Here is a 112676-nt window from a genome sequence, read left to right as displayed (position 1 = left end):
CGAGAGTGGGACAAACCAGCCCAATCGGCATCAAAGTAAGCCCAAATGGCGAGTGGATTAAGAGAGTTTAATTTAATTAGTAATCCATACTCTAATGAACCCTTAAAGTATCTAAGAATACGTTTCGCAAGAAAGTGAAGAGTATAAGGAGTACTCATAAACTGGGCCACATGATGAACGGCATATGCAATGTCAAGGCGAGTGAATGCTAGATATTGAAGAGATCCAACAAGTTGACGATACTCAGTCGCATCAGGTAAGGGGTCACCACTCGAGGCTGAAAGCTGGGCCTTGGCACACACAGGGGTGTTGCAAGGTTTACATTATGTCATAGAAAACTGACGAAGTAGATTAACGATGTACTTGGTCTATGAAAGATGGAGACTGGTGGAAGTAGATGTGATCTCAATACCTAATAAGTATGAGAGAGAACCAAGGTCTTTAATCTCGAATTCTGCTCCAAAAATAGAGATAAAAGATGATAACAGAGTTGGGACATTTCCAGTCAGAATAATGTCATCAACATATAGTAACAGAACCATTATCTCTGATGAACGGCGAAAAACGTACATCGATAGATCTGCTCGGCTCTGAAGAAACCCATAATGAAGCAGAAAGGTGCTGAGACGCTGAAACCAAGCTCGAGAAGCTTGCTTAAGACCATAAATAGCTTTATGAAGCTGACATACATGATTAGGACGAGTATGATCAACAAAGCCAGGTGACTGACTCATATAAACTGTATCATCAAGAAAGCCATGGAGAAAACCATTTTTGACATCCAACTGACGCAATGACCAACCATAAGATACAACAAGGCTCAAGATGGTCCGAATAGTAGTGGGTTTCACCACTAGACTAAATGTCTCGCCATAATTAATGCCAGGCTGTTGATGAAATCCTTTAGCCACTAATCGAGCCTTAACTTATGTCGCTCAATAGATCCATCCGATTTCAGTTTCAGTTTGAAGACCCATTTGTTTGGTAACACATGTTTGCCTCTCGGGAGGAGGGTCCATGTCTTGTTTTTCAAAAAGAGCATTGAACTCATCTGTTATCGCTGGCGCTTATATTCAGAAAACCGAGCGACCGTGAGTAACAAGTGGGTTCCTCAGTGGAGGTAAGTTGGACAGTTAAAGCACGAGGAAGAGGGTACCGAATTGTACCATCAATGCGAACTTTAGGTCGGCTTTTAATGCCATCCCCGTGACGAAAGTGACCATAGTATGGCTAATAGAGGTGGCCCGGCACTCGCTCGTAAGAAGAGTACCCATCTGTAATGGTGGTAGGTGATTGATCAAAGGAGCCAGCTGAATGAGTAGCCATAGGAGAATTAGTAGCCTCGGGCACAATCACTATATTAGGAACATGCACATGGACTGTAGGGGGCACACTCACTGTAGGAGGGACAGGGGCAGGAACAGGCGGGTTGAGAGGAACCAGCTCAGAGACTGGAGGGAGTACTAGTACTAGAACAAGAACCTAATCCATAGAGCCATTAGTGGAGCCTGAGGGCAAAGACTGAAATGGAAAAGTCTGCTCATCAAAACGAACATGCCGAGATATGTAAACCCTTCCAGTGGAGCGGTCAAGGCACTTGTACCCCTTATGCTGCATGCTGTAACCTAGAAAAAGGGGACGACCACTGAATAGTAGGAGAAGGAAGACGGTTGATGAGATAGACAAAGAAGTGGAAACCGTGATCAACCCAATGAATCAAAGGAACATGACTACTAAAAAGGAGATGCACGGGCCATGTCAAGAATGTGGTGATGTTTTCGCTCGTCAAACAATTTTGTTCGAGTATGTGGACAAGAAAACGATAATGAATACCATGAGTGGAGCAAAGAGTCTTAAAGTGACCATTATCAAATTTCCCCCTCCACTTTGAAAGTTTTGAAGGTTAGAGGAAAATTGAGTTTTGATGTAGGCAAGAAAAAATTTCAAAATGACTAAACACTTTAGATTTGTGTTTCATAAAATACAACCATGTAAAGCGTGTAAAATTATCGATGAATAAAACATAGTATTTGTAACGAGAGTGTGAAACAAGAGGGAGATTGCCAAACATCATAATGAACAAGAGTTAAAGGTGAAACAATATTTATTTTATTAGAACTGGAAAAAGGAAGGTGTGTGGATTTACCCATAGCACAACTATTACGAAAAGACTGCTTAAACTTAAACTCTATTGACAATAATAATTTATTTGACCCCAAGAAAGACATAACCTTATTTGAGGGATGACCTAACCTACTGTGCAATAAAGACGAGGTCTGGTGAGATGCATGTAGAGCTTGGGAACGAGGCGGAAGCGGAGGTAGTTTGTAAAGACCATCTCTACATTGGCCCTGAAAGAGTAGACATCCATTAGATTTAGAAAAGATAAAGAAGTGATGAAGAGAATCAAATGCACAAATGACATTGTTATCACGACAAAATTGAGCAATAGAAAGTAAGTTTTTGCGCATTGAAGGGATAACATAGACATTGTTAAGACGAAACTGAGAGGAACCAATAGGAAGTGACATGTTACCCGTGTAAGTAATGGGAAGCTTACCACTATTGCCAAGAAGTACCGAGTCAAGTCCAATGTAAGGCGTACGCTGGTGAAGATAAGTCGAGTCTCTAGTCATGTGAGTAGAAGCCCCGTGATCCAAGTAGTAGGAAGGATCATATGAATGTTGTGGAGTAAAACCAGATGGGCTTCCCCGAGTAATAAGGTCACAAGAGCGGGAGGAGCAATCAGTGAAACCAAAGAAATGTAGAATGTAGGGAGCCAGGGACCTGAGGTCTAGCAAAACGAGGCAACATGGGACAAGTGGTAGCAAAATGCCCAGTGCCATGACAAAGTTGGCAAGAGCCAACAGTGGGATGTGCTCCAAGAATACCTGGTGCATCTGTCCGATGTTGGGGAGGGCCCCTATAGTTCTGAAAATCAGTTGCATCTGTGCGGTACTGGGAAAGATCCTTATAGGTATTTTTACTTTTCTTACCCTTATGAGAATTCTGGTAAGAGGCATGAGAGGCTAGCAATGTTGAAGGCCCCAAGGGAGCGGATGCACGGTGACGAGACTCATAAATAAGAAGCCGAGAGCGAAGTGCCGATAACTGAGGCAAGGACTCAAGGCTCTCAAGTGCAGTAATCAACATCTCATATTCAGAACCTAGGCCAGAGTACTGCATTGACCAAATCAGTGTTTTGGCAGGTTCACCAATAGCGGCTAGAGCGGCCAAGATATGTTTTGGCCTCCCAAGATATTCAGAGACGGTCATGAAAGTACCACGAGATATCTCGTTCAAATTTCTCCTAATTTGAGAGGAATTGGCAACAGATCTCGAGAAAACTACTCCCGTGAAAACAAGAACAATAGCAGCAGAAGTTTGACATCCAATCATAGACGAGAGAATAGGAAACGCAGCCAGTGGTGGAGAGAGAATGCCGACAAGTGTCTTATCGGTCGTGAGCCAAATATTATAACCAGGATCCGTAATAGTAGGACATGGGTATGAACCATTAGCAAACTTATAAAGATCTTGGCCAATAAGAAAAGCCTCGATTTGATGAGACCATAACAAAAAGTTGTCATCATTGAGTTTGACCGTGACAAGATTTGTAATGGTAGGGATAGAAAAAGTCGGATCAGAAAGTTCGAAACAATGGATTCGGTTGAGCCATTAGTTGACATTGTATAAAAGTATCGACTATACTAAACAACTAAATGAATCAGGTGATATAATAATTGATAGGAACACTTACAGCAGAAGTCTCACAATAATAGACCGAGAATAAGAAACACAAAAGAATTGTGATGCCGCAAGAAGACTGTAAGAGAAATCAAGACTTGAAACCAACCCTGTTGTATGAAAGTGCCTAATGAGAAGCCAGGAAGTGGAATCCGTTGGTGCAAAAAAAAATAATAATCACTAGATGCCAAAAAGAGAGCTATTAAGTGTACTGAACAAATGAAACAAAACTTGTTCTTTTGCTTATGCTTGTGCACGTGTGTTGAAGTGAGGTTTTGTGCAATAAAGACAAAGCAACGCCTTTTTGGTTTGTTCACTATATTCCAATTTCTTCTTTGCAACAACTGAATGAAAACGGATTAAACAGAGGTAGTAAGAGAAAGAGAGAGAAGGTGATGACGGCTAGGGTTGGGAGGAATCGACCTTTACTGATACCATGAAGAGAATTAGGTTAGATATTTATTCTTCTCTTCTTTGAGGTATATATAAGATGTGTACAAGCCTAATAAGGCAATAAAGATTAATACACGATCTTCACTAAGTATGGTAACACAAGTTATTGTTTAACAAACTATACCGTCCATGAATGTTCCGATGACTTCCCTGATCCTGAAACAGGAGAAGTAAGGAAGAAAGGATAGAGTTATATAGTGAGCTTGTAATATTACAGGCCAGAGAACTTAATGCTTACAGAGGCTAGGTTCAATCCTATGATGTTGGAATTACATTTTAGCATAGATAGTAGGTAGGTTTAGTAACTCAAATCAATGGAACTATGGAAGCAACTCACTCAACTTAATTTGCAATGGTAGACCAAATCCAATCAAGCAGGATCTCGTTCTCTGACATAATAATGCATAGGAAAAGGGGAGCAGAGAGCAACAGGGGACGCGAGAACACCAATCATGGCCAAGGCGGCAAGAATAGCACCAGCACCACCAGTGTTAATATGCAATCCATTTGTTTGAAAAATCTTGGGTGAGTAAGATGAATAAAAGCAAATCAAACAATAATATAAAGAGTGCAGGCTGAGACAATGTTTATATTGAAGTATTGAACACAAAGTCAGAAAAGGTTTTAACCCTTTTGAGAATCTAACTTCTTTAAAAAAAAATCCATGCGAGTTACAGTAGCCAATGGACTGAAGGGATTTTTTATTTGTTTTCCACATTTGTCTCCATTCCGAAATCTTGAACTGTGCTCAAAACTGAAATCAGTTCCCTTGGAGCAAATGTTGTTCTATTTGTGTGAAGGTGGTTTCTCAAGTAATCGAGACCACAGATGGCGCCAATAGCGTTTTTCCCTTACATATACAGGAGGAAGAATAAGGGGTTTGGATTTGGGAAAGACCGAGTTTGCTAAGGAGCGAGCTGCCTACATATCTTCTCTTGATTCTGGGGGGAGAGAAGAATCAGGTCTCACGTAGTTCATATAGGTGGTATTTATAGGCATAAGAGAGTATTGATCTTCCAGACACGTGTATTCTCTTGTACATATGTAGGGTGGAGATTACGAATGAGTGTTAGGTTGGTTATAGTAGGAAAGCGGTGATCATTGGGAGTGGGTGTAGTAGTTCATAATTCCCGGTGATTGGAAGTACAGGTAAGGCTTTGGTAATGATTACCCTTGGATTAGGGAAAACATTTTTATTCGAACCGTTTTGCTCTAGGTCGTTCGGTCTTCTTTGGAACTTTCTTGAGCGAGCTAAAGTGTACCACCTACATGAAGCGAGCTGCTCACGAGTCGATCTTGGAGGACGATGTCTTGAGTACGCTGCAATCTCTACTCATGCTTAACGTGTGCTTAATATTCTTTAATGAGAATATTACTCCCTTACAGATGAGTTGTGGACGTCGTTTGAGAAAGAACCCGAACGACTCGCCAAATCGTTTGGGAAAGATTTTTGTGCGTCATCTAAGATACCGTTCGAAAGCATGCCTTCTGGATTGTACTCCCAAGTCCCAACGACCTGCTGCCTGCTGTCCATTGAAACGAAACTTTTCTGAATTTCGATAGTTTGTCGATATTTCAGCCCAAAACCTATTTTTCTCACTTTTTTTCTACGTGTACCTATATAAAGAAAATATATTAGGGGTTTGAGACAACTTTAAGAGATTTATTTTCAAGGGTATTATTGAAGCTCTATTGAGCTAGGGGTTGAGTGAGGTTGATTGTTCTTGATTTTAGTTAATTAACTCTTGTAAACTCTCCAATTTTTAATATAAATGAAACTCGGCTCTTGTGTGTGTTGGGGAATAACGATTTCAATCGATCGCCACTACACAGATAACTTGTACTTGAACCAACTACTACTCCAGACAAATTCTAAATATCAACTACAACCAACCTAGCATGCTCAACTCTCTAAAGAACTATTACCAACAAATAATAATGCAAAGAAAATATAATGCATACCACAACACAAAGATGTACCGTGGTTCGGCCAATGGTGCCTACTTCCACAAGAGTTAATTTTTTTATAACGTGGGAATGAAGATTACAATCACTCCTCTCAGTCTCTCCACCTTACTAGATCACTCCTCTCTCTTTACAAGTTTTTTGTCTCTACAAAAATTCTCTTTCAATCTTGATTGCTCTCAAAATTAGGTTTCAATTTCGTGACTTGTGTTGGCTAGGGTTTCCAAAACCTTACTTCTATTTTTATACTAAAAACAAATTTCGTGGGTACTATAGAAAAATAGAAACTGCGAATATAGGCATGGCTGGCTTCTAGGCAAAGGCCAATTCGAAAGACGTGCCCTCAAACCTCATCCCATGAACAGTAACAAGGGCACGGACGCGCCTTTGGGCTAGGCCAATCTGAGCTTGCGCGCGCTCAGACCTCATCTCTCGAACATGACTTCTTTATCATCCTTATGTGAGGGATAACTCCAGCAATCTCCTCCCCTAACAAAGTGAGGGGCTACCTCCATGCATTCAAAATCAACAAGAGGAGTCTCGCTACCATTCCGCGATAGACAACAAACATCAAACTTACCTTTCGGTAAGACTTTGGTCATCATATTAGATCCGTTCTTGTCGGTATGGATCTTCTCAATGCACAAATGCTTCTCTTCAAGTACTTCTCTAATCCAATGATAACGCATTATATGTGTGCTTGGATCTAGAATGAAAACTCGGATTCTTACTCAAATGGATGGTGCTTTGATCGCCACATAGAACTACAAACCTGTTTCGCTTTAGCCCTAGTTCATCGAATAACCTCTTCATCCATATCATCTCTTTTGCAACACTCATTGGTTTGCAATATACTCGGCTTTGTAGTAAAGAGAGCAACACACTTTTGTAACTTAGATTGCCAATTGCAAGAAATTGCTCCTCCTCGTGAAAAGTAAATAGATAACCAAGGTGGACTTCATCGAAGTCTACCTCACCGCCATGTTCCAAGATCGGTGTAGCCTTCAAGTAAGGGCTTACTTCCACCAAAACACAAACACGCTTTGGAAGTACCTTTGAGATATCTCAATATCCACTTAACACATTCCCAATGCTCCTTACCAGGATTTGATAGAAATCGGCTTACAACACCAACAGGGAAAACAATATCCGGTATTGTACACACCATTCCATACATCAAGATGTCCACTACGGATGTATAAAGAATCTTTTCCATTTGACTCTGCTCATGCTCACCCTTTGGACACATCTCTTTGGTCATGCAGAACTGGCCACCAAGCGGACAACTGACTGGCTTCGTTTGATCCATGTTGAATCTTTTCAACACCTTCTCAATGTAGCTTTCTTGAGAAAGCCACAACTTCCCACTCTTTCTATCACGAGTGATCCGCATCCCAAGTATCTGCTTCGCTTAATCCAAATCCTTCATCTCAAAAGACTTACACAAGTCTTTCTTCAGCTTGGATATCTTGTTGATGTTTGGGCCAACTATTAACATATCATCCACATACAACAAGAGCACTATAAAATCCCCATCCGGAAATTTCGAACAAACACACAATGATCGGAAGCGGACTTCTTATATCCTTGCTTTACCATAAAGGAATTAATCAAACTTTATGTACCAATCGCCTCTATGTTTGCTTCAACCCATACAAACTCTTTATCGCCTTGCATACTAGGTGCTCCTTGCCTTTGACCTCAAACCCCTCCGGGTCGGTCTATGTATACATCTTCTTCAAGGTCTCCATGAAGAAAGTTGTCTTGACATCTAGTTGCTAAACCTCTAGGTTCATACTTGCGGTGAGACCCAATACCACCTTGATAGAATTCATCTTAACTACAGGAGAGAAAATTTCATCAAAGTAAATACCTTTTCTTTGACCGAAACCCTTCACAACAAGGCGAGCTTTGTGCCTGGGTGTGGATTATTCTCCTCATGTTTGATTTTGTAGATCCACTTATTCTTGAGAATTTTCCTTCTTTTTGGTTTCTCAACTAAGTCATAAGTGTGATTCTTATGCAAAGAATCAATCTCATCATGCATGGCCTTCAACCACTTCTCTTTGCCTATACCTTCAAGAGCATCTTGATAGTACATAGGTTCTCCACCATCGATAGTAAAACATATCGCATGAGGTGGATACCGGTTGAAGCTTATCTCTCTGTCGGAACCTCCTTTACCCCTTCTTGTGGCTCGTGAGGATGTACCGCTTGCTCAGTGTGGTGGTTCATGCACTTCATTTGCATCTTCTATATCAATAGGTTCTATCATATCCCATCATGAGCAATATGATCATCATCATGAGCTTCAAACTCATGGTTTTTGCATTCTCAATGCCTTTTCGTGTTCCACAAGAGGAACTTCGGGTTCTCAATTAACAAGATCATTAGTGAAAGCTTCTAGCTTTCACCATCCTCAAAGTCTACTATGGTTTGGTCTTCCAAGAACACAACATCTCGACTTTGGATTACTTTTTGTTAATCGGATCATATAGTTTATAGCCAAACTTCTCATCCCCATAACCTAAAAAATGCACCGCTTGGCTTTGTCATCAAGCTTGGATCTCTCATCCTTGGGAATATGAACAAATGCCCCGTGATCCAAATACCCTAAAATATCCATAATCAACATCTCGCTTAACCATACTCTCTCGGATAATCACTATTCAGAGGCTTTGATGGTGATAGGTTGATCACATGCACCTCATCCCTCTACAATACCCCCTATGTATTGTTTCTACCCAAGAACTTCTAGGTAACTTAGAGTGTGACAACATGCATCTCATCCTCTCTACAATGGTCCTGGTTCATTTCTCGGCTATACTATTATGTTCATGTGTCTTGGGAACGGTCCGCTTCATTACTTAATCCCATGACTTTTGCAATACTCTTCAAAACGACCCTATGTACTCACCCCCATTATCCGAGCTTAATACACTTCAAAGGCTTCCCTATCTCTTTTCCACCATGCTATGGAAAATCTTGAACACGCCAAGTACTTCATCCTTGATCTTGGACTATATGCCCATATCTTTCTTGACACATCATCAATGAGAGTCAAGAAGTACAAAGCTCCCTCGTGGGACTTTTACTTTCATAGGACCACATAAGTCGGTTTGAACTAGCTCAAGGACATTGTCCTTTTTCGTGAGGCGGGAATCTTTGGAAAGATACCCCATGTTGCTTTCCTACTAGATAGTGAGTACATCTATTTAAATGCATTACCTTTGATGTCCGGCAAGGCCTTTTGCTTAACAAGAACTTCTATGCCTTTTTCTCCCATATGACATAGTCTCTTATGCCATAGCTCGAAGGAAGCTTCTTCTTCATTTGCATTTATTTACGCTTTTACACAAACTAGCATGTGTTTTGTAAAGAGAGCAAGTTTTCTTCCCTTTGGCTACTACAATGGAACCCGCTTTCGGTTTCCATACCCGATTACCAAACGAGTTTAGAAAGCCATCATCATCTAACTTCCCAACAGAAATTAGGTTTAGCCAAATGTCAAGGACATGTCTTACATCTTTGAGTGTCAAGGTGTAGCTGACATTGATTTCTACATGAACATCACCAATGCCTACAATCTTTGAGATGCCGGCATTACCCATCTTTATCTCACCAAATTCACCACAACCTGTAGGTAGTGAAGAATCCCTTGTCTTGGTGACGCGGATAGAATGCATGCTCCTCAGATCTATCACCCACTTTGTATCCCGGCATGAGGTACTAAGATAGCACACACCACATTCTGACACAATTCCTACTAGACCATCATCGACTAGTGCGGTAGTATCTCTGCCTGTGTTTCTGTTCCTCTTTACCATGTCTTCATGTACACAATTATTCTTCTCATCCCTCTTCAGTGTTCTGCACTCATACCTAAAGTGACCATTGGTGGCACAATAGTAACATTGTCTCTCTGCCTTAGGAGTTCTAGCTTCACCCTTAGATTTGTTTCTGTCATCACCTCTAGAATGAGATGGTTTTCTGCTCTTACCTCTCCCCCGCTTCTCTGTGACAAGGATCTCTGAGTGAGAGGAGCTGCTTCTTGAACCCCTTCTTGTCTCCTCATTCAACAATGCCCCGGTAGCCATCTCCATGGAAATAACTCCATCCTTAGCGGCTCCATTAAGAGAAACTGCTAACGTCTCCCAATTGTTAGGTAGAGAGTTTAATAGGAACAAAGCCTCAACTTCGTCTCCCATATCAATCTTCATCAAGTATAACTGATTGATGGTATTATGTACTTCATTAAGATGCTCAGACATTGAAGAACCTTCTTTTTACTTCGTGTTAGGAAACTTCTTAATGAGCAAAGACTTTGTTTCCGCCAACTTCCTTTCATAGAGATCTTCAAGTTTCTTCCATAAGCTAAAAGTGAGTCTCTTGGGATACATTGTCACACCCCAAAATTCCAGAAAATTTAAAATAGAGAATTATCCAAGATATAATTATCTCAATCGCCACCCTATTCAATAATCTGAAAACCTGGGATGAAACGAAAACCCTAATAACATATTATCAACCACTTATATTAAAATATGAGATCAAATTTAAACCAAATCTAAACAATCCTTCAATCACATTATTAAACTACAAAGAAACTAACCAACTCTATTACATATGTCTCAAAAACAAAACCGCATAACTTCAGGAAAATAAAACTTAAACCATGAAACTCCAAGAGCAAATTCAAATCACGCGGTCCTCATATATTGCGACTCCATCATCTATGTTTCCAAGAACACATCCACGTTGCAAAACAAAGCAAACATGGGTTAGCAAATTGAATTTGCTGGTATGAGTAAGACTAAAAATATAAAATGGTATAGCAAAGATGTTCAATCTTTTAAATCAAGAAATATACTATTACAATCATTTCAACTTGGAAGACAATTTAGTTATGTATTCTCAAACAAAGCATGTAGTTTCTTTCTCCAAGTAAGATTTCAACCCCCAATATACATTTCCAATAAATCTTATATAACAAGATTCATCATTCTCACTTTCCAAAATAACTCACAGTATAATTACTACTTACATTCCACTTATTACATACACATATGATAACTTATTTAAATATGAGTTTGATACACTTTTACCTTTTTAAGCCAAAGACGTCGTCTTAGGGTAGGATAACGCGTCTCAAGCATAAAAAATTAATAAGTCCTACTCTCCCTGCAAAACAAAGTTAGATTTCCCAAACGTAATTATTTATAGTATACATCTATTTCACTATCCTTTGCAAACCATCATGGGTATATATAATCTAGCATAATATATCGGCCGATATTAACATTCATGTCACACCACCATATCCATTATATCATAATATATCACCAATATTAACTAATATTTATATCACACCATCATATCCATCATATCATAATATATCACCAATATTAACTAACATTCATATCACAATAACCATATTCACATTCCTTCGTAAGAAATTATATGCATCATATCATAAGATATCACCAATCATATCCAACAACTCGCTCATACTTAAAGCCAATATTTTTCTTAAAAATCACTCGTCTACTTATGAGAACGAGGAAAATATCCCTACCAGGGAGTATCAACTCACACAAACCACGTATATATTTCTCATAAGAAATCATATACATCATAATACATAAATATTCATATGCAATAACTTCGCCATCACGTAAAATTAATATTTTACTTTGCTATCACTCATCTACTTATGAGAACGAGGAAAAAATCATAACCCGTGGAGTACATTCATCCCTCGTGAGTATCAACTCACACAAACCACATAAACATTTCTCATAAGAAATCATATACATCATAATATATAAAAATATTCATATGCAACACACTACAAGAAAATTGAGCTTTTGCCACGTGTACAACCTTGTTTTAGCCACAGTCATCACCGTTGTTGTGGTCCAACGCCCATAAAGTGGGCCAAGTTTTAAGTGGCCGTGGGGTATTGTTTGGGTAGTTGAGTTTTAGTTCCATTTTGGCCACCCACTGTGTCCATTTGTTTTATCCACCGTTGGATCATACTTGAATTTTGATGTCCGTTAAGATCTCATGAAACCCTCATGAAAATAAAGAGGAACCATGAAACAACTATCAAAAATCGAAGAAGAGCGACTCGAAAGTTATTCTAAAGAAAACTTCGATATTAAAGCAACAACAAGATTTGGCTTCCTTTCTCTCTCCTCTATAAATAGTACTTCTATTTTATTCACTTCTCTCATCTAACGTAACTTTCCTCCCCCTCTCTCTCCTCTCTCACCCGTGTTGAAGATGGACTTAAAAGCATCAATTTTTCCCCTCACACACTCTCTTTCACGCTAGAGTCACGAGGACTAGGTTGCATTGCACTCTTTTATATCTGTTTTTTTTTTTTTTTGGGGTGAACCTATAGTTATTTCCTCTACTAGATGAGTTAATTAGGTCTCCCCTAAACACACACACAAAAAAGTCAAAGTGGGTTGACCAAAAATTTTTGTGTGTATTTTAGGGGAGACCCTAATTTCCCATCTAGTGGGATCCTAATTGGCTCATCTAGTGGGGGGTAATACTAGTTAACCCTTTTTTTACTTATTTTGATGTTAGTTGCTAATTTAGTGGTTCTTTGATTTTAATTTTTGTAAGAGAATTTGTTTTTTTTAACACCAATTAACATTACAAAATGTAATTGAGAAAAGTTCACAAGTTCCTTCATATGAAAAGGGTGAATATATAACTGACCGAGTCCCTCTCTCTTAAAAATCTCCAAAGTACTAAAGATCAGTAATTTCCGACAACTTCATCAAAATTGCTCGATGGGGATACAATCCCACTCCGATCGACTCACGCCATAACTTTAACCATGGGACACATCATTCTTGAGAAGCAACAAAAGACTCATCTTCAGATTGTTCTGAATCTGAAATGCCAACCATCTTCTGAATTGAATCAACATCCCCGCCTTCCAGAGCGTGTGTGTCCAAGAGTAATCGTGATCCTCGCCTCAGAACTCCAAATATCTCTTTGATGATTAAGGAGCTCTCCTTGAGCGAATTTTCCGCAGCTCAAATAGATAAAATATCTTCCTAAAAGAGTGCCTCTGACAACAAGTTTTCTCTAAAAACCCTTCTCTCGAGTATCCCGAAATATCCATGATAACTGGACCTTTGTCCCTTACAATTCGGCCTTGATATCTCGCTTAGAATTTTAGCAACCGGGCATCATTCAAAGATAGAAGCTTTTCTCGAGTTGGATCAAGTCCGCCAACATGTCCGGGTTGAAGGGTTTTTCATTCATTGCATGGCGAATGTAATTTTGGCGCGAAATTTCCTCCATACCAAATCCTATCCGGCCGCACAAGTTCCCAAGAGCTTGATTCCGAACTTGATTTCATCCTTTCGAGGAGTAAGTCATCTATGGATTTGCATAAGAAAGCATTTTTGTTTACCGGTTTTGTGTCTCTTAGCCTTTGGTGAATTTGACTTTTCGAGGGTCTTGACAAAGGCATTAATCTAAAGTGAGTCCAAAGATAAGCCATGGGAACGGCTAGGATCCAAGGGAGAGAGCTCTCAATTGCACCTCTACAATTGCTTTGGGATATATTCAAGAATCTTCTTTAATCTTACTATTTTGTTTTCTTGTTATCTGCTTTTGATAGACTAAACCTCATGGCCATGGTGATGTCCATTTGCTTTTTACTCTAGTGGTCTTCACGTGTTTGGTATCGTTGCCTTTCATAGAAACGATTTTTTTTTTTTGTTGTTAGAAGTTATTTTTCCCAATTAATAATGTATTAACCTTGTTATGTTGATTGATGATGTTTAGATTCATACTAGTCTTAGGCTCCATTTTTATATGGTATTTTTCCCGAAGTTGCCTCTAATATGACAAGTTACATTACTATCTTAGGCATGATGCAGATTGGGCTGGTTCTCTTTTATTAAGATACTGAATGGATTACTCTTCAAGGTTGGGATGAATGTGTTGTCATGACATATTTGACTACTTGAAGAATTTTGTTAAATGGTTGATTTTATCATATGACGATTTGACTTGAATGATTATCTTATGAGCTTATATGGTTTTTTAACTTACCACTTCTTTTTTGAAATTTTAGTGCTTGCTTCTTGGTTCCGCTTTTGAAATACCCCCACATTGCTTTGGGTGTTTGGGCATCTTCTCTCCCTTCCTGCTTTTATACTACTCCGGGTGATACCAAGGTCAATTAAATTTTGAACCTCAACCAATTCCTTGTATGTAATACCATGTAGGAAACAAGCTGTTAATCAAGTTATGAGACCATAAAGAGAAGCTGGGACTTGATCGATGGTATTGGATCCAACGGCAATGGTTTGAAGGAACTTAACCGTAAGTTCAAATCTTGCGTAATCTTATAAATTACACAAGTATTATGCATCAAACATCGTTTCTCATTATTTTGTATCTATTCTACTTCCTATGATAATTGCTTTCAATTTGTTGATTTTATTTCTTTTTCTTCCTAGCCTTTTGAAGTCATCCATGAGTTGGAAAGATTATCTTCAAAGGAAATATCAAGATGCCGCACAAGACGATTCACCGATGGACACCCCAAAGGGAAAAGATATGCAAGTGTTATAGGATGCAAATGTCTACAAATTCATGTTCTTAGCGTAATATTTATGTGTGTTGTGTTTTAGATTTTAAAGTTAAATATAAATATGTGTTTTCTAAGACAATCACTATATATAAACCGATTTCTCAACTTATTATTCTTCGTCAAGTAAAGATAAAGTTTGGTTTACACTAACAAGTAACAACTCTCTATGTAGGAATTGAAGCAATTGAAGGAAATGAACTACCTAAATGTTACCCAATATCAATATTTTCATTTTACTTACGAGCATATATCAATGGACGCCAAGCTATCTCAAGTATAATATCGCCCTGTGCTCTCACCCATAACATTTTCGTAATGGATTCGCTTTACCTTATTGTTTGTCATCATGGATACCTCTCGCTGATTATTTATTGGTGGGTCGCGTGATAGTTAGTATTATTAACCTAACGATACCTCTATTGGTATTATAATTATTATAATTATTCTCGACCTTGTGCTTGACCTTGCCTAGGTCAGGGCGCTTTGGTTGTTATAATTATTATAATTCCCTTTGACTTTGTCCTTGTCCTTGCCTAAGTGGAGAGCTTGGTTATAATTGTTTGTTTGCCTAACGCTTTTGATTATCAGACTCCGGAGGTGTTACTTGTCGATTATTTCTCCAACCGGTCAGATGTCATCTCCAAGGGCGCTAGGAATAGATAGTTATTAATAGAGTAAACATTATCTTGCTCCTCAGCGGTTGTTGTTCATAAGCTAGAGGACAATAATTGTCGGTGCTCTAACTCAAAACAGAAATTACATGGGTTGGAGTTTACATTCATGACGGGATAGGCTTTTGTCAAAATAGCCTCTACTTTTAGTTAGAGATTCGAAAGTAAATTTTAAGTTCGATCGGTTTTATTCTCAAACATACCGGGCGCCTCGATTTGTTGAGAAGAACTAATTTGAGATGGGGATATCATCACTCCCCATTATTATTCCGCTTAGTTTGGTCTTCTAAAAATTTGTAAGCCTCGAGGGCCCTTTACTTAGAAACTACCCCATTCATTATGTCAAGGACTTCTTTATGGTGATGTTGAAGTCCTTTGAAAAAGGCAATTTAACTAGCGTGTCTTTTTGCTAGGTTATGGTGTGGACACTCTATAAGGAGATCGGTGAACGATTCCATGCCCCGAAAATGATTCATGAGGGTTCCGGCCGGAAGAAATGAATCTTGGAAAGCATCTCATCCGTTTCTTTAAAGGGTAAAATGTTCCATAAACAACAACAAGTTTAGCCCACGAAGTCCACGTAATTAGCTTTGGGCGTTAACCAAGACGCCGCTTTATCGGGCTAATGTGAAAGGAAATACCCTTAGTTTAATCTGTTCCGGTACAACCGTAGGGTGGTGGAATGTTGTAAGGACTTGTTCAATCCCACGACGTAGCCGATAGGGTTTTTCATGGTCTAACCCATGAAAACGGGTAAATGATTAAATATATTTGGGGATTCAAAATCCCCGTTGGGTCTATAGAACGATGCAAAGACTTAGGGCTATCGCCAAAGCTTTGTAGAAGCCTGGAGAGGGAGTCTCTTTCTTCACCCATTATGTCGTATGGTGTGTGTGATATTAGCTGAGGTGTCGCTGGTGGTGTACTAGATAGACTTGTTTGTTTCTCGCGGTAATTAGGTTTGTTGTTTTGTTCGACTGACCTTAATCTCATGCAAGACTAAGTTAAGCTTTAACTAAACATGCAACACTCCAAACAATTCGATATACTAGTAGAAAACCTCTAACCGGAAAATGCGAGGTATGGAAGAAAGGAATACCGATAAGCCCTTGTCCTTCGCTTTTATGAATAATGCCTCTTGGTAATGCTGTTCAATCGTATATAAGAGATTAGAACACCGAAAAGCTTGACAACTCAAGTTCAATCAAACCGGGGAAAACCCGGATTTTTCGTGAGAAGGGGCTGGCGCCAAAGATTGCATGCGACCTCGGCAAAGTCGACTTCCAAGAAGATAGCTGGTCGCGCTTTTCTTTGGCCTTCAGTTATAATCGAATTCCATTAAGATCGCTACGTCGTCGCTTCTTTGGCTGGCACGCGCTTCGTATTTTCTCGGAATTTTTCCAAAACTAAACCAAGAACCACGATGAATCAAACAAGGGTGGGTGGGTTTAATGGGACTTAAAATAACTACTTCTACAAAGAAAACAATGCTAAAGTGCAACTAAGATGGCAGCGTACCATTTGATAACTCAGAAATGAATAGTCTCCTACCTAAATGAACTATGGCTTCACAACGTAAAGTAAACTAAACTAACTTTCGTGGTTATTATCAAATCTTCTACTCTCAATGCTAATTGCACTAAATGGAGTACGGTTCGCTCCACTCCTAGTTCCCTAGCATGGATTGTTTTCTAAGTCTAACTAGTCAACTCTTAAGTCAATGAGAGCTTTTTACTTAAATATTATACTAATGATACTTAATTAAGATGATTACTAGAAATTAACTACAAATGCTATGGAAATACTATTGTTTGACTCTAGATAAGGAATTAGAGGGAATTGAATCCACCTCGAATCTAACTTAATGACCCAGCATAGATTGTGGTATCTCGATTCTTACGCTTTCACGGCAAGAATTTCGAGTCTAATCCCTAGTTTTCATGGCATTTCTACCAAGTACTAACTAGCATGAACGGTCACTTCACCCATTCTCATGGCTTAAACACTCCACCTTCTAGAGTGGAATAGATTCTACAACGCTTTCTATACTAAACAGCTAAGTTTTCATCAAGGCTTCATCAACCCCTCTAATGGAGGTTTAGCCTTGAGTCATCAATCTAACATTGACCATTGAATCTAAACTAAACATAATGTGAGAAATTGAGAATTACTTAATTTTAGCAATAATGAATCTAATTTAATGGCTGGAATGAAACAAGAACAAGAATTGAAATTAGATCTAGAATGGAAATGACAAATTCAAATTGACAAACTAACTATTTTATTTATCTAATCAATCAAGAACAATGATTCAGAGATTTAATCTAAAACAAGAATTTAAATGGAACTAAAACTTAATTTAATTAATAAAACTAGATCTATAATTCTATATTTTAATTTAGGTCTAACTAGCTACCATTAACAAAGAGCTAAGCTTTTCTTTTATAGATCCAGATCCAAAATTCGTGCATGGGCTTGAGCCATGGGTTGGGCTTTCAGAATCGTGCCCAAAACCCAATTCTTTCAAATCCAAAAAGGCCTCTTCAGCTGCAGTTGGCTTCCACAGACTTTTCGTCCACTTCTGCTCCTCTGATTGGGTCAACGCTTGGACCATTGGAAAGCTCTTTCCGAGCCGGTCGTTTTGACATAAGGTAGGCCTCAATCCAATGTCCGAGTCCAAAGATATGGCATTCGAAGTTCTGTTGACTTTGCTCCTTATCTCGCTAATGTGGCACATTTCTCATTATAATGGACTTTGAAGCTGAAATGCATAAAACACGTGATCGATATTAACTCTTACTTATTATTCACATAATTGGTCTAACCGTGATGATTATTAAGGGGTTAAAACTACTGATTTTGGGCTCTTATCAAACCACCCCCAAATCAGTTCAAACTTCAATGGCTAACGACGTAGAATTCTCACGGAAAACGCGTTTCCGAAGTTTCACCATTTTATGAAGCGGAGATGTTTAAGAGAAATTGAAAAGACTGTGGTATTCGATGAGGATTTCTATCACTTTGATTTGGTAGAACAGTTTTATAAGAAACGAGAAGTGGAGGGAAATAGGATTTTCATTAGGATAAAGGAACGCTCTGCGAAGTTGTTGGCTTGTCATCGAGCTATTAGGAATCACCCCCGTAACCAACCTAGATACGACCAAACAGAATCCCAAAAGATACTGCAGTTCCTGTTTTGATGAAAGATACGGTCATAGAGGGTGAATACAATACGATATCTCATTCGTTAAGCGCCAGATGACCACGAAACCAATCAACCGGGTCGCCCGGTGGATTGGTAAGAACGCCCTTGGGAAAGACAAAAGTCAATGACATCGACTTCATTAATGTCCGTGACGCTCGAATTTGCAAACGAAGGAGTATAATTTCTGCATCCTTGATTTAATTTTGAATGTGATTAGAGGAGTGGGAAAGAGCCCGGCGCTCTTCCCCAGTATTGATCACTAAGATTATGCTCTCATTTTAGAGCCGTCGCTAGATCTGCTCCTATTAAGATCAAATTGCCTTCTAATCCAAGTATTTATAAGGAATGCATTCAAAAGACTTGGCCGTTGTCTGCAGAGAAGGAAGTTGAGTCGGATAATGTAGGGGAAGATATGACATGGTTGGTTGAGGATAATTTTGATAGTCATACTTCTAATTTAGAGCTTAATGATAATGCCGCGAAACCGGTTTTGCGATCGCGGGTTATCGATCTGTGGAAGACATTAGACATAGACAAATTGTAATTCGAAATAAGCAAACGAACTTTCAGACGAGAGTTGAAATGCTCGAAAGGGGTCAGCAAGATATATTGTTTAACTTGGAGGTTATCCACAAGAATCACCAAGCCCAAAGATGCAGTACTCAAGATCGATGGAAGCCACGGTAACTTGTTCAGATAGAGATGCTCACGACGTGATGCCACTTTCGTGGATGAGTCCGTCTCACCGAAGTCCGAGAGGCATGAGCGCGTCGCCGCGAGAGCCAGATGGCTCAAGCCATTCTTCACCACGTAACCAGTCTCCATCTCGGGGACCATCTTCTTCACACTAGGTGTTCACCATCATCGTGTCACATTTATCTTATCGCTTTATTGTTTAGTTAGTGGAATTTTATTTTAGTAGGTAGATTTGAGTAGTAAGTTGTTTGTTTTAGATTGCTTGGATTTCATAGTATTTTAATATAATTTATTTTGATCATCTTTCGTAAGGTTGTCTTGGAGTAAAAGTTGAAAATAGTGGTAGCGGGATATGTAGGAGAGTTTAGATACCGGGGTTGTTAGAAATCAAAACTATGGTTAGTTTCCTGTTTCGGTTTGGCGTTTTCTATTTCCGGAAATTGCCTTAAAACAAATTGGTAACTTGCCGATTTTTTGGAAACCCGTAACCTATTTAAACTTCCATCATACTACACTCACAACCCACACTACACCCCCACAATCATCTTTCACTTTTCACTCCACTTTTTTTCTAGTTTTTTCTTGTTTTTTTCTTAGAAACTCACTTTTCGCATTCCACGAAGCCTTCACGCTTCAAGCAGAGCGACTTCTACTTTAATCAGAATCGAAAATTCACTAGAAGGAGGCTACAAAGGCTTCAAGTAGAGCGACCAAAACACCGAAATCAAAAAAATCAATCGCCCGGCCAAGTAAGCGACCCAGCTTAAAACATCAGAATTTCAAAACCAAAGAGCTGACTTCAGCATTTATCTGGCGATAGCGCCTCTCCAAGAATCACGTGAAATTTTCGATTTTAAGGTTCTTCCGTGTTTTCGCAGCTATTCTACAAGTAGTGTTGAGATGACACACCACCTATAGTGATTCCCGAAACGCCTTTTGAAGACTTGATGGGAACCTATACCTATGGAGCATCGTTCACGAGCCGATCGTGGTAATTAGGATGGCTGGCATCTTCCGGTGAGTGATGACGATTCTTTTTCACCTAAGCTAACTGAATTCTTCTATAATAATATTACTTTTTTTGTACCCAATAAGGAGAACAAAAATTTTCCCTTACTATTGATGGTACGACTATGGAATTCAATAAACACTTGATAGCTTTGGTTTCGGGTTGCCATTACCCTACAATATGCACACGGGGATATATGACGATAACTCATACCTATATGAATATGCCTATTTCCATGAGTATTATGGGGAGGGGTATTTCAAGATCATGGACCAAGACCAATATAACATCGCCTCGAAAGTAGCCTATCACTGAATGTAGGCACAACCATGTTGTTCATCATGATGAACATTCTAGGGAACGGCGGTTTATACGCGCCAATAATACCGGGTGACGTTTTCCTTTGCTTTAGTCGAGGGACGCCGTAGGTATGACATTCCCCGAAGTTTTAGTTGCTACTCGGCTTGGAGCCCATACCTTTGAGGCATAAGTACCTTCTTATGCCTGTCTTGGTTTGTCACTTTACGCTGGCGCTTACCTACCCGATTATTCTCGTATTACGATTAAAGACACAGATTGGAAAAGGGTCGAAATCATGAGACCTACCAATCGCGGTGGTAAGATCATTCGAAGCCATGACTTGGCGATGGCAGGTGCAACCACATTTGGTTGCTCCTTACACCCCATCGCACCAAATAACACTAGAGAGGTTAGCAATAGTTGATGATACACGGCGTAAAGTGGCAAGTTGTTATGGCATGGCGGATCGCGAAAAAGAACCTCATATAGAAGAGGAGGATGACGAGTAAATGCCAAAAGTGCGGGTAAGTTTTAGTTAAGTTAATTAATGCCTTATGTCCCAAGCAATTTAAGTCCTGTTAACCCCATAATGGGTGGAACTCTTATAGTGTTAAGCGCCGGTTTTTATTTCCTATATTAGTGCGCTCTAACATTGTTTTGCGATGTTTCAATTTCCGCGTTTCAATGGTATTTTTCCTACCCTCTTTATTTAAACGCTTTGAGGACAAAGCATGCTTTTTGTTTGGGGGCATAGAAACACGTGTAATTAAGACATCCTGTTAGGATAGAGATATGTATAATGTGCACTTGTTTTTTCTAGTTAAAATTTCGAAAATTCAAAAATATAAATAAAAAATATATATGCTATACACTTAGGAATATTGGTATTGTTTTCTTTCTCCATGCTCTTAACAATCTAGAAGTCTCAATGAAGTGCTTGCATCGTAATAATTGTTAGAAACTTAGGTTAATATGTAGGTAATAATCTTTGCATCTATCTATAAATTTATTACATGAGTATCTATGATTGTTAGCGAGAAGTTTCAAATCTAGGCTAGAGTACTTATTCTACAAATCCCGCGTGAGAATATAGCCTAAAGCCTTATAAGAAATTAAACATGTGAGAAATGACACAAGGGAGAAGTTAAATCGATAGAGAAATCACACGTCCACTTGCTTGATCACTAAACCATATCCTAAGCGAAATTTAGGCCGCTCTTTGGATCGATATAGCCAGAAATTCAAACCTATGAATTATTTTCCCGCTAGTCACCACTCGAGCCCTTTTTCATTAGCCCTTCCATAAACCACAATTCCTTTACCCCTGTTACAAAAAACAAAACAAAAAAAAAAAAAAGAATAAATCAACCTACCCAATTTAGAATAAGTCCGGAATAGAATGAGTGAAGAAAGAAGAAGAGAAAAACCGTGGTAAACAAAAAAAAATTGTTAGTTGCTTCCGAAAAATAAAGAAAAGAAGTTTCCATCCAAAGAAAAGAAAAAATAGAAATAAAATAAAACTCCAAAAAAAATAGAATAAAAAGGAGTCAAAAAAGCCAAAGAAAAGAAAAAGAAAAATATGGCTAAGGATGGAAACAAAGTATAGAAGCAAAAAAAGAAAATAACAAGGTTTTCTAGTTACATAATATGAAGACTCTATTATCTCAGACTTGTCCTCTAGAATATCCATTTCCTTCCTTCTTAAACCATCTCCTAATCCCTCAAGAACACCTAATAAAGACCTCTAGCTCAATTAGGAATAGGTTAGTGTGTGTGATAGTAAGTGGCGATGTGTTTGATCGATTCCCCGCTTCCTTTGATGTCATTGAGATTGTAAGGTAAAGTGTGCCCACCGCATTAATGGAGTAGCTTAAAACTTGAGTGGAAAAATCGTAGAGGTTTTGTCTTGACATTTATGTGAGGACCTACTTAAGGACGCTTATTCCGAAGTTCTCGAACAAACCCGCTAAACATTTCATAGTATTACTCATTGTTATATGTTTATTGTAGATGATTGATTATTATGCATATATTAACTTAGGTTTTTACTGTTATTCTTATGTAATTGCTATATAGAGATGTATAGATAGTTGAGCATGAAGGGGGAAAACAATAGTTTTATTTCTTAGTCGTTGTAGTATAGATGAAGTTTGTGAGTACCTTCATCGAAAACTCTCACGAAGGGTTATAACTCGTCCACTAGGGAATTCCTAGTGGTTTAAGGCCTTGTTGCATATGGTCAATGCAATCGCGACTCAAAAAACGGAGTAGTTAGAACTCCATTTTTTTTGGTCACTTATTCTAATTTCTCATATTTGCTTGGGACAAGCAAAATGTCGCTTTGGTGGGGTGGTTTGATAAGAAAAACTGTAGTTTTAACCCCTTAATAATCATACGGTTAGACCAATATGTGAATAATAAGTAAGAGTTAATATCGATTACGTGTTTTATGCATTTCGTGGGCTTCAAAGTCCATTATGTGCAAATGTGCCACATTAGCGAGATAAAGGAGCAAAAGTCGGTGAGAACTTCCGAATGCCATATCTTTGGACTCATACATCGGATTGACGCCTACCTTATGTCAAAACGACCGCTCGAAAGAGCTTTCCAATGGTCCAAGCCTTGACCCAATCAGAGGAGAAGAAGTGGACGAAAAGTCTGTGGAAGCCAACCGCAGCTGAAGAGGCCTTTTGGATTTGAAGAATTGGGTTTTGGGCCCCATTCTCCCAAACCCATGGCTCCAAGCCCATGCACGAATTTTGGATCTGGATCTATAAAAACAAAAGCTTAGCTCTTTGTTAATGGTAGCTAGTTAGACCTAAATTAAAATATAGAATTATAGATCTAGTTTTATTAATTAAATTAAGTTTTAGTTCCATTTAAATTCTTGTTTTAGATTAAATCTCCAATCATTGTTCTTGATTGATTAGATAAATAAAATAGTTAGTTTGTCAATTTCGAATTTGTCATTTCCATTCTAGATCTAATTTCAATTCTTGTTCTTGTTTCATTCCAATACCATTAAATTAGATTCATTATTGCTAAATTAAGTAATTCTCAATTTCTCACATTATGTTTAGTTTAGATTCAATGGTAAATGTTAGATTGATGACTCAAGGCTAAACCTCCATTAGAGGGGTTGATGAAGCCTTGATGAAAACTTAGCCTGTTTAGTATAGAAACGCCAGAATCTATTCCACTCTAGAAGGTTTCGTCGGTGTTTCGCCATGAGAATGGGTGGCTGACCTCACATGCTAGTTAGTACTTGGTAGAAATGCCATGAAAACTAGGGGATTAGACTCAAATTCTTGCCGTGAAAATGTAAGAATCGAAATACCACAATCTATGCTAGGTCATTAAGTTAGATTCGAGGTGGATTCAATTCCCCTAATTCCTTATCTAAAGTCAAACAATAGTATTTCCATAGCATTTGTAGTTAATTTCTAGTAATCATCTTAATTAAGATCGTAGATAATATTTTCAGAAAAGCTCTCATTGACTTAAGAGTTTAATTAGTTAGACTTAGAAAACAATCCATGCTAGGGAACTAGGAGTGGAACGAACTTCGCATCCATTTAGTGCAATTCGCATTTGAGAGTAGAAGATTTGATAATAGACACCAAAAGTTAGTTTAGTTTACTTTTACGTGAAGCCATAGTTCATTTCATTTAGGGGTAGACTATTCATTTTTACAGTTATCAAATGATTTGATAAATATAAAATGAATAGTCTACCTACGAAATGAACGATGAATCCACAACGTAAGTAAACTAAACTTGTAGTTTTACGTGTTTGATTATCAAAGAATTCTACTCTCAATCCTATGAGATATATAGTGGAGTAGATAAGTTCGCTTCCACTCCTAGTGCTCTAGCATGGATGTTTTCTAATCTAACTAGTCGCTTTTAAGTCTATGAGAGTTTTTTACTGAGGAAATTACACTACGATGCAACTACCCACAAGATGCAACTAGTCGGTTATCGTAATACTAAGGGAATGCTACGTTGATTCTATGATAAGGAGTTAGAGGGGATTGATTCCACCTTAACTCAACTTAATCCACTAACCCATTTAATCGTCAGAATCCGAGTTGAATCGCTTGCCATTAAACAATTGGTTATTCCTAATCCCTAATTATACATGGCATTTCTACCAATCATAACTAGCATGTGAACAATTAAACCCATTCTCATGGTGAACTAATCATTTCTAGAGTGGAATAGAAAATACATTTACTCTAACGATAATCGGACTCAAGCTTTCATCAAGGCTTCACAACCCCTCTAATGGAGGTTTAGCCTTGAATCATCCAAGAATCATTTCCATTTATATTAAAACTAAACATAATATAAAGCATTGAAATTTATTTAATTAACAATAATGAAATCTAATTTAATGACTAAATTGAACTAAGGACATGAATTGAAATTAGATCTAGAATCGAATTGACAAAAATCGAAATTGATAAAGAATACTACTTTTTATTGATCTAATCAAATGAAGAACAAGATTCAAGGTTTAATCTAATGAAATGAATTAGATTTGAAACTATACTTAATCAAAAACAATTAAATAAAACTAGATCTAGAAGCTATTTTAATGGCTACTTTCTATTCTAAGCTATCTCCTATTTTCTAACCACTGGCTACCATTAATGAAGAGCTAAGCTTTTGTTTTATACATTCAGATCCAAAACGTGCATGGGCTTGAGCCATTTTGGGCCGAGAGAATCGGGCCCAAAACCCACCCTTTCAAATTCAAAAGGCCTCTTCAGTTGCAGCTGGCTTCCACAGACTTTTTTCGTCCACTTCTGCTCCTCTGATTGGGTCAAGGCTTGACCATTGCAAAATTATTCCGCCGGTCGGTCGTTTTGACATAAGGTAGGCCTCATTCTGAGGTCCGAGTCCAAAGATATGGCATTCGAAGTTCTTTGTTCCTCGACTTTGCTCCTTTATCTCGCTTAAAGTGGCACATTTCTCGCATTATAATGGACTTTGAAGCCCATAAAATGCATAAAACACTTAATCAAAGATAACTTTTACTTATTATTCACATAATTGTCTAACAAGATGATTATTAAGGGGTTAAAACTACAGTTTTTGAAAACATCAAACCACCCCCAAACAAAGATTTTGCTTGTCCTCAAGCAAAGAAGATGAGAAATTAGAAATAAGTGACCAAAAATGGAGTTCTACCTAATCTCGTTTCACTGAAAGTGCGATTGCATTGACCATATACGCAACAAGTATTAAACCACTAGGAATTCCCTAGTGGGGACGAAGTTATAGCCCCGTGAGAGTTTTCGATGAAAGAAGGTACTCACAAACTTCATCTATACTACAACTACTAAGAAAATAAAACTATTGTTTCCTTATTCATGCTCAACTATCTATACATCTCTCTAGCAATTACATAAGAATAACCATTCAAAACCCTAAGTTAATATATGTGTAATAATCAATCATCTACAATAAACATATATACAATGAGTAGTACTATCAAATGTTTAGCGGTTTGTTTCACGAGAACTTCTAATAGCGCCCTTAAGTAGGGTTCTCACAATAATAGTCAAGAAACAACACTGATTTTTCCACTCAAGTTTCACATACTCCAAAGCAGTACAAGGGTACACTTTTACCTTACAATTCAATGACAACAAGGAAGCCGGGTTTCGATCAAACACATCTCGCCACTTACTATCACACTAACCTATTCCTAATCGAGCTGAGGTCTCTTTATTAGGTGTTACGGGGATTAGGAGGTGGTTTAAGAAGAAGGAAATGGATATTCAAAAGGACAAGTCCGAGATAATAGAGTCTCTCAGATATGTAACTTAGAAAAACCTTGTTATTTTCTTTTGCTTCTATACTTTTGTTTCCATCCTTAGCCATATTTTTTTTTCTTTTCTTTGGCTTTTGGACTCCCTTTTTATTCTTTTTTTTTTTGGAGTTTTTATTTTATTTCTATTTTTCTTTTCTTTAGATAAAACTTTTTCTTTATTTTCTCAAGCAACTAACAATTTTTGTTTACAATTGTTTTTTCTCTCTTCTTCTTTCACTCATTTCTATTCCGGAACTTATTCTAAATTGGGTAGGTTGATTTATTCTTTTTTTATTTTGTTTTTGTTTTTGTAACAGGTAAAGGAATTGTGGTTTATGGAAGGGCTAATGAAAGGCTCAGAGTGGCGACTAGCGGAAAATAATTCATAGGTTTGAATTTCTCGGCTATATCGATCCAAAGAGCGCCTAAATTCTCACTTAGGATATGGTTTAGTGATCAAGCAAGTGGACGTGTGATTTCTATCCGATTTTACTTCTCCCTTTGTGTCATTTCTCAAATGTTTCGCTTCATATAAGGCTTTAGGCTATATTCTCACAGATTTGTAGAATAAGTACTCTAGCCTAGATTTTAAACTTTCTATCGCTAACAATCATGAGATAGATACTCATGTAATATATTTATAGATAGATGCAAAGATTATTACCTACGATTAACCTAAGTTTCTAACCATTATTCCGATGCAAATGCCTATGTGAGACTTCTAGATTGTTAAAAGCATGGAGAAAGATACAATACCAATATTCCTAAGTGTATAGCATGACTTATTTATTTATATTTTTTTAATTTTGAAATTTTAACTAGAAAACAAATGCATATTATGTCTATCTATATCGTAACAGAGATGTCTTAATTACACGTGTTTCTATGCCCCCAAACAAAAAGCATGCTTTGTCCTCAAAGCATTTAAATAAAGAGGGTAGGAAAAATACCATTGAAACGCTGCGGAATTTCGTGAACATCCGCAAAACAAAGTTAGAACATACTAATATAGGAAATAAAACCGACACAACTCTATAAGAGTTCTACCCATTATGGGGTTAACATAATTAAATTGCTTAGGACATAAGCGCATTACTAACAAAATAAAACTTACCTCCACTCCCGTTGTTATTCGTCATCTTCGCCATCCTCTACTTCTATAAAGAAGTGAGGTTCCTTCGCGGCCCCGCCATGCTATGATAATTTGCCGGGCTTCACGCCATTTATCATCTATGATTGCTAACCTATTAAGTGCCACTTGGTCCGATGGGGTGTAGGGCTTAACCTCGGTGAGGTTGTATCCGCCACCCATGCCAAGTCATTGCACGGAAAGATCGAATAATACTATCAGCGGGTCGCACCGTGTCTACCTTAATCCAATCCGTGAAACGGTACAAAAACAGGGAAAGAAACATAGCATAATACGCGAAATTAGAACAGGCATAAGAAGGTACTTATGCCTCATGGTATGGGCTCGTATAAAACTAGACATCAAAGTCCCGGGAAGGTCATAGAACCGGGCCCATTGGCTAAAGCAAGGAAAACGCCGCAAGTGGCGCCATTCACGTAAGAAAAACGCCATTCCCCTAAAATGTTTAGCATAATCCAAAACATAACAGTTCCTATGTTCATGGACAGGCTACCAAGGGCAACGTTATAGTCCCCTTGGTCCTCAATACGGAAAATGCCTGCCCCATAAGCCTCCACTGGCGAGGTGTTTAGAGAGGATGAGGAGTGATAGTCGTAGTTATTTTTGTTTTATAAGTTGTTGTTTTATGTACTTTTGTTGTTTTTATTGTAATGTAACTTTTATTTTTGTAATTTGAATTTTGTAAGTGAAAGGACCTCCGAATGGAAATTTTAATATAAGGGGGTATTTTCAGTTTGTGTGCTTGTTTCATATTGACCCCACCTTCCCAACTTGTTTGGGGTGGTTTGATTATGTCAAGTTGTATTTTTATAAAAACCCTAGTGTTAGAATTTCATCATGAGTAAGGTGAAAATATGAAGTTTAGGCCTATCTATGATTGAGAATCATTGTAGGATGAAATCTAGATTAAATAGGTACATTCAATCATAAAATCCAAATAAGAGATAATCGGGTTTGAATCGAGAATCCGTGATATGAGTTGTTTCCGCTTTCGAGTTTGGAAATTTTAGGATTTCCTGAAACCGCCGAATTAGTTTTGGCAACTTTCCGATCCATTCTAGCAACTTTAAACCTATATAAACTTGATACAATCTATCCTCACAACTCACACTACACCTAAACACCATCACGCACCCTTCACACCCAAGATTCCCACGCTTAGCCTCCATTTTCACAAAATCGCAAACCTCGGGCCAAGGCCATAGTTGGCAGCGCTTCTACACTACAAAAATTTTGCTCGAGAAGCGCCGCCCGCTTCAAGTCAAGCGCGACCAGCTAAGTTACGAATTCAAAATACAAAAGAGCCAGCGCCTCTATTTGAAAGCGCCACACCGACTTCTCTGGACCAGAAAAATTCCAGTTTTCGAAGTTGTGCCCCAATAATGTTTTGCAACTATTCCAGAACGTAGTTTTGAGATGACATCTCCCATAATAATACCGAACAGTCTTTCAAGATTTGTTCCAAAGCACTACTTACGGTGCTTGGTTTCGTGGAGGTGATCACATACGCCGGTTGGAACCTCTTATGGTAAGACCGGGCTGAACTTTATTCTCCAAAGACTTGCATCTTATTTTTATAATAACTGCATTTTCTTTGAGAGACCGGATGGAGAACAAGTGTTCTCCATCACCATTGACGATGAACCAATGGAAATTACCGTGTTCTTGCTAGCATTTGTTCTTGGACTTGCTATGCCCGGCCGAGATACAAGACCCATGGTGCTATTGGGTCGATAATATGCATGTCTATACTTATGAAGTCTTTGCACCTGGAGGCTTATGGGGCGGGCATTTTCCTCAGATTGAGGACCAAGGGGACTATAACGCTGCCTTTGGTAGCCCGGGTCCATGAACATAGGAACTGTTATGTTTTGGATTATGCTAAACATTTTAGGGAATGGCGTTTTCTTACGTGAATGACGCCACTTGCGGCGTTTTCCTTGCTTTAGCCAATGGACGCCGGTTCTATGACCTTCCTAGGACTTTGATGTCTAGTTTAGCACGAGCCCATACCATGAAGCATAAGTACCTTCTTATGCCCGTTCTAATTTCACGTATTATGCTATGTTTCTTTCCCCGTTTTTGTACACGCTTCACGGATTGATTAAGGTAGACACGGTCGCGACCCACCAATAGTATTATTCGATCTTTCCGTTCGCAATGACTTGGCATGGGTGGCGGATACAACCTCACCAAAGTTAGCCTACACCCCATCGGACCAAGTGGCACTTAATAGGTTAGCAATCATAGATGATAAATGGCGTGAAGCCCGGCAAATTATCATAGCATGGCAGATCGCTGAAGGAACCTCACTTCTTTATAGAAGTAGAGGATGACGAAGATGACCGAATAACAACGGAGTGGAGGTAAGTTTTATTTCGTTAGTGTCCGCTTATGTCCTAAGCAATTTAATTATGTTAACCCCATAATGGGTAGAACTCTTATAGAGTTGTGGTCGGGAGTTTTATTTCCTATATTAGTACGCTCTAACTTTGTTTTGCGATGTTCCCGAAATTCACGCCAGCTTTTCAATGGTATTTTTCCTACCCTTTTTTATTTAAATGCTTTGAGGACAAAGCATGCTTTTGTTTGGGGGCATAGAAACACGTGTAATTAAGACATCCGTTACGATATAGATAGACATAATATGCATTTGTTTTCTAGTTAAAATTTCAAAATTTAAAAAATATAAATAAATAAGTCATGCTATACACTTAGGAATATTGGTATTGTATCTTTCTCCATGCTTTTAACAATCTAGAAGTCTCACATAGTCATTTGCATCGAATAATGGTTAGAAACTTAGGTTAATAATGTAGGTAATAATCTTTGCATCTATCTATAAATATATTACATGAGTATCTATGATTGTTAGCGATGAAGTTTCAAATCTAGGCTAGAGTACTTATTCTACAAATCCTGTGGAGAATATAGCCTAAAGCCTTATATGAGCCGAAACATTTGAGAAATGACACAAGGGAGAAGTAAAATCCGGATAGAGAAATCACACGCCCACTTGCTTGATCACTAAACCATATCCTAAGTGAGAATTTAGGCCTCTTTGGATCGATATAGCCGTAAAATTCAAACCTATGAATTATTTTCCGCTAGTCGCCACTCGAGCCTTTCATTAGCCCTTCCATAAACCACAATTCCTTTACCCCTTACAAAAACAAAACAAAATAAAAAAAAAAAGAATAAATCAACCTACCCAATTTAGAATAAGTCCGAGAATAGAATGAGTGAAGAAAGAAGAAGAGAAAAAACCTCGTGTAAACAAAAAAATTGTTAGTTGCTTCCGTAAAAATAAAGAAAAGAAGTTTCCATCCAAAGAAAAAAAAAAATAGAAATAAAATAAAAACTCCAAAAAAAAAAAAAAAATAGAATAAAAGGAGTCAAAAGCCAAAGAAAAGAAAAAGAAAAATATGGCTAAGGATGGAAACAAAGTATATAGAAAAAAAGAAAATAACAAGGTTTTCTAAGTTACATAATCTGAAGACTCTATTATCTCAGACTTGTCCTTTGAATATCCATTTCCTTCCTTCTAAACCACCTCCTAATCCCCGTAACACCTAATAAAGACCTCTAGCTCAATTAGGAATAGGTTAGTGTGATAGTAAGTGGCGATGTGTTTGATCGACCCCGCTTCCTTGTTGTCATTGAGATTGTAAGGTAAAGTGTACCCACGTATAATCGGAGTAGCTTAAACTTGAGTGGAAAAATCAGAGTGTTGTTTCTTGACTATTATTGTGAGAACCTACTTAAGGACGCTTATTCCGAAGTTCTCGAAAACAAACCTCGCTAAACATTTGATAGTACTACTCATTGTATATATATTTTTATTGTAGATGATTGATTATTACGCATATATTAACTTAGGGTTTTGAATGGTTATTCTTATGTAATTGCTAGAGAGATGTATAGATAGTTGAGCATGAATAAGGAAACAATAGTTTTATTTTCTTAGTCGCCAGAAGATAGATGAAGTTTGTGAGTACCTTCATCGGAAAACTCTCACGAGGGCTATAACTTGTCCACTAGGGAATTCCTAGTGGTTTAAAGCCTTGTTGCATATGGTCAATGCAATCGCACTCAAAGAAAACGAGATTAGGTAGAACTCCATTTTTGGTCACTTATTCTAATTTCATCTTTGCTTTGAGGACAAGCAAAATGTTTGTTTGGGGGTGGTTTGATAAGAGCCCAAAACTGTAGTTTTAACTCCTTAATAATCATACTTGTTAGACCAATTATGTGAATAATAAGTAAGAGTTAATACTGATTAAGTGTTTTTTATGCATTTCAAGGCTTCAAAGTCCATTATGTGTAAAAATGTGCCACTTTAGCGAGATAAAGGAGCAAAAGTCAAAGCTAAACTTCCTAATGCCATATCTTTGGACTCGTGACCTCAAATGAGGCCTACCTTATGTCAAAACGACCGGCGCGGAAAGAGCTTTGCAATGGTCCAAGCCTTGACCCAATCAGAGGAGCAGAAGTGGACGAAAATCCTGTGGAAGCCAGCTACAGCTGAAGAGGCCTTTTTGGACTGAAAGAATTGGGTTTTGGGCCTGATTCTCTGGCCCAAAACATGGCTCCAAGCCCATGCACGTTTTTTGGATCTGAATGTATAAAAACAAAAGCTTAGCTCTTCATTAATGGTAGCCAGTAGTTAGAAAATAGGAGATAGCTTAGAATAGAAAGTAGCCATTAAAATAGCTTCTAGATCTAGTTTTATTTAATTGTTTTTGATTAAGTATAGTTTCAAATCTAATTCATTTCATTAGATTAAACCTTGAATCTTGTTCTTCATTTGATTAGATCAATAAAGTAGTATTCTTTATCAATTTCGATTTTTGTCAATTCCAATTCTAGATCTAATTTCAATTCATGTCCTTAGTTCAATTTAGTCATTAAATTAGATTTCATTATTGTTAATTAAATAAATTTCAATGCTTTATATTATGTTTAGTTTTAATATAAATGGAAATGATTATGAATGATTCAAGGCTAAACCTCCATTAGAGGGGTTGTGAAGCCTTGATGAAAGCTTGAGTCCGATTATCGTAGAGTCGCCGTGATTTTCTATTCCACTCTAGAAATGATTAGTTCACCATGAGAATGGGTTTAATTGTTCACATGCTAGTTATGATTGGTAGAAATGTCATGTATAATTAGGGATTAGGAATAACCAAATTGTTCTGCTTCAATTTCGATTACTTACGATTAAATGCGTTAGTGGATTAAGTTGAGTTAAGGTGGAATCAATCCCCTCTAACTCCTTATCATAGAATCAACGTAGCATTCCCTTAGTATTCGATAACCGACTAGTTGCATCTTGTGGGTAGTTGCATCGTAGTGTAATTCCCTTCGTAAAACTCTCATAGACTTAAAAACGACTAGTTAGATTAGAAAACATCCATGCTAGAGCACTAGGAGTGGAACGAACTTATCTACTCCACTATATCTCATAGGATTGAGAGTAGAATTCTTTGATAATCAAACACGTAAAACTACAAGTTTAGTTTACTTACGTTGTGGATTCATCGTTCATTTCGTAGGTAGACTATTCATTTTATATTTATCAAGCCATCCCCCAAATATAATCTCGCAGGTTGACAATACAAGTACTCGACCCAAGAGGTAATAGCTGGGCAACGGATACGAACCTCTCTCAACATGGTAGTCCGATCAACCATGTTAAAAGCATTCTGAAAATCTACAAGCAGCATCGAAAGAGAGGTACTGTCGCTGTTAGCATACACTATGCGGTTGACAGCATGCAAAATCACTTTTGCTCCACCAGAAACACCAATCCCATACTGAAAATCCTGTAAGTATCCTATCACATCTTTGGAAACTCCTTTTATTGCAATCTTGGAGACCAGACGACGCCAAACCATCCCCACAGCTATAAGATGAATACTATTATCCGACTTGAGAAGTGGAGTAAGCGGAGCACTCGCAATGAATTTCGGTAACGGCTGTGGACATCGTCCTTGTAACCAAAGATTCACCACAGGGGTAAATGCATCTAGCAAATCAGATAATATAGCTGCTGCAACACCACTCATGGCATCCAACAAATGTTGAGCTCGAAGACCATTGCGGCCATAAGAAATACCTTTTGAAAATGACCTAATACATGACAATAGGGCATCTCTCTCTACCACTAAAGGGGGCTCAACAAAAGGAATAATTGGTCTTACAGGTGGTTGTCGCATCGGTGCTTCTCCTCTAATGCACATATAGTCTCCACAAAAGATTGAGGCAACTTTTGATGATGACAACACTTTTACCAATAGTAAAATGTCCATCAAAGACTTTCTACAAGCATCGACACATTCTCGAGAGGGGACAGATCTCTGGGGTGGCTAGATTGAAAGATGCTCTATTACAGACGTTAAGAGATAAAACATCCCACCAGGCTCATTCCATGTCATCAAAGCATGGAGAATCTGTTTCTGCTGAAGGTTTTTTCTAGTACCAGAACGACGCTCCTGACGATTCTATGGTTGAAAAACTTGCAGAGTACAGCGTGGCAGAAGAAGAGACGAATCCAAGGCATAACTGAACCAGGATCAACCGTAATATCCCAAAGAACAGATTTCAGTGCACCAAAAAAACCCAAACGGCAAGCACATGGTATACTTTTCACAGTACTAAAAGGTATACGGAATGCACTATCAAGTAACGTCTCATCAAGATGCGAAACAATACCAAGTAGATTAGGGGTATCACTGTCACCCCTGTGTGTCGTGAGTGTAAGATCTGTAGTGTTGGGCTTAGGGGGCGGCTATGGTATGCCCACAATGACACATGCGGGTTCTCCACTCTCCATCAAAGCAGGTGGTTTTATGGTATCATCTAAATAACGACATGGTATACCAAGTGCATGAATGCAAAGACAAATGCCACAAATCTATTTGTCTAAGGACTTTAGGGAGTTCTTTAGTGACAAATAAAGTTCACGATCATCCTTAATTTCATCTCGTACCCTTTTGATACTCAACTGGCAATCCAAGTGTTGTTTATCGAAATGTGTGAAAATATAGGGAACAGTAAACCCATTGCCGTTCACCCTATTAGTGCATCCGTGACAATCCCGGAAAGGACAATGAACACGCTTTTTAGGGGGTGGGGCACATAACCCCGAAGAAGTAACTAAGAGGGTGAGACCTTTCTTCCCTCTCATAGCCAAATCCCGACGGCAGACCCATATGGATTACATTTTATTTTTATTTTTTTTTAAATATTTAGAGGGTTAAGGCAGACCCATATGGATTACATTGAAGGTCCCTAGTCCAAAGGCTCTCGCCGATGCACCATTTTTTAGTAGACCCAACCGATTTCACTTTGTCTATAAAGACCGGATTTTGCACTTTGGTCCGTTGAACAATCGTTAGCAGCACCCTGTCTTTTCTAGCCCGAAAGCTCACGTGATCCAAAGTTGTTTGAATTCATGTTGCTGGAAGGCTCACATGACCCAAAGGCCCATCACATAATTACATAAGAAATAAATCCAAATAACACTTGCTGGAATTCGAATGTACAACCTCTCCTATGAGGAGAGGGGTACACAAAGCTAGAAGCTCTTGTGTAAGTAAGAATTGTTCCATTGCTGGGATCTAAACTTTTTGTGAATCTAATTGCTTATTAATAATCAAGTTTTTAGACAAACACACACACCCTGGACGACTCACACGTAGCAGCACCAAGTCAACAACTCACACGTAGCAGCACCAAGTCAACAAGGTTTGACCATGATCATGTTGTTTGAGTCATGTGAAATGTCCTAAATACTCTTTCAGACCTAAAATTATATAAATACCCACTTGACTTCCCAAGACCAAAAAAGTGCTAGTGACATGTGTCCCATCCTATCAACTCAATCCAACATCTTAAACAAAAAGGGAAAAGGAAGGAGATGACGACTGTGTATGAGGGGATTAGATATGTAGAGTTGTTGCAACCATTAGATGAATATCAATGGTGAGGAGTGAATCTTAAAATTTTAAGTTCAACACTTTGAAGCTTGCAAAATTTTGACTAAGTGGAGGAATTCTTGGAGTAAGCTTGAATTTAATTTGGTGTATATAATTAAGATTTAATTTGTGTTAGGGATGAGAGTAGGATTATTAGGCGTAGATGGATTCGGGTGGAGATTAGGTTTTACATTTATTTATTGTTTAGGGATTTTGAGTTGTGAATGAGGGAAAGTGTGTGGACTGTGGAGTGTATCAATGTGTAGAAGATTAGAAGGATAGGAATTTTAAGGAGAGAAAGAGATTTGAATACTTGTTGTTTGTGGTAGTTTAATTTGGACCTAAACTGATCCACAAAGAAAGGGTCTAATATTATCTCACGTGGAGTATGGAGAGTATGAGACGTCAGTATAAGTATATAACACAAGTAATTAGGCCGAGAGCCCAATTTTCCAATTTTTTTTTGCCCCAAGTCCACCCTGATTTTAATTACGAATTTAAGGAAAAAACACAGACTGACGTTAGCAATGTAAATTTAAATTTTCATATGATATGATATGATATGATATGTAAATTTTTTTATATATGAAAATTTAAATTTACACAAGACAACTATGTTAATATAATTTTACAGACTTCTTCAATTGCGAAAAATACCATGTAAATTTAATTTTCCACATGTAAATGTATATTGTCATATGTAAATACAAATGTACATATGTAAAATACTTTGTAAATTTACATTTTTTTGTGTAAATTTAGTTTTACATAGGTAAAAGAAAACTGTGTAAATTTATATTGTCATATATAAATACAAATTTACATATGATGATGTCAGTTCGGTTTGCAAGAAATGAGGCTCAGCTCCTTGGTTCTAACTCGATTGAGTATCCCTCCCATCGACCCATATCACATAACCTCCTTATTATTTAGGTCTGGTTAAATAACCTCCCTGTTTTCCAAAAAAGAGATAAAATCTGGTTTGTTTTTATTTCCCATTTTATTTTATTTCCTTTTTTACCCTTTTCGGATTGAAAATTTTCCGACTATATATATATATATGTAAAACTATATTTGCATAGTCATTGGAACTATAAAAACTTAAATTTACATAATAACTTTTGGGATTGAAAATTTTCCGACACCTGACAGAATATATGTAAATGTATTTTTACATAGTCATATATATGTAAAATTATATTTATATAGTCATTGGAGCTATGAAAACTTAAATTTACATAGTAAATTTTGGGATTGAAAATTTTCCGACGACACCAGACAGAATGTAAATTTAAATTTTCCCATAAAAAAAAATTTCATATGAAAATTTAAATTTAAATAGGTTAAGAAGACTGTGTAATTTTATATTGTCATATGTAAATACAAATTTACATAGGATGACGTCAGCCCGGTTTTCACAGGGATATTTTGGTCTATTTCAGCTTTGATGTTATGTTTTAAATAATATAGAGGTTTTTTTGCATTTGTTCGCTAACAGGGGGTTTTTGTGCAACCATTTAAGTGCCAGGGAGATTAAACCCATTGTCTGGTTCGGTTTGTCCTTGAGCCGAAATTATTAATAAAGATTTGTCCTAAAATCGAAATTATTAGTGAAGATTGTTGACGTCAGCCCAGCCGGTTTTCCTTAAATCCGATATTAAAATTTATGATGGACTTTGGGTGAAACTATTATTGGGCTTTGTCATGGGCTGTAATCCCTGAATATATGCTGATTTGAAAATGATGAAAAGCTTTTTATACTGAAACTGTCTTAGAATTAAAAGTACATTATGGAAGTTTCTACTTGCACAAATGGAATGAATGGTACATAATATTAATATTACATGATCATATATAATATAGTGATAAGGTTTGTTGTCCCCGCAATCATCTTGAAACAACATATTTGAGGAAATTGGTAGTGATGTATTGCGTCTTTTGACGCCCTTGATTCCATTCTTAAGATTCGGAGCATAATAACTATTTTGAACAACGTAAAAACCTCTTGAAATTTGAATGTTAACTATGAAGAGAATTAGGTTAGATATTTATTCTTCTCTTCTTTGAGGTATATATAAGATGTATACAAGCCTAATAAGGCAATAAAGATTAATACACGATCTTCACTAAGTATGGTAACACAAGTTATTATTTAACACTCCCCCGCAAACTCGACTATCCTGGAGAGACATGGTTAGAGCGTAGAAGTTGAAAACGAGGCTTGTGTATCCCTTTAGTGAAAATATCAGCAAGCTGATCAGGAGAAGGAACAAACTGGACTCGATGAGTTCCAGCAATGAGCCGCTCACGAATAAAGTGATAATCCAACTCAATGTGCTTGGTCCGACCATGAAACACAAGATTGGATGCCATGTACGTTGCACTAAGATTATCACAAAAAAGTGTGATAGGTCCTGAAACTACAAGTTGGAGCTCATGTAGCAAGTAAGATACCCAAGTAGTTTCAGCACACACATGAGCTAGTGACCGATACTCAGCCTCAGCACTAGACCGTGAGACAATCGGTTGTTTCTTGGCAGTCCAGACACATAAACCAGTGGTGGAATGTCGAGAGTCGGGACAACCAGCCCAATCAGCATCAAAGTAAGCCCAAATGGCGAGTGGATTAAGAGAGCGACGAATTAGTAATCCATACTCTAATGAACCCTTAAAGTATCTAAGAATACGTTTGGCTGCAAGAAAGTGAAGAGTATAAGGAGTACTCATAAACTGGGCCACATGATGAACGGCATATGCAATGTCAAGGCGAGTGAATGCTAGATATTGAAGAGATCCAACAAGTTGACGATACTCAGTCGCATCAGGTAAGGGGTCACCACTCGAGGCTGAAAGCTGGGCCTTGGCACACACAGGGGTGTTGCAAGGTTTACATTATGTCATAGAAAACTGACGAAGTAGATTAACGATGTACTTGGTCTGTGAAAGATGGAGACTGGTGGAAGTAGATGTGATCTCAATACCTAATAAGTATGAGAGAGAACCAAGGTCTTTAATCTTGAATTCTGCTCCAAAAATAGAGATGAAAGATGATAACAGAGTTGGGACATTTCCAGTCAGAATAATGTCATCAACATATAGTAACAGAACCATTATCTCTGATGAACGGCGAAAAACGTACATCGATAGATCTGCTCGGCTCTGAAGAAACCCATAATGAAGCAGAAAGGTGCTGAGACGCTGAAACCAAGCTCGAGAAGCTTGCTTAAGACCATAAATAGCTTTATGAAGCCGACATACATGATTAGGACGAGTATGATCAACAAAGCCAGGTGGCTGACTCATATAAACTGTATCATCAAGAAAGCCATGGACAAAACCATTTTTGACATCCAACTGACGCAATGACCAACCATAAGATACAACAAGGCTCAAGACGGTCCGAATAGTAGTGGGTTTCACCACTAGACTAAATGTCTCGCCATAATTAATGTCAGGCTGTTAATGAAATCCTTTAGCCACTAATCGAGCCTTAACTTATGTCGCTCAATAGATCCATCCGATTTCAGTTTCAGTTTGAAGACCCATTTGTTTGGTAACACATGTTCGCCTCTGGGAGGAGGGGTCCATGTCTTGTTTTTCAAAAGAGCATTGAACTCATCTGTTATCGCTTGGCGCTATTCAGAAAACCGAATAGCCTGTGAGTAACAAGTGGGTTCCTCAGTGGAGGTAAGTTGGACAGTTAAAGCACGAGGAAGAGGGTACCAAATTGTACCATCAATGCGAACTTTAGGTCGGCGAATGCCATCTCTGTGACGAGTGACCATAGTATGGCTAATAGGAGGTGGCCCAGACCCTGGCTCAGAAGAGTACCCATCTATAATGGTGGTAGGTGATTGATCAAAGGAGCCAGCTGAATGAGTAGCCATAGGAGAATTAGTAGCCTCGGGCACAATCACTATATTAGGAACATGCACATGGACTGTAGGGGGCACACTCACTGTAGGAGGGACGAAAGGGAACAAAGGGGTTGAGGAACCAGCTCGGACCGGAGGAGACTAGTACTAGAACAAGAACCTAATCCATAGAGCCATTAGTGGAGCCTGAGGGCAAAGACTGAAATGGAAAAGTCTGCTCATCAAAACGAACATGCCGAGATATGTAAACCCTTCCAGTGGAGCGGTCAAGGCACTTGTACCCCTTATGCTGCATGCTGTAACCTAGAAAAAGGGGACGACCACTGAATAGTAGGAGAAGGAAGACGGTTGATGAGATAGACAGCAGTGGAAACCGCATCAACCCAATGAATCAAAGGAACATGACTACTAAAAAGGAGAGTACGGGCCATGTCAGCAATGTGGTGATGTTTTCGTTCTGTCAAACAATTTTGTTCTGGAGTATGTGGACAAGAAAAACGATAATGAATACCATGAGTGGAGCAAAGAGTCTTAAAGTGACCATTATCAAATTTCCCCCCTCCGCCACTTTGAAAGTTTTGAAGGTTAGAGGAAAATTGAGTTTTGATGTAGGCAAGAAAAATTTCAAAATGACTAAACACTTTAGATTTGTGTTTCATAAAATACAACCATGTAAAGCGTGTAAAATTATCAGTGAATAAAACATAGTATTTGTAACCAGAGTGTGAAACAGTAGGAGATTGCCAAACATCATAATGAACAAGAGTTAAAGGTGAAACAATATTTATTTCATTAGAACTGGAAAAAGGAAGGTGTGTGGATTTACCCATAGCACAACTATTACAAAAAGACTGCTTAAACTTAAACTCTATTGACAATAATAATTTATTTGACCCCAAGAAAGACATAACCTTATTTGAGGGATGACCTAACCTACTGTGCCATAAAGACGAGGTCTGGTGAGATGCATGTAGAGCTTGGGAATGAGGCGGAAGCGGAGGTAGTTTGTAAAGACCATCTCTACATTGGCCCTGAAAGAGTAGACATCCATTAGATTTAGAAAAGATAAAGAAGTGATGAAGAGAATCAAATGCACAAATGACATTGTTATCACGACAAAATTGAGCAATAGAAAGTAAGTTTTTGCGCATTGAAGGGATAACATAGACATTGTTAAGACGAAACTGAGAGGAACCAATAGGAAGTGCCATGTTACCCGTGTAAGTAATGGGAAGCTTACCACTATTGCCAAGAAGTACCGAGTCAAGTCCAATGTAAGGCGTACGCTGGTGAAGATAAGTCGAGTCTCTAGTCATGTGAGTAGAAGCTCCTGTATCCAAGTAGTAGGAAGGATCATATGAATGTTGTGGAGTAAAACCAGATGGGCCTCCTGAGTAATAAGGTTGCTGAAGAGCAGGAGGAGCAATCTGTAAACCAGCAAATGTAGAATGTAGGGAGCCAGGGACCTGAGGTCTAGCAAAACGAGGCAACATGGGACAAGTGGTAGCAAAATGCCCAGTGCCATGACAAAGTTGGCAAGAGCCAACAGCTGGGATGTGCTCAAGAATACCGGTGCATCCGTCCGATGTTGGGGAGGGCCCCTATAGTTCTGAAAATCAGTTGCATCATGTGGCGGCTTGGGAAAAGGATCCTTATAGGTATTTTTACTTTTCTTACCCTTATGAGAATTCTGGTAAGAGGCATGAGAGGCTAGCAATGTTGAAGGCCCCAAGGGGAGCCGGATGCGGTGACGAGACTCATAAATAAGAAGCCGAGGCGGCGTGCGATAACCGAGGCAAGGACTCAAGGCTCTCAAGTGCAGAATCAACATCTCATATTCGAACCTAGGCCGCGAGTAATTGCATTGACCAAATCAGTGTTTTTGGCGGGTTCACCAATAGCGGCTAGAGCGGCGGCATATGTTTTGGCCTCCCCAAGATATTCGAGAGACAGTCACGAAAATACCACGAGATATCTCGTTCAAATTTCTCCTAATTTGAGAGGAATTGGCAACAGATCTCTGAGAAAACTTCTCCTGTAAACAAGAACAATAGCAGCAGAAGTTTGACATCCAATCATAGACGAGAGAATAGGAACAGACAGAGTGGTAGAGAGAATGCTGACAAGTGTCTTACCAGTGCGTAGCCAAATATTATAACCAGGATCCGTAATAGTAGGACATGGGTATGAACCATTAGCAAACTTATAAAGATCTTGGCCAATAAGAAAAGCCTCGATCTGATGAGACCATAACAAAAAGTTGTCATCATTGAGTTTGACCGTGACAAGATTTGTAATGGTAGGGATAGAAAAAGTCGGCACTGTAGCAGTTCCAGAAACAATGGATTCGGTTGAGCCATTAGTTGACATTGTATAAAAGTATCGACTATACTAAACAACTAAATGAATCAGGTGATATAATAATTGATAGGAACACTTACAGCAGAAGTCTCACAATAATAGACCGAGAATAAGAAACACAAAAGAATTGTGATGTCGCAAGAAGACTGTAAGAGAAATCAAGACTTGAAACCAACCCTGTTGTATGAAAGTGCCGAATGAGAAGCCAGGAAGTGGAATCCGTTGGTGCAAAAAAAAAATAATCACTAGAGGCCAAAAAGAGAGTTATTAAGTGTACTGAACAAATGAAACAAAACTTGTTCTTTTGCTTATGCTTGTGCACGTGTGTTGAAGTGAGGTTTTGTGTAATAAAGACAAAGCAACGCCTTTTTGGTTTGTTCACTATATTCCAATTTCTTCTTTGCAACAACTGAATGAAAACGGATTAAACAGAGGTAGTAAGAGAAAGAGAGAGAAGGTGATGACGGCTAGGGTTGGGAGGAATCGACCTTTACTGATACCATGAAGAGAATTAGGTTAGATATTTATTCTTCTCTTCTTTGAGGTATATATAAGATGTGTACAAGTCTAATAAGGCAATAAAGATTAATACACGATCTTCACTAAGTATGGTAACACAAGTTATTGTTTAACAAACTATACCGTCCATGAATGTTCCGATGACTTCCCTGATCCTGAAACAGGAGAAGTAAGGAAGAAAGGATAGAGTTATATAGTGAGCTTGTAATATTACAGGCCAGAGAACTTAATGCTTACAGAGGCTAGGTTCAATCCTATGATGTTGGAATTACATTTTAGCATAGATAGTAGGTAGGTTTAGTAACTCAAATCAATGGAACTATGGAAGCAACTCACTCAACTTAATTTGCAATGGTAGACCAAATCCAATCAAGCAGGATCTCGTTCTCTGACATAATAATGCATAGGAAAAGGGGAGCAGAGAGCAACAGGGGACGCGAGAACACCAATCATGGCCAAGGCGGCAAGAATAGCACCAGCACCACCAGTGTTAATATGCAATCCATTTGTTTGAAAAATCTTGGGTGAGTAAGATGAATAAAAGCAAATCAAACAATAATATAAAGAGTGCAGGCTGAGACAATGTTTATATTGAAGTATTGAACACAAAGTCAGAAAAGGTTTTAACCCTTTTGAGAATCTAACTTCTTTAAAAAAAATCCATCGCGAAGCTCACGATGCTGAATGGATCAAAGGGATTTTTATTTGTTTTCCACATTTGTCTCCATTCGAAATCTTGAACTGTGGCTCAAAACTGAAATCAGTTCCCTTGGAGCAAATGTTGTTCTATTTGTGTGAAGGTGGTTTCTCAAAATCGAGACCACGATATGGCCAATAAGCGTTTTTCCCTTACATATCAGGAGGAAGAATAAGGGGTTTGGATTTGGGAAAGACCGAGTTTGCTAAGGAGGCGAGTGCCTACATATCTTCTCTTGATTAAGGGGGGAGAGAAGAATCGTGTCTCAATGTAGTTCATATAGGTGGTATTTATAGGCATAAGAGAGTATTGATCTTCCGCATTAACGTGTATTCTCTTGTACATATGTAGGGTGGAGATTACGAATGAGTGTTAGGTTGGTTCTAGTAGGAAAGCGGTGATCATTGGGAGTGGGTGTAGTAGTTCATAATTCCCGGTGATTGGAAGTACAGGTAAGGCTTTGGTAATGATTACCCTTGGATTAGGGAAAACATTTTTATTCGAACCGTTTTGCTCTAGGTCGTTCGGTCTTCTTTGGAACGTTCTTGAGCGAGCTAAAGTGTACCACCTACATGAAGCGAGCTGCTCACGAGTCGATCTTGGAGGACGATGTCTTGAGTACGCTGCAATCTCTACTCATGCTTAACGTGTGCTTAATATTCTTTAATGAGAATATTACTCCCTTACAGATGAGTTGTGGACGTCGTTTGAGAAAGAACCCGAACGACTCGCCGAAATCGTTTGGGAAGAGATTTGTACAGTCTGCGTATACCGTTCGAAAGCATGCCTTCTGGATTGTACTCCCAAGTCCCAACGACCTGTTGCCTGCTGTCCATTGAAACGAAACTTTTCTGAATTTCGATAGTTTGTCGATATTTCAGCCCAAAACCTATTTTTCTCACTTTTTTTCTACGTGTACCTATATAAAGAAAATATATTAGGGGTTTGAGACAACTTTAAGAGATTTATTTTCAAGAGTATTATTGAAGCTCTATTGAGCTAGGGGTTGAGTGAGGTTGATTGTTCTTGATTTTAGTTAATTAACTCTTGTAAACTCTCCAATTTTTAATATAAATGAAACTCGGCTCTTGTGTGTGTTGGGGAATAACGATTTCAATCGATCGCCACTACACAGATAACTTGTACTTGAACCAACTACTACTCCAGACAAATTCTAAATATCCACTACAACCAACCTAGCATGCTCAACTCTCTAAAGAACTATTACCAACAAATAATAATGCAAAGAAAATATAATGCATACCACAACACAAAGATGTACCGTGGTTCGGCCAATGGTGCCTACTTCCACAAGAGTTAATTTTTTTATAACGTGGGAATGAAGATTACAATCACTCCTCTCAGTCTCTCCACCTTACTAGATCACTCCTCTCTCTTTACAAGTTTTTTGTCTCTACAAAAATTCTCTTTCAATCTTGATTGCTCTCAAAATTAGGTTTCAATTTCGTGACTTGTGTTGGCTAGGGTTTCCAAAACCTTACTTCTATTTTTATACTAAAAACAAATTTCGTGGGTACTATAGAAAAATAGAAACTGCGAATATAGGCATGGGCGCGGGCGCGCTCTAGGCAAGGCCAATTCGAGCGCGCGTGCCCTCAAACCTCATCCCATGAACAGTAACAAGGGCACGGGCGCGCCTTTGGGCTAGGCCAATCTGAGCTTGCGCGCGCTCAGACCTCATCTCTCGAACATGACTTCTTTATCATCCTTATGTGAGGGATAACTCCAGCAATCTCCCCCTCCCGAACAGTGAGGGGGGCTACCTCCATGCATTCAAAATCAACAAGAGGAGTCTGCTACCATTCCGGCAATAGCACAACAAACATCAAACTTACCTTTCGGTAAGACTTTGGTCATCATATTAGATCCGTTCTTGTCGGTATGGATCTTCTCAATGCACAAATGCTTCTCTTCAAGTACTTCTCTAATCCAATGATAACGCACATATGTGTGCTTGGATCTAGAATGAAAACTCGGATTCTTACTCAAATGGATGGTGCTTTGACTGTCACATAGAACTACAAACTGTTTCTGCTTTAGCCCTAGTTCATCGAATAACCTCTTCATCCATATCATCTCTTTGCAACACTCAGTGGTTGCAATATACTCGGCTTTTGTAGTAAAGAGAGCAACACACTTTTGTAACTTAGATTGCCAATTGCAAGAAATTGCTCCTCCTGTAAAAGTAAATAGATAACCGAAGGTGGACTTCATCGAGTCTACCTCACCTGCCATGTCTGCATCAGTGTAGCCTTCAAGTAAGGGCTTACTTCCACCAAAACACAAACACGCTTTGGAAGTACCTTTGAGATATCTCAATATCCACTTAACACATTCCCAATGCTCCTTACCAGGATTTGATAGAAATCGGCTTACAACACCAACAGGGAAAACAATATCCGGTATTGTACACACCATTCCATACATCAAGATGTCCACTACGGATGTATAAAGAATCTTTTCCATTTGACTCTGCTCATGCTCACCCTTTGGACACATCTCTTTGGTCATGCAGAACTGGCCACCAAGCGGACAACTGACTGGCTTCGTTTGATCCATGTTGAATCTTTTCAACACCTTCTCAATGTAGCTTTCTTGAGAAAGCCACAACTTCCCACTCTTTCTATCACGAGTGATCCGCATCCCAAGTATCTGCTTCGCTTAATCCAAATCCTTCATCTCAAAAGACTTACACAAGTCTTTCTTCAGCTTGGATATCTTGTTGATGTTTGGGCCAACTATTAACATATCATCCACATACAACAAGAGCACTATAAAATCCCCATCTGGAAATTTCTGAACAAACACACAATGATCGGAAGCAGACTTCTTATATCCTTGCTTTACCATAAAGGAATTAATCAAACTTTATGTACCACTGTCTCTATGTTTGCTTCAACCCATACAAACTCTTTATCAGCTTGCATACTAGGTGCTCCTTGCCTTTGACCTCAAACCCCTCTGGCTGGTCTATGTATACATCTTCTTCAAGGTCTCCATGAAGAAAGTTGTCTTGACATCTAGTTGCTAAACCTCTAGGTTCATACTTGCGGTGAGACCCAATACCACCTTGATAGAATTCATCTTAACTACAGGAGAGAAAATTTCATCAAAGTAAATACCTTTTCTTTGACCGAAACCCTTCACAACAAGGCGAGCTTTGTGCCTGGGTGTGGATTATTCTCCTCATGTTTGATTTTGTAGATCCACTTATTCTTGAGAATTTTCCTTCCTTTTGGTTTCTCAACTAAATCATAAGTGTGATTCTTATGCAAAGAATCAATCTCATCATGCATGGCCTTCAACCACTTCTCTTTGCCTATACCTTCAAGAGCATCTTGATAGTACATAGGTTCTCCACCATCAGATAGTAAAACATGCGTATGAGGTGGATACCTGGTTGAAGCTTATCTCTCTCTGTCAGACCTCCTTACCCCATCTTCTTGTGGCTCAGGAGGATGTACTTCTGCTTGCTCAGGTGGTGGTTCATGCACTTCATTTGCATCTTCTATATCAATAGGTTCTATCATATCCCATCATGAGCAATATGATCATCATCATGAGCTTCAAACTCATGGTTTTCTGCATTCTCAATGCCTTATGCGTGTTCCACAGTAGGAACTTCTGGTTCTGAATTAACAAGATCATTAGTGAAAGCTTCTAGCTTCTCACCATCCTCAAAGTCTACTATGGTTTGGTCTTCCAAGAACACAACATCTCGACTTTGGATTACCTTTTTGTTAATCGGATCATATAGTTTATAGCCAAACTTCTCATCCCCATAACCCAGAAAAATGCACTGCTTGGCTTTGTCATCAAGCTTGGATCTCTCATCCTTGGGAATATGAACAAATGCCCTGCATCCAAATACCCTAAAATATCCATAATCAACATCTCTGCCTAACCATACTCTCTCTGGATAATCACTATTCAGAGGCTTTGATGGCGATAGGTTGATCACATGCACCTCATCCTCTCTACAATACCCTATGTATTGTTTCTACCCAGTAACTTCTAGGTAACTTAGAGTGTGACAACATGCATCTCATCCTCTCTACAATGGTCCGGTTCATTCTCTCGGCTATACTATTATGTTGCGGTGTCTTGGGAATGGTCTGCTCATTACGAATCCCATGACTTTTGCAATACTCTTCAAATAGCCCTATGTACTCACCCCCATTATCTGAGCGAATACACTTCAAAGGCTTCCCTATCTCTTTTTCCACCATGCTATGGAAAATCTTGAACACGCCAAGTACTTCATCCTTGATCTTCAGACTATATGCCCATATCTTTCTTGACACATCATCAATGAGAGTCAAGAAGTACAAAGCTCCCTCGTGGGACTTTACTTTCATAGGACCACATAAGTCAGTTTGAACTAGCTCAAGGACATTGTCCTTTCTATGAGACGGGAATCTTTGGAAAGATACCCTATGTTGCTTTCCTACTAGATAGTGAGTACATCTATTTAAATGCGTACCTTTGATGTCTGGCAAGGCCTTTTGCTTAACAAGAACTTCTATGCCTTTTTCTCCCATATGACATAGTCTCTTATGCCATAGCTCGAAGGAAGCTTCTTCTTCTGTTGCATTTATTTCTGCTTTACACAAACTAGCATGTGTTTTGTAAAGAGAGCAAGTTTTCTTCCCTTTGGCTACTACAATGGAACCTCTGCTCAGTTTCCATACCCCGTTACCAAACGAGTTTAGAAAGCCATCATCATCTAACTTCCCAACAGAAATTAGGTTTAGCCAAATGTCAAGGACATGTCTTACATCTTTGAGTGTCAAGGTGTAGCTGACATTGATTTCTACATGAACATCACCAATGCCTACAATCTTTGAGATGCCACTGTTACCCATCTTTATCTCACCAAATTCACCACAACTGTAGGTAGTGAAGAATCCCTTGTGCGGTGTGACGTGATAGAATGCATGCTCCTGTATCTATCACCCACTTTGTATCCTGGCATGAGGTACTAAGATAGCACACACCACATTCTGACACAATTCCTACTAGACCATCATCGACTAGTGCGGTAGTATCTCTGCCTGTGTTTCCGTTCCTCTTTACCATGTCTTCATGTACACAATTATTCTTCTCATCCCTCTTCAGTGTTCTGTACTCATACCTAAAGTAACCATTGGTGGCACAATAGTAACATTGTCTCTCTGCCTTAGGAGTTCTAGCTTCACCCTTAGATTTGTTTCTGTCATCACCTATAGAATGAGATGGTTTTCTGCTCTTACCTCTCCCCCGCTTCTCTGTGACAAGGATCTCTGAGTGAGAGGAGCTGCTTCTTGAACCCCTTCTTGTCTCCTCATTCAACAATGCCCCGGTAGCCATCTCCATGGAAATAACTCCATCCTTAGCGGCTCCATTAAGAGAAACTGCTAACGTCTCCCAATTGTCAGGTAGAGAGTTTAATAGGAACAAAGCCTCAACTTCGTCTCCCATATCAATCTTCATCAAGTATAACTGATTGAAGAACCTTCTTTTTACTTCGTGTTAGGAAACTTCTTAATGAGCAGCACTTTGTTTCCGGCCAACTTCCTTTCATAGAGATCTTCAAGTTTCTTCCATAAGCTAAAAGCAGTAGTCTCTTGGGATACATTGTCACACCCCAAAATTCCAGAAAATTTAAAATAGAGAATTATCCAAGATATAATTATCTCAATCGTCACCCTATTCAATAATCTGAAAACCCAGGATGAAACGAAACCCTAATAACATATTATCAACCACGATATTAAAATATGAGATCAAATTTAAACCAAACGAAACAATCCTTCAATCACATTATTAAACTACAAAGAAACTAACCAACTCTATTACATATGTCTCAAAAACAAAACCGTACACTTCAGGAAAATAAAACTTAAACCATGAAACTCCAAGAGCAAATTCAAATCACGTGTCCTCATATACTGCACTCCATCATCTATGTTTCCAAGAACACATCCACGTTGCAAAACAAAACAAACATGGGTTAGCAAATTGAATTTGCTGGTATGAGTAAGACTAAAAATATAAAATGGTATAGCAGTATGTTCAATCTTTTAAATCAAGAAATATACTATTACAATCATTTCAACTTGGAAGACAATTTAGTTATGTATTCTCAAAACAACATGTAGTTTCTTCTCCAAGTAAGATTTCAACCCCCAATATACATTTCCAATAAATCTTATATAACAGTATTCATCATTCTCACTTTCCAAAATAACTCACAGTATAATTACTACTTACATTCCACTTATTACATACACATATGATAACTTATTTAAATATGAGTTTGATACACTTTACCTTTAAGCCAGCACGTCGTCTTAGGGTAGGATAACGTCTCTGCATAAAAAATTAATAAGTCCTACTCTCCTGCAAAACAAAGTTAGATTTCCCAAACGTAATTATTTATAGTATACATCTATTTCACTATCACTGCAACCATCATGGGTATATATAATCTAGCATAATATATCGCCGATATTAACATTCATGTCACACCACCATATCCATTATATCATAATATATCACCAATATTAACTAATATTTATATCACACCATCATATCCATCATATCATAATATATCACCAATATTAACTAACATTCATATCACAATAACCATATTCACATTCCTTCGTAAGAAATTATATGCATCATATCATAAGATATCACCAATCATATCCAACAACTCGCTCATACTTAAAGCCAATATTTTTCTTAAAAATCACTCGTCTACTTATGAGAACGAGGAAAATATCCCTACCAGGGAGTATCAACTCACACAAACCACGTATATATTTCTCATAAGAAATCATATACATCATAATACATAAATATTCATATGCAATAACTCAGTCACACGTAAAAATTAATATTTTACTTTGCTATCACTCATCTACTTATGAGAACGAGGAAAAAATCATAACCAGGGAGTACATTCATCCCTCGTGAGTATCAACTCACACAAACCACATAAACATTTCTCATAAGAAATCATATACATCATAATATATAAAAATATTCATATGCAATACACTACAAGAAAATTGAGCTTTTGCCACAGGTACAACCTTGTTTTAGCCACAGTCATCAGCTGTTGCCAGGGTCCAACGGCCCATAGCCGTGGCCAAGTTTTTAAGTGGCCGTGGGGTATTGTTTGGGTAGTTGAGTTTTAGTTCCCATTTTGGCCACGACTGTGTCCATTTGTTTTATCCACCGTTGGATCATACTTGAATTTTGATGTCCGTTAAGATCTCATGAAACCCTCATGAAAATAAAGAGGAACCATGAAACAACTATCAAAAATCGAAGAAGACGACTCGAGTTATTCTAAAGAAAACTCGATATTAAAGCAACAACAAGATTTGGCTTCCTTCTCTCTCTCCTCTATAAATAGTACTTCTATTTTATTCACTTCTCTCATCTAATAGAACTTTCCTCCTCCCCCTCTCTCTGTCTCTCACCCAGGTTGAAGATGGACGAAAAGCATCAATTTTTCCCCCTCACACACTCTCTCTTTCACGCTAGAGTCACGAGGACTAGGTTGCATTGCACTCTTATATCTTTTTTTTTTTTTTGGGTGAACTAGTGTTACCCCCCTACTAGATGAGCCAATTAGGTCTCCCCCCTAAATACACACAAAAAAAAAGTCAAAGTGGGTTGACCAAAAATATTTTGTGTGTATTTAGGGGGGAGACCCTAATTTCCCATCTAGTGGGGGGGTACTAGTTAACCCTTTTTTTTTTTACTTATTTTGATGTTAGTTGCTAATTTAGGGTTCTTTGATTTTAATTTTTGTAAGAGAATTTGTTTTTTTAACACCAATTAACATTACAAAATGTAATTGAGAAAAGTTCACAAGTTCCTTCATATGAAAAGGGTGAATATATAACTGACCGAGTCTCTCTCTCTCTCTCTTAAAATCTCCAAAGTACTAAAGATCAGTAATTTCCGACAACTTCATCAAAATTGCTCGATGGGGATACAATCCCACTCCGATCGACTCACGCCATAACTTTAACCATGGGACACATCATTCTTGAGAAGCAACAAAAGACTCATCTTCAGATTGTTCTGAATCTGAAATGCCAACCATCTTCTGAATTGAATCAACATCCCCTTGGCGGTGTGTGTCCAGAAGAGTAATCGATCCTCGTCTGTAACTCCAAATATCTCTTTGATGATTAAGGAGCTCTCCCTTAAACAGAATTCTGGCAGCTCAAATAGATAAAATATCTTCCCAAAGAGTGCCTGCACAACAAGTTTTCTCTTAAAACCCTTCTCTGAGTATCCTGAAATATCCATGACAACTGGACCTTTGTCCCTTACAATTCGTCTTGATATCTCGTTTAGAATTTTAGCAACTTTGGGCATCATTCAAGATAGAAGCTTTTACGAGTTGGATCAAGTCTGCCAACATGTCCGGGTTGAAGGGTTTTCATTCATTGCATGGCTTAATGTACTTGCAAAAATTTCCTCCATACCAAATCCTATCTCACGCACAAGTTCGGTGGAGCTTGATTCTGAACTTGATTTCATCCTTTGAGGAGTAAGTCATCTATGGATTTGCATAAGAAAGCATTTTTGTTTACCGGTTTGTGTCTCTTTAGCCTTTGGTGAATTTGACTTTCGAGGGGGTCTTGACAAAGGCATTAACGAAAGTGAGTCCAAAGATAAGCCATGGGAACGGCTAGGATCGAGGGAGAGAGCTCGACCCCGACCTCTACAATTGCTTTGGGATATATTCAGTAATCTTCTTTAATCTTACTATTTTGTTTTCTTGTTATCTGCTTTTGATAGACTAAACCTCATGGCCATGGTGATGTCCATTTGCTTCTTTACTCTAGTGGTCTTCTACGGTTTGGTATCGTTGCCTTTCATAGAACGATTGGATTTTCTTTTTTGTTGTTAGAAGTTATTTTTCCCATTAATAATGTATTAACCTTGTTATGTTGATTGATGATGTTTAGATTCATACTAGTCTTAGGCTCCATTTTTATATGGTATTTTTCCTGAGTTGCCTCTAATATGACAAGTTTCATTACTATCTTAGGCATGATGCAGGATTGAAGTGGGTTCTCTTTTATTAAGATACGAATGGATTACTCTTCAAGGTTAGATGAATGTGTTGTCATGACATATTTGACTACTTGAAGAATTTTGTTAAATGGTTGATTTTTATCATATGATGTATTTGACTTGAATGATTATCTTATGAGCTTATATGGTTTTTTTAACTTACCACTTCTTTTGAAATTTTAGTGCTTGCTTCTTGGTTCCGTTTGAAATACCCCCACATTGCTTTGGGTGTTTGGGCATCTTCTGCTCCTGTTTTATACTACCTGGGTGATACCAAGGTCAATTAAATTTTGAACCTCAACCAATTCCTTGTATGTAATACCATGTAGGAAACAAGCGTTAACTGTTATGAGACCATAAAGAGAAGCTGGGACTTGATCGATGGTATTGGATCCAACGGCAATGGTTTGAAGGAACTTAACCAGAAGTTCAAATCTTGCAGGTAATCTTATAAATTACACAAGTATTATGCATCAAATACTGTTCTCATTATTTTGTATCTATTCTACTTCCTATGATAATTGCTTTCAATTTGCTGATTTTATTTCTTTTTCTTCCTAGCCTTTTGAAGTCATCCATAGAGTTGAAAGATTATCTTCAAAGGAAATATCAAGATGTTTGCCTGAGATTTATTCACCGAAGGACACCCCATGGAAAAGATATGCGATGTTATAGATGCAATGTCTACAAATTTCTGATGTTCTTAGCGAGAATATTTGCGGTGTTGTGTTTTTAGATTTTTAAAGTTAAATATAAATATGTGTTTTCTAAGACAATCACTATATATAAACTGATTTCTCAACTTATTATTCTTCGTCGTTGCAGCATAAAGTTTGGTTTACACTAACAAGTAACAACTCTCTATGTAGGAATTGAAGCAATTGAAGGAAATGAACCACCTAAATGTTACCCAATATCAATACTTACGACTTATGCGAGCATATATCAATGGACGTGCCAAGTATCTCAAGTATAATATTGTCTCAGGCTCTCAGCCATAACATTTTCAGATGGATTTGCTTACCTTATTGTTTGTTGTGATACTTCAAATATACACGGAGCTGATAGAACCAAGTACAACGAGCACTAATGACACGATGTTCCAGATTCCCAGTGCAAGTTACAGTCAAAAGGAGTATTGTGAAGAACTGTATGGACCTCTCAACCATCCTGCCTTAGTGTTCATTGAAGCCTGAAAATTTATTGAAAATTTATGGGAGTGATGTCCAGGGACTTGAAGCCTGAAAATTTCTTGCTAGTGAACCGGGGTTAGGATTCTCCTCTTAAGGCCACCGATTTTGGAGTCTCAGTGTTCATTGAAGAAGGTTAGTTTCTATCAAGCTGTGTTTGGCATTGCAAAGTCTAGAATAACTTACGATATGTTAAATGAGATAATTGATGTACATATCTTTTATCTTTGCTTCGTTTCAAAATGATTGTCCAGGCAAAGTTTATCGTGACATTGTAGGAAGTGCTTATTATGCGGCACCTGAGGTATTGGGTCGGAGCTATGGGAAGGATATAGATGTATGGAGTGCCAGGGTAATTTTATATATTCTCTTGAGCAGTGTTTTTGCTTGAACCAAGCACTGCCTCAGTTTAGTTAGTCTCATGTCTCGGTTGTTGAAATCAATGCTCACAACAATATTCTGATCTGTTTTACTCAGACACTTAAATGAATGAACTGAACGCAGAGACAAAAAAGGGGATATTTGAAGCCATCTTAGAAGGTAAGATTGACATCGAAGCGCACCTTGGCCTTCTATATCCGGCTATTGCTGAAGGATCTTGTAAAGAAGATGCTAACATGGGACCCTAAGAAACGGATTAATGCTGCCCAAGCCCTTGGTGAGTACCATGGAAAAATGATAGAAGCTCTAATTTATTTACTTTATAGTCACTCCTGTTACATCAGTCTCATTCTATGAAAACTCAGGGTGCTTGTTTCAGTAGGAATAATAACTAATAGAGCTATATAAAGTACAGCTTGAAACTTCACTCATATTGCATTAACAGTGATCTTCATCCCAGACTCACAATGCCCAGTATAATTGCAGATAAAAGAGTTGGGACCCTTTGCCAATCTGATCCGATCAGTCCCACTCTTAAGCACTTTTGCACCCCTTGAATCCCGACATGTGTTGTAGCTCCTCGGGTCAACGGCAACCACGTTATGGAATGAAGGGTTGTACTTGAAAATTACACCATGAACACACGCTTTAGCATGTATGTGAATTTTAATCTAAATGAGTCAAGACACACAAAAGAGCATTTTCCGCATGCAGTTCCCCCGAAGTAAGTTTGATTTCATCTTATTATAATAATAAAATTAAAGTGCTAAAAAACAAAAAACTAAAATGTTTTTATGTGAATATGGTCAATATCGCCTTTTTTTTTTCTGGGATCAATATTACAACCCGTTGCATTCACCAAGAGCATCTAAATCTTATATTGAAGTTGCTACCGAAGCTATCTGTAATAATTGTTTCATGTGTAGTCTTAGCATGTTTTAAGGATGTAAGTAATGTATACTACTTGGGATCAAACTCATCTGGGTAGATATTGGGTTCATTTGTTGACGATATAATAAGAATAAAGAATATCATTTTTCTTTGTCATTTCTGGAATATGATCGGAAAGAGACAATGATCATTTTGAGTGTAAGCAAGGGACTTGCTGACATTGTCATTTCCATCAAAGACCTGGAAGAATTCAAGGGATTTTACTCTTTATTAAATATGGAAACATGGTTTGGTCAGGCTAATGGGATTTAGGGATCCTTACCCTGGCTTTGCCGTTGTTTTGCTTTCTTAGTCGGTCTGTTTCATCTACTTATGTAATTATCGTTGGTAATCTTTGTTTGAGTTCAACTGTTTTACATATTCACATTCACCTTCGGTAGTTCTCAGATTTCCAACAATTAAATTCTCATTTCAGACTTCGAGAGAGCATTGAGGACGTTAATCGATTATTAGAAGCAAAGGAAAATGCTCTTGATGGGTTGCAGCACTCTCTTTTTGAGAAAGAACAGATTTGGACATTCAAACATCTTTTGAAATACTTTAGGGTTACTGCTTCCTAAGAATTTGTGGGTTCATCTTGTTATACAACTATTATCCCCATCACACTACTTATGTGGGACTGTCATCAAAGAGTGCTGATTAATGAAGACGAACAACAAAAGAAATATATTATTAGTTTTTATGACATATTTCACATATTTTGGCAGGGGACAAACATAATGCCGGGTGGTGCTACAAGTTTTGGGAGACTCAGCTGGATCGTTTAGCTACCAAAGATCAAACTTACCAAGTACATCACCAGCCCTGAACCTCTTTCCCAGTAGCCACCCGAAGAGTTAAAGGTTAAAGGTCCGATACGAGCATCTCCAACTGTGTAGATTGTTGCATGAGCAATTTCACAATGAACCAAGTGGGACTAGTAGTGTGGACTGCAATGGTCACAACATGATTTGCTTTACTGTTCCCTGCACCATCTTAAGAAAAACAACAACTATAAGTGAAAGATGAAAACCGAGAAACTTGAGGTTTTGTGGTGATGGACTTCAACCGAGGAGATCGGCATGCTCCGCCAAGTGCTCTGTCGTTTAACATTACGTAACTTATTTTCACATTTTGTTCAAGATGAGATGATTGACACACGCGGTGTTCTGATGTTTGGTTTGGTTAGTCGCTGTTGTTGTTGTCGATTGCCCTAGGACTGCACTGATGTTACTTTCTTTCAAATTGGAGGTTCGAAAATCCTTGGAACGAATTCTATATACGTGGTGAGTTCCTTTACATGATTATATGGGATAAATGTATACTATTGTGTAGACCTTTAGGCATTTAAAAGAATACTATTACGATGTAGACTTTGGTAGGGATTAATTAGAACAACATTCCATATGTAATGGTTAGTACTTTCTCCTTCATTTGATATTTGCTATATTAGATGATTTTCATTTCTAATGATTGCTTTTAAATATTGTAGAAATATCTTCAAAGCCTACTCTAAGGAAGGATCATGAAGAGGTACAAATGAGGAATATCGTTTGTCGAGTTTAGGCACTATATACGATGATGTTTTCATTTTTCTTAAGAGTCATTCTAAATAGTGTTTAAATTTTTAAAGAGTGTTATATTTGTTCTTTTATGTAAGTTAGGATACCTAATGGGATCTATGTTGTAAAAAAAAACCTTATGCCAAGTACATATTGAGTATGAAATATTGAATTGTGGATAATTAAGATTCTTGTGGGTTTGATTGGAATGATAGAATTTTGTATGAACTACAGGTGATGCGAATTGTATGAATTTTGTATGGTGCTAGAATCAATTTTTTTTATCCAACAAAAGACATTTGCCACGGCCATAAACTGTGGCGAAATTTTAGATACACTCCACAAAAGACATTTGCCACGGCCTAAACCTATTGCCAAATTATAGATCCCAGTCCACAAAAGACATTGGGCACGGGTCGTGTGAGGAATGGCTACGGTTTAGTGCTATGGCAAAAGGAGACATTGACCACGGCCCTTGTAACGGTTTATATCCGTGGCCAAAAATGAAGCTATACCCACGGTCTTTAGCTGTGGCCAAAGATTAGCCACAGGCGCATTGGCTACGGTCCTGCAACAGCTATAAGCCGTGGCTAAAGGTCTTTTGCCACAGCTCATGACTGTGGTGAATACTCGATATTCTTGTAGTGATAACTCCATCACACGTAAAATCAATATTTTACTTTGTTTATTAATTATCTCGTTGACTCATTTATTAAAAGACACAACCCAACCTTTAGTTCCTACTCCATGATTTGCACTTCACACATTTGCCAAATCACATATATCCGTGTGCCTCACTCACACCGAGTACCACTACAAGACATATGTCCCAAGCAGGGATATCGCCTCCAAGAAACATATTTTCATCTTGTAAACTCGTAACTTGTGAGTCGCAACCATCTCTGAGCTTAACAAAATATCAAGTCATTCATGGCACATTCAATGAATACCTTGGGTATTACCACCACATTCAAGGAATACCCATCATAACACTAACAAGTCATTCATGACACATTCAATGAATACCTTGGGTCATTCCCGCCACATTCAAGGAATACCCATCATAACACTAATAGGTCATTCATGGCATATTCAATGAATACCGTACCTTAGGTCATTCCCGCCACATTCAAGGAATCCAGACCTACATTCCTGTACACTCAAGGAATATAACCCACCCGCAAGGCGAATGCCTTAGTTCCTCTCTAAGGCGGCTTTTCACATGACATCATTAGTCATAAACATTTCTTTTCATCAAAGAGGCGTGGAGTGATCTAAAGATGTGGGCGACACATTAAATTTTCACCAGACACTTTTACATTGGATCTTAACACTCAAGAGTTCTCATTTATTATAATACTTTCATTACAAAACAAACATCGTCTCAAACAATATAATCATTACTAAATATTCCAAACACAATAACTAATCAACTCACCTCAGCTCATTATCAATTATATAAATCATAGATATAAAAAGGTTCAATCAGGAATAACGCATTAGTTAAATGTCTCGTGAATACATTTTAAATAACCACAATCACGTACACAATTAAGTACTAACATTGTACACATATAATTATCATAATAACTAATAACTAATAACTAATAACTAATATATAATATAGTATAATAGCTGCACTTTTGCTCAAAGCTGACTACATATCCAAATCTTTCAAGATTGGAATCAAGCCTTCGTAGTTCATATCAACCACATTGTCAAAGTCATGGTCCATTCATGCTAATATATATAATTGCATAAAACCATGTCAAATCTTTATTAGATAATGACAAACATGTTTATACAAGTTTAGACAACATCATATTATTGGATTTGTCCACAAAGTTCAATATGTCAATAGTTCGAAAAGTCAACATTCAAAAAGTCAACGATCAATAGTCAAAGGGTCAAGCCCAACAGTCAACAGTCCTAGACCGGTGGTCATCCAAACAGGTCCTAACCCAAACCTATGTTTAAACCAGTTCAAACCATGGTCCTAACCCAACTAACCAAAACAAAACCAAGGGAAAAGCCCAAGCCCCAAAGTCTAAAACCAACCTATTTATTCAACCTGGCCCACTTTAAATTATAGGAACCTAGCCCTAAACAAAAATAGAAACCGGCCCAACACTAACAACTACATTTCTGATCCACTTAAAATAAAAAGACCAAGCCCACAAAATAAAAGAAATCAGCCCAAGCCCAACTAACTAAACAAATCTTATGTTACCAAAACAAGATCGGGAGACCGGATCGTGCTCTCAATCATCTTCCCCACCAACACCAGCAACTCAGTTTCTAGCCACCACAAACTTTCACTCGCCACCACTCCAAACCTAACCGAAATCACTTAGGGGAAAAACCCAACCACTTTAATTAATGCAAAAACTCTTATTAATAAATTTTGAAATCACTCTCCAACCATGGATCTTGACCTCCATTAACCACCGTCCGACGGCTTCACACATCCCCACTCGACAGTACCCAAACACACTACACTACCCCATCACCAACCCAAGAACCAACCTATCCAATTAAAACGCCCACCACCCTACATACACCAACCACCATCAACAGTTCAAACAAAAACCGATATTATATATTGATCTACCAACAATCAAACAGTTCAACATCACCATAACCCGATTTACCCACAATCAACACTCTAATAATAACAGCTTATATCAACAGAGTATAAATAATTAAAATCGATTAGTAGTCAAATCTGTTTATGAATAGAGCTTGGTTTCAACAGTACGCAAAATAGTTCGAGAATAAGCAGAACAAAACGGAAAAACTTATATTATCGACTGAAGTTTTAAATAGGCTAGAAGCTATGTGAAAATCCAATAGTTTAGTGAATGATAAAAATATCTACTCACCTCTGTTGTGTTTACAATTGATGAATATAAACTTGAGAACAAAAAACGCCACTTAACAATCATCCGAAAGCAATCCCAATAATCTTCGCCTTTTCTCTATTTTTTCCCCATGTGTAAAACTCTCTCCGTGTGTTAAAACTCTTTTACGTGTTTTCCCCTTTTTCCGAAAACCCCCAAAAATAGGGAATGGGGTTTATCCTCTTTACCCTATCTCTTTCTAATCTTTATCCCTTTTTATTTTATATATTATTATTATTATTATTATTATTATTTTATTGTGCTAATAAATATATAGAAAAAAACGGGGTGTTATATATATGGTGGAAAACACTGTCATCAATCCATTGTCGAATGTACCCTATTGCTTTTTTGTCAAGCTTGCTTTACTTAGCCAAAGCAATCGCTTCCGGTTCAATGGGTTGTGCTAAGTCCTTACAATAGAGCAAGTCTTTCATCTTGGCTTTCCAAATGGTGTAGTTAGTTCTATTCAAACTAGTCATGCGAGTGTTCATTGAATGATCAATCTCTTCAAATTATTTAAACTCAAATCTTTTCTCAGGAATTGTTAAACACCTTCCGAGCAAAATTCGAATAACAACCTAAGTTAATCTAACCTGGCTCTGATACCACTTGTTGGAGAATAACGATTTCAATCAATCCCCACTACACAGATAACTTGTACTTGAACCAACTACTACTCCAGACAAATTCTAAATATCCACTATAACCAACCTAACATGCCCAACTCTCTAAACAACTATTAACAACAAATAATAATGCAAATAAAATATAACGCATACCACAACACAAAGATGTACCGTGGTTCGGCCAATAGTACCTACTTCCACAATAGCTAATCCTTTTATAACGTGGGAATGAATATTACAATCACTCCTCTCAGTCTCTCCACCTTACTAGATCACTCATCTCTCTTTACAGACTTTTTGTCTCTGCAAAGGTTCTCTCTCAATCTTGATTACTCTTAAAATTAGGTTTCAATTTCGTGACTTGTGTTGGCTAGGTTTTCCAAAACCTTATTTCTATTTTTATACTAAAAACAAATTCCGCGGTTACTGTAGCAAAATAGAAACTGCAAATATAGGCAAGGGCGCGGGCATGCTCTTGGCAAGGCCGATTCGAGCGGGCGCACCCTCAAACCTCATCCCATGAACAGTAACAAGGGCGCAGGCGCGCCTTTGGGCTAGGCTAATCTGAGTGCGCACATGCTCAGACCTCATCACTCGACACATGACTTATTTCTCATCCTCATGTGAGGGATAACTCCAATAGTGTGGCCGTAGGTAACATTTACTTTCATGCTTATTGCTTGCTATAAATTGCTTGTGGATTAAGTAGTAGCCTTTATTGCTCTATCGAGTTTGTTGTGATAACTACCAAAGTCTGGGGTAGGTATTTTCTTGGTATAATCTCTAAGAGAAGTCATTTGGGATAGAGAGTAACTGGGTTAAGGTGTGACTTCTTAGTGAAATCTCCTAACACGCAAAACTTTATTTCTTAGAGCATTCCCAATGCAAATCACTTTGAGAGGAAATAACAACTTGTTACCCTTATTAAGCCAAAAACAATGACACAATGCAAGGGGTGACAATGACGTCAATGAGGGTAATTTTTCACTAAGTTACAATGAGGGTAGCACTTGCTACTGAGATAGTTGCTGACTTGTGATCTTCGAATGAAAACTTTTATTTTGTCTAGAGTTTTTTTTTTTGTTTTTTTGTCTGGACGAGATGTTTCATTTCGTCTCGAGATCCCCCCGGATGAGATTTTTCATTCCGTTCAAAGCGTTTTTTTTTTTTTTACATTAAGACGAATGGAATGAAACATCACGTCCGAAGTTTAAAGTTGCCCCTGCATTGCAACTCTTAACAACTTCTCATCAAGAAAGTAAGAATGAGAGAAAATAGTCCTATGTGGAAGTAACAAGTTGTTGCTTGCATTAGGATGTTGTTAGATACACAATGGTTTCTACCTCCATCTACAGTGCCAACGCATAAGAACCACCACGTCTATGCCATAAGAAAAATTGCAAGCAAAGTGACTATTCTAATATACTAATTCGTTATAGTACTATTCTAATAAAAAACAAAATAGTACTATCCTAATATACTAATTCGTTATAGTTTTAGTAGAACTAAGCAAGGGATAATCAAACTAATTAATTGTTTATTAAATCAGCTTTAGCAATGGCTTCTTTCCTTTCCTTCTGCCTTTGGGTTTGGAATATCTTTAGTAATACATATACCGTACTGATTATACGTGCCTCACTACCTGTGCACGCCCCTTCAATGTTTTTCCGTGTTGAAAAAGAGCAATTGGCTTCAAGTTTAGGTGCGCATTATATTGTTTTGCCAATTTTTCTCTAATTTAGATGAGTGATTATGGTTTACACTTTACATGTACTTTTAAAATCATACACTATATAACAATTTGTTATATTTGTTCAAAACTCCTGCCAGACTTTGGAAAATTGAATCTTTCTTCTTGTTGAACGGCTTAAAGTTAAGGTATGCAAAATCTTATACTAGTATACTTTCAGATCGTTGATTAGTTAATTTAGTTCACTCTTAAATAAAATCAATTGTTTGAAATTATGTACAGATTTTTTTCCCTAGAACTACATAAATAATCTTAAGATTGAAACTACATAAATAATCTTAAGATTGAAAGTACTGTTCGACACAAATGCAGCTAAATATACATTATAGTCATCACAAACGTTTTCTAAAGCCCAAAAATACCATTACCATGGCTGAATATATTTCACCTATATCTGAAAAATTGCAGTAATATATCGCAATTCATATTTTTATTAGCAATTCGTCGAATTATTCGCAAATCAAATTTTTGAAAGGCCATATGTTTAATGCTTTCAATATTTGAAGATTCAAAATAATTCGTGATTTTTTGTCTTGAAAAGTATAATCAAGTTTTTGATTAATTTTTCAAAAATTTGGTTAAAAAATTCATTGGTTGTAAAAAAAAAAACAAACAAACAAAAATTGAATGAAAATTCGGTTGCGCTTTTATTATTTTTTATGTACATTATGTCCCCACTTTTACTTTAAGTCCTCTACTCTACATTCCTAGTAATAAATTAAGATAATGCAGTTTTCCACAGCCACTTTTTCCTACTTCCAAGCAATGTTATGATTTGTGACCAAAATACTTTTTTTTAGTCAATAGAAATATTAAGGCATATAAATGGTGTGGGGAAAAAATAAGGGTATTTTGGTCATAAATCATAATATTGCTTGGAAGTGTGAAAAAATGGTGTGGAAAATTGTAATCTCTAAATTAATCTAAAAGCTTCGCTTTTATACTTTTTGGTAATATTTAAATTTTTATGTCATGGCGTGTGTATTTTGAAGTTTGAACTGTAATTTCAATCCAAGAACAAATAAATTAAAGTACCTATGTGGACTGTTCAATTGGTTTCAATGTTTTCGTAGTTAAACTGTTTGGACATGTTTGTTATGTTGTAGAGAATGACAACTATTATTAATATTTACTAATATAATATCACAAATTTTTGCAACCAAACATTTAAAATGTGTATTAATTAAACACCGCATAATTGTCGTATTGCGAATTTTTGACTGAATATTTGACCATACCGTTTTTTTTGAGTCACCGAATAATTCTTGAATTATTCTCGTACTGTATTTTTGCCGTGAGGACTCAGATTATTAAACATCGACATTTCTGATGTCTATCAACTATCATATCAATTGATTTTTATTAGAGAATTCCCAATACAAGTCACTTTTTTTCACCTCCACCTAGGACTATTTCCCATCTTTGCTACATTTATAGTGAAAAACAAGAAAATATTGCCCAATACAAATGTGACTTTAAACTTCGGACGGAATGTTTGATTCCATCTTAATATAAAAATCGAAAAAATGGGCGGATGGAATGAAACATTCTGTCTAAAAGAAAAGAAAAAAACAAAAACACGCAGAACGGAATGAAACATTCCGTCCGAAAAAATAAACCAACAAAAATAAAAAAAAGACGCGAGACGGAATAAAAGGTTCGGTTCGAAACTCACGGCTCAATGACAATCTTGATAGCAACTGCTACCCTGGTTTCGTTGTGACTTAGTTACAAGTCATTGTCACCATTACAAGTGTTTTTTGGTTCAGAAAAGTGAAAACTCTCCATTTTCCCTTAACTGGTATTGGGATTTGGGAATGCTATTACGCATTTTTCCTTTTTATTTTGGATATACCAGCAACTGTGATATTTCGAGCCTTACCCCATTAGTCCGTTAAGTCACCCCACCATCAGTTATTTACACCCAAACCCTATCATCAATTCATCATCATCCCCAATCCTCTGTAAAAACTTTAATACAAAAAGAGAAAAAAATTCCTCATCCTCAACAACATCAATGGCAATGCTAAGAAACCCATTTGTCATTACACATTCTTTGTTACTTCTTTTACTTGAAATATTCTAAAACACCAACATACCAGCTCAGTTTCTTTGATAGCTTAATGGACAATGGATATAATGAACAGTTATATTGAACTGGAAGTAAATGAAAGAAAATAGCTTTCTTATTACCACTTCTTTACCAGGTACCCTTTTCTGCCTCTTTCAACATATGCTTGTATGTGGGCATTTTTTGTTACTTTTAGTGAAAGTCAAGTTTTCTGCATGCAACATTTATTTGTTGGTAGTTTTTTTTTTAAAACTTTTTATATATCTATTTAAGTGTTGAAATTGCTAGAAGGGTCTTAGAAATGGAGCTTGCAGTTTTCTTATTTTATAGCATGAATGTATATACTAGAATGCTACTAACATGAATGAAGCAAACGACGGAGAGAGAAATCGGCGAGAGAAGTATGATATTCTTGGCTTAATTTTCACGAATGTGTGAGATTTTAACTTTTTGTTACTGTATTACAATGCACGGAACAAAGTCCATAGTTGCCTGATTTTTTTTTTTAAGATGGTAGTTTATTTTGCCAATTGAAATGCACTAGTGTCCTCTCTCAAGTCAATCTAAAGCTTGTTGTGATTGTTTCCTCAGCTATACAATACTCTTACTTGCTTCATAATAATGGCCGCCACGGATATATTGATGCCGATTGTAACTGAAGCCGGGAAGAGTCTCTCGGATCCTGTTTGGCGTCAAGTTGGTTATCTTGTTCATTGCAAAAGAAACATTGAAAATCTGAGACATCAAGTTGCTGGTTTAGAAGCAAAGAAAACAGATGTACAGTGTTTGGTGGAGGAGTCTATTCGTCGATTGGAAGAGCCCAAGAGAGAGGTGCAACAATGGCTAGAAACCGTGTCTAGCGAGGAAGCTGCTGCGAAGGAATTAGTAGGAGAAGGAAATGAAGCCAAGTGGTGGATCAAGGGATGCTGTTTGGATTGGAAAGTCCGGTATAAAATTAGTAAACAAGCAGTACAGAAAACATTGGTTATTAAGGAACTCCTAGAGAAAGGGAATTTCGACAGCGTATCACTTGCTCGACCTCCGCCAGTTGTCGTACCAACACCTACAGAGTATGTTGAGGGTTTTAAGTCTGTAGAGTGGGCAATGGATCGACTGATGAAGGCAGTAAGCAATGAAGTTGTGAAAATTATTGGGGTTTGTGGTATGGGGGGTATAGGGAAGACTACCCTGATGAAGAAACTAAATAATCAACTCCAAGGAGATCCGGATCAACTCTTCAAGAAAGTTATAATGGTGACTGTCTCCAGTAACCCTGACATACAAAAAATTCAAGATGAGATTGCTCAGAGGCTTGGCTTGGAATTTAAACCTGGTAGTTCACATTTTGTTAGAAGCGCTGCTTTGTCCGAGAGATTGAAGGAAGAAGAACCTTTCCTTTTTATATTGGATGATATTTGGAATAAACTAGACTTATCTGATATTGGCATCCCAATAGGAAGTGATCATAAGGGCTGCAAAATCGTCTTGACAACTCGAATGGAAAATATTTTCCGTGAAATGGGGACTCAAGTAATCATCAGAATGCAAGAGTTGTCAGATGAGGAATCCTGGGTTCTCTTCAAGGAAAAGGTTGGTGATGTTGTGGAAATTCCAACATTACGAACTGTTGCCAAGCAGATCAGCAGAGAATGCAAAGGCTTACCCTTGGCAATTGTGATAGTTGGGTCGTCGTTGAGAATGGAGAAACGCCGTCTCATATGGGATGATGCACTGAGTGCCTTACAAAACACCATACCATATGAATCTGGAGAGTATGCGTCTTCACTGATTTCCTCTTTAAGATTTAGTTATGACTTTTTACAACATGAAGATATCAAGTCATTTTTTCGTTTCTGTTCTTTATTCCCTGAAGATCACAAAATCTTTTATCACAATGTGTTTCTGTACGGAATTGGAGAAGGTTTCTTGAAAGTTGGTGGAGGGTTGCTAAATTGCATTAAGAGAGGGATGGCCCTGGTGGTGAAGCTACAAGATTCTTCTTTGCTAATGGAAGGTAGACAAGAAGAGTTAGTGAGTATACTGGATTCTTCTGTAAGTTCACTGGATTCTTCTTTGTTATTTAAAGGTCCAAATGAAGGCTTCTTGAAAATGCATGATGTTGTTAGAGATGTGACCATATCCATTGCAAAGAAAGATGGGCATGGCGTTTATGTAAAATCTGGTTTAGGGTTAAAAGAGTGGCCCGATTGCGACAGCATGGAAGAATACAGAGTGATCTCCTTGATGCACAATGATATTAGAAAGCTCCCCAATGAGATAGTCTGTCCGAACCTCAGAACCTTGTTATTACAGGGAAATAAGCTGAAACTTATTCCGGATAATTTCTTTGAAAACATGCCATCACTTCAAGTTTTGGATCTAAGTGAAAATTCCATTGAAACACTGCCATCATCCTTTTCATGTCTAACAAACTTGCGGACCCTATGCCTGGTGAACTGTAAGTTTCGTGATATGAGTCCACTTGGAGCGCTGAAGAAACTTGAAATTCTTTCACTATCTGGTTGCACACTCACTCCTTTTCCAAAAGAAATAAGTGAACTCACTCGTTTGAAAATGTTGGATCTAACAGAATCTACTGTTGGAATGCCTTCAGGTGTGTTGTCAAAGTTAGAACATTTAGAAGTTCTGCTGATAGGTTCACTGGAATCAACATTTGTCTTTACTGAGATAGCATCATTGCATCGCTTGGATGTTGTAAGTTTTCATTTCAGAGACGATGCAATCCTGTTCCAGCATGTGGTGGATCCATGGAAAAACGTCAAGTTTTTCAACATTAAGGTGGGACCTGACTTCTCCTTCAAATTCAAAGGTGATGCACAATTGTCCCTTCTTATTTCAAATCGTCCTCTTGCGAATTGGGTCAAAGTGTTGTTGGAAAGATCTGAGGAACTTGTGCTAAAGGGAGGCGAAGGTGTCAAAAGCATTGGACAATTGCTTGATGTTGTAAATTCTCAGTGTTTGAAACGTCTTTGCTTTGAAGGTTCTAAAGAAATGAAATGCTTTATTGATTTTCTAGAAAGGGTTTCGCAGAGGGCATTTCCTAACCTCTCCGAGCTGTACATTCGGGATATAACAAACCTAAAGAAACTCTGCCGTGGGCCTGTTCCGTCTGGGTTCTTTCCAAATCTAATACGTCTTGATGTGGGGAATTGTCATAAATTGAGCAATCCATACACTTTGCTGCGAGAACTTCACACTCTTGAAACCCTGAGAATTTCACTGTGTAATAATCTGGAAGGTGTTTTTTCTAACTACAAGAAAAATAACGGTCCAGATCCAGCACTGCCACCACCACAGCAACAACAAGAGGGAGACGAGCATCAAGAAAAAGAGAAAGAAGAAAAACAACAGAAGCAGCAGGGTGCGGAACAACAACGACAACAACTGCAGCAGCAAGATTTGGAACAAATTCCTCAAGATTATGATGAACATGGTGAGGATGATAGTGATGACTATGATGTTGATAATGAGGAAGATGGTAAATATGATGATGATGATGATGATCAGAAGAGTTTTGAACAAGAACAGAAACAGCAACAACGTGTTGATGATCAACAACAAGATGACAACGACGACGACGACGACGACGATGATGATGATGATGATGATGTTGATGATGACGACGACGATGAAGATGCTTATGATGGTGATGGTGATAGTAATAGTGATGGTGATGGTGATGGTGATGGTGATGGTGACATCCTTCCTGAATTGTGTCATCTGAGTTTGCAATATTTACCAAAATTGGCAAGTATTTGCGGAGTTACGAGAACTCCAAGTTTAAAAAATCTGCGGAAGCTTGAAATTGTTGGTTGTAAAATATTGAAGAGTCTCTTGCTCATGAGCTTCGCTTGTGGTCTCAAACAACTTGATCGTTTAGTAGTTTATAATTGTGAGAACATGGAAGAACTTTTCGAGGACGACGGCTATGAGACAGAAGAAGGATTGGCAATGTTTAAGAGTGTATTCTCCAACTTAAGAGAACTACACTTGTACGACCTACCAAAACTGTCAAGATTCTTTCAAAGCAAGATCACTTTCGATTTTCTTTCTTTGGAGAATTTGTACATCGGAAATTGTGATAAATTGAAGAGGCTTCCCTTTGATGCACAGAGCGTTCCCAACTTGTTGAAGATTGAGTGTTATTCTAATGAATGGTTTTCCCATTTGGAATGGGATGACGAGAGCATTGCAGCACTGCTCAAATCCAGGTACATATGCTACCACATTTCAAACTCCAATTATCTCAAACTTTTATGTTTTGACCAAAATCGTCTTATTTTAGTTGGTTGCATGATTTCTAACACAAACATGGGGTAGTAATTATCGAAAATACTTGGTTTAATAATCTCTTGGTGCACCCTCTCACTAGTCACTAGTGTGTGTGGTTCAATTAATCACGCCATGAGGTGAAATTTATGTGACGTACTATGAGGAGGTGTTCCACGAGTTCTCTGTCTCAGTAAGCGATATTCTAAAATCTCACCTTTTGTTTTACCCTTTTATGTACCGAAAATAGCTTGTGAATGTTGATTTTGGAAATTTGGACACGGACTAGATCATTGATCATTTTGTTATATCATAGGCAATGTCCACCTATAATTCAATTTTGCTTTCATTGTATTCCTTTACCATTTTAGCACCACATCTTAAACTAGTTAATGTTTCAGTAACCTAACGCAAGCACACTTGTCCCTGTGGTTTTGGGTCCAGTAGTCTGCACAATAATATAGTATTTTTAGTGTTCTTCATTGTTATTCTCCAGTAGGAGAGACCTTGTGTTGTGTTCAGTAGCAATATTGTCTCTGCCTCGACTATTTATATTGTTTGGTTTGCTTTCATTCATCTTACTCACCCAAGATTTTCCAAACAAGTAGATTGCGTATCAACACTGGTGGTGATGATGCTATTCTTGCCGCCTTGGCCATGATTGGTGTTGGTGCTCTCGCAGCCCTAGTGGTTCCCCTCATGATATGTACTATTATGTGAGAGAAGGAGATCATGCTTGCCTGTATTTGGTGTGCCATTGCGAATTAAGGTGAGTTAATGTTACCATCAATGTGAGTTACTAAACCTCCTATCCATGCTAAAATGTAATTCCAACACCAAATGATTGAACCCTCTGTAAACATTCAGTTCTCTCCTGTAATATTACTAGCTCATTATACTGACTCTATCATTTCTTCCTTCTCCTGTTTCAGGATCAGTGAAGAACTTCATCGGAACAATCTTGGACGCTATAAACTAACAGGCAAACTTTAGAGAATGGAATCAAGGCGTCAAAAGAGTAAATGACTCAAGACATCACTCAACTCAGTACCAATTTTCTCAAATATGTTATTTCAAGATGATTGCGTGGAAAGCAAACCTTACAGCAAAATGCACGCGATGTCAAACAAAACTTAAGGAAGAGTGTAAACATAATTTGCTTAAACCTTTTTTATTTGGCAACCAACTTGGGGTAAATTGATGTACTGTTCGTAATTGTGTTTATGGTTGCTAAATTTTCTTGTTGAGGGTATGAACTTAACATTTAAAGAAGGATATAGGTAAGTATCTTGCTCTTCAATATTGTATACCTGAATTTTGCAAGTTAACTAACACCATTTATTCAAATTGTAAGAAACATAAAGGTTCATCGAAGATGTATAATTTGAACTCCATAAAGATGTATATTCATCTTATTTGCAGAAGTTCAGGTAAAGGGAAACACAATCCTATAAAGAAAGTTCAGGTACAGGCATAGTATACATTAAAACTTTCTTAGCTTGAAAATTAGTGGTACGGCTTAACTAAGAAACATCAAGCTCCTCAAATGACTGCTCAATATACCTTGTAAACCCACCAATTTTGCCTTCAAAATATGAAAGACCACCGAAGGATCTAACCAAGTAAAAGTTGCACGCGGCTAGGCTTGTCGTGAGGGTGTCAAGGTTTTCAACTATAATGGTTGCCCCACCATTGCACTTCCAGGACCTCAAAGTAAGCAGCATTTTGACCTATCACAAATTGGAAGTTCACAATAATTTGAGACAAACCAGATCAGGATTTCCTTGTACAGACACCAAAGTTGCCTTCAAAATAAGAAAGACCACCAGAAGGATTTAACCAGAATACAAACTGCACACGGGTTAAGGTTGTTGTGACTTGTGAGACGGTGAGAGCGTTTTCTATAATAAAGGTTGCCCCACCATGGCATTTCCATGGACAGCCTAGTAATAAAGCAGCATTTATTCTATCAAAGGAATTCTTGGCAGGAGCTTCTGTGTCACCAGCGTGAATGATAGAAAGCAAGTCCTCGAGCAGCTCGTCTTTTCCACCTCTCAACGGATCCTGCAATAGCAAAATTCTGTTACGTGTGTATCCAAATAACAAAGCATGTTATGAAGTACTACACATTCATGCTAGCAAGTGCCCCTGGCTGATCAGCAGGACTGCAGATATATGTCATCATCACCACGGTCCATGCCTTAAATCCAATTAGTAGAGCCTCTAACATGGATCCTCATTTTCTACTAATTTCTACTTATAAGACTATAACCTAAATCGTAGTATGTATTTTCATATCTAAGCATACTGCTTTTATATCTGGACAAACAGGTCCAAAAATGTGAGAATGCATTGCTCACAACTAACTTGCAACTAAGCAAAATGAAGAATGAGCCTTTCATATTGACCTTTTACCTGAAGAAACAAATCTGTGTATTTTTCCTTTGTACAAAATCAATTCAACCTGAGCCCCAACTCTTTGAAGAGCATCAGCAAATGTTTCACTGCATAAAAAATGCATTACTACCTGCTAATAGCATGTAAAACTCTGAGCAATCACTCAACTGAAAGTAGAAGAGGTCAATATAGCAATTATGGATAAAAGCAGAGATGGTACAACAGAATTCCATTTTTCACTCGTTGAGACAGTACTTGGCGACAAAAGGGGTCAAAATTAGTTCATAAACAGCGTTTGTACAGTCCAAAATGCAGTGTATATCTCTAATGTCCATCATTACACTTCGGGAATTCTTAGCAATTTTAATAATGAAAATTTGATATTCTTTGAAAACGATCACAAACTGTTTATAAGGCCACCTAATTAGTAAAGGATTAAAACTCCTTGACATTGTGCTCATTGCCTAATAGTGGATTCGTTTTAGATACTGTTGTCCAATATAAGTAATAACCTCTGACACTTCATAAAACTCGTCTCATGCTGCAAAATAAATTGAAGAGCAGGAGAGGAGTCATATCTCGACAAAAAGAATCTTACGGCACTTCAGTACAATCATATGGCAAAAAGTTGAATATTCGAAATACCCCCTTTGCCTCCCAACCACTCTAACTTCCTCCCAAGCCTCCCCGCCACAGGATCTAAATAGCTTTAGAAGAAGACCAAGATATTTGGAAAGGAAATGACTGGAAGTCACATTCAAGCACATAATGCAAAGTCTCGATATTTCCTAGTTCCTACCCCACCACCTAAATTGGTCAACACCTACCAATCCCTAGAAATGTATAGTGTTATCGGCAAAGTAAACTGGGGAAATGAGCACAGTATTCCGACCAATTTTGGAACCCTTCAAAATGGCCCTACGGCACTACGTTGGCACATAAAAAGTTAGATAAGAGGTCCCCTTGTATAATCTATAAGGCAAATTTTCTGAAAATTGTACTACTAAATCTAATTCTAGTCAAATGTATGTATATAACTCCTTAGTCGGTGTGTATTTACTGGTAATTATTGCATCAAGTTTAACAACCTTAAGTGACAAAAAATGCTAGTTGTTGATCAAATTGCAATCGGCATGGAAGGAGTGTATAGTTTTAGAAAGTTATGGAACCATGAGGGTAATAGTAACAATACACAATTTACCAAGGTTGGTAACATAAACAACACCGCACCAAGCCAATTTGTTATTAAGGAAATCTGGATATTATAGCTATTTATTAAAAAATTGAAAAGTTATAGATTGAATACCTTGAGTTGCTGGGTGAAGAGAATAGATGAAGTGTGAGCTTGAAATCCATACACGTATTTCAATCCACAATCGAGCAGATTGGCCATACCATCATCACATCCATCGCTTATTTTTTCCCTTCCCCTTGAAGAACACTTGATCTTACACTGATTTCATCATGAATTAAGCATTTTCCAGCCGATTTATCCTCAGAAAACACGAATCCTCCAGTGATACATCTCCTCTCTTACTCCTATGCATTCAAGTACAAAAAACTGCCCAAATTGAGAATGAGACAAAGATTCCTTCCAAATAAGTTGCTACAAAACCGGTCCCAGTCTTGGTGTATATAAAGACAAAATTCAAGTTTTTTTTGTTAAGTATCACCTTATCAATTATCCATGAGATGGGGTATATAGGCAGATCCCTAGGCGCTAAGAGATTAGCACCCCTTAGCCCGCTTATCCTATTTTGTCCCACCTCTTGCTTCCTTAGCAAGGTACAAAGGTAAGAGTTACAACTCCAAGATACAGACATATAAAGTTAAATCATTAAGTAATTACAATTAAACACAAAATCTTGAAACTTGTAGTCGTCTAAAGGTATCGCACTAACCACCTAACTTTGCATGTCAATGGGGAAACGCAAATGGTAAGACTATTACCTAAACGTAAGTGATAGTACCTTGTACCTTAGTTTGCATTATATTCATAGGTTATCCTAAAGGCCTTAACTAGACTCCAACGTCTCCAATCATATAAATCCAGCAGATCCAAGATGTTGACATGACTTTTTCGAATAAACACACTTCAAACCGCATACATTGCTACAAAGGACTAAACAATATCAGTGTTTGCATAAAGTGGGAAGATCTTTATGAGGAACTAACCTTGAGTTCCTAGAGACTACGCTTTGAAGCCACGGCCAAACTCGAAAGCGATTTTATTTTTTTTATTTTTTTGCTTCTCCAATTGTGAATGATAAAACCGCCAATTCCTCAATTTAAACACACCCCCAATGTCTACAACAATTTGGTAAGGTGGTAAAATGAGTGGACAACACAACTCACCGTTAACTTCCAATGCGAAACACTAAGAAACCAACAAAAACACATGAAGTTCAAATCTCACGCAGTAAGAAAGAATCCAAAAACAAAAAGTCACCATTTTTAGATACAACAAAGTTCAAGCAAAACCCAAACCCAAATCTCAAAAAAAGAAAACCACAAATCTTCAAGACAAATTGATCTTAAGACAATAGAATCTATATCTTAAAATTTTACAAAAAGTCAGGAATTTTTTTCACTAGAAAAAACCCATTTTAGATTTCAACAGCTCACACCAAGGAAATTGCAAGCTTTGGTAGTTATCAAAAAACTCAAACAAGCAAACCCAATTTATCATCACCCATAGCAAGCAAACAAAAATAAGGAAGTAAATATGCCACAAATTTAGGTGGTTCTTCACATCCACACAAGAGCAAATTGTTTATGTCTTCAAGAATCAAAACAAGAGGCTGTTTCATTGACTCTCCACTCTATATCTTAAGATAAAACAAGAGGAGAAAAGGTTTAAGAAATCAAACTTTCAAAACTCTAAAGCTTGCATTGAGAACTGGCAAAAAGAAAAAAAAAACATTGCATATATTAATTATAGACAAAGAGACACAATTCAAGATGTAATTCTTTAGAGGCAAATACTTAGAGAAGGCTAGAGCCCTACCTAGTACATTTAAAGTATTATTGAGTTGCTCTCACCACTATAAATTGTCTACAAACATATATAGTTCATAATCAGTGTAATGTTATATATTTGGGTAAACTCGCACCCAAAACAAAACAATATTTATCTTGCAGTAGTATCTAGACAGAAATGAAAAGCAATCAGACTGTACAATGAGAGAAAATGAAGAAACGATACCCGGAAATTAGATGTTCTGAAGTCTTATGCAAACATGTTAAAAATTAGAAGTATTTAGTTTGAATAAAAAACTAAACTAAACGAACAAAGAAAAAAAATAATAATGATATAAGAATCAAATTATGTCATACCTTGATAATGGCTACAATTTTTTCAGACGTGTAGCTTTGTCTAGTAGAACCTGACAACTAAAACAAAATATATGTGTACTCTGTCATCTCCTTTCTCTTCAATGCATAATATACAAATCCGCTCTTCAATCTGCAAATCAAAAAACTCAATGAAAAACAGTATATAAAAATGTAATGTTGAGTGTATATAAGTACAGGAAACTAAAAATGTAAAACGTTGTAATGTCGAGTGAACAATTTATGTATGCATATTAAAAGATAATCAAATGAACTATGCACCCGATACCATTTGTGAAAATAATTATGCAAAATGGAAAAATAAATAAATAAATATATTTGTGAAGGCATAGTATAAAACTATAAATAAAGACATACCTAATGCAGAGATTGCAACAGATTAAAAGCTTTGATTTTCTACAAAATTCAATATAAACCAAAACACATATTAGGGGGAGAGAAGGGAAAAGAATCGCTTCCTATTCTCTCATTAGACTTTTCATTTTCTTAACATCTTATTAAATAACCCAATTATTGCTAATTAAATGTCATTTATAGTAAGGCGTACAATTGAGAATGACGTGGATTTGGGTTTTTAATATACTGCCACAGGAAAAGACTGATTGCTCCTATTCAAAGGTGTTAAGCAAAATTTTTATTTAAGGACAATATTAGTATTGAAATTTATAAAGGCATAAAAAGACAAAGTAGTCCTCATTAATAAAATCTAGGCATCTGATTTTATTATTCATCCAGGGGCATTATGCGTAAGAAAAATATCCGGATGAATTTAAGGGGCCACGATCATTATAGGTTAAACTACTAGTAGAGATTATCATGTATTATTATGAACCATTCATTCCATTTCTGCAAATAGAACCTTCAATAATGAACTCAATTATTATAACTTCTAAGAGTATCTCTAGGTGGTGGTAGTATCACTGCATGTTTGAGGCCGAAATTTGAAGAAAATATCCTCAAATATTGACCAACTCTAGGTGCATGTGGAGGCAAATATCAAACCCACGCGGTGGCACCAAATTGAAAAAGTTTGAAAAAGTAAAAAAAATAACCCACGTGACATTGGCAATGGGTAATTAAAACTCCCATTTTCAAATGCAAAACACCAGCATCAGTTACCTTCATGCATCTAGAAAGGTCCAACTCTTTCAAAATTATTCATCCCTGTGATCAAGAAAACAGAAAATCTCAACATCTTGGTACCTTTATAATCAACAGTGTTTTAAAAATCCGAAAGACACGTACCAGTAAGAGGCCAAAGTGCAGAGCTAGTAATACTCTGGCAATCAGCAAGGATTAGTGTGTGCAAATAGCGGAATGCACCCAAGTATGCAATCCACTAAATTCTCACCTTTTAAATTTATCTCCTCTATACAATGTTGAAAAACTATACAATGCAAAATGAAAATAAAAAAACCAAATCAAACTAATATATGATAATTGGTAAAATATTACTCACCAGCGATTATAGTGACGTGTCTCGTACTCTCCAGATAGTATTGGGCTTTTGCTCTATGGATCAGTTTAGGTCCAAGCCCACAAACAACAAGTCTTGTCGCAAATCAAACTCCACAAACCTCCCCTCATTCCCAACTCAAAATCCCTGAACAAAAAAGAAAAAAAATGTCAATCTCAATCCACCTCCTCCTAATAATCCTACTCTCCTCCCTGACACTAATCCCAATAAAATCCACCGAATCAGATTCAGACTTAGTCCAGGAACTCCTCCACTTAAAATCCCAATCCAAATCCGGAATAATTCATCTCAACGATATTTCCTTATCCCGTTTCCTAACCTCCACCCAAACCAAATCCCGATCCTACTCACTCCTTATTTTCTTCGACGCAACTCAACTACACGACAAAACGGAACTCCACTTAAAAGACTTACGTTTTGAATACGAATTAGTTGCCACTGCATTTTCAATTAATAACAAAAATACCCCTGATGAAACTAAGTTGTTTTTTTGTGATATTGAGTTTAAAGAGTCACAAAATAGTTTTGCATTGTTTGGTGTTAATGCATTGCCTCATATTAGACATGTTGGTCCACGGGTGAGGAATCTTAAAGATTCTGAAGCTATGGATCAAGGTGATTTCGCTCGTATGGCGGAATCTATGTCGGAGTTTGTTCAATCCAAGACGGGTTTAACCGTTGGACCGGTCCAACGACCTCCGTTTATGTCTAGTAAACAAATAGGTGTTATTGTGATTGGGGTTTTGTTATCCACACCGTTTTTTATTAAGAGGATTATGGAGGGGAATACTATTTTTCATGATAGGATATTGTGGTTGTGTTTATCGGTTTTTGTTTACTTTTTTAGTGTTTCGGGTGCAATGCATAATATTATTAGGAAAATGCCCATGTTTATAGCGGATAGAAATGATCCTACCAAGTTGGTTTTCTTTTATCAAGGGAATGGAATGCAGTTAGGAGCTGAGGGTTTTACGGTTGGGTTTTTGTATACGGTTGTTGGGTTGTTATTGGCTTTTGTTTCACATGTTCTGGTTAGGGTGAGGAATAAGATGGTGCAGAGGGGGTTTATGGCGTTTGCGCTGTTTGTTTCGTTTTGGGCTGTGAAGAAGGTTGTTTATTTGGATAATTGGAAGACTGGGTACAGCATTCATGGATACTGGCCTTCGAGTTGGTAGTAATGATCAGTTTGGGTTGCTGCGAGGTTTTGTTGTTAAGAAGGTACACATTTTGGTTTCCGAGTAATTTGAACTAGTAGGAATTATGATGTGTACCATTGGTGAATTCAATTATGTTATGCTTACTTTGTCTTAAATGTGAAATGTAATCAAATTCAGCTTCAACTCTGTTGACTCCATAATTTAGAGTGTTGCTTGCTGTTTTCGTATATGGATGTTTGATTTTCTGTTGTTTAATATGCCTTAGTTTCTGAAATGTTCTATAATTGTTGAAGTTTCAAAGTAAGTATGCGTGTTGAGCTGTTGGTTTGAGACATTATTAAAATTGATCGTATGATTTAAGCTGGTAGATTAATTTTGGATAAAATGCATTTGAACTCTGACTAACAATAATACATAGTGATTATAGAAAAAGTGCACTATAATGGATTGAACAATTGAATCACACTTTACCATAGGAGAAGGTGCCCTAGAAACTATAAATGAAAGAAGTGAGTTTCTTTTGGATAGTGAGTGAGAACCATTAAGGAAACTAGGAAGAAGGTACTAACTTCAAATTACTTGTTTTTTATTTGTGTTCATATAAGGTGTTGATCTGTGTTTTCCCATTAAAGGTTTGCTATCCACGTCCCTCCCAAAGGTTGGTTTGTCCAGGACCTAGGATTAATACTATGCAATGCTTTGCATGTGTTAGACATATTATACAAGTTGTTGGGTTATCTTACCTGTTCAGTAATTCTCGAACCAAGGTGATATGACAGTGTGGCCTCCCTCTTGAGGTTTTATCTTGCATTTGTTTTTTATTTATTTTTTTTTTTTTGGATGATTTGAGTTGTGCCCTTACCATTGATAATATGCCGGCCACTTTTGTTATAAAAAAAAATGTGATATGTGAAATGAGACTATTTTCATTGAAAGAGTTCAAGCTCAGTTTGGGGCGCGTAAAGTATGCTATTATGAATGTTAGATAAGATCAAAATCTAGAATCTGTACCTCTAGGGTTCTAATTTTATTGTTTTTCATTCTAAAGTCTAGCATCTAATTATCTGTTGTCTCCACCTTGGTAGTTTGAAGGGTTTTTCTGTGGATCTTGATCTTGATAATAATAAATTTCTGATACTGACAATTCTAATAATCATCCAACGTTAGTGAATGTTTAAAAGATGATTTATCATTGTTGGAGTGGTAATTTGGCTGTTGCCTTCCATTTCAGTATCATGTTGTCTCCACTCTTCGCTGGACTAGGTTGACGACTTCACACTATAAGAGCTATTATTAGCTCACATCCAGTGTTCGTTTGAAGTTATTTGGTTTTTAGTCTATTAGGTTGCTCTTGAATTTGACAAATGTGTCAGTCAGACGCAATTCACGTCCTGTCCAGTTCTGGTCCAAGACATGATATAGAGTAATCCTGGTCATAGCTCAAGTGTTTTCTTGAGCGCTTCAATTATGTGTCCTCAGGATGAATTTTTGAAGGAAACAATTATTATTGCTCTTTCAAGTCATATAGCCTCTAGAAGTTCGTTTAATAGTGTCCTCAAAAGTTAGGTATTCTTTCAAGGTGTATGGCCGGTGTTAGATAGGAGTCATAGGACCTTTTTTTTTTCTTTCATGTAATCCTGGTCGTAGCTCGAGTGTTTTTTATTTTTTTAATAATTGAATTTTATTGATAAAAAAGGAGATATTAATCACTCATGGCATTACTAAAAGTAATGGTGTACTGTGGTGAGAGAGAGGGTCACCAGCATCATAGTGATGACACAAACAGAGAGCAAGGGAGCGTAACTAATAGCTCGCCAGAGATGCAAGCAACACCTGAAAAAACCCAAATCCAACGCCTGAAAAAACCCAAATCACTGGTTTTGTTTATTTGCTAAAGGAAGGTAGAGTTACCAATAGATATATTAGGAGACGGAGGAGTGAGGTAAAGTTCGACAATAATGAAGATATATAGATTTTTTTTTTCTTTATTATGGACAAGAATACAAAAGATGTAAGTATATTGTTAGTAGTGCTTTCACCAACATACAAGTGGGGCTATGTCAGAGGTGAGCGAGGTTATTCTTAACGTACTGGGAGCTGGTAGTAGCAACAATGATTTTGATGTTCCCCTGAAACTCTAGTTGGATGATAGCCGAATTCAACAAAACTTCTTAAAGTTTACTGCTCTTTGGAGTTGTTGCATCCCCGCATTATTTGAAGTAAGATTTTTAGTAGGGTCTTCTTTTAAGCTCCCACTCAAGAACTGTGTTTAAGGCAAGGACCAAAATATCGCTGATATATATTGGTATTTTGGTACACCGACATCGATATTTTTGATATATCTACTGAATATAGAACTTTTTTTTTTTCCTCGATATATATCGAATTATAGAACTCTTTTTCGATATATATATCTGATATTTATGATATATATCAGTTGATTTTTTTACCATTTTTTAATATAAATTTGATATTTCCAATATATATCCGATATTTTAAATAGTTTTGACTGGTCACCAAAAAAATGGATATATCCGATATATATTGGTTTTTGGGTACACCGATATATTCATCGATATCGATATTTTGGGCCTTGGTTTAAGGTATTTAGCTCCCAAGTGTGCTCAAAATGTTTGAAGAAGAGGTTTTTACTTTATCTGATTGGCAGGATGGTGTATAATTATTCATCTTCGAATTTGTTGTATGAGTTAAAGTTGAATGTTACAGCATGTGTACAATTACAGATCATTACAGGAGTGTATAGCTATAATGCTTAAAGAATCATGGGAAAAAGAGAGTTCCGCTGCTCTTCATTTGCAGATAATGCTTCTGTTTTGTTGTATTGGCCCATTTTAACTCTGACAGCAATTATGCAAGGATTATAGGGAGTCACACGCCAATAAAGATGGGGCTTGCTTAGAGATGCTTACATTGTGCACAACAATGGACAGGAGGGTTACATTATAGATGCTCGAGCGTGTCATACAAGTACTCTAACAGGATCCAGTTGATCCCCTACTTTCATTCAGAACATCTACTAATTTTGAAGAACAGATTTCCATAATTTAAGTGAACAAGAAACTCTGAAAGTAACATTTAAGTACGATAGCAAATGTCAATTTAATTTGTTATCTTTATAGAAACAAAGAGCTAGGCAAAAGTATACATCCCTTTGGCAGCCTAACTTGCAAATCAGTAGAAAAAACAACTGGAAAAAAGAGTAGCCACTCTAAAGAAAAATGTCAGACTATTAGTCTATTACATTGCCGAGACTTGCATTAACCTCTCCCGCAACCAAATTTACCAAGCTCTAGCACAAATGTTGCCAGATTCTTCTAAAGGGTAAGAAGGCGCATATTCATTGAAGATTCAAGTTTCTAATATTCAGAGTAATTCGGTGTCTCAACTCTTCTCTGCTTTGGTTGATACTTGATAGACATCACCAAGGCTATCATACAAGCCCATCTTTTCAGCCCAAACAAATTAGAATTTGTAAAATAAGTTCCGTTGAAATGACTAGGCCTTGTAAAATAGGCAATTTTTGAGTTTTTGTCAACTCACAATGGAGTTGTTCATGAGGAGGGATTACAACAATGTTTAATGGTTTTAACTTTTAACGCTAAATATTATATAGTGGGTAGCTGTTACTCGTCGTTTAGTCCTTCACTGTTGCTCCTTGCCGGCCTAACTTTAACTAATCCTCGAACTACTACTCCAATATCAGCCTTCACGCTCACCTTCCTTTGAAAACTCATCTCTCTCTGCCTCTCATACAATCAAGATGAATGATCTCCTCACGGTCAGTGTCTTTACAAATCTTTATTACTCCATGCATGAAATGCCATACTTTGTTGGAGAACCCATGCTTTCATGTATGCTAGCATGTAGTCTTTGATTATGTTTTATAGTACTTTTGTGGTAACTTGTGAGATGAAAAAAAAAAACATGTAAGTATATTATGAACTGGAATGCTTGCACACAGTGGTGGACGTCTTTCTAGACTTATAGAATATCTTGATCGTCCATCCATAGCGTACAAATGTGATAGACTTCGATCAAGATAAAAGATTGATCCATGCTGCAATCTATAATGTTTGAATGTGGTCACTGATTACTTGGTTACATTATTCCACAGGATTCGTTCGTACTTGGGGACAAAGAAAAGCCTAAAAAAGAGAAAAACATAGAGATGGGATTGCCTATTAGTTCAGATTCTGGAATGGAGCCTTTCTTTAAGCAGGTATTCCTTTGTTTAAGATGCTCTGTGGTTGTATGTTACAATTTAAGTTTGAAGGCTGTCCTTATCATACTTGACATGTTTGCACTTCTATGAAATGTTAGTGCAGAAGTGTGGAAGATACAAAGTGGAAATTAAATTGATGTATTTTGGATTTTAAACAACAGAAGTGGATCGATTAAAAGAAACAAGTTTAACCAACCACGTGCGAATACATATGTATATCGCTTGCTGATCAACGAATTCTGCTTTTCTATTCTATTGTATAGGTTCGAGAGTTAGAGAAACAGATGGACAAGCTGACCGAGTTACTCCAAAAACTTCAGGTATTAGAATGTCCATTTATGTTCTGGTGATGCAGTTAGAAATAGTACCTTTATTAAGAGTTGGCAGGGTACAAAGAAATTGTTCTGTTATTGTGCATTAAAAATTCCGTTAGACATGGCTTTTGGAAATGGAGTTCTCGATAAACTATGTACTGAATCTGGACAGAAACATTGAATTATGATGATATAATCACAAGAGCTTTCCTACTATCTTCTCTGTTTCTTGGCTTCATACTTTGGGATTGGTGATCCTAAGCATTGCACACTAGTTATCTTTGCACATAAATGAACTTTGGATATCAACTAATTCATGTTGATTTAAACAAGAAAGAACTATCTTTTTTTGGCTACCATATTTTTCCAGTAATATACATTTGCATTACACTTGAAGTAAACTGAAAGATGCAAGCTTAGTAGGCTAGTTAACTGTAGCAACCTCACAACACTTCATTACTGTAAATGGAAAATTACTACTTCTCAATGCACCCCTAAGTACTCATACTGTGAACTTATGTCCAGGATGCTAATGAGGAGACCAAGAGTGTTACAAAAGCCTCCACTATGAAAGGTTTGCTTTTCATACTTCTTATATGCTTTTGATTTTGTGACACTACTAAAAAAATTGCAGCATCAACCATAAACTAACAAGAGCTTAGAGCAAAGAAATATTTTGCATTTAGTCTGGTGTAATTTTTTAGAGGCATTTTCTTTCTGTGGGTACAAACATTTTAGCAGTTCCCAATTTCTTATATAACTTCCTTCACAAGCTGCACCCATGATACTCTGAGACATGTCAATCATAATTGTAAATGAAATTGCAACCATATATCAATCGACTTCTTAGTTCTCATGAGGTATATTTGATTACTTTCTTCTTATCAGTTTGTTTTTTCCAATTTTTCTTACTTCATTGAGTTTATAGCCCACCTTATGGCCAGTCTGGTGCCTTGCCCAAGCTATGTAAGTGTCCCAGATTTCCAACGCAAAACCATATATGTGCTTTAGAATATGTGTGCAATATCTCTAAAGACATGTCAGATTCATTTCAGGAATTAAGCAGCGAATGGCAAAGGACATTGATGAAGTTGGAAAGATCGCACGTAAAATCAAAGCAAAACTAGATGAAATAGACAAAGATGTATATTCCTTCTCTATATCAGAAAGAAAAGCTTGACTAGTATGCTCATTCGTTGATCATTAATCTATTTCATTACACTGATACTCACTACTCCTTGTTTTTCTTAAGAATGCCGCCAATAGACAGAAACCTGGCTGTGGGAAAGGAACAGCAAGTGATCGATCCAGGGTAGCTACAACTAAGTAAGTTATATTTCCAAATTTAGTTATCGGAGAATTATTGAATTATTTTCTATCCAGGGATTCAAGCTGATAATTTTTTCGGTGAACTTCAGTTCCTTGAAGAAAAAGTTGAAGGAGCGAATGACTGATTTTCAGGTATTATTTTTTGTGTTTGCTAATACCTTTTGTACAACTGTTGTCATCCATAAAACCTCTGTTTCAGATTCTAAGGAAAAATATTCAAGATGAGTACCGGGAGGTTGTTGAAAGAAGGGTCTTTACAGGTTTCAATACTACAACATATCTATCATTTGTTAGGGCCAAGAAGCGTAGAGCTTCTTTTGCATTTCAATGTTGAAATTATTGACTTTTCTTTGTTCTTTTTTTGATCAGTGACAGGGAACAGACCAGATGAAGAGGTGAGACTGGTGCTTCAATGCATCATTACTTATCTTTCATGGATTATTCCCATTTTATACGTTTAATGTCTGTCAACATATTATTAGACAATCGATGAGCTGATAGACACTGGGAACAGCGAACAAATCTTTCAGAAAGCAATTCAAGAAATGGGCAGAGGACAGGTATACCTTCATTTTTTACTATGCTGCTTATGTATCCATAATCTCTGTCATGTTTTGGGGATGGAACTTCAAATTGGTCCATCGAGAAGTATACAAGATCTCCATTTTTGAACTCTAAAGAATATTTTAAGTGCATATAATGGTGAAAAGTTTAAGCCATGGTTTCGATGTGAATTGAAGTTTCCATTTTAAAGGATGAAACATGAATTTGGTGGTCAAGAAACATATGAATTTTCTTGTATGGAATTTGAAGTCTCTTTTCAAACATCTAATGCTGACCAGTGATCATATAGTATGTGTATGCTACTATAAAGCGATACAGAAGATATGATCACTCTAAATGCGGCTTCTGTCTCTTCATGGAATTTCCTCAGGTTCCTTGGTGCTTACTAGTGTGGTGCATTCACTGCAGGTGCTGGATACCGTAGAAGAAATTCAAGAAAGGCATGACACAGTGAAGGAGATTGAAAAGAAGCTTCTTGACTTGCATCAGGTTTAATTATTTCCCACCTACGACCTTGATTCTCAGCAGACCACCACTTAATTATTTCACTTGTTTTTTTTTGTTGTTGTCAGGTTTTCCTTGATATGGCAGTTCTAGTTCAGGCTCAAGGAGATTTGTTAGACAATATTGAAATTCAGGTTTGCGTCTTTGTAATACATGTGAATAACGAGGTTGATTGCGTTCACTTTGGAACAACTGCACTTCAAAGCCAGTAACTTATTTTTAGCCGTGTTCATAGTCTGAGGTTTGGTGCTACTGTGCATCCATCCATACCACCTCTGTTGGTGTGTATATCTTTTTCATCAAGTAATTTCACAATCAGTAATCCAACTAACTCCATGAAAACTACTTATTCTAATGTAATTTATGTGATACCAACCAGTTTCAAGTTCCCTTTCTCCCATTAAACTCTGTCTTAAAATTTAAGAGGTTGAACCTTTTGCCAATTCAAGTTGCCATTTGTTTCATAGGTGACAAACGCAGTGGATCACGTGCAATCAGGAAACGATGCCCTAAAAACAGCAAAGAGCTTGCAGAAAAAGTCCAGAAAATGCATGATGATCGCCATTTTTATCCTTCTTATCATAGCAATCATCGTGGTACTCTCAATATTGAAACCATGGAACAAAGGGAATAGTGGAGCAAAGCAACGGTGATGTCCTTCCTATTGTTTCATTCTATTTGTATCATTATGAAGAAAGAAAATGTGTGTCACTACTTTCAGTTGTCTATTCATACCCTTATTTGTTTGTGTTTTGACCATTTAATTGTTGATTTTGTTCGCGAAAGAGTGGAGTCCATCTGAATGAATCTGACATTCAAATCTTCAAATTTAAGTATATTCAGTGATCCCTATAACTTCAGCATTTCTATTGTTGATTAGTTTTATGATTGAACTAAGCTCAATATTATATGCTTTTAAAATAAGGATATGAAGTTCTGATTGAAAAATCTACTGATTGATCAAACATTTCATTGATCAAACTGGGTTTACATATAATAAACACTGCTGCTGAAGTGCTAAAAGGAAAACATGAGCACAATGCTTCAATGTACTTCTATTGAAGCTTTACACAGCTTCAAGGGTCCTAATATCAATTGCTGGCAAAAAATGCCATAATAATAAGCCCAATCCCACAGAATTATTATATAAATTATTATACTACTAAGGTCCGCATGAAGAAAATTTAGTTCCTGGACCTGTATGGCTGTATCACAGGTACAGCACTTCTACATTCTTGCCTTAGCAACCACGATATTGCCTTCACTTACGTCCATGGTACCTTTTCGAGTCCATGTTTCCTTGAACTGCTCTTCAGTCACACCTGCAAAGAGACAAACCATATTCACAAAATTTATTAAGATTGTTTATTAATTCCAAACAATAGATTCTGTAGGCGTGGAATAATAACGTGAAATTATAAGATGTTGAAAAGAGGAATAACTTGCCTTTGCCCATGGAAGCAGTAGAAGAGATGCCTCCCTGGACAGTTTTAAGCACCCTATCATAATAGTTGGCACCTGCCCACTGTTGGTGAGCCAGAGTAGCAACCCCGTTGTTCCTCTCCTCCCTCTGAATCCTTTCCACATAAGCCAGCATCCCTCTCCGAGCGTAATCCTTTGCAAAGGTATCGATCACCAGTGCATCAGCATGGAATCCAGCCACAGTTATGAACTGCCAACAGAAGCCTAACTTCGCAATTCGAGGAATGAAATCCATCATTTGCATATCATTCATCCCAGACGCATCCCAATTGAATGATGGAGACAGATTGTAGGCCAACATGGTATCAGGTCGCTTTGACCTTACCCCTTCAGAAAAGTTGGTTAACTCCACCATATCAGGACTTGCAGTTTCCATCCATATAAGATCAGCATGGTGAGCAAAAGCCCATCCACGTACTACCGCTGCCATTACAGATCCTTCGAACCTATACAGCCCTTCTCTAGTTCTAGGCAAGTCCCAGTCCCAAAACAAGTTGGTAAGCCCCAGCCTATCAGCTATTTCTCTGCATTGATCATTTGATAGACACTTGTCATACCCAGAGTGGTTCATCCATTCATTCATTCTCCTCCTCTTCTCGTCCTCTCCAAGGTTCATTTTCTTAATGGCATCAACAACACAATTGGAGAAAGTTTTCAACTGTGCCATTGATATCCAATGGTCCTCAATAGCTTGAAGCTCAGCACCTGTCTTACCAGCTTCCATTGCTTCAGCTAGAAGAGTAGCTATGCCCTTCCCTTTAAGATTTGGATTGGTTGCGCCCAATATGAACTGATGGTCTCTAGTGTCCACATTGGTCTGAATCAGTGTAGCTCCAACAGCATCAGTTCGAGCCACTAGGACTGTTTCCACCCCCATGATATCGAACTGCAGCCTTGCAGCAACAAGCCTATTAATGTGTTCACTAACAGAAACCAGGACCTTTCCAGACATGTGCCCACATTTCTTTGTTACAGAAGATTGATCTTCAATATGGACTCCAGCGGCTCCCCTTTCTACGAAAAGCTTGCAGAGCTTAACTGTCGCTGTTGCACCACCAAAACCAGTATCCCCATCAGCAATGATTGGCTTTAAGTAGTCGATGTAAGGAGTTCTTGCTCTTTCTTCCCTGCTCATGCTCATCCTAGCCTCTCTTTGCTTCCTGTCATGATATTGTTGAGCGAAGAACAAGTGTTCAACCTTGTTTGGGACAGTGTCATAAGGATAATCTGCAAGATCAGGTCCTGGCTCGTTAGTGGACGTATGAGTTGATGAACATTGCCAGCCTGAGACATAAACGGTGTCCAAATGATTAGCCATCATGGTGACTTGAACTGGGTCGAGAGCACCAAAGGTTCTTGAGGCTGTTCCATTGGCTTGGTGGGTCTTAAGTGTCCTCCACAGCTTCTTAGCCAACTCATTGGATCCATAGCCTTGCTTCAGGTTTCCTCTGAGAGAGACTACGTCTCTAGCGCTGTAAGGACGGTGGGCTAGCCTGAATCGCTCAGTGTTCCACCATGCCTGCACCTCTGCAACTTCTGCTTCAAACCTGCCTTCCTCTTCCATTATCTGTTGAGACATAGTAACATCTCCATTATAAATATAAACTAAGATCAACTACGTAATGAGCTAAGTCTACAATGCATGGTTAGACATTTGCTTAATTGGATGAATTGCCATATTAACTAACACTTAATTTGACTTAAACCAAGGTGTTTGTGGAGTGATATTGGCTCAAAAACTTGGGATGCAACTCCAGAAGTCATTAACACAGATATTGTTACTGATACTATTTATCAAACAAAAATATTCTGTATAAAGTCTATAATAGTTAGCTGAAGTGTGAACAATAGTAGTTCCTAGATGTTGTTGAGTAAGTGTATCTTTGAAATTGAACCAAAAGGGGATGTAGCTCAAATGGTAGAGCGCTCGCTTTGCATGCGAGAGGTACAGGGTTCGATCCCCTGCATCTCCATTCCCGTTGTAATGTTTTACCTATTCTATTTTTTTTTCCTACCAAATATAACACTGTTGCGATTCAGTTTGCCTTTTCAATCCAATCAATTGCGTTGCTATGATTCATGTGATTGACCATTCATTTGAAAGTAATCAGCATGGAAAGCACCATTAACAATTTATGTGTATTAAAAAAAAAAAATAGAAATCAAAAGTATAATTCCAAAAAAATCAGGTCATGTAAAAATAAAAACAAATTTATTTTGGGTGGGAGGGAAGAAAAATGAAACAAATAAGTAATCTAAATAGGGCCAATGAAGCCTGTCTACACCCAAATGCTTGATACGCCTCATGGCTCTTGCTGTATATATAGCACACTAAAGTTACCAAACAACCAATGTATTTGAGACCTTTTATGCACAGCCCATAGTTAGGGAAATTAGAGGCGTCACCCATCAGCTCAAACTTCACATTCTAAAAAACATTTACTACTGAGTTTGCTCAGAAGAAGGGTGGAATTTGAGCTCGGGCTCGGTTCGAGCTTACTCGTTAAACTATATGAGCCGAGCTCGAGCTCAAATTAAAGCTCGTGTAACAAATGAGCTTGATAAAACTCGGCTCGTTTAGCTCAAATAGCATCTTTGTAGTGTAAAATAACCTAGCTACTTGGGCTCGGCTCGAGCTCGATCGTTTAACTATATGAGCCAAGAGCCAAACTCGAGCTCAATTTAAAGCTCGTGTAATAAAAGAGCCGAGCTTAAACATAGTAAAATCGGCTCGAATTCCACCCTTACTCATAAGAGAGTGAAAATGAAGAAGGTGCCTACATGTGTTAGGTAGGTTTTCAAGGGGCTGGATCAGGACTTGATCAATGAATGGCCTTTCTCATTTAAGAGGAGATAGAAGTAAAATTCCACTTGGCCCAGAAAAAGATGCAACCAAATGCAAGCCGAAAGAAGGGGTCAAGCAGGGGTCATACAAGAAACAACAAAATGAGCCAGTAGGGAAATTTTTAGAGTAATTTTTTCATAATTGGGAATCATATATCGAAATCATATTTTGCCATTTGATGATGAACATGCATGAGGCAGCCAATCTTACAGAGTCTCAAAACCACTTTTATGAATGACCCAAAGTGCCAAAAACAGCAATGCAGACCCCTTAGTTCAGTTACTTGGACATGAACTGAAACAAAAAACTAAAGAAGTGCTACATTCCATGGCTTTACAATGAATGAATAAATAGCCAGTGACAACTGACAAAGGCAAATATGGAATTTGGCTTAGATCCATCATCCATGGTTAAGAATCATGCATATTATGCACTTATGCACCGTTAAGTACTATATAATCTCACAGAGTACGTCTAGACTCCTTTCGATCAATAGTTCATGCGATATCCTAACACTTACTAAAACATCTTCTCCATCTCTAGTAACTCAATCTAGACAAAAAGAGACTATAAACAATATAAAACTACTCACCATTGAAGGTACTGAGTAAGATGCAGCCATGGCTAGAAATTTAGACAAAAGAAACTCTTTCAAAACAATGAGAAGGTCATACAATGGTTTACCAAAGCTCCTCAATTTATAAGAAAGGGCAGATCATATCCTCTGTATCTCATTTAAAGAAAAAAACAAAATAACATATTTCCCCTTCTTCCTTTTTTATATTTTATATATATATATATAGTAGCATTTTGAAAATATCAATTATTCATTATAAACTTTGAGTTGAGATAATGAAACTTGGCGTGTTGAGCTGCAGTTGCAGGCACGTAGAGGATGGCGCCTCTCATGCTAACATGCACCTTGATGAGATTATCATCCACTTTTGTCTTTACCTATTTATGTGACATCAGTATTTTCCTATTTTTAGAATTTGAATTACGTTGAAGACTGCACCAGTTATACCTGTTGAAGACCATGGTAAGAAAATCAGTTAATGTTTGAAAATTTGAAGCTTATCCTAGTTTTAATTCAAGCCATTTAGCTACAAAATTCACTTTTTAATTTCATGTTCATCAATGAATATACAAGTAATTAAGTGCATTTTGTAATTGCTCTGTCCTGACATATTAATTTGATCTCTTAAAACAAGAAATTAACTTGACATTAGATTAGGAATCTTTTTATACGTCTTTGTATACATTATCTCGTACCGAAACGACGTACTACAGAATGCATGAAACTCCGAGGGTGCAGGTATGAAGTTTACTACACTAATCTCTCCATTTGTAACGAAAACATACTTCGCGGTTGCACCCTCAACATTATTATGCGAGAGATAGATGTCTTATAAATTATGTACGAGAGTGCTACTAGTTTATAATTTTTCCTGATGTGAAATGCCATGTATCATCTATCAATGGCTATGTAATAAGTATGCTCGACATTCTTGAAGGGACTATGGGATCGATCGATTTATTTAAGAACACTTATGTATTGCATTTCATTCATGAGAAAATGCCTTAAAATCCACATATAAAGATCGATAAGATATAGGTGCTATGTCAGCATGGAACGGATTGCCATAACAATGCCTTCTGCAGGTAAGATGTTTATCAATAATTTATTTACCTTTATATTTGGAACTATTGGTGTTTGGTGTGAGTTTAATTTCCCATTCTTTATTGTATCAGTAATGGTGACGAATGAAACGGTTACAAAATTTTCGCTTCCCAATAAAAAAAAAATAAGTTTATCTTACATTTCTTCTCCATCCTTTTGGCTTGTGAATACTGTTACTTGCGAGCACTTTTTGGTGTTATACGAACTGGCCAGATGAGCCATACCATATCATTGGGTACAAAGACAATTTGTGCATTTGATCCAAATTCTATTGTTGGAACTTGGTGTTAGGAAACTTATTCCAAAAATATACTTATTGTTAAGTAAATAAGAAAATCAAATTGATATAACAAATATATGATGAACAAACCTTTAGTTCAACTAATGAACTTAATTTACCAATTATTAAATCCGAGCCTAGTGAAGATTCACTATGTCCTTAAGACAGATTTTCCCCCTCACGGTGCTTGAAGGTTGATGGGAAACAGTCTCCCAAGATAGAACGAATTTCCTTCAATAAAAAGTTAGCAATTCAATTCTATAAACTCAGCGAACACAACATAGTATTTGACTAAGAACAGAGGGAGAAAAGAAATATCAGAACTCTGTGTGATCTGGTATATTTTTCTCTCCAAATTCATCCACTATTTATAGGTGAGTGGTGCATCTTCGAAACAACACAATGACTCTTGGGAAAAAGTAAGCAACTCTTTGAAAAGTCACATGTTTCGAAAAGACACACTATTTCGGCATAAAACACTATTTCGAACCAGTGCTTATTTCGAAAGGTCACACCTTTTCGGCATGATGCACTGTTTGACCCAAATAAGACATTTCGAAAGGTTGCACCTTTTCGGCATAATGCACTGTTTCGAACAAGTGCATCATTTTTTAAAAGGTTTTTCTCACATTACGTACTGTTTCAAGAAAAACCCCATTTAATCTCAATATGGGATAACTTGGGAGACAAATTACTCATTCATATCTCAAATGGATTTGAGCAAATCATTTTTCTAACAATCCCCCACATGAATGAAAATTTGGCTTCTTCTATCATAAATATCGGATTTATGTTCTTTTACAAATGAAAAGATACCGCATCAGGTCAAGTAGCATGGGAGGCCTTAAACTTGCCTTAGTGAAAGATGATCAGATTTAATTGGACGATCAGTAGACTTCAATTAATGTCCTTGAACTGTCAGCCGTTTGTATAAACCTAGACAATCATCTTCATGCAGTACCTTCTCGAATATTGTTGGTTCTCACGTTTGTGTTCATTTTGGCCTTGAACACTTCTTGGTTTTAGATAGTGCTTTTGAGACATTTGCCTTTAAAATTCTCATAGAAGCGGCCCCACTTCGCACTAACATAAGTGATTTCTATAAAGAGTATCTTGCAATACTCCACTTGGATAACATAACTTTCCAAGATATAGTAAATCATTAAAAGCTTGACTTATCCTGGTTCTCGCGGCAGATATGCACTATCTTATATCTAGTGCTAACTGAGTCACAGACATAATTCCGTTGGCCCTTTGAACCTAAATCTTGGGATCTCCAGTCAACTAGGTTGGTTTTTCCATTACGAGGACTCTTGGTTGATTATCTCTAAAGGCTTTAAGCCTATTCCCCTTGATAATCGTTCTACTTGCTCTCTTGTTATACCTTTTGTAAGCGGATCTACAATGTTATCTTTTGACCTTACATAGTCGATTGAGATAACTCCATTTGAGAGCAATTGTCTAACGGTGCTATGTCTACGACGTATGTGTCGAGACTTCCCATTATACATGCTACTTTGTTCTCTACCAATAGCAGATTGGCTGTCACAGTGTATACACACTGCTGCCACAGGTTTAGTCCAGTTTGGAATATCCTCCAAGAAATTTCGAAGCCACTCAGCTTCTTCTCCAACATCGTCTAATGCTATGAATTCTGATGTCATAGTGGACCTTGCTATGCACGTTTGCTATAAGGATTTCCTTGAAATTTATGCATCTCTCCTAGAGTAAAACACCACATTTGATGTCTTTTGAGTAATGCTTCAACAAATTTCCAATTTTGAATTGATTAATTCAAGAAGATACATAATCCCCCACATTTTCCAATTTCTCATGACAAAATCAATAAATTGGAAAACCAGTTAGATATATATTTTTCAAGTGAGGTGTCTTGTTAAAGAATGTCACATATCATTCATATAGTGTCGAAAACACTTCTAAGACCTCAATTTTTCTTACAAGTATGCTTACAAAACAATATCTTAAGCAATCTTTTTTATTGGCACTCTTTGGCGCAATAGTAAAACACATACATCTTACAAATAATAAAATAATTTTAGAACCCTTTTAGCACCCGCCATGCCTAACATCTGGAATGAAAGAAGGATTCTCGAAATCTTGGATCATAATCCCCCCCAAGTGTGGCATTACCACCACCTTGTTTGCTTTCAAGAAGTCCATTCCAAGAATGACTTGAAAATGGTCCAAAATTAATTCAACCAAATTAATATAAGGCAATCGAAAAAAAAATGAATATGTCTTAAGTTTGTAGGAAACTTATTCCAAAAATATACTTATTGTTAAGTAAATAAGAAAATCAAATTGATATGAACAAACCTTTAACATCAACAAACAAACAAACCTTTTTAGTTCAACTAATGAACTTAATTTACCAATTATTAAATCCGAGCCTAGTGAAGATTCACTATGTCCTTAAGACAGATTTTCCCCCTCACGGTGCTTGAAGGTTGATGGGAAACTGTCTCCCAAGATAGAACGGATTTCCTTCTATAGAAAGCTAGCACTTCAATTCTATAAACTCAGCTGAACACAACATAATATATGACTAAAAACAGAGGGAGAAAAGAAAGATCAGAACTCTGTGTGATCTGGTGTATTTTTCTCTCCAAATTCATCCACTATTTATAGGTGAGTGGTACCTCTTCGAAACAACACAGTGACTCTTGGGAAAAAGTAAGCAACTCTTTTGAAAAGTCACATGTTTCAAAAGACACACCATTTTCGCATAAAGCACTTTTTGAACCGGTGCCTATTTCGAAAAGTCACACCTTTTCGGCATGATGCACTGTTTCGAACCAGTGCACATTTCGAAAGGTCGCACCTTTTCGGCATAATGCACTGTTTTGAACAAATGCATCATTTTTTAAAAGGTTTTTCTCACATTACGTACTGTTTTAAGAAAAAACCCATTTCATCTCAATATGGGATAACTTGGGAGACAAATTACTCATTCATATCTCAAATGGATTTGAGCAAATCATTTTTCTAACACTTGGACCATGCGGTAGAGCTAGCTTAAGTTGCCTTTTTTTCAAAGGCTGAGTCCAATGGCTCCATATCCTCACAAAAGTGAATTGGAAAGCGACGGATTTTACTCCTCATCCGGATTTTACTCTTTATATATAGAGTGATTTTGAAGAATGCATAGTGCATATTACACGAGATGAATTGGAGTCAAATGGAAAAACACAAATGTCGCAAAAAAAAATAACATGTCATTTGGCGCCATTTGAAATGGAGTGCAGTTGTTTGTGTCCCCCACCAAATCACATGCCAATTATGAAGTGGAGTACAATTGAATAGTATGGTTTAGACCATTGGACGCATATTCTCTATCTTCAAAACATTTTTTTTTTTCCAGTTTTAGAGACAGGAGACGAGTCTTGGTTTTAGATGGCCACAACAAAACCATTTGGGTAGGGGAGTTCTTAGGTGGTTGCCTAGAATACCTACCTAGGGCACCCCGACAAATGACTTTGGTGTAAGCGATTTAGCTTGTCTAAATAAACTTCACATGTGAACAATAGAGTATATCGCAACATGTTATTGGAACCTATGCTATCAATATCGGTTATCTTGGCCAATTAATCGCATATCATTTGTAAACTGATTATTTTTTACCGATTTTTAAACTTTTATCACGGACCCAATTTAATCACTGAATTGACCGATTAATCGGTTGAGAGATAATCGATTTCTCGCTAAACTGAAAAAAAATATATATCGGTTCTCTACCCAAAAAAAATAAGTAAAATTAACATATTGGATTTTTAAACCGTATTAATAATAATATAACATAATCATCACACAAAACTAAGAGTTTACTTATTTTCTCTTTCTTAACGAAAGTTAAATATACAAATTATTGTATCATCTCTCTAATATTTATTATCACTTCAATTCTTTCTCTCTTTATTCCTTTAAATATTTAACTTAATTATATTTAACTTAATTGTTGTGTTTGATATCTCTGTACTTTAAAATTGAGTTAGTTAGATGTGATTATGAGAATTTGATATTTTGAGAACTATTTAGAAATATTTTGTATAATTATAATATTATATATTTTTAAAGTACCAAATATATACATCTGATATATGTAATCGATTAAATCACCGATTGCTTGACCCATTAGTTCCAAAAACTGATTTTAACTGTTTAGATTGGAGCTAAAAACTTTTGCATGTTAAACATGTATCATTAGCACTTTAGTTTCACACCATAACGACGAGAACATGCACCTTATTATCGTGGGCAGGATGCATGTGTGAACGCCGGTGAAGTATTCAATGTCTATCTATGTAAATTTGTAATGAATCGACTATCTAGAAGATCATGAGAGGTCAAGGTCAATAAAGGATAGCCAGAACTCCAGAAGTAATGGCAATGAGATATCTATACAGATGATGATCTATAGATGTTTCTTTGTTGGGATCTGCAGGGCTCGCGGGTTGAGGGGAGTCTGATTGGGATTATTGAGATTGCATTGAGCATTTCAAGATATGCATAGCCTACCTTGTCTCAGTCAAGTTCGCTGTGAGTGAACGTCTTTTACTTTCTTATTATTTCTTTATATTTTCAGTCAGTTACAAAACAATTTGTGAGTTCTAATATCAGGATCATATTTTGATTGAGATACAAAGTAAGGTGTTCGAATCAAGGACTAAAATATCGCCGATATATTTGATATATTGTTGATATATCGGTATTTTGGTACACTGGTATCGATATTTTTTATATATATTCACCGAATATAAAACTCTTTTTTTCCGATATATATTGGAATTTCCGATATAAAACTTTATATCGCCGATATAATCGATATATCCGATATTTATAATATATATCGGTTGATTTTTTGATCATTTTTTAATATAAATCCGATATTTCCAATATATTTATGATATTATATTTCCGATATATCCGATATTTTAAATAGTTTGGACTGGTCACCAAAAAAATGGATATATCCTATATATCCGATATATATCGGTTTTTGGGTACACTGATATATTCATCGATATCGATATTTTGGGCCTTGGGTCAAATCATGTTATAATTTTCTCGCCGTGTTCATACATATGATGTGGTCCTTCAGTCTATCGAAATTAAAATGTTGTTCTTTGACATCCCAAAGAATGTTGCGTATTGGCGTCAATTGTTCACTAGAAGGGCCTGGATACCTAATCCCAAATTCCCAAGTTTAGAATTAGGTGAATGAAAATTGTAAATGGGCTCAATGAAAAGATCGGGCCAGCAAACCCTCTAAAGGTCATAAAACAGTCATGTGTGTAACATGTGTATAACAAACATGCAAACACTACTATATATGTGCATACCACACATGGACACCATTATGCATGTGTGTAACAAACATGCAAACACTACTACCACACATGCACACACCAATATGCATGTGTTCAACAAACATGCAAACACCACTATGCATGTGTACAATATGAAATAAATTAAAAATTTCATGTTAGTCCTAACATAAAATGTGAGTGTGCTTGAAAAGTCACTTGGGAGTTTTCTCCAATAGCCACAACATTTTGATTTTGAGTTAACTGATAAAAACTTAAATAAGGGTAATATCGTCTTTCAGGTTAACCCGGTTTGTCCTAGAGCATTAATTATTTGCGGAACCAAACTAGAAGTGAAATTAAAACACAATTTTGTCCTACGGGCCCGTTTTTTGTAATGGGTTTCTTTTTGGGGTTTTGCTCCATATGAAGCTTTTTTTTGTTTTTTTGTTTTTTTTTTAAGATAAAAGGAAGGCACTTCTGAAATTTAGGAAGAGCTTCCTACAGAGTTCACATCATCCACACATATCTGAATCAGAAATCTTGCTGTGGCATGATTCAAACTAAAATAAGGAGGAGCTCGTCTACCCCTTCTACCTAGTGCATGATCAACAAAATTAGAATCCCTACGGATAAAGTGAAAAGTACAGACATTCAACAGTGAAGTACAAACATAAATATCATGTGCTTCTTCCCAAGATAAACTTGTTCCCCTGTGTTGCAAAATTTCAGCTAAGTTTTTGCAGTCCGTCAGAACATCGAGACATTGGATCTCCAAATGCCTAGTCAAGTCTAGTCCTCCTCGGATATAATAGCTTGTGCCTTTGCCTCTTCTGGATCAAAGGCCATGTCTTTATTGTGTCCTGCATCAATACAGTAACCAAAGTTATTCCATAAAGAAAAACCTATTCCTACTTGGTCTGTGTTACAATCCCAAGAGGCATTTATGTTGAGGTAGTGCCAATTGTTGTTTATTTGTGGTCACATGTGTAAATGGTTATTTTTTTAGAAAGGTTTTTCATTGTTTGTAATGAAAGTTGTAGCTCTACGTATAATGCTGAAAACATTTGTATGTTTTTGGTTGAAAATAACAATGTCATTTCTAGTAATCCAAATGGAAAACATAGTAGTGGTGAAATTACTTATAGTGTTCCTTAAAATGGTTTTATCGTGTAGGTTAGAGCAAATAATACTAATAATGGTACTGATTGAATCAGTTTGGTTCCAGTGGTCCATTCTAATGGAAAGTTTAGAAGCATACCAGATATGTCTTAGCATATTGCAATGGGAAAACGCATGAGAAGTAGATTCCAACTGGTTATTGCAGCGCGGGCAAGTTGCAGAGTTAGTAATAATCCTATTCCTCAAGGTCTCTCTTGTGGGAAGGCTATTTGTGACAGATTTCCAGAGGAACAACTTGACTCTTTCTGCTGTATCAGTATTCCATATTTGTTTCCAGAGGTGCGCATTATGCTCGTTTTCATCTATCTTTGTGCTGAGGTATTTGTAGACAGATTTTACGCTCAGTTCCCCATTTTGCTCCTTCATCCATCTGATGGTGTCTACATATTCATTCTGACTGAGTGGTATTTTCAGAATTTCCCTCACAATGTTAGGAAGAAAGAGGCTATCCAGAATATTTGTTTTCCATGTGCGGTTTTCCGAGTCTATTAGATCCGCTACTATCTAGCTTGTAAGGGTTATTTGATGGCGGGGGGCCAAAAGGTTTTTTGTTTGGCAAAGTAGGTATCCAAGGATATGTCCATGTCTATTTCATTTCCTGATCCAATGTGCCAGCATAACTGAGGGAGGATTTCATCTCTTGCCTTGATAATGCCTCTCCAGATCTTTGAGGCGCCCCTTGGACATTTAACTGAAAGGATTGATTTCCCTCCTGCATATTTCTTTAGGAGACTAGATGCCCATGGTTTGTCCGGTTATTTTACTATTCTCCAAAATAACTTTGCTTGTAAAGCGGTGTTGTGGTGTGAAGCAAGTCTGATTCCAAGTCCACCACAAGATTTAGGTTTACAAATCTTGTTCCAACATGTATAATGAATTTTGTTTGTATTGTCTTTTGTTTTTTCCCAAAAGAAATTTGCATTCAAAGAGTCTAGTTTATCGCAAGTCGAAGTAGCTAATAAGAAGATAGACATGATATACGAGGGCATAGCTGAAGTGACGGCTTTGATGAGGGTAAGTTTTCCCGTTTGGGATAAAAGTTTAGCTCTCCACCATTCCATTCTCTCAAGAACCCTTTGTAGGATTTCATCAAAATCAATTCTACTTTTCCTGCTTAGAATCAAGGGGGCTCCAAGATATTTTTCATGGGTGATGGTTTTTTCAATTTCAAGGATTTTTTTGAGATCTTGTTTGTTTTGGTGGTGAGTGTTGCGGCTGAAGAAAATACCAGACTTTTGGAAGTTTATCTCTTGCCCAGACACATTTTTAAAAAATTCTAAAGTATCTTTGAGATGATTACTCTCAGAGAGGTTTGCTCTGCAAAAGATGAAACTGTCATCGGCAAAGAGGAGGTGAGATATAGGTGTGTCACTTCGACTGATCTTTACTCCATGTATCTTCTTTTCTTTCTCAGCTTTAGTAAGGAGGCGTGATATAACTTCCATGCAAATGATAAATAGAAAAGGTGAAAGAGGATCTTCTTGTCTGATGCCCCTCTCTGGCTTGAGAAAACCTGTAGGTAACCCATTAAGCTTGAAGGAGAGGGACGTAGTAGAGATACATTGGTTTACCCAGTTTCTCCATTTTTCGCAGAAACCAAAGGCTTTCATAGTTTCCAGAAGAAAACCCCATTATATTCTACTCTATCAAAATCTTTGCTTAGATTTAGCTTTATATCCATACAGCCCGACGCTTTTTTTTCTTCTTCAAAGTTCTGACCATCTTATGAACAAGAACAATGTTGTCAAAAATTTGTCTTCCTTTTACAAAAGCACTCTGGGATGGGGATATAAACTTATCGAGGAGAGGTTTAATGCGGTTTGTAAGGATTTTTGTGATGATTCTGAGGCTAACATTGCAAAGGTTTATGGGACGGAATTGGTCCAAAGTTTCTGACATCTCACATTTGGGGATTAGGGTGATATTAGTGTGATTCATCTCAATTAGGAGGTGGTTAGAGTTCATGAAGCTTTTGATGGTATTTATAAGCTCAGGGTGGATGATATCCTAAATTTTTTGGTAAAAAAGTGGAGTAAAGCCATCTGGGCTTGGCACTTTGTGAGGGTCCATGGAGAATAGAGCATCTTTGACTTATTCTAATGTGATCTCTTTGATGAGGTCGTCGTTATCATCATCCGTAATGACGGGGTCAATGATGTTGAGTTTGTTTATGCTTTTAGTAGGGTTCGAAGAGGTAAAAAGTGATAGGGTTATATACTAAAAGCATTACTTTTGTATTAACTCTAATTCTTTATATTTTGAATGAGAATCATATGGGCAAATATTATGCATATTATATATGTTATTAGTTATATGCATGTGTCTAATATTTTATGTTGTAGATGATATGGTGTGAACACAGAGAAAATCATATCATCAGTACCTTATAAAGTATAAGTAATCGTTCACAACCTAGATGGATTTGGACAAACCATTGGTACGGTTGTAGTATAATCTGGTATTAGTTTATCTTGACTATAGGATTACACTAGTACACTTTGTGTGTATTGAACAGGACCAAGTGAGATTGTTTCTCTTTATATTGACTATATAAGAGAACAAACGCCTATGTTATTATGGATATTTGTCCTCTTAATCCGGATATAATAACGGGCACTTATGTGCATTGTATATTGCTTTAAATCATCAATGAGTGAGATTCATTTGTAAATCAACAAACTCGATGGATTGGATAATGACATTGTCACACCCCGAATTTCGACAGAATTCGGAAAAACAATATTTGTTCCCGACTCTTCGATCTTCGAGGTGTAACGCACTCTCAACTCCCAAAAACCCATAAACAGTTTAAATATGCGGATAATTAAAAACCAATAAATTTTTTAACTTAAACCAAAGTCATCTTCATTACAAAAATTTACAAATAATATTAGGTTACAAATCTCTTTTCAATAACTCTTTATTTAAAATTACAAATGAAAATACAAATAACATTGTCTCAACTGAAAATCTATATCACCTGAAGGGAAAACAAAACCTATCTTGAAATGCAATGTTAACGCCAACCACAAGCAGCAACCAACCTTCTTCAACACTAAACCTGTCAAAACTTATCAACTATGTTAATTTAATGAACACACCCGATAAACAAACATGCAAATCGGGTCAGCATTATAAAAATACTGGTGTGAGTAGCTCTAAAATACAACATATACTTATACATATACATACACAATCTATATGGCACTTAGTTCCTCCACCGAAACTTTTAACTCCCAACAACTAATAATTTACATTCTTAACTACAATAAGTAAGGCGTAGTTTCCTCCACCGAGGCACCTTAACTTCCCACTAACCACACAAACAAACCATACGCGATAATAAAAAGCATTTAGTTCCTCCACGAGGCTTTTAGGTTCTAACTAAACTAATAACCGTACCAAGCATATTCTATACTTACCGCATTTCATGCTCAATTCTGAGTAGTCGTCTCACCCCAAGTAATTACTTTGACCCACACTTCTACAAAATCATATACAGTCATCTATCTAAAGATACATCATTAACCAACACATTACCATAATTATATTAATTAAAACTTTCTTTGCGTGTTCCTAAAATCACGTCGTATCTATGTTTTACCTAGTTTCCCTGGCTACCACAATCGCTTCCCAACTAACATGTATATCCATATGCCTCCCTCACATAATGAACTACTCCGCGTGTAACTACCCCGAAATGGATGCCGCATTAACCGTAACCCTCACACGAAAGCCATTATGTAAGTACTTCCACTATTCAGTATAAAATATCACGCGTCTTGTTCTAATTTTTCGAACGGAATAATCAAGCCACCATTCGGCTACGATTGCCCAACACATGGGTCAATCAACATCTTATATATACACCATATACAAGGGCCAATCATATCACATACGCCCATCACAAGGGCCAAATCCTCTGAGTTGTGGTAGCTAGGTTCTAGGATTTTCGTTACGTAATTTATTCAGGTGTCATATATACATATCTCAGAATAATTCTTATTATATCCCATGCAAGTATACTTAATTGTACTGAAGCTCAACGTTTCTCGTTATAATACAATTCACATTATCACGTGCCAATACTATTCATTACACGATATCCACGTATCTCTATATCAAAACTCGAAACTTATTATTTCACGTGCCAATCATATATTGCACTACACCATATGGAATATCTCAAGCCTTCTTACATACTACAATTCATTTCAGTAGCAACTCATAATAGCAATCAATCATGTAACGTATTCATTCCATATATTTATGTGAACTCAATTCACCATCAAAGGCACGCATTATTTCCATTGGTGTACAATATAAGTAGTATATAAATAATCAAAATATAAGACCATTCCACCAAATATCAAAATGAAACGACTTTAAAAGAAGAAACAACTCAAGTCCAAATATCACGCATAATTATTCGAGTCCAAATCACAAGTCAAGTCAAGCTGATCAACCGTCAAAAAGCCCAAAACTAAAGTCCATGAATCTAAGTCCGTATGTAACTTAATTATCATAAAAACGTATATATCTAAGTCTTATAAGAATTTCCCTTTTGTTACGTGTCAAACATTATATGCTTTACGCACTACTCATGTCAAATCTTAATTAGATAATGACAAACAAGGTTATACAATATCGACAATATTTTATTACTACATTTGTCCATATTCTTAAATATGTGAAAAACTGGAAAAGTCAACATTCCACAGTCAACGGTCAAAGTCAAAGTCAACACATATATTATTGTCAAAGTCAAACTGTCGTTTCCATGTCCAACAGGTTCAGGGTCATAGCCATGGTTCAGGACTAAGGTCAAAGGTGCATGGCTCATGGGCTCATGGCTAAGGTCATGGTTAAGGTCATGGTTCGAACCCATTAGCCAAGCCCAAACCCAAACCTTATAACCCAAAAGTCTAAAATGTTGAAAGACCCATTTGGATCTCTATTAAGTCCTATGGACTGGCCCCAAAACTAACTTGAAACTGGTCCAAAGAAAAGCAATTAGTTTTAGCCCAAACAACTTAACCTAAACTGGGCCCAAACTAAACCAAAACTGGTCCACAACTTAATCTGGAACTGGCCCAACACACTACTAGATTTCGGCCCAAAACAAAACAAAGAGAATTGGCCCAAAACTTAACTTGGTTCAGCCCAAAGAAAACCAATTAGTTTTTAGCCCAAACAACTTAACCTAAACTGGGCCCAAACTAAACCAAATAAACCAGCCCATCTAATAAAACTAAAGGCTTTGGCCCAAAGCCTAAGCCCAACCGGTCAACAGTTCTTCTTACTCACCAGCTACAGCAACCTCCTCCACCACCAGCCACCAACTCTCCTCTTCATCAAGTCAATTTTGACCAAAATCAAAAACCCAATAACTTTAACAAAAGCAAAAACCACCCCTCATTCAATATATTTTTTTCTCAAAACTAAATCTCGAATTCGCGCCGCCATTGATGCTCCTCTCCGAGCTTTGATGTTACTCATTCGATGACCCACACACTACAATCAACTATAAACTAGTCTAGGTAAAAGCCCCACACTCCAATTAAACCCAAAAACAGCCCAACCACCGACGCCATTAACACAGTTATTCAAAGCTTCCATCCGCCCAGTAAACCAACAAGCCCAAATCGATATCCCAACCTCAATCAATCCTCATAATCCAACTAGAACAATAGCCGCATAACCCACCAAACAAACAACAAAAAGGTAAGCAGCACAAATTCGAGCTCGCGCCTGTTCAAAGCTTGAACAGAGCTTCAACAGCCCACTAACAATCGATTCTAAACCCACTTAATAACCCAACCCCACAACACCACAACACAGTAAATATAATCATAAATGTTCAAAATAAAAAAAAAATGCTGGACGATTTCTGGCTGTTGGACTAGCGACGCCGCCATTGACGACTTCCGAGTTCCAACAGTTCCGACAGTTTCACTAATAACTCAAAACAATATACCCATATATAACTAGTTTAATAGTAACGAGACATGACGACGAAGAATGAACATTAAAAATGTTTCTGTATACCGGTGAAGTAGAAAAACTAACTACTCACCTGTATTAAAACTTGACGAATCCCTCATCGTCCGAATTGTCACGCTCCAACGCTCGAGCAAACGAGCCACCTCCATTTTTATTATATTTTATTCTCTAAAAACCCTATTCTCTATAACAATGTGATTATATACTTGGGTTTGAAACCCAAGCCTATAAGACAGACTCGGGCCCAGAAACCAGGCCCACATATCTCAAATCCACTCCAACAGATTTTATATAAATAATTAAATTAATTAATTAATAAATAATTACGTATTTTAAATACGAGCGTTACAGACATTGTATGTAAGGTGTGTTGTTGATTATAGAAGGAATTCGTGACCCGCAAGAAGTCGGGTTGATGATGTCCCCTTGAGGAGCTCAAAAAGATTGTCATGTAAACCCTGCAGGTAGATTTATTCCGACGTGACAATGAGGTTGAGTGGTACTACTCAAAGACATAAGAAGTTGATTAATGTAGTTGTCAGTAACTTGACTTAATCAACGAACATTCGATATCTTAAACACGAGGATATCAACGAGCATATAATATGGAGCCCATAAACGCTGACACGTAATTTGAGATTAGGGCGGTAGTGCAACAATGACCTTTAGTGGAATAAGCCATTTGTTGACGGACTTGGGACGTGTGTTCTGGGCGAACATGGGAAGCCCAAGCCCGTCAGAAGACCCAACCCTAATTTCTCCTCATGGTCCCTGTTGTAGCCTATATAAAGAAAACCTCTTTCTCTGGCCAACTTCGACACAAGAAAAATTAAGGTTTTGCTCAAGAAAAATAGATCCAGAAATTGGATCCAATTTTGTGAGTGATAGAGGCCAAGTGAGAAAGGAGAGGTTGGTAGATCGTTGCCCACACAACATCCACTCTGTGCATAGGAATACAACAGAAGATCAAGAGGTTGATTTCGGATTTCATAACTATTGGATTCTCAGAGATATAAAGAAGCAGATCTCAAAGGTATGTTTTTCTATCTAAAATCGTGAGAACCCATTAATTCCACTGCGCGTGGTTTTCATGGTTTATAGAAATATTCATTCTGAAATAACGGTTCTTACAAAAAGACCTTTGAAATATTCTTCAATGACAGTACTGATAGTATATCGTTCTTCTGTCCAAGTTCTATCCGTCTTTTTTATTTTGTTATTCTCGATACGGTTTCTCCTTACAACAGTTGATAGGTGAAAATACCGAGAGTTCGTGCCATCACAGCTTAGCATAGTATCCTTTGATTGTCACTCCATAACTTTTCTTCAAATTCGATCCTTGGTTAAGGTCTTCCAGAAACCTACTTTCAAGAGATGGGCTGGATTTTGGGTTTGATGGCATTTCCTTATCTCTTCTCGTAAACTTATGAAGCTCAGTTGAACTGCCCAAATGGGATGACCGAAGGGGAGTGCTGCAGTGGGTATACGTTTTCGCCTGTATATTTAGATCAAGTGCAGGTCATACCTATAACTTAGGGGTAACTTTGATTTACGGCTAATATAATGTAAGTTTAGCAGTACACACTCGTGACTCGTGCCTATGCAGCCTCAAAGTTGGACCAACTCGCGCACCATTAGCGGACTTTGGACGTTCACAAAAGTTACGCCTAACTGACCTCAGCGAAGCGTAACTTTTTATGACTCTTGCTACAGTCCTGTCCTCTAGAAAGTACATCACCATTGAATTGAAAGACTTTTCAATGGACTTTATATTTGAAGGCTCAAAGTAGGAATGGTCCAATTGGTCGGTAGAGGATTCACCTTAACATTCGAGGATTGGGCTCATCTTAATGACTGTAAACGAATGGGCCAAATTTAAGACCCCTTGCCAAATGGATCTGTGCTTTGTTTTGTTTCTCCAAAGATGCTACTCCACAAGGTGAAAATGATTAGTAGGTCATGAAGAAAAGTTCAGAGTACACTGTCCATTTCAAAGTTACCCTTAAGCCCGTGTGTATAGTGTATACCACAGTCACAGTGTTGTATTGTTCCATTTGTGTCAAGAAAAATGTAGGATTCATCGAGTTCTGAAGCTACTATACATTTAATAAAATTTGCCTGAAATTGTATGATTTCTCAAAAAAGAGGAAAAAATAAACTAGATAATAAAATTCTCAGTATAAACCTCAACCATCTATTTTGTCTATTTTTCTCCAATTAAATGTCAAGAAATTGGGCCGGTTCAATTCAAAACAACTGTAGAGGACAGTGTTTTGTGATAATGACTCACAAAACCATTTTCATCAATGAAATAACTCACGGACCCAATTTCTTGATTTTAATAATCCTCAAGAACAAAATAAGTTGGCCCGGTTTATTTTATATTTCTTAAATACCACTTTTATCATTTCCTGTTAATAAACAAAATTACGAGTGAGAAAACCCAAAACCCCTTTCTTCTCCAACTGACCTGACTTTTTGATTCATGATGCACCTCATCAAACTACAAATCGAATCCACTCCTTGTTTTAATCAACGAAATTACGAGAGAGAAAACCCAAAACCCCTTCCCTGTTTTAATCAAACGAAATTATGAGAAAAAAAACCTAAAACCAAAGTCGATAAATAGACGAAGTTGTGCGAAGCTTCAGTTATTTTAAAGAAGTTGAACAAAACTGACAACCATTATCCAACAAATCAAAGACATTGAAGATGAAATATCACACCATTATCATTTTATCTATTTTTTTTTTAATAATTAAACCCTAGTGGATCTTTAGCTCAAATGGGCGGGCACTTTGGAGATATCCAAAGATGATGGTGGTTTGATTCCATCAAGATCCTCTAAAATTTTAATGTTAATCAAACAATGATTGTTCATTTTTTACTATTGAACACGTATTGTTCATATCTGTTTTTGGTATAAACATTTATTGTTCATATCTGCTTTGGGTTCATGTGTTTTTGTTGGTATGAACACGTATTTTTCATATCTGTTTTGGATATAAACAATCAATGTTCGTATATGTTTTTGGTATGAATATTTATTGTTACATATCTGTTTTGGGTATGAACAATCAATGTTCATATCTATTTTGGATTCATGTTTTTTTAAAAAACATATATGAACAATCAATGTTCATATATGTTTTGGGTATGAACATTTATTGTTCATGTTTGTTTTGGGTATGAACAATCAATGTTCATATATGTTTTGGGTATGAACAATCAATGTTCATATCTGTTTTGGGTTCGTGTTTTTTTGGGTATGAACACGGATTGTTCATACCTAAAGAAAGTATGAACAATCAATGTTCATATATGTTTTGGGTATAAACATTTATTGTTTATGTATGTTTTGGGTATGAACAATCAATGTTCATGTCTGTTTTGGGCATGAACATTTATTGTTCATATATGTTTTGGGTATGAACAATCAATGTTCATATTTGTTTTGGGTTCATATTTTTTTAAAAAACATATATGAATAATCAATGTTCATATATGTTTTAGGTTCATGTTTTTTTGGATACCTAAAGAAGGTATGAACAATCAATGTTCATATCTGTTTTGGGTTCATATTTTTTTGGATACCTAAAGAAGGTATGAACAATCAATGTTTATATCTGTTTTGGGTGGGGTATGAACAATTATTGTTCATATATGTTTTGGGTTTATGTTTTCATAGCCAAAATCAATATTAATAGCTGATGTTCAGCATGAATATGTATGAACAATTAATGTTTATACTTATTGTGGGTATGAATAATCAATGTTCATAACTGGATCAATGTTCATATATGGATAGATATGAGCAATGCTTGTTCATAGCTCAAATAGGTATGAACACTCATTGTTCATAGCTAATTGGGGGTGCATAATTGGGGATATGAACAATTAATGTTCATAATTGGGAGTATGAACAATTAATGTTCATAGCTATTGTTCATATATGGATAGGTATGAACAATCAATGTTTATAACCGGTTGTTTCAGTTGAGTCGGGCCATTTTTTTTTTTTTTTTTAGGAGTATACTTGACCTTTTATTTACCCGAGCCGTTCTTATTTCGTGTCAAGGGTAAACTTGAACTTTCATCCACCTGGTCCTTGTGAGTGATTACAAAAATAACGTGTCCTCTAGAGTTCCTCTTTCAGCCGATTTGTCCTCTAGAGTCGCTCCTCATTAAATGTAGTCCTACATGCTACATCCCTATCATTCGCGCATTCTACTCAACTAGCAAAATGGCACGTGCATAGATGAAATTAGTATCTGTGTCCTTCTCTCATTTATTTTGATATGGTAGTGGCTCCGTTTGGATTAAAAGCATTAATGAGACCCTAATAGAAATAAAAACAGATAAATAAGAGACAACAAGTAGTTGGTGGTGACCCCAGAAAAAAACAGAACAAAACAAATAGTAAATTAGAATTGATAAAAGTGACAAGTGCCATAAACATAAGAATGTGTCAGAATAGCATAAGGGAGAGATAGCTTATATGGTTAGCTAGGGCACACCACTTACAAGTAGTAGAGATTTTTCATTGAGAATAGAATGATATTTTAACTTTCGAACTAATCAGAACAATAAGTCCAAATCCAAGCCCAAGCCCATTTTAAAACCCAGTTCAAATCCACCGAAGTTGCCATTTGAGATTAAGCCCAAAACACTCAACTAGGCGCGAAACATTCCCGCCAAACTTTCCAACCTTGGCGCCTTAATTGCCCGCCACATTTTCACCCCACAACACAATAAAACGAACACAGAACCCTAATCTCTTCTCAATTTCACTCCAACCCTAGTTTCCATTCCATCATTCTTCTCAATCACCATGGTCATTTCACTAAAACCAGCAAAGTTCTATGGAAGTAGTTTACCAAGGCCACAAATCTACACAGACATTAAATTTAACGAAGAACGAGTCGACCCACCGCTATCTATTCTAGACCCATTGTTAGATTGGGCTAAAGATGCTCATTGGTCAATGGGTGGTCTTAGTTTTAAGAGAGTTCGACATCAAGGAAAGATTGAAGGGAATATCAAGAAATTAAGAGTTGAATGCGAAAAGAGGAATGTGAAAATCGAAGCGAAGATGGAGAAGTTAAGAGTTGAGGAAGAAGAGAAGATTGAGAAGTTAAGGAATGTTGAAGAGGAGAAAATGGTTAAGAAGAAAAATGGGAAGGGGAAAGGAAATGAGGTGGCTGAGTCGACTCGGAGGAAGAAATTGGTTTTGGCTACTGATTTGTCTTCTGTTCGTCGAACTAGTCCTCGTAATGGATCGGTTTCATCTACTGTTTTGCCTTCTGTTCGTAGAACTAGTCCTCGTAACGGATCGGTTTCAGTTGCTGTTTCTGTTGCTAAGAAGAAGGAAGTTACTAGGCAGTTGAAACGGAGAAGACTTGTGCTTAGAGATGAAGATGATGATGAGGTGGAAGTTGAACAGTGATTGAAGTTAAACAATGTTTTTAATTTCTTGTTTCTTGATATATGTTTAATTTGGATTTGGGTTTATGCAGTTGAAAAAAAAAGTGTTTGATATATGTTTCTTCACTCACAGTTTCTTCATGTTATGTAATTGGGAAGTTTATCTAAGAATTAATGAAAATGTTTGATCTCAATTAGCAAAAAAAAAAAAAAAAAAAAAAAAAATACCAGTTCTGCAAATGAATTGTATACTGCAAATTCCAATACTTTTCCTAAATGACTTCAGCAGGGCAGTGCAAACCTGACCCTTTAGTGTGGCCATAAAATTGATTTAAGGTTGAGGCAGCACAATCTTGGATGTGGTCTAAAGGGTTTGGACTGGAGGGCTAGACTGCTGGTGCTTTCTTGCTCGTAGCCCTTTGGTGCTCCAGTGGAATTGGCGGATAGCCAGGTCTGTTAATTTGGACGATTGAGCAAAGATGTCACTTGGAGACCGTTGAACTGATGTTTTGAACACTATTTTTACCATTTGAGAATGCAATAAACAAATTTGTTTGCTATATAGAATTATAGAAACCATTTTGTGCCATATAAACACTAATCGTCACAACCTTCTATTTGCAACTCATAGAACAATATGTGGCATTATGGATCATATAGTCATATGGTGTTTTAGGAATGACGGAACAGGTTGGAACATTTTCAGCCAAGATTCGGTAGAATTGTTTTGATATATTGTTTTAGTATGTTATTTGGATTAGAAGAGCTATTGGTTCCAAACCTTGACCATCAACATCTGACATCAGAGCATATGTTTAGAGCCTAGCAACACCCCTTGTTTCTGATGTACGTTGTAAAGGAGCGTTTTGGTTTCCTTTACATATAGGGGAGGAAGGAGAATGGAATTGGATTTGGGAAAGAGTTTAGACCGAGTTTGTTGCTGAGAGAACTGCCTACGTATCTTTTCGTGATTCTGGGGGACAAGAAGAATCAGGTCTCACGTAGTTCATATAGGTGCTATTTATAGGCATGAGAAGGTATAGATCCCTGAGACACGTGTACTGACATGTACATATGTAGGGTGGAGATTGAGTATGAGTGTTAGGTTGGTTTTAGTAGGAATTGTGTGATGATTAGGAGTGGGTGCAGTAGTTCATATATCACGGTGATTGGAAGTATTGTATGGCTACACGGATGATGATGATCCGATAAGGGATGTTGTCATCACTTTCGAAAGCCGCTTCGATTGAGGTCGTCTATCCGACTCGATGTATTCAGGTGCGAGCTGAAGTGTACCACCTACATGAAGCGAGCTGCTCACGAATCGATCTTGGAGGTCGATGTTATGAGTTCGCTACGATCTCTGCTTATGCTTAACGCGTGCTTAATTTCCTCAACGAGAATATTACTCCCTTACACAGCCCCCTCTCAGTAGATTGTGTTGTACATTGAAGCGATCTGATGAGAGAAAATGGTAGTACGTGTTGAGCATGAGTGGAAGAGTGGCTGGTGTGAACAGAATTGGCTATCGTACTGTGGAGGTTGATTCGTGTTGTATGACAACTTGATGCGAGGTGAAAGTTAGCACGTGACAGAATCATAGCAGTTGTTAAGGAAACGTGTTGCCGCATTTTCTGGAATCTTGAAAAGACAGGTCCTTGAGACACGTGTGCGGGCTAGGGCGTAGGTTGTAATCATAATGCCTTGGGAACTGAATGAGCGGTTGTACAAAAATCAAATTTGGGAGAGCTGAAAAGCTATTTTCTGTTTTCTTCTTCAGCAAAACCGCAAGCTAGGGTTTCTCAGGTGAGTGCTTTCGCTACCGCTGATTTTCCATTCTCGGTTTTCTTTCTACTTGTGAAAGTGTTGTGTGTCAAATAAGTAGGTCGGTGTCAGGTTTGGTTGCTTAGGTTTGGGTATTTGATAAGAAGAAAACGCAAAAATGTCTGACTCTAACGATACGCGGTCGGAAGAGGCTCAGGAAGTTTCTTTAAGTTGCGGTGAATATGAAGAGGATAATGAAAAGTCGGTGAGTCTTGAAAGTCGTTCTGAGTGTGGTGAGGTTGGGGTTAGGGAAGATGAGGATAATATATGATCTGGCTCTGTGGGTGCTGTGGTTAGCATGTCAGGTCGTGATGAAGGGTCGTCCTCAAGTGGGTTGCCCCCTAGGTCAGTGGATTGTCTTGCAGCGAGTGCGTTCCCCGAACTGAGGGCAGCTTATGGGATAAATATACCCGACCAGGAGATATACGAACTAGGGCAGAGTGAAAATGTGTGGAGTGAGGAATACAACCTGCCGAATGGTGGGGTAATCATTTGTGAGGGTCAGCTGAGAGCGTATATGCAAATACCGTTCTCGAAGCTGGTTTGTGACTTATTAGCTCATTATTGGAAATCCCCTTGTCAGTTTGTTGGTAACATTTGGCGGTTGTTCAAGGTGTTCGATCTTTTGAATGTGAGTGGTGAATACCACATATAGGGGTATCTGACATTACTGAGCACTTCGTTGTAAAACGATCTTGTAATTTCAATTTTAGCTTGCAAACTATGGCGAAACGTTCTAGTGTGATGGACGGTGTAAGCAACGAGGCTTGGAAAAAGAGGCCGTTGTTGCTAGTTGGCAACTACTGTGCTAGCGGATGTAGGTTGCAAACTAGGATTTATAATATCTCCAGTGGGTGGGAGTGCCTTGTGCATGTCGTTTTAATGGGTGAATTATTGTTATGTTAGCTGACCTGTGTTTTTGTTCTGCTTGCAGAGTTCGCTACAAAGACACGAACTAATCGGCAGGAGATAGAGAGGTTCGCACGGTTGACTCGAGCCCAGAAGCAAGCGAAGCTTCCTGCAGTAGCTCATTTCTTTGTATAAAAAAGAGGTCTAACAATTAGGGAGAAAAGAAGAGTTCAGAAGAAAAGGGCTCGAGGTTAAGCTAGTGAAGGAGTGATGGAGAAAAGAACAAGCGATCTGGTAACCAGGGAAGATAGGAACCGAGGTTGCGGAGGTTCTAGACGACCCTCTGGAGGTGCTGGTGCCTCGGGGTTGGTGGGTCGAGCTGGCGACCTGAAGGGGGATCGATTGATGCGCCTGTGGAACTAGAGAGGGTGGTCTTCAACCCTCGTGCGCGGAGCAGCTCGCTGAAGAGAACAGCCGACGCGCCTGGGACGTAGGGAGTGAATTCTTCTATGTGGGGAAGACGATAAAGAAGCGTGCTGTGAAACGTTCTAAATGCGGCTTCCACTCAGCCCCCATAGCGACCAGCTTTCTAAAAGGGATCGTGCTAGATGGTGACAAGGCGGAGGTTGAAGACGAAGATATGGGGATGCTGTTGGGGACTATGGATATGGCTTGTTGTTTGGTGAGCTTTCCATCTATTATGTTTTCCTTTTATTTACTGAGCGACTCTAATTTTGGTACTGTACTTGTAGTTTCTTGCGGGGTATGACAAGCTGAAGAACGTTATGCAATGTGCTAGTACTGATGTCAACATGCAAGGCGAGCTGGGATGTATGCGAGCTGTGTGGGGGGTTGATAAGAAAAAACTGGAAGTAATGACCAAAAAGTACCGGGATGCTGCTGATGAGAATTCTGTGCTAGTTAATGCGATGAAAGATCTGCAGGGGAAGTTGGCTGAAGTTACAAAGTATGCCAAGCAGTGTCAGGAGGTTGCGTGCAAAGCATAAAATGCGTACGACGTGGCCTGTATCCAATATGCCGAACTGGATGAGAAGTATTTCCAGTTGAAAAAGGCGTGTGATGGTGGGGATTAGGCACGGGTATCTTGGCGGCGTGGTCTTTGAGTCGCAAGGCACACTCCTTCGACCCGATCTTTGCCGAAGGATAAACATGTTGTTGCTGCTCCTTGATGGTGATTTCTGATCTTGTCTTTGTTAGTGTTGAAAATTTTGTGAATATGTTGTCTATTCTCCTCTCTGTATGAGAGTTAAACAATATAGCTGAGTTCTCAGGCTTGCCTGATCAGTTCGCCTTTGCCATGAACTGGTTTCCACGAAAGTGGCAGTTCGACATTTTGCTACAATTTTACGAAATACTGATATGGATTTTCTAGGTAAACCCAGCAGATCGGTGGATTCGTGAATTGGTTTTCTGGCGTTGGTCGGGCAGTTCCATTGATGAATGTGTATGGAATGCATGTTTTTGCTTATGTTCGATTGTTTGTAGCTAAAGTTTTTATATGCAAGTTGCCCACGCGTAAGGATCGTAGAGGCTGTGAACCCAGGTAGCTTAGGTGAGCGTGCTAGCTTAGTATGGCATCAGGCTTGCTGAGAGTGTTCTCGTTGAATTGATCCCACAGTTAAAGGTATTCAACTAAGGAGAATTTGAGAGGCTGTAAAACCTGTGATCTCAAAAGAGCGATAGGCTCGCTGAGAGCGTAATGTTTATGTAAGAGTAATTAGAATTGGAGAGACTTTGGAGCCTGTAAGCTCAAGAGAGCGTGCTGCTCACGGAGAGCGTGTTAGCTTATGAAAGCGTACTGCTCATTGAGAGCGTTATCACCGAGTTGAACCTAGAAGTATAGGTCCTCAACTAGTGAGAATTGGAGAGGCTCGGGAGCCTGTTAGCTCAAGAGAGCGTGTTAGCTTATGAAATCGTACTGCTCACTGAGAGCGTTCTCACCGAGTTGATCCTAGAAGTATAGGTCCTCAACTAGTAAGAATTGGAGAGGCTCGGGAGCCTGTTAGCTCAAGAGAGCGTGCTGCTCACGGAGAGCGTGTTAGCTTATAAAAGCGTACTACTCACTGAGAACGTTCTCACCGAGTTGATCCTAGAAGAAGTATAGGTCCTCAACTAGTAAGAATTGGAGAGGCTTGGGAGCCTGTTAGCTCAAGAGAGCGTGCTGCTCACGGATAGCGTGTTAGCTTATGAAAGCGTACTGCTCACTGAGAGCGTTCTCACCGAGTTGATCCTAGAAGTATAGGTCCTCAACTAGTAAGAATTGAAGAGGCTTGAGAGCCTGTTAGCTCAAGAGAGCGTGCTGCTCACGGAGAGCGTGTTAGCTTATGAAAGCGCATCGCTTCATCGAGAGCGTTCTCACCGAAGTTGATCCTAGAAGTATAGGTCCTCAACTAGAGAGAATTGGAGAGGCTCGAGCCCTGTTAGCTCAAGAGAGCGTCGTCGCTCACTCGGAGAGCGTGTTAGCTTATGAAAGCCGCATCGCTGCTCAGAGCGTTATCACCGAGTTGATCCTAAAAGTATAGGTCCTCAACTAGT

General features: G+C 37.5%; 5 protein-coding genes, 1 long non-coding RNA gene, 1 other non-coding gene and 2 pseudogenes across 17 annotated transcripts; 5 read left to right on the top strand and 4 right to left on the bottom strand.

Moving 5' to 3' along the window:
• Positions 1-13028: 13028 nt before the first annotated feature.
• On the bottom strand, positions 13029-33542 carry LOC147477695 (uncharacterized; annotated as a pseudogene).
• A 17388-nt stretch (positions 33543-50930) lies between these two features.
• LOC147477694 (uncharacterized) lies at positions 50931-53353 on the bottom strand (annotated as a pseudogene).
• Positions 53354-61346: 7993 nt separating this feature from the next.
• On the top strand, positions 61347-69122 carry LOC147477693 (disease resistance protein UNI-like). 3 transcript variants are annotated; one of them, XM_086583659.1, is made up of 5 exons: positions 61347-61478; positions 61607-61654; positions 64189-67829; positions 68496-68656; positions 68820-69122. In XM_086583659.1, the coding sequence occupies exons 3-4, from the start codon at positions 64219-64221 to the stop codon at positions 68605-68607; spliced, it is 3723 nt and encodes a 1240-aa protein (XP_086439785.1). In that variant the 5' UTR covers positions 61347-61478; positions 61607-61654; positions 64189-64218; the 3' UTR covers positions 68608-68656; positions 68820-69122. The 3 variants fall into 3 exon arrangements, 2 of the variants coding, with proteins under 2 accessions (XP_086439785.1, XP_086439784.1); XR_015208491.1 differs by lacking the exons at positions 61347-61478; positions 61607-61654 and adding an exon at positions 63218-63733 and having other exon boundaries at positions 68496-68678; XM_086583658.1 differs by lacking the exons at positions 61347-61478; positions 61607-61654 and adding an exon at positions 63220-63733.
• Positions 69123-69202: 80 nt separating this feature from the next.
• On the bottom strand, positions 69203-75079 carry LOC147477692 (uncharacterized). 8 transcript variants are annotated; one of them, XR_015208494.1, is made up of 8 exons: positions 74884-75079; positions 74695-74802; positions 73996-74034; positions 73621-73750; positions 71958-72060; positions 71591-71845; positions 70303-70391; positions 69203-69951 (listed from the first exon to the last, which is right to left on the bottom strand). It is a non-coding gene; the product is annotated as an uncharacterized LOC147477692 (long non-coding RNA). The 8 variants fall into 8 exon arrangements; XR_015208493.1 differs by lacking the exon at positions 73996-74034 and having other exon boundaries at positions 71591-71823; positions 74758-74802; positions 74884-75075; XR_015208492.1 differs by lacking the exon at positions 71958-72060 and having other exon boundaries at positions 71591-71823; positions 74884-75074.
• A 95-nt stretch (positions 75080-75174) lies between these two features.
• Positions 75175-76499, top strand: LOC147477691 (putative dolichyl-diphosphooligosaccharide--protein glycosyltransferase subunit 3B). Its single transcript, XM_086583660.1, has one exon. It carries the CDS (start codon positions 75262-75264, stop codon positions 76288-76290), a length of 1029 nt encoding a protein of 342 aa, XP_086439786.1. The 5' UTR covers positions 75175-75261; the 3' UTR covers positions 76291-76499.
• A 3159-nt stretch (positions 76500-79658) lies between these two features.
• On the top strand, positions 79659-84054 carry LOC147477690 (syntaxin-132-like). Its single transcript, XM_086583657.1, has 13 exons — positions 79659-80071; positions 80408-80512; positions 80779-80835; positions 81355-81403; positions 81885-81973; positions 82082-82155; positions 82248-82290; positions 82358-82418; positions 82528-82553; positions 82641-82718; positions 83131-83211; positions 83295-83360; positions 83694-84054. Exons 1-13 carry the CDS (start codon positions 80054-80056, stop codon positions 83877-83879), a joined length of 933 nt encoding a protein of 310 aa, XP_086439783.1. The 5' UTR covers positions 79659-80053; the 3' UTR covers positions 83880-84054.
• Positions 84055-84193: 139 nt separating this feature from the next.
• Positions 84194-88295, bottom strand: ICL (isocitrate lyase). Of its 2 annotated transcripts, none has more exons than XM_086583655.1 (3): positions 88146-88295; positions 84673-86275; positions 84194-84548 (listed from the first exon to the last, which is right to left on the bottom strand). In XM_086583655.1, exons 1-3 carry the CDS (start codon positions 88173-88175, stop codon positions 84454-84456), a joined length of 1728 nt encoding a protein of 575 aa, XP_086439781.1. In that variant the 5' UTR covers positions 88176-88295; the 3' UTR covers positions 84194-84453. The 2 variants fall into 2 exon arrangements, with proteins under 2 accessions (XP_086439781.1, XP_086439782.1); XM_086583656.1 differs by lacking the exon at positions 88146-88295 and adding an exon at positions 86397-86504.
• TRNAA-UGC (transfer RNA alanine (anticodon UGC)) lies at positions 86609-86681 on the top strand. The gene has a single exon. It is a non-coding gene; the product is annotated as a tRNA-Ala (tRNA).
• An 18495-nt stretch (positions 88296-106790) lies between the features above and the next one.
• LOC147477687 (uncharacterized) lies at positions 106791-107628 on the top strand. Its single transcript, XM_086582897.1, has one exon. The coding sequence runs from the start codon at positions 106855-106857 to the stop codon at positions 107467-107469; it is 615 nt and encodes a 204-aa protein (XP_086439023.1). The 5' UTR covers positions 106791-106854; the 3' UTR covers positions 107470-107628.
• Positions 107629-112676: the final 5048 nt, after the last annotated feature.

This window comes from Coptis chinensis, chromosome 9 (assembly GCF_015680905.1).
Source record: "Coptis chinensis isolate HL-2020 chromosome 9, ASM1568090v1, whole genome shotgun sequence".
In the NCBI taxonomy this organism is placed as follows: Eukaryota; Viridiplantae; Streptophyta; class Magnoliopsida; order Ranunculales; family Ranunculaceae; genus Coptis; species Coptis chinensis.
This window is presented reverse-complemented; position numbering and strand designations above follow the sequence as displayed.

Bases quoted from the DNA above. Each gene is read 5' to 3' on its own strand.
- LOC147477687 (XM_086582897.1), top strand. From the start codon at position 106,855: ATGGTCATTTCACTAAAACCAGCAAAGTTCTATGGAAGTAGTTTACCA.
- LOC147477691 (XM_086583660.1), top strand. From the start codon at position 75,262: ATGTCAATCTCAATCCACCTCCTCCTAATAATCCTACTCTCCTCCCTG.
- LOC147477690 (XM_086583657.1), top strand. The intron at 82,419-82,527 runs GTTTCAATACTA...TTTTTTGATCAG, and splicing joins TGAAAGAAGGGTCTTTACAG to TGACAGGGAACAGACCAGAT. The intron at 83,361-83,693 runs GTTTGCGTCTTT...TTTGTTTCATAG, and splicing joins TAGACAATATTGAAATTCAG to GTGACAAACGCAGTGGATCA.
- ICL (XM_086583655.1), bottom strand. From the start codon at position 88,175: ATGGCTGCATCTTACTCAGTACCTTCAATG. The intron at 86,276-88,145 runs GTGAGTAGTTTT...ATGTCTCAACAG, and splicing joins CTTACTCAGTACCTTCAATG to ATAATGGAAGAGGAAGGCAG. The intron at 84,549-84,672 runs GCAAGTTATTCC...GTCTCTTTGCAG, and splicing joins TACTGCTTCCATGGGCAAAG to GTGTGACTGAAGAGCAGTTC.
- LOC147477693 (XM_086583659.1), top strand. From the start codon at position 64,219: ATGGCCGCCACGGATATATTGATGCCGATTGTAACTGAAGCCGGGAAG. The intron at 67,830-68,495 runs GTACATATGCTA...CCAAACAAGTAG, and splicing joins GCAGCACTGCTCAAATCCAG to ATTGCGTATCAACACTGGTG.